This window comes from Stomoxys calcitrans, chromosome 4 (assembly GCF_963082655.1).
Source record: "Stomoxys calcitrans chromosome 4, idStoCalc2.1, whole genome shotgun sequence".
NCBI classification, from domain to species: domain Eukaryota; kingdom Metazoa; phylum Arthropoda; class Insecta; order Diptera; family Muscidae; genus Stomoxys; species Stomoxys calcitrans.
Window position 1 is genome coordinate 186398866 of NC_081555.1, and position 124411 is coordinate 186523276.

A 124411-nucleotide genomic window follows, 5' to 3' on the forward strand; every position below is an offset into this window, starting at 1 on the left:
GTACAAGGCGTTTTGGGAGTTGATGCCATCGATTTTGTCTTATCTATATTTAGAGCCAGACCCCATTTTCAACAATTCTCTTTCGATTCTCTCCAAGGCTGTAGTTACTACTTTCGTTAACGACCTATGATATCGATGTCATTGGCATAGGTGACTAGCATGTGTTGTCTTGTGTGAGTAGTTGTCCATATCTATTAACATCTGGTCCTTGTAAATACAAGGTCTAAAGCCGTCTTCCTACCTTTTCATCGCATTAAAATCTCCTAAAGCGATTTTAATATCATGGGTGGAGTAGCGGTCATATTCTCTCTCTAAGCGTTCGTAGAAAATATCCTTGGTCTGCTCGCCTTTGTCTTCCGTCAGGGCATGGGCACAAATAAGGCTGATGTTGAAGAATTTGGCTTTTATGCGGATTGTGGGTAGCCGCACATCTACCGGAGTAAAGCTGGAGACAAGGTGTTTCATTCTACGACTAACCACAAATCCACTATTCTCCTATCCACTATTGTACTATTCTTTTGTTTCTCAGAGTTATTCTTATGGTTTATCGGGGGCGAGTTACTGGCCCAGCGCCCGTACCGCATGGGGTCCGTTTGGTCATTGTGTAAAATTTCAGCCAATTCGAGTAAGAATTGCGGCCTTTAGGGGCTCAAAAAATAAAATAGAGAGATCGCTTTATAAGGGAGCTGTATCAGGCTATATACCGATTCGAACCACGTATGATGAAGGTCAAGGAAGAAGCCGTTGAACAAAATTTCAGCCAAATCGGATAGTAATTGCGCCCTCTAGGCGGTGAAGAAGTCAAGACCCCAGATAGAATTAGTAAGGGGATAAACACCGCTGAAAATTTTCCGATGTTCACACCGAGGTTTGAACCCAGGCGTTCAGCGTCATAGGCGGACATGCCAACCTCTGGTCTACGGTGGCCACTAAATGGCTTTTAAAGTACTGTTATTATAGTATTTATGGTTAGTACAATAAACTGTCTTTTGGTATAAATTTAAGACATTCTATGCGACAAATCGAAACACTTTTAAATCAAAGGCCTGAGCTAGACCATTCATTTCTGCTTTCAAGACACACTAGCAATCATAGTATTGTAAATTTCAAGAACGGTACTCTTCGTTTAAAAATACAACATTGTATGTGACAATTGAGAACTGAGTAAAACTGAAAAACAAGACACCAAGAAACGAGATGAGTGAATGCATAAAATGAGCCCTGAGTGAATGCATACAATGAGCCGCTGAGGCCTTGTCTGCTTTCGTAATAGGAAATTCGTCGAGGGCAACGTGGTTTATTTGGCAAAAATATGGGTAAACACACACACACGATTTGTCTGATCAGTTCATATTTTGAAAATGACAGCTAGACGCTTTCATATACAGCCAGTACAGCGAATAATTTAACTGTAGCGGCTATGAACTCGAGATAAAGATACTTCCAAGCACTGAATGGTGGTTGGTTTTCAAGATTATCTACTAAACAGCAACTTGTTCGTTTTGCTCTCTCTTCAGTAGTTTTGAAATACAACATCATGTGGGTTCAGTGTTCACGAGTTCAGCAAAAACAATTACCAATGAATGATTTTGTGTCAGGCTTTGACCTTGCTTGGAAGAAATATAGAAATGGACAAATGCAACTAAGTTTTCCTCATTTAAAAGTAATCTAATGAAAAATACTCTTTATGTGCCTTTAAGGGGTAAAATTCCCTAATTTTCGGTCTATATGGGAGCTATCTCAAAATATAGTTCGAGTTCGGACTCTCCCATAACAAGGACGTCCCTTATAAATGAACTGAAAACAGACTGCACTCATAGACATGAGAAAAGTATTGTCACTGTTCTTTAAAGGAATTTTCGTGGAAAAAGAACAATTGCATTATATACGAGCAAAATGGCCTGCATAAAGTACTTTTTATACATATTCCCTATTGTTATGTCTTTGATCAATTTTTTTTAAAGTTGTGAGAGGAAGTTTCGGCCTTTAAGAGTAAAAGTGATACCTTTTGACCACAAAAAGTGCCTTATATATATGTATATTCTTTTTATTTGTAAAAGTTTATTTGTAAAGTTTATGGATGTCGTATTAATATTTTGCCAGATCGCAGTTGATAATTTCAACTCTATCAGAGTATATTTGGATTTATTTCGGTTGTTGTATTAATTACAATTATATTAATTAGTCTAAAATCGTTGATTATGATTTGCTGTATTCGATACTCTATAAATGAGACAAAAAAATACTTATGGGATTTATTGTATTTACACATTTGAATACGAACTTTGGAATGGATATTTCTTTCTTTATTTATAGCCTAAATACTTAAAAATAATGTACGAGTATGTACCTTAGAAATTCTAACGCCTGGCAGTCATTTGCCTGTTGCTCTAATGATTTTCCTTTGGACATGCCAGCATTATTGTATTTAAAGCGAAACTATAGAAAATGTTACTTTCCGAGTTTGTGGGAATGTGTCTATACGAGTTATGTGTGAGAGTGTATATATCTGCGATGAACCCACAATTAAGGTCCTAAGCTTGCTTTGGATTATTTTCTTGTGTACGTTCACGGTAATGTGCAATATTGTGAGTACGGTTTGTCCATCACTGGTATATATGCTCAAATACTCACCCTTCTCTCTGATAAGAGAGACACAAGAGAAAAACGACAATAGTTTGTGGCTATAGAAACCCTTTTGCCAACAAAGAGTTTTTGATTTTAGAACAAAAGAAATGTCGTATTGTTGCAGGCGAAGCTGTCAAAGGGTTTACATAAGGTCTTGTTTATGGCTAACGTTTTATATTTTGAAACGAAACGTAACAATAAAAGAATATCTTCGTAATTAAAGTATTTTGTTTGTCGTAAAAATGTCCCAAAATATTTTCTTTTTTCATTTAAATTAATTTCCTGAAAATGAATATATATGTCCTTTATTTACAATTGGAGTATACGTATTAAATATTTTATATACAAAAATCAATTTGTGTTTGTTTGTAGGTTTGTTTGTCTGTATGTTTGTGTGTTCCTTATAGACTCAGAAACGGCTGAACCGATTTTCTTGAAATTTTCACAGATGGTGCATAATAATCCCGTGGTGGAAATAGGGTACTACATTTTTTGATATCTGAAGGGGGGGCCGACCCTCCCCCTTACCCTAATTTTCAGAAACGCCAGATCTCGGAGATGGGTGGTGCGATTTAAGCGAAATTTTGTGTGCTCTCATATAGTATACTAAAAATAAAAATTTGGGGGGCTGCCCCACCCTAAAACCTACCAAACATACATTTAGACCAATCACAACAATATGGGACTTAAATGAAAGATATTTAGGATAAGAAAACGTATCTGATATCCAATTGTCGGACCCAGTGTTAGGGGGAACACCCCAACCCCCAAAACACCCCTAATTGGGACATTTTTACCGACCATGGCAATATGATACTCAAATGAAAGGTATATGCGAGTAGAATACGAATCTTATATCCAAATGAGGGACCACGTTTCTGGGGGCCCACCCCTTCCCCAAAACACCAACCAAACCCAAATATGACTTATTTACTGACCATGGGAATATGGGGCTTAAATAAAAGGTATTTGAATGTAGAATACGAATCTGATATCCAAATATGGGACCAAGAGTTTGGGGGGCCGCCTCTCACCAAAAACATCCCCCAAAGGGGGACAAATTTACGACCATAGCAATATGGGGCTCAAATGAAAGGACTTTGGGAGTGAAGCACGAATTTGATATAAATATTCGGGAAAAGTGTCTATGGGGCCACGCCACCATAGACAATTCACTGAGTGGCCGCCCATCCACCAAAACAACCCCCAAGCCGGTCATGTTTGCCGACTATGGAAATATGGGGCTCAAATTAAAGGTATGTGGGAGTAGACCACGTATCTGATATCAACATTAGGGGCCAACTGTCTAGCGGACGTCCCACAACCATAACAACCCCCAAATAGGACGTATTTGCTCACCAAGACAATTTAGGTCTTAAAGAAAGTGGAACAAAATATTCATAGTTTTTAGGGCCAATACCCCAAACCGGACATATTTGCTGACTTTTGCAATAAGGAGTTTAAATGAGATTAGAAGACGAATTTGATATCCATTTTTGAGGCCAATGGCAATATGGGTTTCAAATAAATGATATATAGATAAATGAGAATGGAGCACATTGCTGATATATTTTCCGGGCTAAGTGTTTGACGGACCACCCCAATCCCCAAAACACCCGTGAATCGAGCATATTTACCGACCATGTCAATGTGGCGCTTAAATGAAAGGTTTTGGGGGTAGATCAAGAATTGATACCCACTTTCGGGACCAATTTTCTGGCAGTCTACCCCTTTCCCAACATAGCCTACAAACAGCAATTTTTTAGTGACCATCGCAAATTTAGGTATGAAAGGTTTTGGCGCTTAAATGAAAGGTTTTGGGGGTAGATCAAGAATTGATACCCACTTTCGGGACCAATTTTCTGGCAGTCTACCCCTTTCCCAAAATAGCCCACAAACAGCAATTTTTTACTGACCATCGCAAATTTAGGTATTTGGATTCAAATTAAGGTATTTGGGAGTAGAATACGAATTTGATATCTAAATGGGGGACCACCTCTCCCCCAAAAACACCACTAAATCAGACATCATGAGAATATCGCGCTGAAATGAAGTATTTTAAGAATAGAGTACACCTTACATCCAAACTTAAATTCGTAGACCAATAAAGATCATATGGGATTCAGATAAAGGCACTTATATTGTTAAACCGTTAGTCAAGTTAGCATGGTATTTCACTAAAAGATCTTTAATTGTCGAAAATAAATATTCCAATGAAACTTTTGTTCCATATAAAGTAAAAGAAGGCGCAGCGGAGCGGGCCCGGGTCAGCAAGTATTACAATAAAATATAGTCAATAGTAAACTGTTTAGTGTGAACATAGGGCATCAACAAACTCTCAACATCGAGCTCTATCATTGGCCAAAGCCTCGGCTTGATTCCACGATATATGGGATGATTCTAACTCTCTCTTCGTATAACGGATCCATTTGTTTTTCGGGCGTCTCCTTCCTCTATGTCCTAAGTCTAGGACATTTCTCGCTAAAGCATCGCGCGGTCGGCGTAGCAATTGGCCCAACCAAGTCCTTTCTCATCCGGATTTCTACATCGACGGGGGGAAGTGCCTGCAATTATTTGAAATTCTTTATTTCAAATATAGTTTGGTCAGAAAATTCGAAGTATTTATCAAAGGCAGCGATTTATGAAAACTTAGACGTTACGGGTAGTCGCTTGTGTCAAGCTCCAAGTTGTACAACCATATAATAAAATAGATTTCACACTACCGTATTATATGAGGTGTCACTGCATCTCCAAACTTTGTTGAGTTTAAGGAAGGCGCATATATAATTTGGAAAATTCGGTATATTGCAATAAAATTAAATCTTGTAAACGTAAATTGACCAGGGAACTTCGTAAAGCTTAACTTTATTACATAACATCACAGTATTTGCAAAATAATAGATGGCATAATTTCAATTTTGCACAAAAATCCGGACGCTACTGATATTATACGTTTCGCAAGATTTTATACATACATACATTCATAGCAACAAATTATCCCTACATATAACAGAGTTCCGTGACAGACTGATCTTCGCCCAGCCCAAATGGCTAAAGATAGAATTATTAAATTTTGCACGAAAAAATTAGGTTTGGTAAATAATTTTTGGAAAATCGTACTGGAAGTGGAAGAAATAGTACCTTTAGTACCGCAATTGGTACCATTAGGTACTTTCTTTACAGATGAAGCTAGAGGTCTAAAATTCGGCATGTAGGTACAACTGGGAAATATATGAAAGGTGTCTTTATGCTCTTCTCAAATTCGTACATTTTGGTACCAAAGTTGGTACTTTCTTTACATATGGAGCCTGAGGTCTGAAATTTGGCTTCAAGGTACAACTAGGAAAAATATGATGGGAGATATAAATATAAATAATCTATTCACAAATCGTACATTTTGGTAATTGCATTACAAATGGAGCTAGAGGTCTGAATTTGGCATATAGCTACAACTAAAAAATTTATGTAGGATTACTAAATGATCTATGCAAATTTCGTAAATTTTTATACCCTCCACCATAAGATGGGGGGTATACTAATTTCGTCATTCTGATTGTAACTACTCGAAATATTCGTCTGAGACCCCATAAAGTATATATATTCTTGATCGTCGTGAAATTTTATGTCGATCTTGCCATGTCCGTCCGTCTGTCTGTCGAAAGCACGCTTCCGAAGGAGTAAAGCTAGCCGCTTGAAATTTTGCACAAACACTTCTTATTAGTGTAGGTCGGTTGGTATTGTAAATGGGCCATATCGGTCCATGTTTTGATATAGCTGCCATATAAACCGATCTTGGGTCTTGATTTCTTGAGCCTCTAGAGTGCGCAATTCTTATCCAATTGGAATGAAATTTCGCACGACGTGTTTCGATATTATATCCAACGACTGTGCCAAGTATGGTTCAAATCGGTCCATAACCTGATATAGCTGCCATATAAACCGATCTGGGGTCTTGAATTCTTCAGCCTCTAGAGGGCGCAATTCCTTTCCGATTGGAATGAAATTTTGCACGGCGAATTTTGTTATGATATCCAACAACTGTGCCAAGTATGCTTCATATCGGTCCATAGCCTGATATAGCTTCATATAAACCGATCTTGGGTCTTGACTTCTTGAGCCTCTAGAGGGCGCAATTCTTATCCCATTTGAATGAATTTTGGCACGTAGTATTTTGTTATGATATCCTACAACTGTGTTAAATAAGGTTCAAATCGGTTTATAACCTGATATAGCTGTCATATAAACCGATCTGGGATCTTGACTTCTTGAGCCTCTAGAAATTTGAAATTTTGTACGACGGATTCTCTCATGACCATTAACATTCGTGTTTATTATGGTCTGAATCGGTCTATAGCCCGATACAGCTCCCATATAAATCGATCTCTCTATTTTACTTCTTGAGCCCACAAAGAGCGCAATTCTTATTCGAATTGGCTGATATTTTACACAGGTCTCCAACATAAATATAATTTAATTGTGGTCCAAACGCTCGCTTAATATCGCTCTAATAGCAGAGCAAATCTTTTCCGATCCATGGTGGAGGGTATATAAGATTCGGCCCGGCCGAACTTAGCACGCTTTTACTTGTTTTTTGCAACAATTTTGTGCTTTCTGCTCAGATGGAGTTTGAGGTCTGAAATTTGACATGTAGGTGAAACTTAGAAATATATGATGGGTGACTAAATGGTTTTTTCACAATTCGAACATTTTAGTACCTAAATTGGTACAATTTGGTATTTTTTTATGGATGGAGCCAGAGGTCCAAAATTTGGCTTGTAGGTACAACTAAGAAAATTATGATGGATAACTAATTATCTATTAAAAATTCGAACATTTTGGTACCAAAATTGGAACCATTTGGTACTTTCGGTTCAGATGGAGTTTGAGGTCTGAAATTTGGCATGTAGGTACACCAATGTTCTTTCAAAAGTTCGTACATATGGTACCATTTTATACTCTCTGTTCAGATCGAGTCAGAGGTCTAATATTTGGCATGTAGGTACAACTAAGCAATATATGATAGGTGACTAAGTGATTTATTCACCATTCGGACTTTTTGCTACCAAATTGCTAAAAATTTGAACTTTCTATATAGATGGAGCTAGAGGACTGAAATTCAGCATGTATTTAAAACTAAGATATATACGACTTAATGATCTATTAAAAATTCATGTATTTTGGTACCAATATTGGTACCATTTGGTACTTTCTGTTTAGTTGGAGCAAGAGGTCTGAAATTTGGCGTGGTGCCGATATTGGTACCATTTGGTACTTGCTGTGCAGATTGATCTAGAGTTCTGAAATTTGGCATGAAGGTAAAACTGAGAAATATATGATTGCGGACTTGTTGATCTATTAAAAATTCGTGTATTGTGGTACCAAGATTTGCACCATTTGATACTTTCTGTTTAGTTGAAGCAAGAGGCCTGAAATTTGGCGTGGTACCGATATTGGTACTTTCTGTGCAGATTGAACTAGAGTTCTGAAATTTGGCATGAAGGTAAAACTGAGAAATATATGATTGTGGACTTGTTGATCTTTTAAAAATTCGTGTATTTTGGTACCAAGATTGGCACCATTTGATACCTTCTGTTTAGAGGTCTGAAATTTGGCATGCAGTTGCAACTATGAAAAACATGATGGATGACTATGAACTTTTTACAATTCATACATTTTGATACCAATATTGGTTCCATTTCGTTCTTTCTGTGCAGACTGATCTAGAGGTCTGAAATTTGACATGAAGGTAAAACTGAAATATATATGATTAGGGGCTAAATGGTCTATTAAAAATTCGCGTATTTGGTACCAAGATTGGCACCATTTGATACTTTCTGTTTAGATGGAGCAAGAGGTCTGAAATTTGGCGTGGTGCCGATATTGATACCATTTGGTACTTTCTGTGCAGATTGATATAGAGTTCTGAAATTTGGCATGAAGGTAAAATTGAGAAATATATGATTGAGGACTAATTGATCTATTAAAAATTCGTGTATTTTGGTACCAAGATTGGTACCATTTGATACTTCCTGGTTAGATGGAGCAAGAGGTCAGAAATTTGGCGTGGTGCCAATATTGGTACCATTTGGGACTTTCTGTGCAGATTGATCTAGAGTTCTGAAATTTGGCATGAAGGTAAAACTAAGAAATATATGATTGAGGACTAATTGATCTATTAAAAATTCGTGTATTTTGGTACCTAGATTTGCACCATTTGATACTTTCTATTTAGATGGGGCAAGAGGTCTGAAATTTGGCTTGTACGTACAACGAAGAAATATATAATGGGTGACTAAATAGTCTATCCGCAATTCGAACATTTTTGGTACCAAAATGGGTACCATTTGGTACTTTCTTTGCAGATGGAGCTAGACGTCTGAAATTTGGCATGTAGGTACAGCTAAGATATATATGATGGGTGACTAAATGATCTCTTCAAAGTTCGTACATTTTTGTATCTAGAATGATACGATTTGGTACTTTCTATTTGGATGGGGCAAAGGTCTGAAATTTGTCATCTACGTACAACTAAGAAATATATGATGGCTGACTAAATTAGAGAAGTGAATAGTGAAGCTATTATTTATATATGGGCGAATCCAGCGGGACGAACGCTATAAATTTAAGCAATTTTCGATTGATTTTTTTTTTTTGATGTGAAAAAATGACTTTAATCTACCTAGACGTCTGAAATTTGGCATGTAGGTACAGCTAAGATATATATGATGGGTGACTAAATGATCTCTTCAAAGTTCGTACATTTTTGTATCTAGAATGATACGATTTGGTACTTTCTATTTGGATGGGGCAAAGGTCTGAAATTTGTCATCTACGTACAACTAAGAAATATATGATGGCTGACTAAATTAGAGAAGTGAATAGTGAAGCTATTATTTATATATGGGCGAATCCAGCGGGACGAACGCTATAAATTTAAGCAATTTTCGATTGATTTTTTTTTTTTTTGATGTGAAAAAATGACTTTAATCTACCTATAATGATTTAAGGTATTTGAAAATGCTTTTCCTCCCATATATTGTTAAAAATTGGTCTCAAATTTGTGTGACGCACGCTACAGAAATGGAATATTGCGTAGTTAACCTCGAAAATAATATCCCATGATTTAAGGATGAACAAACGACAAATTGCGGCTGCAAACTGTTTTCAAACAAAAAAAATTAAATCAAGTTTTGTCTTTATAAAAATTTTGGTTAAAAACTTGTCTTTAGAAACATTTTATTAAAATTTAGTCTTTAGAAAAAATCTCATTAAAATTTTGTCTCTAATGAAAATTTGTTCGACATTTTATTCTATAGAGAAAATTTGATCTAAATTTTGTCTTAATAATTTATTGGAATTTAGAAATTTAGTTTAGAAATAATCTTATTCAAAGTTACCTTAAGAAAAATTCTTACTTTAATAACCGTTTTTTTAATTTGGCTCTGAAAAACATTTGATTGAAAAATCCCTCCCCCTAACCCTAACTTTCAGAACCCATAAGCATTTCGTATCAAAGTTTCGTGTGCGGCGTATAACCTACCAAATATACGTTTAGATCAATCACGACAATATGGGATTCAAGTGAAAGGTATTTAAGGAAACATTTTATTAAAATTTAGTCTTTAGAAAAAATCTCATTAAAATTTTGTCTCTAATGAAAATTTGTTCGACATTTTATTCTATAGAGAAAATTTGATCTAAATTTTGTCTTAATAATTTATTGGAATTTAGGAATTTAGTTTAGAAATAATCTTATTCAAAGTTACCTTAAGAAAAATTCTTACTTTAATAACCGTTTTTTTAATTTGGCTCTGAAAAACATTTGATTGAAAAATCCCTCCCCCTAACCCTAACTTTCAGAACCCATAAGCATTTCGTATCAAAGTTTCGTGTGCGGCGTATAACCTACCAAATATACGTTTAGATCAATCATGACAATATGGGATTCAAGTGAAAGGTATTTAAGAGTAGAAATCTTATGAGATATCCAATTGTGGGACCAAGTTTTTTGGCGACCACCCAACCTCCAAAACACCCTCATATCGGATATATTTACCGAACATGGCGCTTTGGGGCTCAAATGAAAGGTATTTGAGAGTAAAGCTCGAAATTGATGCCAACTTTCGGAACCAAGTTTCTGGGGCCCTTCCCATTATGGTGGGATATAGTGCCGAAAGCAAAGCTTACCGACTTTTCGATCCCAAAAGTTGTAAAATAATAATATGCCGTAATGCAATTTTTATGGAAAATAGCAAAGTCAACACAACAGAGCAACATGAAGAAGATTTGTATTATCCGGAACATGGCGCTTTGGGGCTCAAATGAAAGGTATTTGAGAGTAAAGCTCGAAATTGATGCCAACTTTCGGAACCAAGTTTCTGGGGCCCTTCCCCAAAACACCCCCAAACAGAACTTATTTACTGACCATGGCAATATGGGGCTCAAATAAAGGGTAATTGAGTGTTGATTACGAATCTGAAATCCAAATATTGGACCAAGTATTTGGTGCACTCCCAAAAGAGGATAAATTTACGACCATAGCAATATGGGGCCCAACTAAAAGAACTATGAAAGTAGATCACGAATCTGATATGAATATTCGGGAAAAGTATCTATGGGTCCATCCTACCATCATAACTCCCCCAAATAGGACGTATATGCTGACCATTACAATATGGGGCTCAAATAAAAGGTTTTTTAGAGTAGAACAGGAATTTGATATATATTTTCAGCACCAAGTCACAGATGGGCTGCCTCATCCCCCAACCCGGGCATGTTTGCCGACTACAGATATATGGGGCTTAAATAAAAGATATTTGGAAGTTGTGCACAAATCTGATATCAACTTTCGGGACCAATAGTCTTGGAACATCCAACCCCCATAACCATGACAATTTGGGGCTCAAAAAGAGTGGCGTTCCATGTTGATAGTTTTTGGGGCCCATCCCCCAAATCGGCCATATTTGCTGTCTTATGCATTAAGAGGCCCAAATGAAAGGTATTTGAGAAACGGAGCGAATTCATAGGCCAATTAGGATCACATGAGATTCAGATCAACGCATTCATATTGTTATAGTGTTAGTCAAGCGGTATACATATATAAATTTCTTGGCACGGTATCTCACCAGAAGCTCTTTAATTGTCGGAAATGCACTTTATAGTGTGCACGCTCTAGTTCTGAGCACAGGAGCGCGATTCTGAAGCCTGTTTCATATAAAACATTGCATTATTAAGTGCCCAGAGTCGGAGTCGAGTTAAATTCCTCGACACTGCAGCCCTGCTCTAAACAACCCAAAACATTTACAATTTTTTGTCTAAAGCTGTAAAACCTTTGTGGCGCAAGCTATATGACGAACGCTATATTTTTATACCCACCACCATAAGATAGGGGTATAATAATCTAGTCATTCCGTTTGTAACACCTCGAAATATTCGTCTAAGACAACATAAAGTATATATATTCTTGATTGTCTCAACGTTCTGAGTCGATTTAGCCATGTTCGTCCACCTGTCGAAATCACGATCGTGGCCAAACGCTTAAAGCTAGCCGAAAATTGTACTTACTTACTGTTGATGAAGGTCATTGGAGATTGCAAATGGGCCATATCAATTCAGATTTAGATATAGCTCCCATATAAACCGATCTCCCGATATGAATTCTTGGACCTCTGGAAGCCGCAATGTTTGTCCGATTAAGTTGAATTTATGCATGTGATGTTCCGTTATGACCTCCAACAACTGTGCTAAGTACGGTCCAAATCGGTCTATAACGTGATATAGCTCCCATATAAACCGATCTCCCGTTTTGACTTCTTGAGCCTTTAAAAACCGCATTTTTTGTCCGATTTTGCTGAAATTGAGCATGTAGTGTTCTGTTATGACTTTCAATGTCTAGTACGGTCCGAATTGGTCTTTAACCTGATGTAGCTCCCATATAAACCCCGATTTGACTTCTTGAGCCCTTACAAACCCCAATTTTTGTCCGATTTGGCTGAAATTGAGCATTCGGTGTTCTGTTAAGATTTCCAACAACTGTGCCAAGTACGGTCCAAATCAGTCTATAACCTGATATAGCTCCCATGTAAACCGGTCTCTCGATCATCCGTGTTCGGTTCCTAGAAGCTTTAACTTTTGCTTAAAAGAAGTTTGGTATGTATAATAAAATTATGCCCTTCAACTAAATTAATGTTGCATAAATTTTTAGCAGAATCCATGGTGGTGCGTTCCCAAGATTCGGCCAGGACCAACTGAGCACGCTCGCCTTGTCATATCGAGCATCATAGGCACTCAGTATTTGTGCTCAGACTCTGCGCTTGATAACGCTGATTGTCCGCGACTTCCGTTGCAGCTACTCCGTATGGAAGATTCCACTATCCGCAACCAGTGGACGCGCCCGGTAGCATGCAACTAAGCTTTTCGTGACAGAAATGGAATTTTGAGCTCTGATCTGTGTGGTGCCTACAGTCATCCCGTGCCGGGGTTGAATTTAGATCACTGATTGATACTCATTTTACTTCTATCAATTTCTTAATTTTTGAGATGTCGTAAAAAGAGCTTGTCTTTTATAATAATGTGCATAATTGTAAATCAATTTTACTACCATTTAAGGTATGACTTTTTTAACATCTTGCAAAAAATTTTCTCCAAAGGAAATGCTCCTTAAAAAGTTTCAGTGTGGTCACAAATTAGAATTAAAAGGTCCTGTTTTATACCCTCCACCATAGGATGGGGTTATACTTTTTTCGTTACTCCGATTATAACACATCGAAATATTGATCTGAGACCGAACAAAGTATATACATTCTTGATCGTCTTGACATTCTTAGTCGATTTAGACATGTCCGTCCGTCCGCCTGCCTACCTGCCGAAAGCACGCTAAATTTCGAAGGAGTAAAGCTATGTGATTGACATTTTGCATAAATACTTCTTATTAGTGCCGTCAGTTGGGATTGGAAATGGGCCAAATCGGCCCATGTTTTCGTATAGCTGTCATATGAACCCATATCGGATCTAGAGGGCCCAATTCTTGTCCAATTTGGCTGAAATTTTGCACCATGGGTTTTATTTTGACTTCCAACCAAAATAACGTATGAATCGGTCTATAAACTGATAAAGCTCCCATATTAATATCTCCCAATTTTATTTCTTGAACCTCTAGAGGGCGCAATTCTTATCCGATTTAGCTGAAATTTTCCACAATGAATTCCACTTTGGTCTCCAATAGCAAAACCAAGTATGGCCCAAATCAGTTCATAACTTCATCAGTTGTAAACAAATTGAGTTACTTTTTCAAATATACAGCAGCTCTCGATCATGTTATGGACCGTATACGCAGAAAAATAGGTTTGATGATATCAACAAACTTTGTCTGCTGATTATACCCTACCCCACTACTATGGTACAGGGTAATATAACTTAGTACATTTGTTTGTAACACCCAGAAGGAAGACATATAAAACCCTTGATAAGTATACCGATCGACTCAGAATCACTTTATGGTTCGATTTAGTTGTTCATGTTAATTTGTGTACAGACTACAGGTCGCAATTTTCATCTGATCGTCTTCATATTTGGCACATACAGTTTTTCCTTTGGCGTATGGACGAAGCCTATTGAAATTGGAAAAAATCTGTTGAGATTTGGATATATTTAGCTCGCATATTTATGTTCGTCTTATTTGGACTACCATTGTAATAACGTGGTCCTTTGTTTACCGATTCTCCCAAATTTTGCAAAAGCGTTTCCCTTATAACTTTCGGCATTGCCATTGAATTTCACAGAAATTGGATCAGATTTAGATATATCTCCCTTCTATATGTTTCACCTGATTTTCACTTAAAGAGCATTTGTCAGCATATTTCCAAACAGATTTACTTAAACTTTTGCACGATGTCTTCTTTTATGACTTTTAATATGTTTGCCTATTTGGGTTGAAATCCGTTCAGATTTAGATAAAGCTCTCATATATATTTTCGTCCGATTTTGACTAATACTGCAATAGTTTGGCCATATGTTAACCGATCCTAGTAAAATTTGACACGAAGGTGTCTCCTATGGCTTTTCATATCATTGGATAATTTCTCTTGATTTTCACTTTCAGGACATTTGGAAACACCTTTATCATCCTCTTTTCAAAATTTTGCACAACTATTTCCCTTGTGGCTCCTAGAATATGTACTGATTTTGGTTAAAATTATACCTTTCAAATTTAAGCAAATTTTAAATTCGACAACTTAGTCTGCATACCCAATGTGGTGTAGGGTATCAAAAGTCGGCTTTGCCCGACTGCAGCCAGCCCTAACTTGTTTTCTCCAATACCTAATATATTATTTTGCGATTTGATTTTTGATTTTGCAATTTAAAAACATTTACTTTGTCTAGACTCAAAATAAGCGCTAAGCATAAAGCACACAATTCTTTTCAAATGCATTCGGAATTCCATAAAAGGTGGGATAGTATAGAGGTTGCTGTAGTGGGTGTTAAGCAACGTGCCACCTCCGAGTGCCAGTCTTCTTTTACACTGTCCTCCTTACCACAAAATACCTTTAGAATGATGGACGTGCCATAAGTGGTTTTATTATCCCTGATGTTCTTTTATCGAAGCTGCATTGTAAGGAAACTTCCCAGACGACCAGAATGTCAGACTTTTGCGTGCGTGCCGGTGAGTGCCTGGATTTTTTTATGGTTCTCCCATCTTCAACAGAAACTAGAATTGGAATACAAAACAGGAGTTCTTAAAAAAAGTACATAAGAAATGCATAAAACGTTCCAATAAAATGTTTAGTGTATACATGACCATGAAGTTTTGGGATTATTTGTACATTTTCTGTGTACGTAATGTGGAAGATGCTGTCTGTTTAAAACTAGAATTGAGTTATAGTTACAACTAACCCGACAAAATGACCATAATTTCGAATGGACTTACATGCTTCAGTTTGAAGCTGGATGCTAAGTATAGAAATTAAAGGCATTAGAAATGGCTGAAGGCAACCATAAAGCAGCGTTTCGCTTTGGGGCGTATGAAGAGCCACTAATTGTTATAAGTGTCACGGTACACATATCTATGTCACCCACCACACAATGTGTTTATTTATTTTTGTTAAGGTATCTGCTAGGGACAGTCTGTTCAGCAGACTCACTCACACAATTATAGGCCATTGTAATTCTAAATTTGTATTTAAAGCGACAACCTCGGTACCTTTTTGCCTAAAAGTAAAAAAAAAAAACTAATTTCTTCGACTTTTACAACGACAGGACAACGAAGTTCTGGATAAATTACCAGTGGAGGCTTATGAAGGTCACCTGCCTTCAAGATTGTCATGACATGTTTTTCACAAGTGTGGATGACAGAACAAATGTTAAACAATTTTGTTATATATTTGTCAATGTGGACATGTTTGGTTGCTCTAAGCACATTTCAAAATGTTTGTATATTAAGGACTTTTTATGTAAAATGGTAGGCTTATAAATACTTAAAATGAAGGTCACAATATCGTTGAAAGTGAGGAAATTGACATTGGAACAAGACAACGGCGAACCTTAGTTAAAGACGCAAAATACCCTTACAAATGGGAACGCCTCAAATGTTTAGTTTTACGATTTCCAACAACATGTACGGTCCAAATCATTCTGCAACCTTATATAGTTCCCACATAAACCCATAATTTTTGCTCGTTCGACAGATCTTTGTTTTGTGGAATAAAATTATGCCCTTCAACTAAATTTATTTTGTATACATTTTTTGCAAAATTCAAGGTGGTGGGTTCCCAAATTCGACCCGGCCGAACTTTGTATCATCTTACTTGTTTTAGGTTTTGTGGAATAAAATTATGCCCTTCAACTAAATTTATTTTGTATACATTTTTAGCAAAATTCAAGGTGGTGGGTTCCCAAATTCGACCCGGCCGAACTTAGTATCATCTTACTTGTTTTAGGTTAAGACGCTAAGTTAGAAAAAAAATGTTAAAAAATAATAATTGGACAGTCATCTATGGGATATAAAAGAATCAATCAGCGATGAATATTTGAAACAGATGGTCAAGTCCGTTTGTAAACAGGAAACTAATTTAAACAAGTAAAAAGGCATTAAGTTCGGCCGGATACCCACCACATCGGGTACATATGAAAACCCTCTTCGTCACAATCCGATGAAAATTGGAACACTTATGCACCCACATTCGACTCAGATATTAAGTGGTCTAATAAATATAGGTCACTGTTGAATTTTTTATTTCAAATTTCAATAAAATCGGGTAATAAATAAAGCTTTTATGAGCTTCAGACCCTTAATCGGCACATCGGTCTATATAACAGCTATATCTAAGTACAGTCCGATCTTTACCATATTTGGGTCGGATGGCGGGTGGCCTAAAACTACTTAGTGTTTCAAATTTCAGCGAAATTGGATAAAAAAAATAAAGCTTTTATTCGCTTCAGGCCCTTTATCGATCCGAACCATATTTGGGACGGTTGTCGAAAGAACTAAGACTACCCACTGTTTCAAATTTCAGCGAAATAGGGTAATAAATAGAGCTTTTGTGGGCTTCAGACCCCATATCGGCAGATCGGTCTGTATGGCAGCTATATCTAAATATAGTCCGATCTGAACCACATTTAGGTTCTATGTTAGGAGGCCTAAAGCTACCCACTGTTTCAAATCATCCATATTTAGACATTGAAGGGTCTGAAATTGATATTTCAATGTGTTGCAGACGGAATGACTAAATGAATATGGGTATAAAAATGGTTAATCAAATTCTTTGCTTTAATCGACATTACACGTCAGAAATGGAATATTAATAATGAAAAAAGTCTCAAAGACTTTTTTTCTGCAAAAATTCAATTTTTTCTGTAAAAAAGTCAAATTTTTTTTCTAAAAATTTTTTCTTCCTATTGCACACCAATATATTTTCCATTTTTTTTCAAGTCAACTAAACTTTCGAAGAAGTAAAGCTTTTTTTTGGCCCATTAACGACAAATGGATGGAAAAAAACTCCAGAATAGAGCATGCTTAGAAAATGTATAGCTCGAGTTAGGAAAGTGGTATCCTTATGAAAAATGTTAAAAAATAATAATTGGACAGTCATCTATGGGATATAAAAGAATCAATCAGCGATGAATATTTGAAACAGATGGTCAAGTCCGTTTGTAAACAGGAAACTAATTTAAACAAGTAAAAAGGCATTAAGTTCGGCCGGATACCCACCACATCGGGTACATATGAAAACCCTCTTCGTCACAATCCGATGAAAATTGGAACACTTATGCACCCACATTCGACTCAGATATTAAGTGGTCTAATAAATATAGGTCACTGTTGAATTTTTTATTTCAAATTTCAATAAAATCGGGTAATAAATAAAGCTTTTATGAGCTTCAGACCCTTAATCGGCACATCGGTCTATATAACAGCTATATCTAAGTACAGTCCGATCTTTACCATATTTGGGTCGGATGGCGGGTGGCCTAAAACTACTTAGTGTTTCAAATTTCAGCGAAATTGGATAAAAAAAATAAAGCTTTTATTCGCTTCAGGCCCTTTATCGATCCGAACCATATTTGGGACGGTTGTCGAAAGAACTAAGACTACCCACTGTTTCAAATTTCAGCGAAATAGGGTAATAAATAGAGCTTTTGTGGGCTTCAGACCCCATATCGGCAGATCGGTCTGTATGGCAGCTATATCTAAATATAGTCCGATCTGAACCACATTTAGGTTCTATGTTAGGAGGCCTAAAGCTACCCACTGTTTCAAATCATCCATATTTAGACATTGAAGGGTCTGAAATTGATATTTCAATGTGTTGCAGACGGAATGACTAAATGAATATGGGTATAAAAATGGTTAATCAAATTCTTTGCTTTAATCGACATTACACGTCAGAAATGGAATATTAATAATGAAAAAAGTCTCAAAGACTTTTTTTCTGCAAAAATTCAATTTTTTCTGTAAAAAAGTCAAATTTTTTTTCTAAAAATTTTTTCTTCCTATTGCACACCAATATATTTTCCATTTTTTTTCAAGTCAACTAAACTTTCGAAGAAGTAAAGCTTTTTTTTGGCCCATTAACGACAAATGGATGGAAAAAAACTCCAGAATAGAGCATGCTTAGAAAATGTATAGCTCGAGTTAGGAAAGTGGTATCCTTATGAAATTTGGATTCGCGTAAAGTAGAAAATATCCTTGGTCTGCTCGTCCTTGCCTTCCGTTGCACTATGGCGCAGATTGAGGAAAAAGGCGACAAAATTCAAAATTTTCATTCCAACGATTCCAAAATGCTACCCACAAAAATGGGGCCGGGCCGAATCTTATATACCCTCCACCATGGATCGCATTTGTCGAGTTCTTTTCCCGGCATCTCTTCTTAGGCAAAAAAGGATATAAGAAAAGAGTTGCTCTGCTATTAAAACGATATCAAGATATGGTCCGGTTCGGACCACAATTAAATTATATGTTGGAGACCTGTGTAAAATTTCAGCCAATTCGTATAAGAATTGCGCCCATTGGGGCTCACGAAGTAAAATAGAGAGAACGATTTATATGGGATCTGTATCGGGCTATAGACCGATTCAGACCATAATAAACACGTTTGTTGATGGTCATGAGAGGATCCATCGTACAAAATTTCAGGCATATCGGAAAATAATTGCGACCTCTAGGGCTCAAGAAGTCAAGATCCCAGATCGGTTTATATGGCAGCTATATCAGGTTATGAACCGATTTGAACCTCATTTGACACAGTTGTTGAAAGTAAAAATAAAATACGTCACGCAAAATTTCAGCCAAATCGGATAGGAATTGCGCCCTCTAGAAGCTCTAGAAGTCAAATCCCCAGATCTGTTTATATGACAGCTATATCAGGTTATGGACCGATTTCAACCATACTTGGCACAGTTGTTGGATATCATAACGAAATACTTCGTGCAAAAATTCATTCAAATCGGATAAGAATTGTGCCCTCTAGGACTCAAGAAGACCCAAGATCGGTTTATATGGGAGCTATATCAGGTTATGGACCGATTTCAACCATACTTGGCACAGTTGTTGGGTATCAGAACAAAACACGTCGTGCGAAATTCCATTCTAATCGGATAAGAATTGCGCCCTCTAGAGGCTCAAGAAGTCAAAACCCAAGATCGTTTTTTTTGGCAGCTATATCAGGTTATGGACCGATTTGAACCATACTTGGCGTAGTTATTGGATATAACAACAAAACACGTCGTGCAAAATTTCATTTCTATCGGATAAGAATTGCGCACTCTAGAGGCTCAAGAAATCAAGACCCAAGATCGGTTTATATGGCAGCTATATCAGGTTATAGACCGATTTGAACCATAATTGGCACAGTTGTTAGATATCATAACAAAACACGTCGTGCAAAATTTCATTCTGATCGGATAAGAATTGCGCACTCTAGAGACTCAAGAAGTCAAGACCCAAGATCGGTTTATATGGCAGCTATATCAGGTTATGAACCGATTTGAACTATACTTGGCACAGTTGTTGGATATCATAACAAAACACGTCGTGCAAAATTTCATTCTGATCGGATAAGAATTGCGCACTCTAGAGACTCAAGAAGTCAAGACCCAACATCGGTTTATATGGCAGCTATATCAAAACATCGACCGATATGGCCCATTTACAATACCAACCAACCTACACTTATAAGAAGTATTTGTGCAAAATTTCAAGCGGCTAGCTTCACTCCTACGGAAGTTAGCGTACTTTCGACAGACAGACGGACGGACGGACGGACATGGCTAGATCGACATAAAATGTCGCGGCAATGAAGAATATATATACTTTATGGGGTCTCAGACGAATATTTCGAGTAGTTACAAACAGAATGACGAAATTAATATACCCCCCATCTTATGGTGGAGGGTATAAAAAACTCCAGAATAGAGCATGCTTAGAAAATGTATAGCTCGAGTTAGGAAAGTGGTATCCTTATGAAATTTGGATTCGCGTAAAGTAGAAAATATCCTTGGTCTGCTCGTCCTTGCCTTCCGTTGCACTATGGCGCAGATTGAGGAAAAAGGCGACAAAAAACAAAATTTTCATTCCAACGATTCCAAAATGCTACCCACAAAAATGTCCGATTTTTTGTTTAGAAGATACTGCCGTTCAAATTTGACTTTTTTGACATTTAAAAAGGAAAAACAAAAAGATAGTTCGCACGCCTCCAAACACGCAAATTGCAAATTTTGTCCATGAACATTCCGTTAAGGGAGCCTGGGAACGAGTCCGAACGGCTTGCCATAGTGCCACACCTCTTTGGAGAGAAGTTTTACATGGCATAGTGCCTCATAAATGTAGACAGCTTTAGGAGGAGAAAACCACCGCTGAAAATTTTTTTCTGACGAGCCCAGGCGTTCAGCGTCATAGCCGGACATGTTAACCTCTGCGCTTCGCTGGCCTCCAAATATACCCATTGAAAAGTATAGTTTGGAAAAAGCCTTGACCTTATTTATGAACCAAGAATTTTCCAAAAACAAATATATTTATCGCATCTGTTGTTCCTTTGCGGCTAGTATCTGATGTATCAATCCTAAGATATGGTAAATATGCATCAACAACTGCAACACTTTTAACGGAGAAATATCCACAAAAGAAATTGCCAATTGGAGAGCTTTCTGAAGAAGCACATGAGTCTCTTCACAAATTCTATAAAAAACAGTTTATAGAATACGTGAGGCAAAATGAGGATCTGATTGACATTTTGGCAACATTTTCCGATCAACTTTTTCTTCAAAGCGGCATATGAAGTCACGAAAAATATGTAAAAAAAATATTAGAAATGATTAGTCTTTTAAACATAGATTCATATATAAATGTTGATGAAAATTTAAAAGAAAGTAAAAAAAAAGTTTTTTTGATTCTTTTTTTCATTTGTTAGTTTCTAATTTTAAAACATTAAAGCTTCAAAAAAAGGAAAAATATAAAATTTACAAAAATATATTCTTTAATCCACTTATTTTTTACTATTTTTCAAACATTATCATTATCATTCAAACATTAATTTTTATATGCCGTTTAAATTATTCAGTTGTCTAAATTGCTTCAAAATATATGATTTTTCCCATGAAAAAACTCAAATTGCGCCACTGTGGGCACAAATAAAACTGAAGTGTTTCAGTCTCCATAGCCAAATTCATGTCTCGTGTCATGGCAGCCACATTCAACCAAATTTGTTATTTAAAATTTTTGCAAAAAAAGCAGTTTTTGTCTGATGAAAATGGGAAAGCAGACATTACTGCTGTTTCAACAGACAAAGGGCTGCTAAATAAGCAGCTAAATCAGCAAACAAAATCCGCTGTTGTAGGAACAAAAATTTGCTGTTATGCATTTCTTTTATGTTGGCCTCTTATTTGTTTGATTACTTTAAACATATTTTTTAGAATTTTGTTAGAAATTTTGATCGAAGAGACGATTTAAATTTGCGAAATATTACTGTAAAACAGCTACCTGATCCATCCATTGGTATACATTTCGAAATGTGGCTGAGCTCGCTCGCGCTTTTGTTATCGCTCTACTAATGTGTACTTAGCTGGCATGACCTCTTGCATCAAAATTTAAAGAAAAAAGATTATGGAAAGTATACATTCAGTAGCGATGATAAACATCCACTGAGACACAGATTTACATTTGTATTTTATTTTTTCTTCTAACATCCACTTCATAATTAAGCAGCAGTCATTTTCTGCAAACAACAGACTTTTCAGCAGTAAGTCTGCTGCTATGAAATTGCAGAACTACTGCTGTAATAGCAGAACTACTGCTACAATAGAAGCAAAATTAAGGACTTATATTCAGCAGACAGTGTTTGCTATTTTCAGCAAACTTTTATCTATGAGTGTATAGGATAGTTCGTCACCGTTTGGCGTTGTTGCGCCGCCATACCGGTCCATCGCAGTTCCTGTAAGGCGGTAATATCTGCCTTGTACTTCTCCAATACATCCGCCAATGCGTATACCGCACCTTCTCTATAAAGAGTCCGGACATTCCAGGTGCTCGAAATCATTGCCAAATCCTAAGACCAAGGACAAAATCTTTAAATTTGAGCTAACTTTGTTTTGAGTGCACGACATGAACCACACTGTTTTGCTTGAAATGTTCCTTACTCATGGTCAATGGGGGATACAATTAGATTCGTTTTTCCCTATTGTTCCGTCTGTCGCTCCGTCAAAAGCACCCAAACTTTCGAAGGAGAAAAGCTTTTCCATAACCTATTAACGACGAGAGGGTAGAAAAATATCCAAAAATAGAGCTTTCTTAGAAAAATTTTAGCTCGAGTTAGGAAAGTGGTATCCTTATGAAACTTTGATTGGAGTAAAGTAGACAAATGAAACTTGTTAAATTGTCGAAGGTCGGCAATTATTTATGTCAAAAAATCAAACAAAAAATTTTTTCAAAATTTTTAGGGACGAGTTTTCTGGAAACCATTTTAGTGTCTTATTGCATTTGAAGATTTTCATATCAAAAAACCAGTAAGGAAGGGCAAAATTCCGACTCTATAATACCTTACACCTACCCTATAAGTATAATGTAGGATCTAAAGTCAGTTTTGACGGATTGGTTAATTAAATAATACTTACCAAATTTCGAGCAAATATGATCTAACTGTAATAACTACTGTTGTCTATCAAGCTCCTAAATACCTACCGACTCGGTGTTGGACTGGAGACTGCATCGTCTGCAACATCCTCTCATGTAGATGGGTTAATACACGACACTGAGTAAGTACTATTTTAGTATTAACAAAAACCTAGGATTTGAAAATGTTAATAAAATCAAACTGGTAAGATAGAGACAACTGAACCACTTGTGCTGCTGATATATATAAGTGGTCAGTAATGCAGTAGTCTAATGGTGCGTTTCCACCATAGGCAATATTATTGCATTAGTGGCACATTATATCAGTAGATAATGGAACAAAATGATAACGCAACATCTCGAAATAGTATTGGTTTACTCAGAGTCAATAAGCTGCAGCAATTAGAAAAAGCAAATGCTAAGCTTTCTGAAAAAAAAACGAAAATTTTATGCTTGCAACTAAAAAAGAACGGCGAGTTTCTTAAGGCTCAACTAAATTGTCAGCCATATGAAACAGATGAAGAAGACCTTCAATATGAGGTCGCCGCTTTGACAAACAGGCAACAGGAACTTCGAAATATGCTGAAAATTCTTCCAAAAATCAAGAAAACAAATGGCAAGCTGTGCATCGTAACAAAAGATCCAGGTAGAGTCCAAATAACGACAGCGTATTGGCTTAGAAAGGAACCAATTTCTACTACTACGTCAAATCCCATGGCAGCCGGTTGTACATACAGGATTGATCCGTTAGATTCCTTCATCGGCAAGGGCTGCCACCTCAGTGTACAACACACTGTTACAACAACAACAACGTCAATAAACCAGTTTGAAGTTCTTAATGTCAAAGCAGAAGATGAAGCAAATATTCCTCCAGAAAAAACAAAACCTCCACCAATTTTCAAAGATTAAGTCGAAAATATTCAACCTTTGTAAAAGCTTCTAAATGAGACAGTTCTACAACAGTTTGAAAACAAAACACTTCGAAACGTACAATTTTAAATATTTTTCAAGAGCATGAAACCTACAAAACGATTGTAGAAGAATTTGACAAAAAAGGCACTGAAAAAATGAAAAAGGTTTCAAGGCCATTCTCCGAAAATCTATACAAGAAAATGTCGTAGGTAAAGAACAACTTGTTCACACAGTCCAAAAAGCTGCGTGGAATTCAAAACCACAAAATTGTTTCAACCAACCTTATTAAACTTCAAACACAGTACGCTAATGTAAATCGTCCAATTCGAAAACCAGCCAATTCATAGACTAAATCTAACCTAGAAAAATCTACAACGTTTGCGACACATCTCAAAGATGTTTCAAATTCCACTGAAGAAGATCCAATATATATTCAAGAATTCATCAACTTACTTTGCCCATCAAAAAGTTTACAAAGTCAGAAGTTCCGAACGCAATAAGATGTCTAAATATCAAGAATGTCCCAGGATATGATCTGATAGCCCCAAAAGTTCTAAACGAATTACCTAAAGAAGGGATTGACCTGAAAACATTCATATTTAATGCATGCCTAATGGACGGTTTTGTTCTACCTCAATAGAAAGTGGCACAAATCACAATGATTCTTAAGCCAGGAAAATCTACCGAACAAGTAAAATCTTATCGGCCGATAAGATAGTTTCCCATGCTTTCAAAAGTCCTAGAAAAATTGTTTCTAACTCGTATAACCCCAATTATTGACCAAGAAGAACTAAAACCAAATTATCAGTTCGGATTCAGAAAAAGTCTCAGCACAATTGAACAGGTACACCATTTGGTTGAACACATTAATACATCTTTTGAGACAAATCAGTACTGCCCGGCAGCCTTACTCGATATCTCTCAATCTTTTGATAAAGTATTGCGTCTTCCATTAAACTATTACATGTTAATTAAATCATATATACTCAATCGGCATTTCTATATGAAAGAGGCAGAATAAATGAGTTAAATAGAGAGTATTTCTGCCGGAGTCCCACAAGGAAGTGTACTCGGCCCCTTACTTTATGTATTATATACAGCGGACCTTCCCCTAAAGCAAACCACACTAATAGGAACATTTGCAAACGATACAGCTGTACTAGCCGTTAACAAGAATGCCAAAACAGGCAGTGATATGCTTCAACGTCATAACAATTCTTTATCAACGTGGTTAAAAATGGCGAATAAAGGTAAATGAAACGAAATAAAATCACGTAACTTTTAGTTTAAAGCAAACAAAATGCCCCCCGGTTCTTTTGAACCAAACTCAAATTCCCCAGCGTACAGATGACAAGTATTTAGGGATTAACATAGATAGGAAATTGAATTGGAAAAAACACATAGAGACAAAAAGAAAGGCATTAAGTATACGTTCAATAAGATGATATTTTTAATTGGCCGTCGAACAAAGCTTTCTCTCGAAAACAAACTTCTCATCTACAAACGCATTATAAACCAATATGGACCTATTGCATACAACTATGGGGAACAGCTTCCAATACTAACATCAAAATTCTGCAACAATTCCAGTCCAAAACACCGAGAGAAATTGCCATGGCCCAAGCTACATAACAAACAGAACGATACACGAAGAACTTAATAACAGAACAGTAAAAGAAGAAATAATATCTCAACAAACAGCTTATAAATCCAGAATTGGTTGTCATCCAAATCCACTGGCATCAAATCTCAAAAAAATGCGCGAAATTTTGTTTACATTTGTTTGTTTGGCGTCAATTTTAATATGGGTTCCACATGTATTGAAAGAATTTCATTTAACAAACCGAAACAACGCTTGTGATATGCACCTTAAACGCAATGAATTCGATCCGTTTTTAAAACGAATCATAACTGGAGATGAAAAATGGATTGTTTACAACAACGTTAGTCGAAAACGATCATGGTCCAAGCATGGTGAACCAGCTCAAACCACTTCAAAGGCTGATATCCACCAAAAGAAGGTTATGCTGTCTGTTTGGTGGGATTGGAAGGGTGTGGTATATTTTGAGCTGCTTCCAAGGAACCAAACGATTAATTCGGATGTTTACTGTCAACAATTGGACAAATTGAATACAGCCATCTAGGAGAAGCGACCACCAGGACAACGCTAGACCGCACACATCTTTGGTCACTCGCCAAAAACTGAGTGAGCTTGGCTGGGAACTTTTGATGCATCCATCATATAGCCCTGACCTTGCACCATCAGACTACCATTTATTTCGATCTTTGCAGAACTCTTTAAATGGTAAAACTTTCGGCAATGATGAGGCTATAAAATCGCATTTGGTTCAGTTTTTTGCCGATAAAGGCCAGAAGTTCTATGAGCGTGGAATACTAAATTTGCCAGGAAGATGGAAAAAGGTTATCGAACGCAATAGCAATTATATATTTAATTAAAGTTCATTCTAAGTTTTATTAAAAATGCATTTACTTTCTTTTAAAAAATCCGCAATTACTTTTTGGGCAACCCAATATATATGTCAATCAACTTAGTCAACTTAGATGTGAATAAAGATAGTTTGATTTTACATAACGAAGTTTCGTAAAGGGTTTTCTTGACTAATTGCTTGATACCGGCACATGGTACACAGCACAAAAAATTGGTGAATACAACAAAAAACCCAGCTTTGTTGGAAGAAATAAGGTATGAGATGCATTCCTTGGATGAGTAATATATATTTCAAGCTCAGAACACTAAAGTTTACAATGCTAGCAAGGTCGCAGTACCCTTGAAAATTATGGATATAGGAACCAATGATCCCAACGCTCATGGGACTTTGAGGGCAATAGTTTAATAGTATCAGGACAATTGCATTTGCCTGGCGAAAGATTATCGATGAACAACGGTGACGATACGATTCAGTTGGAAAAGTTAATTCGTCGTAGCTTGTGGTACCCAAAAATACGAAGGATGGTGACAGGAAATGGCGCTTATAGAGGTTGATTATAGAGGACTGAACGATACAAGTATAAGAATATGAGCAAGATGGTGAAACAATGCATATTAAATAAACAGACAAGGCATACGAAGGAATGATATATGATTAAAAAGACGTCGGGGGGCTTTGGAGAAGCTGGCGTAACGAACGAGCAAATTAGCATTAAGTAGAAATGATTGAGTATTCAAGGATTTAATTATTGATGAATTCAAGAGAATTTGCAATCAGATGCAAACGATAGGAAAACATAACTTAAAGATATTGTTGTACAAGTTACCAAAACGCACACATTATAGAGAGACGCAAGTTGAAATAAAAGAAGAATAGGTCTACCCATGATCGGCATTTATGCGTCAGGAAGGCGATTTTCAAATTGAAACAACGTTTCGTATGGAAGAATATGAGCAAGATGGTGAAACAATGCATATTAAATTGCCCACAATGTAGGTTAAATAAACAGACAAGGCGTGCGAAGGAAAGATATATGATTAAAGAGACGCCGGGGACTAGTTTTGAGATGGTGTCAATTGATACAGTGAGTCAGTCCTCTTAGAATATAGGGATATTACCGTTATATTTTTATTATACAGTGCAATTTGACAACGTAGCCTGCCCGATGGAGATGAAAGATGCTCGAACTGTGGCAAAAACTTTTGTTGAGCAGTTTATTGTCATCTATGGAATTTTTAAGAAATTTAAATCGGATAAGGATACTGAATTTATCAATCAACTTATGTCAGAGGTATGTAGTCTGCATGACATTACACAGGCGTTTAGTACAACTTACCATCATGTGGCTTTGGGCTGGATAAAAGAGACCATAGGGTACCTAATCCTTCTGAACTATTCCAAAGACGATGAGTGGCACAATTGGAGACCTTAGTTCCCTTTTGCATACAATACTACACCACATTTTGATACAGGTTATTCACCATACTAGATGGTATTTGTTAAGCTACCGTATTTGCCGCATGACGAAATAAGAAGTGGCAAACGATTCTATAATTCGTACAATTGTGTTACAGAAATCAAACAAAGGTTAATTTTTTTTTCCTAAATAAGGCGAAGACATTTTTAAGAAATAGTAAGCTTAACAGAAAGAAGTCTTATACAAAATGATATTATCCTTCTAATTTAAAAAAAGACAAATGTAGTACTTTTAAGAGTTATGAATAGAAACAAGTAAAAGCGTGCTAAGTTCGGCCGGGCTGAATCTTATATACCCTCCACCATGGATCGCATTTGTCGAGTTCTTTTCCCGGCATCTCTTCTTAGGCAAAACAGGATATAAGAAAAGATTTGCTCTGCTATTAGATATGGTCCGGTTGGGACCACAATTAAATTCTATGTTGGAGACCTGTGTAAAATGTCAGCCAATTCGATTAAGAATTGTGCCCTTTGGGGACCCACGAATTAAAATTGAGAGATCGATTTATATGGGAGCTGTATCGGGCTATAGACCGATTCAGACCATAATAAACACGTATGTTTATGGTCATGAGAAAATCCGGGTAATAATAAGACAAATCGGATAATAATTGCGACCTCTAGAGGCTCAAGAAGTCAAGATCCCAGATCGGTTTATATGGCAGCTATATCAGATTATGAACCGATTTGAACCTTATTTGACACAGGTGCAAAATTTCAGCCAAATCGGATAGGAATTGCGCCCTCTAGAAGCTCAAGAAGTCAAGTCCCTAGATCTGTTTATATGACAGCTACATCAGGTTATGAATCGATTTGAACCATACTTGGCACAGTTGTTGGATATCGTAGCAAAATACTACGTGCAAAATTTCATTCCAATCGGATAAGAATTGTCGGTTTATATGACAGCTATATCAGGTTATGGCCGATTTGAACCATATTTGGCACAGTTATTGGATATCATAACAAAACACGTCGTGCAAAATTTCATTCCAATCGGATAAGAATTGCGCACTCTAGAGGCTCAAGAAGTCAAGACCCAAGATCGGTTTATATGGCAGCTATATCAAAACATGGACCGATATGGCCCATTTACAATACCAACCGACCTACACTAATAAGAAGTATTTTTGCAAAATTTAAAACGGCTAGCTTTACTCCTTCGGAAGTTAGCGTGCTTTCGACAGACAGACGGACGGACGGACAGACGGACGGACATGGCTAGACCGACATAAAATGTCGCAACGATCAAGAATATATATACTTTATGGAGTCTCAGACGAATATTTCGAATAGTAACAAACAGAATGACGAAATTAGTATACCCCCCATCCTATGGTGGAGGGTATAAAGAGTCACAATCACCTTACAAAGGGCCTTACAGGTTAATAGAAAGAAATTCTATTTAATATCTGTAGATGGAAAGTTAAAATTATACCATAATAAAATGTAATGAAATGGAGTTTAGCAGGATTCACTGAATAAGGTTAAGCCAAGCGATCAGCCGATATACTTTTTTTTAATATTTGGCAGTACTTGGCATTGAGGATGTCAACTTGTTCTCTTTTTACATTCATTCTTTGTTTACGTTTTCTCCTATATGATGACATTTTCAATCGTCAGATTTGACATCCTTAATGATGTTTATGGGGCCTATCCACTTTGTGTTTTTGCATGTGACCTAACCTTCTATTAGTGAATCCTGGGAATTTAGTAAATGCAATATAGAAAATATGTCGGAAGAAAAACAATACTTTTCATGAGCTATAAAAATTATTTTTTAAAGGATGAGGGTGTAGTGTTATCAATATGATTTCTTAGATAATAAGTGAGTTAAATCAACGGTTTAGTACTCATTAAGTACAATCAAGTGTTTACAAAATGAAATGTTTATTTTTAAGGATATTAATAGAAAAAGGAAATAATTTTCTGCCAAACTATTGGTATCAACCAAAAAAAAAAACGGGGATATTGCTCGTTAACTACCACTTGATTATAGCACACATCACAATTAGTTTTCTTATATCACTCTACTCACCTGCTGCTTACTCGATCGTTGTGTCAAGACTAATCCCCAACCTTCTTCCCAGCAACATTCAATACACTTTCTTACGTTTTGGATTTACCGTTCTTTCTGTTGTGGCCAAGGAATTGGTCGCTTTAGCTTGCCCTTGTAGTATGTAAATGTTAGAGCTGGCAAACTATATACATATACATATATATATAACATTCAATATTTCTAATAATAAATATCTATAGCATCGATACTATCGTTAATTTCTCACCGCCAATATTTTAACCGGAAATGATAAGTAAAAAGCAGGGATCGATATATGTATATAGAAGTAATATCAATGCACAGACCGAATAAAACCAATTTCAATTAATTAGTTGGAAGTCATGAGAGAATTTATTGTACAAAATGCTTGCCCAATCGGATATAAATTGCGCCCTCCATAGGTGCAATTTATACCTTCACCGATGAAGAGGTTATTCAAAGCACGACCTAATTTTTATTCGAAGCACGGCCTACGGTTATTCAAAGCACTGCCTACTTGTATTTTCGAGTTTTATGTGTTTTCTTTGAAACTCTGCATATTTGGTGGTATTTTTAACAAATTTGTCTATATTATCGATAGCTAAGAAAATATCGAAACTATCGAATAGAGCGAATATTCATGACTTGCCAGTTCTACTTAATAACATCACCCTGTGTTTTTAATCCCTCGACGCCTGGGGACAAAAAAAAACACATTGGCATTTATGTCATATGAATTCCTACAACTAAGAGTGACAAAAACCCTTAAGAAATTGAAAAAACTTGGGATCGTTTTGCAATGAGACTTCCTACTTTGCCAGCTGACTGAATTAGTAATAACAAGTAAAAGCGTGCTAAGTTCGGCCGGGCCGAATCTTATATACCCTCCACCATGGATCGCATTTGTCGAGTTCTTTTCCCGGCATCTCTTCTTAGGCAAAAAAGGATATAAGAAAAGAGTTGCTCTGCTATTAAAACGATATCAAGATATGGTCCGGTTCGGACCACAATTAAATTATATGTTGGAGACCTGTGTAAAATTTCAGCCAATTCGTATAAGAATTGCGTCCATTGGGGCTCACGAAGTAAAATAGAGAGAACGATTTATATGGGATCTGTATCGGGCTATAGAACGATTCAGACCATTATAAACACGTTTGTTGATGGTCATGAGAGGATCCGTCGTACAAAATTTCAGGCATATCGGATAATAATTGCGACCTCTAGGGGTCAAGAAGTCAAGATCCCAGATCGGTTTATATGGCAGCTATATCAGGTTATGAACCGATTTGAACCTTATTTGACACAGTTGTTGGATATCATAACGAAATACTTCGTGCAAAAATTCATTCAAATCGGATAAGAATTGTGCCCTCTAGAGGCTCAAGAAGTCAAGACCCAAGATCGGTTTATATGGCAGCTATATCAGGTTATGAACCGATTTAAACCATACTTGGCACAGTTGTTGGGTATCATAACAAAACACGTCGTGCGAAATTCCATTCCATTCGGATAAGAATTGCGCCCTCTAGAGGCTCAAGAAGTCAAGACCCAAGATCGGTTTATATGGCAGCTATATCAGGTTATGGGCCGATTTGAACCATACTTGGCACAGTTGTTGGGCATCATAACAAAACACGTCGTGCAAAATTCCATTCCATTCGGATAAGAATTGCGCCCTCTAGAGGCTCAAGAAGTCAAGACCCAAGATCGGTTTATATGGCAGCTATATCAGGTTATGGGCCGATTTGAACCATACTGGGCACAGTTGTTGGATATAATAACAAAACACGACGTGCAAAATTTCATTCTGATCTGGTAAGAATTGCGCACGCTAGAGGCTCAAGAAGTCAAGACCCAAGATCGGTTTATATGGCAGCTATATCAGGTTATGGACCGATTTGAACTATACTTGGCGCAGTTGTTGGATATCATAACAAAACACGTCGTGCAAAATTTCATCCCAATCGGATAAGAATTGCGCACTCTATAGGCTCAAGAAGTCAAGACCCAAGATCGGTTTATATGGCAGCCATATCAAAACATGGACCGATATGGCCCATTTACAATACCAACCGACCTACACTAATAAGAAGTATTTGTGCAAAATTTCAAGCGGCTAGCTTTACTCCTTCGGAAGTTAGCGTGCTTTCGACAGACAGACGGACGGACGGACGGACGGACGGACGGACGGACGGACGGACGGACGGACAGACGGACAGACGGACGGACATCGCTAGATCGACATAAAATTTCACGACGATCAAGAATATATATACTTTATGGGGTCTTAGACGAATATTTCGAGTAGTTACAAACAGAATGACGAAATTAGTATACCCCCCATCTTATGGTGGAGGGTATAAAAACACAACCAAGAAAAATTCTGGAACGCACCTAAACACAAGTTTAACGCAGAACTAGTGAAGAGCAATTGATGAGTTTCGAGATGTTTCCTGCTACTAAGAGTACAGCAACAATCAAGTCCTCTGCAAACACAAACAAGACCGTACTCACAAGAAAGGGCACTCTACCATCTCACCCATTTAAGGACGTAAGCAATAATAAATCACAACACATGCCCGCAAAGAAACCCATTATGGAAAAAATACTTGACCCAAATATGAACTAAGAAAGAGCACAACAATGATTCAGCTAGAGAAAAATGAAAGCGGAAACGGAAACAAAAGGTGTTCCCCTGACTGATTGGCAAATCCTTGTGTGATATCGATATACACGGAGAATATAGGCAAATAAGGCTATGATGGTTTCACATTCATCTGTATTCGTCGACGAGTTTATTGTATCTCCACTTAATAAAAGAAAAGTAAAAAAACTAACACTTTTCAATACACAATGTGACCGATTTAGATCACAATTCATCATCAACTCTTTCAATAAGGACGACATAGGAAATGCATTTTCGAAAAAAAAATTAAATTTCGGTGCAATTGTTGATTTGATTTAATTTATCATCATTTGTCATCTGCGAAGATCAGAAGCCAAATTTCAGCACTGTAATCATCTTATTACGACCGACTTTCCCATATGTTGGATAATGGTATTCGTTAAGAAATAATTTTATTCGAATAGAAATGTGCGAGTTTTTGGCCGCAGCAATTTACCTTTCGTAAACAACCAATATTTGCATATTTTCAAGAAATTAGGTAAAAACTACACATTGAACCATTTATTTTGAAAAAACTAAAACAATAATTACAATTTTATTGTTTTTAGCTTTGTACTTAAGACAAAATTGGCAAAGCAAATGATCAAATTGTTTGCAAATATGACTTAAGCAAAAAATTGTGTCCTTTAACAAAAAAATTTAACGCATATTTTTCAAGGAAAGGCTTCGTATTTTATCCAGTTTTACATTGCACCTTTGGCTGTTGTACTCCTTGTGCCTGCCCGAAAAAAACCAACTTTGGAGAAAGGGGGTATACTTATATAGTTATTGCGTTTGGAACACCTCGAACTATTGACCTGATACTCTATAAAGTACAAATATTCTTGATTGTCTTGATATTCCGAGTCAATCCAGCCATTGTCCATCCGTCCATCTGTCGAAATCACGATAGAGTTCGAACGAATAAAGATATCCGCTTGAAAATTTACACAGATATTTTTCATCAATGTAGGTCGCTGAGGATTGCAAACGGGCCATATCGGTTCAGATTTGGATATAGCCCCCATGTAAACCGATCCCTAGTTTTAACTTCTTCAGCATATAGAGACCTCAATTTTCATCCGATTTAGCTGAAATTTGGCACAGGGACTTGGGTTCTGACTTCTATAAACTGATATAGCCCCATACAAAACTATTCCCGGATTTGACTTCTTGAGCCTTTGAAAAGCCTTTGTTTTCATCCGATTTGGCTGAAATTTTGCCCAAGGACTAAAGCTCTGACTTCCAAAATCAGTGCCGAGTACGATCCGAATCGGTTACTAAACTGATATAGATCCCCGGATTTGATTTCTAGAGCCCCTAAAAACCTCAGTCATCATCCGATTTGGCCGAAACTTGGCACAAGGGTTCTGGCTTTCAACATTATTGCTGAGTATGAATCAAAACGTTCAATAAACTGGTATCCCCCAACATAAACCGATTCCCGGATTTGTCTTCTACAGCCCCTAGACGCCTCAATTTTTAAATTTAGCCCAAGGACTAAAGCTCTGACTTCCAAAATCAGAGCCGAATCGGTTACTAAACTGAAATAGATCCACGGATTTGATTTCTAGAGTCCCTAAAAACCTCAGTCATCATCCGATTTGGCCGAAACTTGGCACAAGGGTTCTGGCTTTCAACATTATTGCTGAGTATGAATCAAAACGTTCAATAAACTGGAATCCCCCCTAACGCCTCAATTTTTAATTAATTTTCTTGAATTTTGGCAAAAAGACTTCACCTATGACTTTCAACATCCATGCCAAGTACGATTGGAATCGGTCTATAAACTAATGTATTCCCCATATAAACCGATCCCCAGATTTGATCCAGACGTAATTGATCCGAGTATACGATTGGGCTGAATTTTTGCACGTAGTGTTTATTCATGACTCCCATCATCCCTATTTACCATCTTAAGCCTCTCGTAACCGCAATTGTTATCCGAATAAGCTGAAATTTTGCCCGTAGTGTTTTCAATTTGGTATAGCTTTTAATTTGGTATAGCTTCTATATAAGCCGATGTCCTGATTTGAGATCTTGAGACCCTGGAAGTCGTAACTATTGTCAGATTTGGCTGAAATTTTGCATGTAGTGTTCTGTAATGACTTCCAATATACGTGTCAGTATGATCCAAATCGGTCTATAGCCTGATATAGCTTATATTCTATGGCTCCAAGAAACTTAAATTTTTTAATTGCAGAGATTTTGTACGTAACGAACACATATCGCCTTCAACTAAGCTCGTTTATGTACATTTTAAGTACAACGCATGGTGTTGGGGTCCCAAAAATCGGCCTTGCCAAACAAGGTACATTTGTACTTGTTACTATTAAGGTAATGTTCAATATTTCAATTTCTAATATTTTTTCGAAGGCCAATCTAGAAAAAAATAAGTTTAAGTCTAAATTGTTTTTGCTTGAAATTTTAATACACAGCTAATGCCTAATAACCATTCAATGCAATTTTCAAAGTATTAACGGCCAAGCTTTTGCCTTCCCAACTGGTGATTGTCGCCATAGGAAGGCAAGTTTTATCGTAATGTGACCATTACGACATGAATTGCAAGAAACACTTCTTTTTGCGCAACCACAAGCAGACAACTCCACCACTGTCTACAATGGTGGAAAGTAAACACGTGTTGTACTCTTAAGAAATCGTGCGAGTCCAATCAATTCAAGATCAAGTATTAATTGCACGATTTTATTGCCAGATCCTTACATAGATGTATGCCCTCCTTCCAACACGGGCGCATTGTCTGCGATGGCAGTATATAGCATGCAAGAAAATATGCCTAGGCTTGTCCGTTTCAGGTAAACTTAATTTAGTTTACATTTCAGGTGTCCCCTTGTTTGAAATACCATTTGTTTAAGCAGAGCAAGAGCATTAGCATGAACATCTTTTACAAGTTTTTAAAAGCTTTGCGTTCTCGCTATGGATAACTACTTTACCAAAGAAAGAATACCTTAAAGAGAGAGAGTATATATGACAGGTATGCATATACATCCAAATATGGTCCGAACTGGACTCATAGTTCAAGATGGATGAAGGGTGGACTAAGCTCCCATATAAATCGATCTTCCCATTCTACTTCTTGAGCCTCTATAAGGCGCACTTCTTATAAGATTTGGCCAAAATTTGCACAATCACTCCTACTATGGTCTCCAATATCCTATCCAAGTGTGACCTTAATCGGTGCATAACCTGAAAAGCAAAGCAATTTTTATCCTTTATCGTTTGAAATCCCAGGCAAAGAACTTGACAAATGCGATCCATGGTGGAGGGTACATAAGATTCAGCCCGGGCGAACTTAACCCGCTTTTAATAGTTGTTGTTAGTACGTTATTGAAAAATAATCTAACAGTATTTATTAATGATATTTGTTGTTGTTCTTGCCAATCTTCTCCAATATAGCTATCTGAGGTGCAGACCAATTAAATTTTGAAACGATCGCTATCGTGATTTGGATTGATGTTCGGACATCACGAAATTAATTGATCCAATCAAGTTTTTAATGAGCACAAACATTATAATATCAATCACAGTTTTTGAAAAGGTGATAATTTTAGGTCTATGTTTGGGCAAATGATCACTCCTCACTCACAGAAACAAACCCCCTCCAGGAGTTTTTCCCGAATTATAAAAGAAAGGCAGCAACTTTATGCCATTAAAAGAAAAAGAAAGAAAGAAAAAAGAATTGAGTCTATAAATTTAAAAAGGTAGTTGAAAAACTGTTTGTGCGGGAGATTCATCTTCTATTTATAGAAAGTATTTATCTACATTTGGAGCGGTCTAAAAAAGTTTCCGCTTCCATTGGAAATTGATGGAAAGAACTTACTGCATAGGCCATTAACATGTTTTTCTTTGTCACCCAATTCGTTAGACAATCAAATGAAAACAGCTGTTATTCCTCTGTAAAATCAGCTGTTTTCAATGAATTGGCGAACGAATCGAGTGACAAAAAGAAAAAAGCTTGTGGTCTAGCCATTATTATTTAAATGAACAAGATAAACTTTTTATTCAAATTTTGTAAATAAGATTTTTTAAGATTTAATTAAAAAATTATTTAACCAAATAAATTTGAATTATGATCGTAATTGAAAACAAAGTTCAAATTCAATTAAAAAATAATTGAATCAATTAACTTTTTCATTGAAAATGACAAAAATTTTAATTAATTGAAAGCGATACAAAATTATTGAATTAATAATAATAATAATTGCCTACCAAAAGACAACATTTAAGTAAAAATAGTTTCTAAAACAAAATTTCAGTGAAATTTTCTCCTAAAACTAAATTTGGTTTTATTTTTAGCAGTTTTATTTGGGCAAATCTGTGCCAAGTCTCAGTTCGATAGCTTCATTTTTAGCGATTTAGAGTAATAACCACTTACAGACGGAAGGACATAGCTTAATCTTATGACCCAAAAAAATACGTGTATGTTCACATCGCAAAAATATTTGCGTGCCAAATTTTAAGATTTTCAGTTTTTCATAGAAATCGATAATGAACGACTGTTTCCACTTCTTGTAAAATTTTGTGTCTACAATCGGGAGCGGTTATGATTTTACAACAAAACTTACATTAAGTAAGTGCCATTTTGTCTTTGGAAGTATAACAAAATTCAAATTTGAGGTCAACAACAAATCGATATTGTTCATTCGGGACAATATGCTACAAAAATAAAAGGCTTTTGGAAGAAAAAAGATCCTATCGAAATGTGGGGACACCTAAAAAAACTCCCCAAGACGGAATTATGGACCAAATGGAAAATATAGAATCTAAATGAAACGACTTTGGGAGAAGATTACAATAACAACAACATATTTTGCCGATGAACATTACACTAAAGAACAGGGGCAAACTTCTCACATATCAATGAGTGCAGTCCGATTCAAGTTTAAGCTCAATGATAAGGGGCCTCCTTTTTACAGCCGTACCTACATAGTACCTCACAAATGTTGCCAACATTAGGAGGGGAAAACCACCTCTGAAAATTTTTTCTGATGGTCTCGCTAGGATTCGGACCCAGGCGTTCAGCGTCATAAGCGGTCATGCTAACCTCTCTATTAAAAACACAATAATTTTATTCGATTAACGAAATATATCAAATTAAGTTCCGATCTAGACTAAATCGGCAAGAGTTTTGAGATGTCAACAACTCACTGATTCAAATTTCGTTGATTTCGGGATTCAGTACAATTTGAGCCTATTCTTCTACTTTTAATCGCAGTTCAGTCTATACGGCAGCTATATGAAAAAATTGCGATATGGACCATATTCAGAAAGTGTGTTGAGGACCCTAACATAAATCTCTGTTCTGTTCTGTTCTCTTAAGGTCTTTTTTCAATGCAATTTGTTCTAAAGACAAAACTTAAGTAAAAATTTTTCCTAAAACTAAATTTCAGTGAAATATTTTCTTAATACGAAATATGGCCCAAGTCCCACTCGAATTAATTTTCATAGATACAAAATTTCAATTACTTTTTTACAAAATTTCAATGAAATTGTTTTATATTTTAATGAAATTGTTTTACATTTTAATGAAAAGTCTTCAAAAGAAAAAATTGAATGTCGTAGTATTTAAAGAATTTTTTTTCAAATTTTTTTTTTTGGCGTTTAAGGCGAGCATAGAAAAAAATATTTTATTTTATTTTTTGCAATGTTATAATACATGCAATAAATACACATATATGTGTAATACAGCCAACTAGTCAGCAGTCTTTTTTATACCCTCCACCATAGGATGGGGGTGTACTAATTTCGTCATTCCGTTAGTAACACCTCGAAATGTTCGTGTAATGAAATTTGTATATATATTCTTGATAGTGATGACATTTTTAATTCGATGTAGCCATTTCCATCCGTCTGTCTATGGAAAGCACGATAAATTTCGAAGGAATAAAGTTAGGTGCTTGACATTTTGCACGAATACTTCTTATTAATTTAGGTCGGGTGGGATTGAAAATGGAGAAAATTGGTCTATGTTTTGATGTAGCTGCCATATAAACCGATCTCCCGATTGATCTTCTTGAGCTTCTAGAGGGCGCAATTCTTATTTTGGATTGTTTTTGCGCGTCGCGTTCTTAAACAATTTTGCACAGTAACTGTCTCTATAACCTCTAACAAACGTGCTAAATATGGTCTGAATCGTTGCATAAGCTGATATAGCTGCCATGTAAACCGGGGCGCAATTCTTATCTGATTTGACTGAAATTTTGAATTCTTGCGAAATATGGTTTGAATTGGTTTATAATCAACAGCAATTCTTATCCATTATCCTTTGTTTGCCTATATAGAGATATCGGGCAAAAAAAAAAACTTGATAAATGCGATACACGGTGAAGGGTATATAATATTCGACCCGGCCGAACTTAGCACATTTCAACTAGTTTTATATTATTCTAACGTATGTTCCTTTAGACAGAGCATACGGAAATATCGATTGGTGGGCACATTGGGCTAGCTAAGTGATAAAGCTTTTTGTCGATTTTATGCAATTTAGGAATTTTAAAAAGCTTATCTTTTCTTGTGAAATTTCCACAAAACAAAAAACATCTTTCAAAATGATTTTTGTTTTTAGTATTTAAGTATTATATTTGTTCCAAAAAGGGCAATTTTTAGCTATTATCTTTCTGGCAACACTGGCTTAAACAGCTCACGCATGTTTCGTGTTTTTTTTTTTCACTGTCAAACATCTTCAGTTTGATCTATAATTTAGCCATGAATCGTCTTACAAACGGACCACGCTTGCAAATTTGAATTCTATTATCAGAATGCGTGTTCTGTTAAGAAAGTTTGTTGCGCGCTTCTTCCATTGAGCGACGAAGCTCATTTTTGGCTCAGTGGGTACGTAAATAAGCAGAATAGTCGATTTTGGAGCAGAGAAGACCAGCCAGAAGCATTGCAAGAGCTACCAATGCATACAGAAGTCACAGTTTGGTGCGGTTTATGGGCTGGTGGCATCATTGGACCTTCTTCAAAGATGATGCGAAATGTAACGCAACTGTGATCGGTAAGCGCTACCGTGAGATGGTATCCAACTTTTTATTGCCCAAAATGCAAGAGATTTATTGAGAGGAGAGTTCGGTGAACATTTTATTTCACGTTCGGGACTGGTCAATTGACGCCTACGCCGTGCGATTAAACGCTTTTTGACTATTTTTTATGGGACTATGTTAAAGCTCATGTCTATACAGAAAAGCCCGCTTCAATTGACGCATTGGAAGACAACATTGAAGCATTTATTCGTGAGATACCGACCGAAATGTTGGAAAGAGAATGCCAAAATTTGAGGCGCAGTCACGGTCAACATTTGCATGAAATAATCTTAAATTATATGGACCGTACTATCGATTCAAATAAGGATTTCATAAATTTTTCCGAATGTTATGTGTTTTTTTTTTTGAAAAACTTTCCTATAGCTCTTAAAAAATCATCCTTTATTTTTACTTTTTTGGGTAGATTTGTATGGAAATAATATGCAATTACAAGTTATCTAAACCTAAGCAATATTCTTTTGAAATCATAAAACCAATTTTAGACCAATTTTATATAAATGCAAAAAAATTTGGGATATTTAACAAAACTTACAAATCGTTATTAATATATTGATACTAATTCGTCGAATTTTTTAACAAAATAATTGAATATTCCACATCTTATCATACATTACATTTACATTTTGAACTGGTTTGAAAGATCTATTCGGCGTGCAAATAGTGTTTTGAGCATTTTTAGTGAATTTGGCTTAAGATGTAAAAACAAGAGATTTTACCTCATATGAAGTTTGTCCTTATGGCAAACAGAAAACATAAGTCAAATGACATGGACCACTATTGAACACTGCACGGCTTTTAACATTGAAATAATCTGAGGACTCGCGTCATAAGCTTGGCTGTAATCTCTTTTTCCCTATGTACTGAAAGTGGAATTGAGATTGATTGTCATGTTAAGTAAACTCTTTTACAGCGGAATTGGGATAAAATTATTCCTCTCATGTACCCATCAACAACCAGGTGGAGAGCACTGCCTTTGCCATCAACGGCCTATTGAGGAAATTACTTCACGATTTCTATTCCTAAATAAAGAATTCAAGCTGACATATTTTAAAACACAAACGTGTGTTCGTGTGCAGGCGTTTTTGGTTTCGATTGCGACGTATCCATAGGTCTCCCTTGGAGGCCCTAAGCCTGGCTTACATGTCCATGGAAGTGTTTCGATTGTTAAATTTCAGATCGTGCTGACTTTTTTCAACTCCAAAAGCCCTGCTGCATCACAACAATGGGAAGCCTTGCATCCGCTTATCAATAAACGTCCGCATGATGTTACCCATGTTACAAGAAGTACAAAACAAAACACATGTTTGTGATTGTTGACGAACGATTACAATGGCCTAAAAGAAAAACTTTTCGTCTGTCTTTCAGCACTGCATAAAGAGATGCCCAAGAGACATCCCATTGTCGCTTGTGGTAAACACAAGAAGGCACCGTTTAGATTACTTCCCTTCGTTTGTAATCAATTTCCTTACAACTTAATTTGCTTTTAAGACTTGATTTTTCTATACCAAATTATGATCATTTATGCTTATGGATTGCGGAGAATATTGTTGTATATATCATTGGCAAAAAGACCTAGTTCCGAACTCTGTGAACACTTTTAAGTGCGACCTTTTTATTATACACTGAAGAAAAATGTGTACGTAATTTTAACGAAGTGATTTTGTCCTAAATGACAAATAAGTGCTCCTAATGTTCACGATTTTGCGCTTAGTTTAAAAATTAGGCCTTAAACACAAAGATTTATTGATCTTAAAAATAGTATATTAAATCTTTAAAATCTCGTCCTTGACATAAGGATGCACATTTGTAAGCATAGTTTGAGGTGCGTTATATTGCAGTATATTTACTTTAAGATAATTAAATTGGTGATGTATTGTATAAAACGAATAAGAAGAAAATTTATGAAATATTAAAAGCAAACGATTTCCCCAAGAAGACAATAGAGGTTTTAATAGCATGCACCGAAAAAGAACCTTAGGTAGAAAAATAAGCCCCTGACGTACATTCCGGAATTCTCCGAACGGCTAAAGAATACGAAAACGGTCAACAGATTTTTCTGCAAAAGAAATCTAATATCAAAAAAGATAAAGGATAAAGCCGACTTAGTGTATAGTATAAAATGTCATGGGGAGAAGTTCAATATATGCCAGAGAGTATACGTGGGCACTACTGAGACAAAATTGAAGACTAAAATACCAGGACACAAATCGGACCAGAAAACATTTGGAAACCGATAGAGCAAAAGACAGCGCTGGCAGCGCACTGTGCTAGAACAGAACATAATCCAAATTTTAATGACGTGGAAATCTTGACCCAAGAAGAGAATTGTAGAAGAAGATACACCTTAGAACTGTTACACATAATTAAAGTACCAACCGAAAAGCGAATTAACTATAGGATAGATACGGATCACTGTGTACATATACATGTATAGAAATATAACACAAAAATACAGACAAATCCGCAATAGCTTTAGTTGTAAAAAAAAAAAACATTTAACGGAGCAGTCATTATATTTTGAATTCACAGTGTACTTATTTAAAAATTTCGTTTTATAAAAAAGTTCAAATGTATTACTTAGTGCGTTTTTACTTCTATTTTTCTAAAGTTCTATGCCCAGATGAAGAAGATAGGTGATTTCTCGAAATATTGGGACTTATAAATTTTAATCAACTAAAAAAGAAAACATCTACAACTGTTTTTATTTGTATAAACCTAAACCAAACTAAGTACGAAATAAACAAAAATAAATAAATAAGAGAAATTACCTATTAACTGAAGGTGACCACAGGGCTCGATTAAAAGACAAAAATAGCATAGCTATTAGTAAGAAAGTTTTGCAATTTTATTTTTAAGACGAAATACTTAAACAAAAATCAAGCTTTTTTAAAGTTTCAGATATTGTCCTTATTATGCGGCATATTTATTAAATTAGATCTCATTAAGTGATCTAATTTAATAAATATGGAAATTCGGAGTGCAATCCCAGTATTACTCAAAATAGTTTAGTGTTCAAGAATTTCAATATGGAGATAGGTTTCCATAACTTCTATATCAAAAATCTTACTTATGTGGTCCATTTTTCAAAAGAATTATTAAATTATCTTTGACATTCAAAAATGGGAATATAATGCATGACTTGGCTTAACATATAAACTGTTAGTTGCGGATATTGCTGCCGAATTTTTCTGATTCCTTGCGAATATATATATATTTAAGTCTGATCTCAAAAAGTAAATTGATGGTTAGGTTTTTACGGGCCTTTATCTATTTATGGACCTAATTGGTTGAGTGTTGGTAGGCACAGTGCACCTTAAGTACCAAATTTCAACTAAATATCATACAAGTTTAGGCTTATAGGAGCTTAAGAAGTTAAAAATGTAGATCGATTTGGGAACGTTATCGAAATCTAACCTACTCGCACCGATACGGGCATAACAAATTTTGATTTGTGTGACACGATATATCTGCCATGTCGCTAAGCTGCACATGAAAATTGGTAATTGGTAACGAAAGATACTGAAACAACTATAAAGGTATCATATCTTGTGTTTTGATGTCATAGCGAATTTCATATGTAAGAGACCATATCAACGAAACGAAACATTTCGGAATTATAGACATAGTTGAAAATATACCATATCAAAGAGTGAAAGTTTTTAAATGGACTTTTTTGTGATCGTTTTACTCTATTAAAATTTTAGCATTAAAAATGTCCTAAGTTATTTAAAGTTTTATGACTTTTTTGCCATTTTTCTTCAAACGTTTATTTGAGCAAAGCAGCGGTGTTGGAGTCGGAGTCGAGCAATTTTGCGGAGTCGAGAAAATTACCTCGACTCCGGCTCCCGACAAAGTAGTAAAAAAAGTTTCAACAAAAAAAATTAGATTCTAAAAAATTTTTGAATAAACAAATAAAATTTTGTTATTTTTATAGTGTTGTATTCAATTTTAAAAAACAGTGAAATTTAAAAATAAATATGTCAAAATTTTACGGATATTTTTCTTAGGGAAACTGTTATCAAATATTGTTTGTAGAGAAAATGTAATTAAGAAAATTTTGTCTTCAGATAAAATTTTACTAAAATTTTGTCTTAAAGAAAAATTTGATTAAATTTTTGTCTTAAGAAAGAATATCATCAACATTTTGCCTTAACTCATGTTATTAAAATTTTGTTTTAGAAAAAAATCTCTTGAAATTTTGTCTTTAGAGAAAATTGCACTGAAATTTTACCTTTAGAAAAATATTATTAAAATTTATCTAAAAATTTCTTTGAAATATTACTTTAAAAATGTTCTTAAAATTTTGTGGTTAGAAAATGTTTTAATTAAAAATTTTTTCTTTAAAAAAGATTTCATTGAAAAATTCTATGGAAAAATTGCATTAATATTTTATTTACAAAAAATTGCATTGAAATTTTGTTAAAATAAAATGCATTGTTATGTGGCATTTATATCATAAAGGCGTTTCCGCAATAAATACGATACAAATGCTTTCCTTTTCCATTTGCAAATAAAATCTCCGATCATTAAGCTCATTCGAAAAAGAAATAAACGATAATTGTGAAATTTAATGATCTTCGCCCTACCAGGAAAAAAACTTGAAAATGAAAAAAATTCATTAAAATTTTGCTTGGCAAAAATGTCATTAAAAGATTATGTTTTTGGAAAAAGTCATTAAAATTTTAAGTTTTAGAAAAATTTCATGGAAATTGTCTAAAAAAATTGCATTAAAATATTGATTTTGACAAAAATTTAATAAATTCTTGTCCCTTTATAGAATTTCAACCGAAATCCGTACATATTTTAGGAGTCTGAGAGGAACTAGTTGTGGAAAATGTTGAGAAGATCGGATGATAAATGCTCTTGCAAAGTCTTTGGTAGTGAAAATCGGAAGGCACATATACATGGGAACTATATCAAATCTGAACCGATTTCTATGAAATTCACCAGTGATCAAAAGAGTTGTAAGGGAGACCTTCGTGCCTTATTGCAATATAAGTCCATATTAGATGAACATGTATATGGAAGCTATACCGGAATCTGAATCGAATTTTCCAGTTTCAATAAGCTTCATCTTTGGGCCAAAAACATCCGTGCAATAAATTTGTGCACAAATTGACATGGACAGAAAGACAGACGGATATACATACCTAAATCAAATCAGGAAAATGATCTGAGTCGATCGGTATGCCTGTTAATGGGTCTATCTTCCTTCCCTGTACGACACGACAGTGTGGTATAGGGTATATAAATAATTAAAACTTACACGGTTTTTTGAATAAGCCCAGTTTTCGAACAGTTTAAGAGTGCGTAGTTACAAACGATGTAGGAAACAATTTTTAAGTATTTTAAAATTGTTTAGTATTAAAAACTAAAGCCAATCTGACCAAATGACCCCTTTGCAACAGCCAGCGACCTACATTAGCAAGAAGTACATACGAAAAATTTCATGCAGATAGCCTCATACGTTCGAACGCTACTGTGATTTAGGTTATCTGTTGAACGAATGGACGAATATGGGCATTCTGACTTAACCCATTATCGACCAATTGGTAGAAAATTACCCAAGAATAGAACTGCCTAAGAAACCTTCTACCTCGGGTTGGGAAGAGGTAATGTAATGAAACTTAAATTGGCGTAAAGTGAACGAATAAAAATAGTAAAAACAAATTTCTCGTCACGTAAGGTCATGTTTTGGGGAGAATTGGCCTGTCGAAATTCGGCAATTTATTATAGCTCAAAAAATCTAACAAAAATATTTTATCAAAATTTGGAGTGAGATTCCTAGAAATCGTTTTAGAGTCTTGTTGCATTTGGTGGTTTCTATATTACACTGTTACAATTGGGGTTTATCAGTTTTCAGGTTCCTTCAGTTTAATATCAGTTATTTTCAATTTCAATTACTTATTACGTCATCGCACGTTGTTTCTAGTATTCCCTAGAATTTCTTTATTATTCTTTGTTGTTAATCTCTTACTCGCAATAATGTCTGTTGTGTTTCTTTTGTTTGGTTTAATAGATGTAAGTGTATGTGTTTGCCTGTCAAGTATCATATGATACTATACTATGATACTACTAACATATGTTATGTGTGTGCGTTTGGCTTTGTCAATGCTGGTCAGCTTTTGCAGAGATCAAGAGAGGACCTATCACGAAGTTACCGGATTGGGTATATTCGAAACATCGATGTGGCCAGCAAGAGGTATAAATGCAGTGGCGTAATGCAACACGAATCAGTCTTATCTGAAACGCGTATTGAAAACGTATTAACAAACAGCAGTTAGCAAGTTGTAAAGCAAATAGGTAGATCAATAAATCATTGTGAAGTAACGTATTTGTAAACGAACTGTGTTTTAATTGGAAGTAAAACGTCTTAAGTAAAAACGTAACAATACAAATAAATTAATGGCGATAAGCCTACTACTCAAGACCTTTAAAATCCACATTTTGTTGAAGAAAATCGGGAAGTCAAGGAATCTTTTCGGAGTCGAGTAAAAATTGCTCCACTCCGCAGCCCTGTATTTGACGCCATTAAATATCAGTTAAATTACATTCTTTGGGGTTTCTTTCATTTATCTCCAATGTCCATTTTATGCCGTAGAAAAAAATTTTTCCTGATATAAAAGTTCTTATTCGTAATATAAAGGGATTTTGTCCTAAATGACAAGTAAATGGATCTAATTTTTGCAATTGTTTGCTTGGGTTTAAAAGTATGTCTTAATCACAAAGATATATTAACCTTAAAAAAAGTATGCTCAATCTTTAAAATCTAGTCCTTGACATAAGCAAAACAGAAAGAGTTGAGCGTTGAGCTTTGTTTTGAGCGTAACATTGAAAAATGCAACCCTGCAAAGAACCCATGCGAAGGACAAATCAACACCTACCACCTCTTCGTTGACAACAAAGCCGCCTTCGATACTCCTTTACGTTCAAAGGTATTTCAAGCCATGTCTGAGTTTGGTATCCCTGCAAAATTAATAAGACTCTGCAGGATGACACTTGCTGATACGCGTTCCTCAGTAAGAATAGGAAAGAATCTCTCCGAACCATTTAATACCAAACGAGGTTTCAGACAAGGAGCCAGCCTATCGTGTGATCACTTTATTATCCTGCTGGAGAAGATTATACGAGATGCAGAAGTGAATAGATATGGCACACTAATCACAAGAGAGCACATGCTACTCGCCTATGCCGACGATATCGATATCATAGGTCTGTCACCGGAAGTAGTAACTGCAACCTTTGAAAGAATCGAAACAGAGTCAGTGAAAATGGGTCTGGCAATAAATGGGGATAAGACGAAATGGATGGTTTCCTCAGTAAGAATAGGAAAGAATCTCTCCGAACCATTTAATACCAAACGAGGTTTCAGACAAGGAGCCAGCCTATCGTGTGATCACTTTATTATCCTGCTGGAGAAGATTATACGAGATGCAGAAGTGAATAGATATGGCACACTAATCACAAGAGAGCACATGCTACTCGCCTATGCCGACGATATCGATATCATAGGTCTGTCACCGGAAGTAGTAACTGCAACCTTTGAAAGAATCGAAACAGAGTCAGTGAAAATGGGTCTGGCAATAAATGGGGATAAGACGAAATGGATGGTTTCCACTCCCAAAAAGCCTTGCTCAACCGAGCAGAACATGGAGAAAGTTGGGAACCACAACTTTGAGATAGTCAGTAACTTTATCTACCTCGGCACCGCCGTAACCGAAACGAATGACACCAGTTTTGAGATAAAGCGAAGAATAATACTGGCAAATAGATGCTACTTTGGACTAAGTAAGCAGTTTAGAACCAAGGCCACCTCTCGACAGACGAAGACTACACTTTACAAGACACTGATACTACCCGTGCTGTTATATGGTTCTGAAGCATGGGTACTTGTGAAAGCAGATGAGGCAGTGCTTGGAGTATTTGAGAGAAAGATTCTTCGTAAAATATATGGACCAGTTTGCGTTAACGGAGAATATATGCGACGTATGAACCACGAGCTGTATGAGCTATACGACGACGATAGCATAGTTACACGCATAAAAATACAACGGCTGCGTTGGCTAGGTCATGTTGTCAGAATGAATGAAGAAGCTCCAGCAAAGAAGTCTTTTGAAGGCAAACACGGTGGTACACGCAAACCGGGAAGACCAAAAGCCCGATGGAAAGATCAAGTTGTGGGAGACACCTCGAAACTTGGTGTCAGAGATTTTAGAATGAGCGCAGAAGATGGAGGCGCTTGGAACGCTATTCTCCGTTCGGCTAGTAAGTTAGTTATATTGCAGTATATTAATTTAAACACTTAAGCAAAAGTGTTTAATAATTATGGAATGTCGGATTGTAGCTCCAATATTTTTTGTGTTCACGAATTTAAATATGGAGATAGTTTAAATAACTTTCATGCCACAAATTGTTCCTATATGGTCCATATTCAAAAAGTTCTTGGACCTTGAAAGTCATAAATGTTAGAAATAGCGGTGTTTAAGCAGATTTTCTCGCTTAGTTTGTATGGAAAAAATAAATCATAAATAGTTATCCCATTTTAGCTAAGTGGAAGACACCTCGAAACTTGGTGTCAAAGATTTTAGAATGAGCGCAGAAGATCGAGGCGCTTGGAACGCTATTCTCCGTTCGGCTAGTGGAAGAAATATTCTGTCATAGCCAATTAAAGTAAGTTAGTTATATTGCAGTATATTAATTTAAACACTTAAGCAAGTGTTTAATAATTATGGAATGTCGGATTGTAGCTCCAATATTTTTTGTGTTCATGAATTTAAATATGGAGATAGTTTAAATAACTTTCATGCCACAAATTGTTCCTATATGGTCCATATTCAAAAAGTTCTTGGACCTTGAAAGTCAAGAATGTTAGAGATAGCGGTGTTTAAGCAGATTTTCTCGCTTAGTTTGTATGGAAAAAATAAATACTATCCCATTTTAGCTAAGCGGCCGTTTATTAAAAGATATGGTGTTATCAATCAATTGTAATGACAAAACTAAAAGATGAAGAACGCAACGTATTTATTCACTGATTAAAAGTTCTGAAGTGGCAAAATTGCTTAAGATTTTAATAAATTTTATGAATTCCGAATAACATTTTTTGAAATTAAAACGACAACCATTTAACAGACTGCTAGATTTTATCTTTAGAAAAAAATTAACATAAGGTTAGAAAATTTCATTAAAAATTTGAACTTTCAAAATTTTCTATATGTAAAATATTAAAAATATGAAATTTTGACATTTTAAAAATATCTACTAAAATTTTGTGCTAAGAATAAATTTAATTTAAGGTTTTTTCTGTAGACAAAATCATTTTGGGGGGTGGCTCAAGCCCAAGGTGGTGCTACAAACGGAATGACAAGATTGGAATACCCCTATCCTATGGTGGTGGATATAACAATTGAAATTTTTCACATTAATAAAAAAAAGCCTTTATTTCATTGGATTAAATTTCGTATAAGACATGAAAAATAATGTAAAAAGTAGTTATATATCTAAAAAAAGAAAATTTTTCGATTCCATTTCGAGCCTCTCTTCGTTGTCGGCGACACCATCTGTAAACAATATACGTAATTTATATACATACATATTTAAAATAAATCGTAATAAATACTAATCTTAGCATTTTGTGTTGAATAACACGTAATCTGTTTAGCCATGTTTTATTTTAAATCCTCAGCGCTCAAATCAATATAATCTATATATGGTTTATTATCCAGATAAGATAATATTAATAATATGTATTTATAAATATCACGTTAACTTTATACAATATCCTGCAATTTGTTGCGTTTGGCATTTATTTATTCTATTTGTTCATTTACGGATTTTTTTTTTAACTACAGCATTTCTGTGTAAAATTTTTCAAAATAAATTTGTTTAACTTTTAAATAATAAAAATAAAATTACCTTTAACGTAAAAAATTACCTTTATGTCTGTATGTGATACATATATATAATCTTGGCCAATACACAATTTATACTACTAATAACAATTTAATGCGTACAATTAAAAATATGTTTAAACTATGCCTTGTTTACCAATCATTTGCCGTGATACAAAACAAAAAATAATTTCTATATCAAAAATAATGAAACCAATTAACACCTTGTTTGATCGCAAAAAATTAGGCGCGAAGGTTTCTCAAATGACTTTTCTGGTCACTGATAATCAGATTTAGATATAGCTCCCACATATATGCATCTCCCGATTTTACTTTAAGGGCCTTACATACGCATTTATCCACAGAGCTTCTCAACCTTTTGCACAACGATTTCCTCTATAATTCCTACAATATGTAAGGAATTTGGTCGAAATTGTACATATCAAACTAAAGCAAATTTTGATTTTGACGAATTAGCCTGCATACGCAATGTGGTGTAAGAAATCAAAAGGCTTGGTTTGTCCATCCTTACTTGTTAAATATACAAAAAAAATATAAAATTTATTTATTTCTAAAGCATACAATTTTAATGAAATATTTTCCAACACACAAAATTTTAATGGCATTATTTCCGAACACAATTTTTTTTAACAAAATTCAATTCAATTTTTTCTTACTATTTTTTAGTGAAATCTTTTTTTAAGACCTTTTACTTTTAATGACTTTTTCTTAAAGACAAAATTTTAATGACATTTTTTAAAGATAAAATTCTTAAAAAAAATTTTATTTAACTTTTTTTTGCAAAAATTAAATGTTGATACTTTTATTCTACAATAGACTGTTTATTAAATTTTTTTATTTTTTAATAGGAGCTCTCGATCTTTCAGTTTACAACGTTAAGAAGGAGAAGAGTTAGACCCTAGTTGAAAAGTATACCAAACGGCTTAGAATCACTTCCTGATTCGATTTAGCTATGTTCGTCTGTCTGTCCATGTATACTTGTGATCAAGGTATAGGTCGTATTTGTTGTCCGATTGTCATGAAATTTTGCACAAGTCACCTTTTCGGTCCGGGACAATCACTATTGATTTTGAATAAAATCGGGTTAGATTTAGACATATCTCCTTTATATATCTTTCATCTGTTATGGTCTTTTAAGGCTGTATATACAAATTAATGTGTATTTGCTTATTTCTATGTTCCGTGTATACTCCAAAATAGTACGGTTCTTAGACGCTCATAAACTAAATTTTTTAAGATTGGACCTAAATTGTGACTACTAAGAAATTAAATGTTCGTATCGGATGAAATATATATATGGGGGCTATGTCTACGTCTGATTCGATTTTGATGAATAGAATAGCCTTCCAAGCGCCTCGATCTACTGCGCTCCTTCTAAAATCTATGACACCAAGTTTCGAGGTGTCTGCTACCACTTGATTGAAAGGCTAGGTTAGGTTGGAAAAGGGGTTCATATATTAATCCGCTCCATGCCACTATGGAGTATGCCAGTAATCGGCTTTTGTGAGATCTAAATATTGAAAAGTAGCCTTGACAAAGAATTGGAATTCATGAATTCTGTGCTAATTAAAAAATCCAATTTTTTTTCCCATACCACGCCCCTTAATTGGTTCATATCTGGTATTGTGTCCCCATCTAAGTGCCGGTGTCTGTTAGCCGCGAAAGCCAGACAATGCCATAGGAAATGGAAAGGTGTCATCACCTTCCCCGCTTGCTCTACATATGCTATCACTTGCCGCATATAAGTAAGTTCGCATTCCTATGTCCCCCGTTATGATACTGAAAGCCATACCGACCTCCTTCTTACTTCCTTTCAGTAATAGCCTCGTGTTCTCAGGATCCGGATCTCCCCATAGGATTTTCCTCGTTCTACCAACCGGAGCTATACCTAAATCCGTTTCGATTTTGTTCAAACCCAATAGCGTTCGTCCTTGGACCAAAATAGTGACTTGTGCAAAAATTTTACTTCAATCAGACAATAAATATGACGTTTACCTTGATTACAAGAATTCATGGGGACATAGCTAATTTGAATCAGGAAGTGATTCTAAACCGATCGGTTTACTTTTCAATGGGTATAGATCTTCTCCTTCTTAGCGTGACAAACAAATGCATGTACAACAGTGGTGGTGTAGGGTAAAAAGCAAACTGGAGAGACAAATGTATTACATCTAATTGATTTAGTCTGAGTTGTCATGAATGACTAGTGACATTTTCATTAGCTGACAAAATGATTTGTTTTATGCCTTCTATAATTCTAAATTCTATTTAGAAGTTGGGTGTGCATGCGTATGACGCCTCTTGTAACGTCAACTTTCATTAGTATTTAAGAGAAGGGCAACTGTTCCGCCGCTGGGTAAGTTGTAATATACACAATCTCTATCATATAAAAACCAGTAAGGAAAGGCAAAAGTCGGGCGGAGCCGACTATATAATACCCTGCATCTCCTAGTCTACGTACTACTTTTTTTTATGGAACTTACAACCTATTGAAATATAGAATTTGGACTCTGCAGCCTTTAAAAGTCATATCGGATAAAAGATATATATGGGAGCAAAATCTAAATCTGGTACTTCACATACAATATCTCACGCCCAATATTGTAGAGATCTGACCAAAATGGTGGCTTCTATTGCCTTTAAAGTCCATATCGGATGAATTATATATATATGGGGACTATATCTAAATCAGAACCGATTTTAATGCAATTTTGCTCAGGTATTGGGACGCCAAATAAAACGTCTCATGGTCATATTGTAGAGATCTGACCAAAATGGTGGCTTCTATTGCCTTTAAAGTCCATATCGTATGAATTATATATATATGGGGACTATATCTAAATCAGAACCGATTTTAATGCAATTTTGCTCAGGTATTGGGACGCCAAATAAAACGTCTCATGATAAATTTTGTAAAGATCGGACCAGAATTGTGGCTACTACAGCCTTTCATATCGGAAATTTTATTTTTTTAAGATCGGACCGAAATTGTAGCTTCTATAGGCTTAAAACTCCATATCGATATATGATCACATTTTTATGAAGTTTTAAACACGTATTACGATGTCAAATAAAACACCTCATGCAAAATCCTTTTAAGATAAGATGGCTTCTACAGCCTTAAAAGGCTATAACGAATGGCTGATACATACAGGGGAGCTATATCTAAATCTGAACCAAATTTCATGAAATTTTGCAAACATTTTAGAACGCCAAATATAACACCTCGTTTTTAATGTTGAAGAGATCGGACCAAGATTGTGGTTGTTACCGCCTTAAAATTCCATATCGATATATGGTCACATTTTTATGAAGTTTTAAACACGTATTACGATGTGAAATAAAACACCTCATGCAAAATCCTTTTGAGATAAGATGGCTTCTACAGCCTTAAAAGGCTATAACGAATGGCAGATGTATATATGGGAGCTATATCTAATTCTTAACCGAATTTCATGAAATTTTGCAAACATTTTAGAACGCCAAATATAACATCTCGTTTTTAATGTTGTAGAGAAAGGACCAAAATTGTGGTTGTTACCGCCTTAAAATTCCATATCGGAAGAAAGATATATAGGGGAGCTATATCTAAATCTAGACCGATTTTGACGGAATTTTGCACACACATGCAGATGTCAAATTAAACACCTCGTGCTAAATGTTGTAAAGATCGGACCAAAATTATAGCTTTACAGACTTAAAAGGCCATATCGGATGAAAGATATATATAGGAGCTATATGGTTAAATCTGCATCGATTTTCATGAAATTTTGCACACATATTAGAACGCCAAATAAATCACCTTGTGCTTAATTTTGTAGGGATAGGACCAAAGTAGTGACTGCTACCGCATTAAAATTTCATTCACCACAATCGGACAATAAATGCGACCTGTTCCTTGATCACAAGAATTTAAATTTTCAAAAACGCCAAATCTCGGAGATGGGTGCATCAATTTAAGCAAAGTATTGTATGTCCCCTTATGGTAACCCATGGGCCGCCCACCCCAAAATTATGACCCAAATGGATATGTATACCAATCGGGACTACATGCGATTCTCATGAAAGTTATTTGAGAGTTAAATACATTCGTATAAATTATTTTCAAATTTAAATCATGTCAAAAGGGGGCCGCAAGAGCTCAGCGGTTTAGCGAAGCACACCGGGCCAGCTAGTTTATTTTAGTTGTTTGTACAAAATAAAATTTTTTCAAAGTTTAATATCAAAAGTTTTTATAAGTTCATTGCTATGGTATTCTTGGAATAGAAAGCATAGAATATGATCCCAAGGTAGAGGATGATCGAAAAACCATAAAAAAGATTTTTAAGATCAAAATATAATAGCGCAGACAGACAGTTTCAAAAATATATTCGACGTTAATCTACATATGTCACCAAGACGAGTAAATATCAGGCTGCGTAAGAAACGGTCAACATTTAATGATTTCTTACACATAACCTAAAAGTGATATATTACTCTGATCTTATTACTCGATGAAAGATAAATTCTAAAAAAAAAAGTAAAAACCCCCCTGGCCGAGGGATACCCACCCCCTTGGATATATACAGTTGTGTTCCAAATAATAGGAGTGTGCTCCTCTAAAAAAACAAAATTTTAATTTTTTATAAAAATCTTTTTTATTAGAATTGTTTACATAAGATGAATTTTATGTAAAGATACAATAATTTAAAATATTTCATTTTCCTACAATTAGCTGTTCAAAATAAAAGGAGCATTGATACATAACCCAATACTTTTAAAGTAAGCGGCACAAAAGTCGAAAATTAATTTTTAAAAACTTAAATGATTTCTGTGCCTTAACTTAATTAATAACCTGTTTTCGATATCTTCAGCACATCTATCATGCATTGAATGATATTTCGATGAGTTGCAAACGGAATGACAAAATTAATAAGCCCCCATCCTTCAGTGGTGGATATAAAAACGGAAAAAAATATTGCATGCTTTGCATTGCGTATGGAAATAAAAATTATCGATCCGTTAAAAAATAGGAAAAGAAAAGGAAATTTCGTTCATTTACCGATGTACGAAATCAAATCAAACAATTAGTTTTCCAAAATGGAAATAGTCCGCGCTTTGTGGCCAAAAATTCCTTTAAATTTTATGCTTTTGTATAAAAATTCTACTCCATACTCTGTGACCATTTCAGCGGAATGTTCTTTTGAAAACCCCAGGAAATAAACCTCCTCTTTTCGATTGTTTTTCCTTACAATTCTGCTTGGTACAATCGTCAAATAATTGACACATTTCATAAACCCCTATTTCTCACAGAGGTGATTTCGAACTAGTTTTAATCGATTATTTTAGGTTTGGCAACCAAACTTTTATTGTTTTCTCGTGTGTAAATCAAAATTATTCCTCGATTTCGCAGATACAAAAGTTCTCATTCATTTTCATTTAATTTATTTCAACACATATAATACAAAGTCATCAGGTGCATTAATGATAATTACACAATCCAAACATTATTTTTCGTACAAATGGGATAACCTCATTATATTTAATGCTGCAATCACCGAGAGTCCTCTAGCAAGCTCTTCATTTCACCTTCTCGATGTTCATGGAGAGGAGATATTTTCATGACGTCAGGCTAGGAAGCGCAGAATGACCTTATTGAGACACTTCAGATACCAGCAAGTGTCATATGTCGAATGCTTGGCTATAAAATAAAAAATCCCTAATGTAAAGGGAAATATTTTTCACTAAAAGGAATGTTTCCATAAAAAGTTGAAAAATTTATCATCTTAAAATAAAGCTTGGTAATCTTAGGCTCGAATCTTTAAAATAAGGACAAACATTTTTTCAGGGAAGAGAAATTTCAAATTGGAATGGTTCCGTCTATGCTTGGTGCAATCGTTCTTTAAATTTGAACATGTAATCTCCTGTTCAGACAAATACACTTATTGATGGTTGAATCTATTGCGATTCCAAGACTCACATCCTCCTTGTCAACATTCCCCGCAGATCTACATATGTTAACGGATATGGCTTAAATCCAATTAGCTGATCCAGAAAGTCCTCCTTTATTAATGTACTATTCGGTTCCGAAATTGTACTGGCATTCATGCTGACATGCGTTTTCCAAAGTCCTCAATGAATATACTGAATTAAGCCATATTAAAAAGGGAACTACTACCCTAAAATTAAATTCTGAAAAATCTTTTTATATGCCCCATCACGCACCCAGCACAGCAAAAGTTCGTGCTGTACTTAATGCCTCATGATATCATTCTTCGAATGGACTGAGCTTGAATGACACTCTTTGTTGTGGTCCATCAATCCAAAACGACTCGATCAATTTGGTTCTTCAATGGCGATTCTATAAAGTCGTTTTTAATAGCGGTATAGAAAATATATGTCGTCAGATAGTTATTGATTCTCAATATCACCAATTCCAAAAAATTCGATATCGCAATTCCCCTGAATCCGATATTTCAGAATGGGAGCTACAAACAGTAATTTTTTGTGTAAAATGTGTGTCATATATGGCTTTGCGTATCATTCAACAATTGGCTGTAGACGTCAAGGACATTTATCCCTGAGTCAGTAAATGACGTTTGTGCGGGTAGTCACGATGGAAAGATCAAGAGGTGAAGACACCTCGAAACTTGTTGTCAGAAATTTTAGAACGAGCGCACAAGATCGAGACGCTTGGAACGTTATTCTATGTTCGATTAGTGGAACAAATGTTCTGTCATAGCCAATAAAAGTAAGTAACAACACAAAAAAATGTATAGTTAATAATAACAAGAAAATTTTTGAGAATGTACAACACAAATTTTTTTAAACCAACTTTCAGTTATTTTTTATAATAAATAGCTTAAAATTACATAATTTTTTTTTCTAGTTAATCCAGATTATGGGACAACCTGAATCAAAAATAGAAGACCCAAATGCCAACGTGGTAAATGAAATGAAAGTTGAGGAAAAATCAGATAATCTTTTCTGATTAAAATATGCCTCGTTTTTCTCCCAGTTCTAGCAAACTTTAACTTTGCGATCAAAATATACCTTATCAAGAAGAAGTAGGTAAATCAGGGAAGAAATTGGAATAAAATATATTGCTGGAGTGGAATTTATTAAACTCAACGTAAGAAACTGGAAAAAAATTAGAGAAATTAGTAATTCCATTTTTACAGGCCAAGACAAGACGGCTCAGACGGCTGTAGAATTTATGAACAGCTTCAAGGCTAATACCCGATTTGGATGGAAAGCTGGAAAATTTACGCTCATTTGTGGACGCCTTATCACTAGTTGATACTATCAAAGACTCTCATAAATCAGGGAAGAAATCGGAATAAAATATATTGCTGGAGTGGAGCTTATTAAACTCAACATTAGAAACTGGAAAAAAAATTAGAGAAATTATTAATTCCATTTTTACAGGCCAAGACAAGACGGCTGTAGAATTTATGAACAGCTTCAAGGCTAATACCCGATTTGGATGGAAAGCTGGAAAATTTGTGCTCATTTGTGGACGCCTTATCACTAGTTGATACTATCAAAGACTCTCATGAATCCGTCGCAGTATAAGTTTTCAAGACTACAATGATGGGAAATACTACAAACTTGATAGGAGACGAGACGACAATTCGACTAATAAAAATGTAAAAAAAAATGTCAATCTGATGAATATTGACAATAAAATTTCGGGAAACTCGGACATCCCCCTAAGATTAGACCAGTAAATAGAAAGTGCATAATATCCGTCTTAACTTTAGCCTATTTCTGTCTCTAAAAGTGTCGCCGAATAGAATGAGGTCATTATGGAATTTTTGGGACACTTTAGAAAATCAAATGATATTTTTATTGGAAAAACATGACGAAATATGTAACATGATACATTAAAGAATGTTTGAAATGTCATACTGCTAAGACTACGAAACATTTGAAAACTCAGTACCAAGGACAGAACAAAGCGTGAGTATCCAGTCACATTGATATTTGATATGACTAAATATTTAATTGCTACAGCGATTTGTGACAAAACTGTCGCTAAGGCGACATTTGAGCACTTTAATCTCACCTATAGTCCAATGAAGACGTTCATTTCGGGCATGAGGACAGAGTACAAGAATACCCTACTAATGGAGATATGTGATCCACTAAAAATTGAGAAATAAACATCTACAGCTTATCACCATCAGACACTAGGTACAATCGAAAGAAGTCACAGAACTTGTATGCTATGTATACTTGTATGCAATAAGTAGAAATATGTAGATGTAAGAATATGTATTTATGTATAACTCTTAGAAATGCATTGATTTTGGAAATCATTGATTAATGCTGATCGAGCCAATTCTGGCTATAAATTTGCTGGTTCTCCTCAATGCACTACATTCAATAAAGTAATGTCAATCAGGCATATTGTTCCCTGCCTTCAAAACCAAATAGTTTTATTTTACATGGTGAAGTGACCCCAACATGGAGCGCATGGGTTTGCAGTCAGGTCCGGTACTGCCGAGATAGAGCTATACATCGTGTACATACCATCGGTTAGTAGCTGTGACCCAGTTAATGGCCAAGCTTACAAGCCCGACATAAGTGGGCTACTGTATGGCCATAATCGTCTGGTTCTAGGAGACTTAAATGCCCATCACATTTCATGGCATTCTCCCCTAGGTAACGACCAGCGGGGCTTAGCTTTGGCAGAGCAGATTGAAGGCTCCACGTTTTGCACGGTAAATTCGGATTCTCCGACCAAGATTTCGAGGAGGTGCAGCAGCTCGGTAGACATTTTCATTGCCTCCCCTGATCTCCTAAGTGACGTAACTTGGCAAGCCGTAATTTCTTTGGGGTCAGACGACCTCTCAATAATTCTCACTATCGACCGACCACCCGACTTCATAACCTCTGAGAGCCAGAGGTTTATCATTCAAAAGAAGGTCGATCGGGCCGGCTTTAGAGAGTACACCAATCGCCGCTTCAGTGAACTGACACTCGACTCGAATATCCGAGAGGATATTCCGAGACATCATTAACGCAGCAGCCGCTCGCTTTATACCAGACGGTCGGCCCAATGCAGTGGTGCTTAGGGATTCGTGGTGCTTAGGGATTCGTTGCGCGAACCCCACTAACCCCAGAAACAGCGAGCTGAATCTGGAACTAAACAGTGTAGTCAACGAACATAGGCGGAGAGCTATGTTCCAATTTCCCGCACATGCAGTGGTGCTTAGGGATTCGTTGCGCGAACCCCACTAACCCCAGAATCAGCGAGCTGAATCTGGAACTAAACAGTGTAGTCAACGAACATAGGCGGAGAGCTATTCGACGTATCCGTGTTCTCCGAGCCGAAGAACAGCCGATGGCGCCAAGCCATCCTAGGCGTTGGGCCCCGACGAATTCTCTACACTGATGCTGAAGAATCTGGATCTACCTGGAGTTCTAACAACTGTCCTCAACCTGTCTTTGAACATTCTTATAGTACCCGATGTCTGGAAGTTGGGTGATCCCGCTACAGAAGCCTGGTAAAGACCCGAGTAATGGGGAGTCGTACAGAGCGATCTCTCGCCAGTAACCAAGACTCTTGAAGGACTATTCCTCCCGAGCCAAGTTGGAGAATTTCCTTTTGTCGAGCATAAACATGGATTTCGCAAACTGCTTGGCACAACAACTGCTTTGCATGCTATAACTGCATATATTTGCCGTGGTTTCAATCCACCCTGGTCATGCGATAGGTCGGCCCTCGTAGCACTGAACCTATCGAAGGCATTCGACATGGTCAGCCATGTCAAACTATTTGAGGACATCGCCAATACGTCCCTCAGGCCAGGTCTAAAATAGGTAATTTTTGGAGCATGGTCGCCAGTCATTTTTGGAGTTTAGGGATAAGAAATAGTTCTCCAAGGCGGGTCCTTCCAAAATTCATTTCTGATTGAATCCTATGAGATCTACTGTTATACCTCTTCAACAATTGTCCTGGCTTGGTTACAAAAGCCCGCCTATCAATGGAAAACATTCGTGACAAATAGAGTTTCCAATATTTCTGAAATCGTCAATAGCGATGATTGATTTCACGAAGAGTGTAAGGATAATCCAGCGGAAATTGGGTCTTGAGTCGCTTATCATCAAGAGTTTCTGTATAATGAGTTATGGTTGAGTGGCCCTTCATGGTTAAAATTGTCGTCCATTTCTTAGCCCATTCCCACGTAATAAGTGGATTAATCCTCAGCAAATATTCGAAATGGTGCTATAACTCGTCCTGCATTTCAGACTCAAGCCATTGCACATTCATCAAACCCAACCCAGTACCGAACAACATTTATTCCCAAGATATTTTCCATCGCAACCACTACTTCTCCAAATTCGATCAGCTGGTCACCAGAGTTCGCGACCAGTTAATCCCGTAGAACACTGTCAACGTGCAGTTTGTTTACGCAGGCCACCTTCATGCATCATGAATCACCGTAACTACGCCATTTCGTGTGTAGAGCGCTAAGCCCCGCTGTGGTCTGGTGGCCCCGCACACTGGTGGCCTGCGTTACACCAGTGTGCGAGACTAGTCTATTCCGTGTAGATGTTGACGCCTCGGTGTGCTTACGCAGGCCACCTCCGTAAATCGTAAGTTTACGCAGGCCATCTACGTACTCACCATTCACCACTACTTCAGAATTTCACTACCACTTTTCGTTGCCTTCAGACCCTGGCTCGACATCCATCACCATAACTCCCTCAAGGCATTTGCCCGGTTCCCTATCGGAGAACCAATATTCTATAGGCGGAGTACATAGCCAGTTCTCTACACGCTCTCCTTCTCCGAGTAGCGCCAGATCCGTAAAGGAGTACTTGCCAGGTCACCCACACCTTTTGCTAAATGTTATAAAATGTTCTTCCTAACATTTCGGCCGGTATCTCAGGAATAAATGCTTCAATGTTGCCTTCCAATTCCAAAACTGGACTTAGCGTTTGGACCATTAGAAATATTCTTCAAACTTTAAATTATATGGACTATCGATTCAAATAAACATTTCATGCATTTGTCTGAATTTTATGAACAACTTTCCTATAGCTCTTAAAAAATCACCCTTTGGTTTGGTAGTAATGAATATCATTTCGGCTGGATTTAAGCGGTATCCTGCCCTATCTGATTTTAAAAATTAAACAAGTAAAAGCGTGCTAAGTTCGTCCGGGCCAAATCTTATATACCCTTAACCATGGATCGCATTTGTCGAGTTCTTTGCGCGGTACCTCTGTTGTGCTGTTTCAGGCTACAGACCGATTCAGACCATATTTGACACGTATGTTGGATGGCATGGGAGGAACCGTTGTAATTTAAGCCAAATCGGATAATAATTGCAACCTTTAGAGGCTCAAGAAGTCAAGATCCCAGATCCGTTTATATGACAGCTATATCAGGTTATGGAACGATTTGAACCATACTTAGTACAGTTGTTGGATGTCATAACAAAACACGTCATGCCAAATATCAGCTAAATCAGATGGGAATTACACACTCTATTGGCTCAAGAAGTCAAGATCCAAGATCGGTTGATGTGACAGCTATACCAGGTTATGAAACGATTTGAACCACACAGGACACAATTGTTGGATATCATAACAAAACACGTCGTGCAACATTTCATTCCAATCGGATGAGAATTGCGCCCTCTAGTGGCTCAAGAAGTCAAGACCAAAGATCGATTTATATGGCAGCTATATAAAAACATGGACCGATATGGCCCATTTACAATACCAACTGACCTACACTAATAAGAATTATTTGTGCAAAATTTCAAGCGGCTAGCTTTACTCCTTCGAAAGTTAGCGTGCTTTCAACAGACAGACGGATGGACATGGCTAGAACGACATAAAATGTCGCGACGATCGAGAATACATATACATTATGGGGTCTCAGACGAATATTTCGAGTAGTTACAAACAGAAAGATAAAATTAGTATTCCCCCATCCTATGGTGGAGGGTATAAAAACAAATATCAATTTAACTTTTGTCAATTTAATGTCACACTTGCTGAATTGTCAGAGAACTTCGTTCTAGAATTCAGAACAATAAAGTTGGATTTCTAAAACCATCGCAAAACACCTTTAGTAAGCCAATCCGGTCTCTACCATTTCATCAAGGTAAGAGATATTGAGTATGAATTTTAATTTCACCATCGCTTCTTTTAAATAATCCAAGCGACTAATTGGACGACAAGTCCACTACATAAACAGAAGTAATATAACATCGTCTCGTAGCAGACTTGTTCAAATCCTCCCTCAGTTAGCATCCGTAATGTGTTTTTTAAGGTGGTCACCCATAGAAGCGGCGATAAAATGCCGCTGTGGTGTGTCCTATCCACCTGATACTGGTTTTGGTATATATAGATATATATACGGGTATATCCTCAAATACCCGATCCACCGATTTGATTCTGAATCTCCATGTCTATTCACATTTATGACCTTATGACCAATAGAATTAGAAATATACTCAATTAACGCGTTTATACGTATGTACTTATATAGATTTGTTTCGAATTTATGTTCTCTATTTAACTTTTTTGTCAAGGGCATAATAAATATAAGACATGCTTTGCGATTACTTGAAACTTTTCTGCTGTGAAAATCATGGCACAAAGTGCTTAGATAATCATCAATTACACAATGAACTATAAATTGGATTTATACCCCGATCCAATGATGGAGGGTATAAAATGTTCGATTTTGCCCTACACGTTACCAATTGCATGGTAACTTCTTATTGCCATCTACGCGAAGTCAGTTGTACGAGTAGTTCCCCTTGATGACGATATCGAGTAATTCAAAAACACTTAGAGCGCAAAGCTCATTTTTCTTGCCAAACTTATCAGTTCTTCCGTCAGCTGCTCGTCATTATCTCTTATTGGAAAATATTTTGGACCCTTAAAAGAGAAGTTCTGCTCGCAATCAATTAGTCAAATAGAGCGAAACGTAGGCAATGGTTGGAGCGTTGATTATCATCTATGTTTTGGCCGTAGCACCGGTGCACTTAGCTGAAGCTCGAAGTAGTCGCAACAATTTCACGGCAACTCCTCGCATAGTAGGTGGACAAGTGGCCCTAGGAAATTATCCTTATATAGTCTCGTTAATGACCGACACGCTATTCGGACGCTACCATAGCTGCGGAGGATCCATCATAAACCAGCATACAATAATAACGGCTGCACACTGCTTGGCTCCATCCTCCGCAGGTATTTTAAAAGTTCGCGTGGGAGAAAAATTAAGGAAGGTCGCCGAAGGAACGGTTTACGATGTCTATGCCATACACTATCATCCGCAGTGGACGGCAGCAACTCAGGACTATGACGTAGGCCTAGTTAGAATCAAAGGATCCTTTATGTACACAGATTCGGTGCAACCTATCGCACTCGCGGAACCCAAGACCAAAATTAGAGACGGCAGCTACGCAACAGTGTTAGGATGGGGCTACACCAGCGACTGGGGGCCACCATCTGACGAGTTAAGAATGGCCAAAGTTCCAATAGTAAGACAGTCAACTTGCAATCGCCAAATGGGTGGTCTGATTACCAAACGCATGTTATGCGCAGGCTTTAAGAACGGCGGGGTCGATGCCTGCCAAATGGACTCCGGTGGTCCCTTGGTTTACAAGGAAAAACTCATTGGAATAGTTTCGTGGGGCGTCGGGTGTGCCCAGCGGAGCAGGCCAGGAGTCTACGCCCGTGTCAGTGAACTTTTACCCTGGTTAAACTCAACTCTACAAAAGCAGTACAATGAATATCTATAGATGTTATAACGGAAAATAAAGGTCTTTAAAATTGCATACCCTCACCCCTATCGTCGTTTAAATTCCCATTCCCTCTAAGTTTCCAAATTACATTGCGTCTGAGTTCACAGTGTTGCTGATAGAAGTGCAGGAAAACAATCAATTCTGGTGCATTCATGTACATGCGTTGTTGTGGGGGATAGAAGGCTGACTGGCCGCTCCGCTCATTGTTGTTTGTTTTAGAAAGCATTCGGCATTCTGTCGGTGAAGTTCTTTTGTGTGGACAATCGTCCACGGAAGATTAAGTACTGACATTTTGTTGCCTTAGAGCGCACAAATGCCGCAATTGTCTGTGAGCTCTCCTGCTTGGTCCATAGAAAACGATGCTGTGACATTTGATATCTTTATAGGTCGGCAAATCCAAATTCGGCAAAGTAAACAATGCTGCGCTTCCAATTCCATTGCCTTAGCTATACAACTCTAATTAAGACATTGCCAAATGGCAAAGTCCGCACTTTCGCAATAGAGAACCAGAGACCAAGTCAATATACATTGGTCGCTATAAAGTACGATCACCTCTTATGTTAGACGCCATACTTGGTGTGTAGGTGTTGTCAAACGAAGATAACATCCGTTGTATGACCCACATAAGTAAGCACATCTTTTCTATTGAACCAATGAGAACGCTCTAGCCCATGCTGTCATGGTCATATGCATGCCGCTTTATTCGAAAGAGTCAAAGACTTGCAGCTTATTTCCGTCACAGCCTTGTAATATGTGAAGTACTCAGTTTAAACTCATAGTTGCTGTTTACAATTCTGTGAATGGAATCAGTGATTCCGTATTCTCACAAAAATTCTTTTAAGTTGGAACAATAAAATGTTCCCCTTTCTTTTGTGAGGAAAATATTATATTAAATGAAGAAAAAGTGTAATGTCCCTGTAGGCAATATCGATAGTAAATCTACATTGACTAACTATTGACTTCGTCACCACAACTAGTGACAAATTATTCCCAAGCCCATGTTTTGCTATAGACATTTTGTATAAGCTTGTCATTCAGAAGTCAATAGTGACATTGTCAACAGAAGTCATTAGGGAATATATAGAGACATATGGGGCATTGTCAATTGTATATCAGTAGGGACATTATATAGACATTTTTAATTATTTAGTCCGTAATTTTCGAACTTTCAAATAAGTTTAGGCATATGTGTATTAAAATATTTATTTAGTAAAGAAAAAAACTTTTATAAACTGGAAATCTTTGAATAGCTGTCAAACGATCCGTCAAAAATTGGAGTGTTGAAATACCTGATGCCGGTTGCGTTCAGCAGTATCATCAAGGGCGTGGTAAGGCGTATTTATCAGGTGGGAGTGTTCCCTCTAACCTACCATTTAAAGCTATAGTTGTCAAGAATGGCTAAAGGACTATGTGCCTGAAGAAAATTTAGACATATAAAAGGTGATCGTTTGGCCATAACACTGCACCTACACCCGCAATTTATAGGCAATACTACAATAGATGCTCAACCGTCTATAACTCATCCTCATCCCCACAAGTCAAATTTAAGTCCGTCATACGTCCGGCGCGACGTCAAAGTCCTGGGATTGCAATGAATGCGGTGGATTCATCCTAACTAGGAGAGATCTCCCGAACACACTAAATTACCTCATATTGGTGAGTAGCAAAAACTTTATCTTTCGGGGGATACATCACGCCCATTGGCCAATCTTGCCACACGCCCACACACTATAATGACAACGTCATCCTCGTAGCCAACAAACTTTAACTATCCTCTTCAAATGACCTGAAAATCCCAAAAATATCCAAGAGCTTCAAAAAGTCATAAAAAATCCCTCTAGTTAAAATCTTCCTTTTTGAACCCTTTGCTAGTAGTACGCTTATTATTTTGCAGTATTTAACATCAGCTTCACTTGGTAGTTATCTACCGCTATAAAAACCTTGTGAAATCTATGTCTTCTTAATGATTTTGTAGGTTAGCCATTGCCAAAATTACTTCCTTCACTTTAATTGGCCATTATAGACAATTTATTCTTCTAGCCGAACGTAGAAGTAATGTCGAAGCGCCTAAATCTTCTGCGCTTCTTCTCCAATCTATGGCACCCAGTTTCGAGATGTCGTTCTCAACTTGATCACTCCATCGGAGTTTTTCTTGCCCTCATGCCTATTTTTTTATGTTCGCCTTCAAAAGACTTCTTTGCTGAAACCAACGAAACCGTTGCATTTTGATGCGTTTAACTATGCAACCGTCGTCATACAGCTCGTCGACATACGACGCCTAAATTCTTTATTAACGTAGAAAGAAATTTCTCTCAAACATTCCAAGTACCGTCTCATGTGCTTTCGCAAGAACCAAGTTGTATAGTGTAATTTTCGTCTGTCTTTACTTGCTGAATTCGAAGTAGCATCTGTTGGCTAATATTATACTTCGTTTTATTTCAAAACTGGTGTTATTTGTTTCAGTTATGTCGGTGCCGAGGTTGATAAATTTCCTATCTCAAAGTTGTAGTTCCCAATTTTCTCCATTTTCTTTATCTGCTCGGGTTTACAGGACTTTGTGGGAGTTAATTCATCCACTTTGTCTTATCTCTATTTACTGCCAAACCCACTTTAGTTGATTCTCCTTCGATACTTTCAAAGGCTGCAATTGCTTCTTCCGGTGACGGACCCATAATATCGATGTCATCAGCATGTGCGAGTAGCATATGTTCTCTTGTGAGTAGTGTGCCATGCCTATTCACAACTGCTTCTCATATAATCTTCTCCAGCAGGACCTAACGAAATTAGTTATTCAAAATACCAAATAATAAGAAAAATAAATGCTTAAGTAACAGTTTTCTCTGCGAAAAGGCATTAGCCGTCGTTTCATTTGGTTAAAAATTTAATTTCTATCTGGTTATTACAAAACTCTCGTACCATTCGAGCATTTTCGTACCTAAGGCGAACTTTAAAAATGTTCACTTTCCGAGTTTACCACCCACAATCAACCGAGCTGCTCAGTAAAAAACGGACAAAATGTTGTTTGCTGTGACTGTATCTATATCAGCAATAAGCACTCAGTTGCAATTGTTTGCAAGCCCATGGGGCAGCTTGGGATTCGTACACAGTAATGTGCAATAGCGTGCGCAATTTTGTACATCACTGGTCTATGCGCTGAAATACTCACCCTTTCTCTCTAGTAGGAGAGACACAGGATAAGTAATAATGGTCCGGCAAAAGAATAATCTTTTGCGGCTGTCAAAACATTTTGCCATCAAAGAGTTTTTGGTGTCACAAAATAAGAAATGTCCTATTTAATTAGCGATTGAAAGGGTTCAACCATTTTAGAGAAACAGAGTACTATTTTTTCACCTATTTTCCTTTCGCCGACGTTTTTTTTACATGGAGTTTGACAGCATTCCACCTAAAGGGCTGAACAGAGTACTCAGCTTAACGTTCGTTCAACGTCAATTATTTCAATTCAATTCATAAATACTTCAATAATACTTCAATAATTAGTTTTTTTTATCTTATCTTTTAATTTTAAAGGTCTATACGCGCACAAAAATAAAACGTTTGGAAAATATTTTAGATAAACAAGTCCGTTTTCGCCAGGATTCGGACCCAGGCGTTTAGCGTCATAGGCGGACATGTTAACCTCTGCGATACGGTGGCCTTCCGTTTGTAACACCTCGAAATATTGCGATATATTGATCAGAGTTCCAAAAAAAAGTGCATATATTCGTGATTGTCTTAACATTCTGAGTCGGTCTAGCCATGTCCGTCCGTCTGTCGAAATCACGATAGCGGTCGAACGAATAAGGATATCCGACTGAATTTTTGCACCGATAGTTCTTATCGATGTAGGTCTTTAGGGATTGAAAATGGCCCATATCGGGTCAGATTTGGATATAGCCCCCATATAAGCCGATCACAAGTTTTGACTTCTTGAGCACCTCGAGTCATCAATTTGCATCTAATTTGGCTGAGATTTGGCACAAACATATCTGTTTTGACTTCCAACATATGTGCCAAGTATGATCCGAATCGTTCTATTTACCGATATAGGAAAATGGCCCATATCGGGTCAGATTTGGATATAGCTCCCATATAAGCCGATCACAAGTTTTGACTTCTTGAGCACCTCGAGTCATCAATTTGCATCTAATTTGGCTGAGATTTGGCACAAACATATCTGTTTTGACTTCCAACATATGTGCCAAGTATGATCCGAATCGTTCTATTTACCGATATAGGTCCCTTAAATACCTATACCCCGATATGATTTCTTGAAACCGTAAAAGCCGCTATAAATTCTCGATTAGTTGTTGCAAAATAATTCACATACGAACTGAGTTAATAAAGGTACATCTTCAGCCGAAACCATAGTGGTGGGTACCCAAAATTCGGCCCGGCCAAACTTTGCATGTTTTTACTTGTTTATATATACATTGAGCTTTAAACTTGAATCGGACAGTAATCATTGAAATGGTGCTATACCATACGACTGATACATTATTTCAACAAATTCATTCAATCACTTCAATTTTAATGTCCGTGAAGTATACGAGAATGGCAGGGAAAACTCTATATTAACGTTTTCTACCATCTATAGTTCGATTCGTATAAGACTAAATGTATGTTTTCTATCACTTCCTGAAAGGTTTTTTTTGTTTTTTAAATACATTTTTTAAACAACAATTATTTGTCCCAAATTTTGTAATTTTGGCCCTATTTGTTTGCTGTAGGCATAAAAGACCTTTTTTGAACTCTATTGTACTTTTTGAACCTGATAAGGTTCGTGCTAGTTGTACGAACCTTATCAGGTTGTCATAGTCAACCTACGTAAAGATTAAGAACTCTCGCGTAATTGGTGCCAAGTGCAGCACTATACGTAAGTTTCACTACACATTTGTAGACTGAAAAAAATAACTCTAAGAAAAAACCAACTAACAATCTTGCATATGAGAAAGTTAATTCTCCACGAATTCTAGCATAAAATTGAAGACATTGATTGTTGGAGTCAGTTTATAGAGATTTGACAGATAAAATAATTAAAAATTTTGTGGATTTTCAACAAATTCTTTTGAGTTAAATTAGTTCTTAAAATTATTTTTATCTGCGTAACGACTAGGATTTATGACAGAACTTAAGCCCGAAATCGGCTATTTGCGCGCTCTAAATACTAAAAAGTAACCTCGAAAACTAAATATAAGTCAGGAACTCCATGCCGCTTACAAAACGTAGGTCAATGTCTGGTATTGTGTCCCCACCTTAGTGCCGGAGCATTTCCTCTGTCATATTTGTGGTTACTCACTTTATTTTCTTTATCTGATCGGTTGTACAAGTCGTTTTGGGAGTTGATGCCATCCCTTTCGTCTTATCTCCATTTACTGCCAGACCCATTTTAATGGACCGACCTATGATATCAATTTCGTCGGCACAGGCGAGTAGCATGTGTGCTCTTGTGAGTAGTGTACCATACCTATGTACCTATTCACATCTGCATCTCGCATAATCTCCTCCAACAGGATATTAAAGAGATCACTCGGTAAGCTGTCTCCTTGTCTGAAACCTCGTTTGGTATTGATTGGTTCGGAGAGATTCTTTCCCATTCTTACTGAGGAACGTGTTTCAGCAAGTACCATCCTGCAGAGTCTTATTAATTTTGCAGGGATACCAAAATCAGACATGGCTTGAAATACCTCTGAACGTATAGGGCTATCAAAAGCGGCTTTGTAGTCAACAAAGAGATGTCAGGTATTGATTTGTCCTTCTCGTGTATGTTTTTGCGCAGTGTGAACATCTGGTCTATGGTGAATTTACCAGGTAGAAAACCGCATTAATGGAGCCCAATTATTTCATTGTCTGGAGGAGACTTATTGCTCTGTAGTTGTCTCCTTTCTTGTGTACGGGACATATTATGCTGAGGTTCCAATCATCGGGTATGCGTTCTTCTAGCCAGATCGCGCAGACAAGCTGATCCATACGCCTTACCAGCGTGTCGCTTCCGGTTTTAAATAGTTCAGAGGGCAATTCGTTGGCTCTTGCTGCCTTGTTGTTCTTCAGTCGGGTCTCAGCAACTTTAACCTCATTCCGACTAGGAGGTATACATTCTATGACAACATCGGGGATTGGTTCTGCAGTGTCCTCTTTATCTGGAGGAGACTTATTGCTCTGTAGTAGTCTCCTTTCTTGTGTACGGGACATATTATGCTGAGGTTCCAATCATCGGGTATGCGTTCTTCTAGCCAGATTGCGCAGACAAGCTGATCCATACGCCTTACCAGCGTGTCGCTTCCGGTTTTAAATACTTCAGAGGGCAATTCGTTGGCTCTTGCTGCCTTGTTGTTCTTCAGTCGGGTCTCAGCAACTTTAACCTCATTCCGACTAGGTGGTATACATTCTATGACAACATCGGGGATTGGTTCTGCAGTGTCCTCTTTGCCGCCATCGCTATGATATATAATGGAGGTCCTCGGGCGAGTACTAGTATTGGCATAGAATAATTGATAGTTGATATGGTTAAGTCCAGAAACATTGTTCCTGGTCGTCCATGGCTCCCGAATTAAGGCAATATGAATCTTGCCCTTGCTGATTTTCTCCGGCTGATGTTTATCTGGATGACCTCAATTATTAGTCCTCCAAAAATTGGGTTTCTTGGGAATGGGTTTCCTGTCACTGAACTCCTGAAGTTCCAATAGTAGGATCTTTGCCAGCATTGGTCCTGTAGAACGCCATGCTGTTAATCTTAGCTAAACTTGTCACGGAGATTTGGTCAATTCAATTCCATATCTTCCACTTCAGGCCTCAACATAATCAGTAAGCATGGTATGGTGCGGTCGCGTTGTCCATTAACGGTAACGTGACGATTGCCATCGTCGATGAAGGAGTAAGGCACGACACTGTCGGCATACAAACCGCACCAAACAATTATTTTTGTAGACGAAGTGTTGATTCGTGAAGCACATGTTGATTTTCACCCGACAAATAATGCATATTTTACTTATTGCCGATCCTATTAACCCAAAAATGAGCTTCGTCACTGAAGATGATTTTGCTCTTAAAGTAGAAAAGACCGAATTTCGATCTAACCTTTTCTGAGTGTACGAGCTGCTCCAAAGGTGCGTCTATTATATAAATGCTGTCGAAGTGCCTGAGAGATAAAATCATCCTCTATCAGTAGATTCAAGAGTGCGATAGGATGGTTCTGAGAAACGCCGCTTCTGCTATCTACACAAGAAATCCAAAAATATCTCCATGGTCGTTGTCAATTTCATTGATTTTGGTGTCAGACGTGATCATGAACTACTGCGACCTTAACATAGCAAGACTGGCCTTTTAGTAGCGAGTGATTGGCGCCTCTATAGAAACTGAAATTTCGTCACTTGGGTGGTGCGACCTTCTTACTCCCCTTTCATTCACATATATCAGATCGAAAATACCGCCGTTGGAAGCATATTTGAATTTTATTGACAACTAAAAATGTATGTGACTGACATATTCATACATAAGGAGCTATATCCAATGATCTCCCCTTCGAAGAATACTTGCTTCCATTGACTTGGTACCCCTCACCACAAGACTTCAGAGCAGACAAGTTGAGAATTCCAATCGAATTTATTTTGCACATGCGACGGAAAGTGTTAAAATGTACTGTTGGCTGTTGGCAATAAAGTTTTACACAATAGAACAGAGGCGTGATTGAATGGGACCGAACAATTGGATGGTTGAACAGTGGAGAGGAGAACTTGAGTTCTTCGTTCATAAATTCTCAATTATGATTTTCCATTTGTGTGAGCTTCAAGCGGATACAAACTAAAATTGTGCTTCCGCTGTGGTGCGAGAAGACGGAGTGAACACTCTGCAGCATGCCAAGTAGGATAAAGGACTAACCCATCTATGTATGTGTTGACATTGGGCGCTTAGAGTGCAGCGTGGTATGGTAAAATATTGATGTCTTCATATGCACCCAAAAAACTACCCAACCGTTAGATAAGACAGGCAATGAAGTCTGCAAAAGGTCTATTGAAAATTACTCAAGGAGAAAATCTTTGTCACAGTTTGGCCACTACTTCATTTTGCAGCAAGAAATTAAACTTTAACAGACCGGAACAGTTCCTCACACCAAATTTTGAGATAAAATTGGCAAATAAAAATAGTAGTTGAACACTGAAAGACTTTAATAAGAGTACAATTTATGTACACACAAATAATAGAAATTGATTTCAATTACGAAATTCGTTGATCCAATTTAAATTTTCCAATTAATAGAAACGGCTTTAATCACGAAAATGTGTACTTCTTCAAAGACGATGCGAATCGTAACATAACTGTGAATGGTCAACGCAATCGTGGATGATATCCAACTTTTTTTTGTCCAAAATACAAGAGCTCGACTTGCTGACATGCAGTTTCAATAATATGGTGCCACATACCACGCAGCATGCGTAACAATGGACTTATTGAGAGGCCAGTTCGGTGAACATTTTATTTCGAGTTCGGGACTGGTCACTTGGCCGCCTAGATCGTGCTTATGTCTATACAGACAAGCCTGCTTCAATTGACGCATTGGAAGACAACATTGAAGCACTTATTCGTGAGATACCGGCCGAAATGTTGGAAAGAGAACGCCAAAATTGAACTAAACGGATGGACCATTTGAAGCGCAGTCACGGTCAATATTTGCATGAAATAATCTTCAAACATTAAATTATATGGGCCGTACTATCAATTCAAATAAAGATTTCATGAATTTTTCTGAATTTTATATGTGTCCTTTTGAAAAACTGTCCCATAGCTCTTAAAAAATCAACCTTTATGTAAGAGACATGGGTATGTAAACTATTACATAACGCAAACGCTGTCAGGATACGAATATTTTAGGAAATTTTTGCACAAAATAGGGAAGTGCAGCACTTCTTTTTGGTACTACGAAGATGAAGAACACCTGGATCACGCTGAACATGCTTTCTTGCACTGCACACGATGGGTGGAACAAAGCGCGTCGCTTGAAGGCCAAATAGGGTTAACAACTGCAAAATGAAATTTCTTTCTTGTAAAGATAACACTTCAAAGACTTTTTTCTAAGGAAAACATTTTAATGAAATTTTTTCTAAAGACAAAATTTCAATGAACTTTTCTGTAGACAATATTATTTATTTTTTTTTAAATGTCAACAATATATTTTCATCAAATAAAATGTTAATGAAATATTGCTTAAAGGCGAAATATTGATCAGACCTGGCCTCCTCCGAAATTATGTTTTCTTAGTGAAAGATTTCAATAAATTTCAATAACATCTTTTTAAACGACAAAATTTACCTAAAATGTTTTCAAAAGACAATTTTCAATAAATATTCTTAAAGACAAAAATTTAAATAGAATTTCCTTTAAAGAGCGAATTGCAATTTAATTTTATCAACGATACAAATTTTGAGTGGGCTTTAAACAAAAAATTATTAAAATTTTCTTCAAGCCAAAATCTTCATGGAATTTTTTCCAAAAAACTTTTTCTATAAAAAGTGGTCAGAAAGACACATCAAACAAATTCTGCTTTAAATGGGAAAGCAGACATTACTGCTGTTTCAGCAAACGTAGGGATGATGTTTTAAGTACACAAGTCTGCAAAAAAAAAATTATGCTACTTTTTATGTTTGCCTGTTATTTGTTTCGATTACTTTAGGTATTTTTTAGAATTTGTTTAGAATTTTTGTTGGAACAGTTGATTTTAATTTGTAAAATATAACTATAAAGAAGCTAACTGATCCATCCATTGGTATACATTTCGAAATGTGGCTGAGATAGCTCGAATTTTTTGTTACAACTCTGCTAATGTGCACATGACTGGCATGGCTTTTTGTATCTAAATATGTGTTTTTTTTCCTTCTAACATCCCCTTCATAATTAAGCAGCAGGCATTTCCTTTTTCATTGCCCAGCTTACGCGTCTAACAGATACTGACACTTAGGTGGGGACTCTATACCACACATGAACCAACTTAGGGAAGTGGCATGGAAAATAATTAGGGATTTTGTAAATAGCACGGAATTCTTAACTAAGGTTTCAACAAGCCGATTGTTAGTTTAGGTGTATGTCCATAGTGGCATGGGACGGATTAATATCTGCACCCTCTTTTCAACCTAACCTAAGCAGCAGTCATTTTCAGCAAACAACAGACTTTTCGGCAGTAAGCCTGCAACTCTTGAATTGCAGTACTACTGCTGTAATAACAGAACTACTCTTACAAAAGCAGCAAAATTACCTACTGATATTTAGCAGACAGTATTTGCTATTTTTAGCAAACTTTTTTTTGAGTGTGACAGTCTGTCATCAGACTCACTTAGACGTTTTCGTCCATTGTAACAGAAGAAGAAAGATGCCGTCAAGTTCCTACCGTTGAACCATCCAGATCGCCTTAAAAAGTCCAACAACTTGCGAACGTTCACATCCGTTAAATCAGACAGGTTCTCAATGAATTCTTCCTTCTGACTGCCAAAGCGGGACACACACAGAAGGTGTTCTACAGTCTCTTACGGACACAATGACTGTGACAGCAAAGCGGAAGATCAGTGACAGCAAAGAGGAAAACCTCTTCTTGTCTAGATTAGGCCACATAGTTTTGGAATGCTCACAGCCCCTCCTTGTGACCATCTCTCATTCGTTGCCCTTCTGGCCTGATCCTGAAAACTTAGCTTACATGTCGATAGAGTCATACCCACAGCTTCCAGTTTCCTGGAATGTGTAGTTCCTAGTTCCGCAAGCTCGTCCGCTTTACAATTCCCTGGGATATCTCTGTGGCCTTTCAAGTGTTCAGTCATCTCGTTGGGAGATCTGCGACAGTCGAGGGTGGTTTTTGTTTTCAGAAATGCGTTCTCCAGAGATTTAATTGCTGCCTAACTATCAGAGAAGATATTTATGATAATCGGCGTTATGACACTATATCTTAGCCATTCCAGCACTTCCTTTATCTCCGCTTGATACGCACTGCAGTCAATCATGAGAGAGTTGGAGTTTTTATGCATCAACTCTACCGTAAGAAAGTAAATTAACAACTTACTTACTAAAAGATGCATTACGGCAGGCTTGGGATCTGTGGATCTAAAAATATGGGTCAGCAGAGGAACTCCTCAAGGAAGTGTACTGTCTTTGGAATATAGCCATTAACAATATATTATTGTCTCTGGAAGAAAATGGAGTTAAAGTGGTCGCGTGTGCTGATGACATGGCAATTGCAGTTAGGGGAAAGTCTCCCAGCACTCTAAGAGATATACTTCAGGAAGCTCAACGTGCAACAGCAAAGTGGGCTACCGAAAGTGGTTTAGGTATAAATCCGTGCAAGACAGAAATAGTTGTTTTCAACATGATATACAAGTTGCCTACGGCAGGCTTGGGATCTGTGGATCTAAAAATATGGGTCAGCAGAGGAACTCCTCAAGGAAGTGTACTGTCTTTGGAATATAGACATTACCAATATATTATTGTCTCTGGAAGAAAATGGAGTAAAAGTGGTCGCGTGTTCTGATGACATGGCAATTGCAGTTAGGGGAAAGTCTCCCAGCACTCTAAGAGATATACTTCAGGAAGCTCAACGTGCAACAGCAAAGTGGGCTACCGAAAGTGGTTTAGGTATAAATACGTGCAAGACAGAAGTAGTTGTTTTCAACATGATATACAAGTTTCCTACAGTGCAACCTGTCTCCTTGGCCGGAGAGAATGTTCCATTTACAGAATGCGCAAAATACCTGGGTGTTTTGCTGGACAGGAAACTGAACTTCAAATCCAACATTTTTGAAAGTGCAAGAAAGGCCACTTTTGCCCTTTACACCTGCAAGAGAGCCATTGGCAAAAGTTGAGGGTTTAAACCACGTGTCATGTATTGGGTATATATTGCAGTTGTCAGACCTATAATGCTATATGGGGTTGTGGTCTTTTGGACGGCGCTTCAAAAGTCCACCTACTGCTCAATACTTAACCGGATCCAAAGGATAGCTTGTTTATGCATCACAGCCGCACTGAGGATAACACCATCTGATGCACTGAATTTAATGCTACATCTTAAGCCTCTGGACATTGTGGCTACCCAAATTGCAGCGACCACTGCCGTGAGGTTGAGAGAGCTTTCTCATTGGTCATGTGGCGGCTACGGACACTGTGTTATGCTTGATACAATGTCCGATGTTCCAGGTCCAATTTAGAGAGTCTCTCTCCGAATACCCGAGCCCAATTTAGGGAGTCTCTCTTCCTATTAGTGAGAGTCTTAGGATCATTTGCACCAAGCCTCTCAATAAACATGAGAGCAATACGCCTTCTATTATTCTAACCTCTTAAAGAGCGTGTTGGTTTGCCGCGGAAGGCCGATGGCCTAGGCAAATTATAGGCATGCGAAGGTAGAACAAGTTTGGCATTTGATTTGCGTCGTACTTTTGTGGTAAGGGGGATGTTGCGCCTCCCTTCCGAAATCAACAAATTATAAAGCCTATACCTCCTTCCTGACCTGATATTGGTAATCTACTCCCGAATGCCTGTCGGGCGGCCCCCCAATTTCTTGGATACATCTTTTGATATCAAATTTGTTTTCTACTCCCGAATACTTTACATTTGAGTCCCATATTGTCACAATCGGGATACTTTTATTTTTGGATGGTACTTTTGTAGTAATGGGAGGTTCCGCCCCCTTGCGATATCAAAAAATTATATAGCCTATTGCTCCGTCAATACCACTCCCCGCAATCTGTGAAAATTTCAAAGAAATGGTTTAGCCATTTTTGAGTCTATACGAACAACCAAATTTACAAACCCACAAACAATCAAACAAACAAACACAAATTCATTTTAATAAATATTGTAGACAGATTTACGTCTACCGCTAGGACATTTTACATCAATTAGTGGGCATCTTGGGCTACTTAAATGGAATAGCTTCAGGAGAATTAGCTTTTTGAGAATATTTGAATAAAATTTTCTTTCATTTTTAAGGAAGACATATGTACATTATTTATTAGTTGACGAAAGTAAATCAATTTAAAACTAAAACGCAAATAAAATTGACAAAGAAAAAAGTTTACAACTGGAACAAAGTAGAAAACACTTCTTATTTCAGATTTTAATTCTACCACCTTTTCGTATTTTATCTCCAATTAATTGGGAAAAATGAAAATGAAGCTGATTCGCAGAAACGTTCGTTATAAAACTAAGATATTCGCAAAGACAACCATATTATCAAACACTTGAAAGATTAGGGTCTACTTATAAATAGTGTGTGTTGGCAAGCAGTACAAAATGTAGCTCACCGCCGACGTTCCTACCGTTCAGTTCCTGCACCACAGGACCACAATTTTCAATAAAAAATTTCAGGTATCTTTACCAATTTCACACAACAGAAGAATTTTGTCAATTCTTCGATTTCGAAAAAATGTGGGGTGGACGAATCGGACCAATAATCGAAGAGAGACGGTGAGTATTTAAGAGTTTATACCGGTGATGGGCGGAAGGTAAACTCGGAAATTTACAATTTTTAAAGTTTCGCCATAAGTACGTCCAATGACAAAAAAACAATAGTACCGCATGGAAGGCTTGTAATATAATTGTGTATCATAAACATTGTTGCCTTTTTTGGTAGGTTCCTACCAAAATTGGTAGGTTTTTATTGTCTTGGTAGGTTTGTAGGTTTGCTGGCTCCAATTTTGGTGGGTTTTCCAACATATAAATATCAAGTAAATTACTGAAAAAATCGCCGGGGATACTCGTAATTCAAACTTATTCCAATTCTTGTCGTTACATGGGGTCTAACTTGTTAAATCCTATCTCGGCACGATTGTTCATTGAAATCGGGGTAAAAATACAACTTTTATGAACTTAGATTTCTTATCGGAAAATCAGTATAAAGGGTTCTATATCACGATATATCATATCATATATCATGATCTTTGGATTCTAGGGTAGATTGAATTCATCAAACAGACGGACGGGCGGACATATCTAGATCGTCTATAAATATATATATACTTTGTAAAATTTACAAGTAAAAACGTGCTAAGTTCGGCCGGGCCGAATCTTATATACACTCCACCATGGATCGCATTTCTCAAGTTCATTGTCTGGTATCTCTCTATAGGCAAACAAAGGATAATGGATAAGAATTTCTATTGAAGCACTACCATGTTATGGATCGATTCGGACCGTACATGGTTTGGACATTGGAGACTATAGTAGAAGCCTTTGTTATATATATGAGCCAAATCGATATAGGATGGGCGCCTTATAGGGGCCAAAAAATTTATGCCGGAGAATGGTTTATATGGGAGCTTTATGAGGTTTGGACGGATTCGGACCATTTTTGGCACGTATGTTGCCAAAATGTTGTAAAAAATTTCATCGTTGTACAAAATTTCATCAAAATCGGATAAGAATTGCGCCCTCTAGAGGCTCAAGATATTTAATCGGGAGATCGGTTAATATGGGAGTTATATAGGACTATAAACCGACATAGGCCATACTTGGCACAGTTGCTGGGAGCAATAACAAAACATCACATACAAAATTTCAGCCAAATCGAAAGAGAATTTCTGCCTCTAGTGGCTCAAGAAGTTCAGATACAACATCGAATTGTAGGGCAGCTATATCAATACATGGACCGAAATGGCCCATTTATAATCCCAATCGGTCTGCGCCAATAAAAAGTATTTGTGCAAAATTTCTAGCTCGAAGCTTTATTGCTTTGAAAGTTTGCGTGCTTTCGACCGACAGAAAGATGGTTTAGATTGCCAGACATTTTATACAAATTCCAGTTCATAGGAGAAGTCGTTGTACCATATTTCAGCCAAACCGGTTAATAATTGCGCACTTATTGAGGCTCAAGAATTCAATATCCGAATAAATATATGGCAGCTATATTAGGTTATGAACCGATTTGGACCATACTTAACACAGTTGTTGAAAGGCATTACAAAACATCTCATACAAAATTTCAATCGGAAAAGAATTACGTCCTCTAGAATCGGTTAACATCCTCTTGTTAACGGATTCTATCGAAATTATGGAGAAAGGATTTTCTCTTGACTCTAGACATTACCGGTGAATTTCATTGAAATCGGTTCAGGTTTATATATAGTTCTCATTTATATATCCCCCAATTTTCACTCCTAGAGGCACTGCAAGCGCATTTATTAACCAATCTTCACAACATTTTATACACCGCTTTCCTCGACGACTACCACAAAATCTAAGACGTTTTCCCGAAATCGCCACAGATTTAGATATGGCATTCATATACATATATGTTACTCCGATTTTTAGAAATATTTGCTAACCGATTCTCTCGAAATTTTGAGGAAGGATTTTCTTATGACTCTTAGTGAATTTCATAGAAATCGGTTCAAATTTAGATATAGTTGCCATAGATATATTTTGCCTTAATTTTACTGCAAGCGACTTTATTGACCAATCTTGCCAACATTTTGCACAACGCTTTCCTCAACGACTACCACAATATCTAAGAAGTTTTATCGAAATCGGTTCAGATTTAGAAATAGCTCCCAAGAAATTGGGTAATTTGCAATGATGTTGTGGTGTATCCACATTTATTATTCTCAATCGTTTAAATTATTTATATTTTAACAAAGTAGGTCAAGTTTTCATTTTCTTTGTTAGTTTATATAACACTTTTGAGTTTTAAAAAATATGTTAGATTGAGTAGGCATTGGATTGTCATTTTCTTTTCATTGTACAGAGAAATTTGATTGAGTCGAAAAAATATAAGTGACGTGTCAGGAAGCAAAAATAAAAATATTCATAAATTTGTTTGCGTTTTATTACGTTTTGCACCTTAACCACATCAATTGGTGACCCAGACTACACGTTAAAGCACATTAGACAATGTTTCATTCGCCAACCGGAAACGCCAGCAGAGCTCTAGATAATCATTTTGAAGAAATCATTCCTGGAATGAATTCACCATTGGCTCATGGTAATATTTCGTCAAACTCTATAATGGATGACCCGCTACCAACAGGCCCAGTCGAGGTTTCAAGAGTTTCAGTGAAAATTCCACCATTCTGGTGCAACAATCCAGCATTATGGTTCAAACAGGTCGAAAGCCATTTTATAACATCTGGAATAACATCCGATTCAACCAAATTCCATACAATTGTTGGATCCATAGACGCAAGCGTTCTTTCGGAGGTAAGCGACCTTATTCTCAATCCACCAGAAACAAATATGTATGCATGAAACGCTTAAAAAGAGTCTCCAAGAGCCTTTCATTTACAGTTTGAACATATTTGCTCGAAATTTATTACGGGTTGTTTAATAACCCATCTGAAAACATCCGCCGAGGTCCATCAAAATTCGTTCAGAATTAGTAATACATATAGTGTATGTGTAGGGTATTATACAGTCGGCACCGCCCGACTTTTGCCTTTCCTTACTGGCTTTTTGCTTTATTCATGGCATAACGAATACAGCAGATTAAAATACAAACTCACAGACGGACAGAAGGGCATGGCTAAATCGAATCAGAAAGTGATTCTGAGTCGATCGGTATACTTATCAGTGGATCTAGCTTTTCCTTCTTCTTCTTAGCGTTGCAACCAAATGCACAGATCTATAATTCCCTGTACCACAGTGGTGGTGTAGGTTATAATTACATATTGGTGTGGTTGCTTTCACACATTTAACTACTATGGGAAGGATATTTCTTTACCCAAACAATGCATATGCCTTAAAAATTCTTGTACCTGGTTGCCATTTGTCTGTCGCTCCAATGATTTTTGCCATTGGACATATATTATTGGAATTTTTTTAACTAAGCTTTTACCGAAGCTTTTAAATTATCACTGTCTTAACATCCGCACTCAACTGAGCTGCTCAATATACTGACTGCTCTTTTCACAGTCAAAAAAAGTAAAGATGGTTTGTGTGAAAATGTGTCTATACCAGTGACGAGCAAACAATTGCAATTAGTTGCAAGGCTATGGGATTGCTTGGGATTCTTTTCTTGTGTACGTACAAAAATACTCACATAGCACATTACAATGGTGTGAGTATTTTTGCTCATCACTCGTCTATACGCATAAATACTTACCCATTATCTTTAGTGGGAAAGACACAAGAGAATAAAAATTGGTCCGATAAACGAATAATCAGTTGCGGCTCTCGAAACAGTTATGCAATTAAAGAGTTTTTGGTTTTACCGTAGGCGAAACTGCTAAATGGTTCACAATAAAGAAAGTTAATTACGTTCAATAAAGCTACGTTTTTGGCTAACGTTTGATATGTTGAAGCGAAATGTTGCACAGCTAAAAGAAAAAAACTTCGAAATTAAAATTTTTTGCTTTTCGTAAAAATATACCAAACGTTCTATTTTTTGCGTGTAGCGACAGTAAAGCGGTCAAGTCTAGATTAGACAACATAATGGAAAGCTCAACACTGATGATTTGGCAGCCCTAACAAGATTTCGAAATACTGAGGTGACCAGCTTTAGGGGCCTACGAAAAGGCGCCCGGACGATATAGGATCCTAAAACTTTGCATACGATCTCGCTAAGAGATATATCTTTCCGTTCTCACGCGGCATATTTTTCACTTATTGTTTTTGACTTTCTCCCACCGTGTGACGTGAGCAATAAATGCGTATTTAATCTTCAGTATGAAGGGAATATTATGTTACAGCATTAATTTCAACTTGGTATCCTTTTGGGTATCATAAAATTAACAGCAATATATGTAAGCATGATAATGTTAAATTAAAAATAATAAATAATACGCGGTTGAAATCTCAAATAAATATTTTATTTATCAAGAATGAAATGCATTTAGGTAAAAACTTATGTATTTGCATGAATTGCATGAAATCAAGACAAAAACTCATGTGCTTTCGTTTTCAAGAAAGGAGTTTACTTTTAGAAAATTTCCTTTATGGAAAAGGAATTATTTTTTTTTTTTTGCGTGCATATGCATGTTCAATTTGTGAACTAATCCTTAATCCCATATTCTCGTTGAGATGAGAGAATGCAATGTCCTTAGAAAAACGCATCATAGGTCAGCTTAACTCCAAATAAACCTTAAAAAAACGCGGTTGTTGCGTTCAAAATTTATTTAAAAACTTTTAACTTATAACAAGCGTTCGAAGAAATTGCAAGTGTAACTCCTAAAGCCTAGTGCTGAGTTCGACTTTTCGCCCGAACAACTGTGAAAACGCGCGAAATGTCGCTGCGTCTTTATAAATTCTGCTTCAATTATCTGCACATGTCTATTTTAATGTAGTTTCTTTTCTGGAAAAGATTTTTGCGCATATTGAACTTAGGACTAGGCTTAAAGACATAATCGAATGTCTTCAGACATGATAGATGTCAACTATAATTCTTCAAAGTCTATAAAAATCCCACCTTCAAGACCTGTAATGAATCCACCAGGGGATTGATAATTGTCCTTGCGTGTCTTGCCATTGACGGTCAATTGAAAGTGCTTCACTAAAACGGCTATTGCAGCTTTTGCCTGGGCTAAGCCAAAAGTCATGCCTGTGAAGGAACATACAAATTATTGAAACTGAAGAAAAGTAATTTATACCACACCAAGGCATATCCTGGGTCCATCGCCAAATGGCATATATACGCCCATGTCCCTATATTTTTTTACTCCACCATTCTCGTCTGCAAATCGTTCTGGAATAAATTCCTCCGGTTGTGGGAAGTACTGCTCATCATGGTGCATTGAGTGTATAGAAATCAGGCACACTTCTCCAGGTTGTACTTCAAGGTTGACGCCATCGTTATTTTCTAAAATGCATGGATTTGTGCATACCTTGGCCATAAAGGGCAAGGGGGCGAATATACGAAGAGTTTCTGGAAAATAACTGCTACAAAAGGCTTTAAGATGTGCGCATTACTTACCTGCAATGCATTGCTCCAAGTAGGGAAGTTTCATCAAATCACTGAACTCAACAACGTCGTTATGGGTCAGCATATACTCATTAATTTCGGCTCGAAGTCGATCTTGCTTTTCCAAACATCTGGCCAACTGCCATTAACAGAAACCATGAGCAACAGATTACCGCTTATATCTCTTCGTGCTTACCAACAACAGACAATGACTTATCAATGTTGCAGATGTTTCGAATCCATCAAAGTGAAAAGTCAGCATATGCGCCAAAACTTCAGTTAGATTGAGACCCTTTTTCATCTGCAACTCAACTAAGTGCTGGAGAAAATCGCTTCTGGGTACCTTTAGCAAAGCTCGTCTATTCTGCAGTGTGGAGTGAGTTAATTTCAAAAAGAATCGGTCTGTTACTTCTGGGAAAAAGCGGACATATATCAGGTATTTAACAAAGGGAAATATGCCTAAGATAAAGAAATATTTGAACGCCTTAAAGGTCTGGCCTATCATTCGCTTGGACATGCTAAGAAACGGTGACTCCTGAATGGTGCCCTCTCTTTCGAGCATTTCGAAATTGCCGGCTTGGACGCCCCACACAACATCTGCCACAACCTCGCCAGTGTAATACAACGCTACCTAAAAATAATAGTCATTGCTAATGAATACTCCATCAATGCTGTGTACTATGATCACCTCTTTTGCATCAATAGTGCATTTGCCATTTTTGACCTTTTCTTTCAAATGAGCCACTAGTTTATCTCCAATAGAAGTTATTATGGGCATCATCGATTTAACCTAAAAACGAAATGAAGCTTGATTTCATTACGAACATACTCAACTCCATAACCATTGAAGAACACACCTTCGAAGAGGTAAGTCCCGGTACGAACTCCGACCTCTTTACTTTCCAATCGACAAAGGGTAATACGAATGGATTACTACCCGATATTGGTTCTCTCGCCCGGTCCATCTGATTTGCATCAAAGTACCTTTAGTGATAAGATCGATTCTAAGATGTACCTTCTTACCCATTTCGAAGACTCGTTATCTTGAAAGCATGTAAAATTACTGATTAGAATATCTTTGCACAATATTGGGTCCAAAATGAAAATTTGGGGGTTTCTCGTATTGAATACTCCGATAAATCTAGCCTTCTTGCTGAATTTGCTGTCAAAAAAAAACATTCTTATGTTCTTTTGCATTTCACGTGACACATGACTTACTTGTAAACTTCATCCAGGTCATAAATAAAATTTCTGCTGCCATTTACAGTGCCTGGAAATGTTCCAAACAATACCTTGGGTTTGGGACCTGGTATTCTCTTTTTAACCCAGTAATCAAAATGCCATGTCAAATACTTGTAGAGTCCATAGGCACAGCCAATTCCGATTAAAAATGAACTTAAGAAGATATAGTACATCTTGCTCTATGAACACAAAATTCTCCGTGCCCACTTACACTAACTGTACTGAACTAACTTCCAATTGCGATTAAGTCCATAGTTATAAGCACTTTCTTATCATTGGCTCTGTGCGGACCCCTAACCTGACTTGCACCCAATTGTCAAGTTATCAATTGCTTCTGCTATCAATTCAAATGCATGCACAAATGTACATATTTTCTTAAGTGCACACTGATATGAGACGAAATGGAAAAAGTGCTTTTGTTGTCTTTCTTTCATAGCCTTTTTCACAATATCGGAGTTTATGTCGCCAGCATTTCTCCTATCAAAATTCCACCATTAATAAAACTTTGGTGACAGAAACAGAAAAGGATCAGAAACTTTGTCCTACTCATCATTCGATTTCTACAAATGTTTGACATAAAGCATAAACTCTTTTTTATGTTTTTCTATTATAAATAAAAACAAAAACCTCCGGCCTGAGCTGCACGAGAATATCTAACGAGATATCATAAAACGACTCGATAAGACTTCATATAATTAATTTTAATTAAAGCATAAACGTTTGTTTGTACAGGCAAAAATATATGTATGTATATTGAAACTTGAAATTTGCAACTGCCCGACTTAAATTATATATTTTTTTTATTTCCAACACCTGTACAGCACCATCTAAATTTTGTACTACTTATTTTTATTTTTCCGCTATTCCTTTTATCCGAAGATTTATTTCACCATCCAATCTTAAAAGAAACGAGTCCGCAGCAACTTTATTATCAATGCGGGTATTGGCTGCAGGTTCAACCACAAATTGTCGTATCATCTCTGTTATTCCAATTTTTACTTCCATCATTCCCAATTTTATTCCTACAAAAATTAAAAAAAAAACAAGTAAAACCGTGCTAAGTTCGACCGGGCCGAATCTTGGGAACCCACCACAATGGATTCTGATAGAAATTTATATAAAATAAATCTAGTTGATGGGCATTTTTTTTTATTGTACATACCAAGAAACAGCAAAAATTAAAGTTTCTAGGAACCGAATAAGGATAATCCGCAGTCCGTTTTATATGGGAGCTATATCAGGTTATAGACCGATTTGAAGCGTATTTGGCACAGTTCTTGAAAGTCGTAATAGAACACTACATGCAAAATTTCAGCCAAATCTGAAAAAATTGCGGCTTCTAGGGGCTCAAGAAGTAAAATCGAGAGATCGGTTTACGTGGGAGCTATATCTAAATCTGAGCCGATATTGCCCATTTGCTATCCCCAACGACCTACATCGATGTTAAGTATCAGTGCAAAATTTCAAGCAGCTAGCTTTACGCGTTCGACCTCTATCGTGATTTCGACAGACGGACGGTTGGACGGACACGGCTAGATCGACTCAGAACGTCGAGAGGATCAAGAATATATATACTTTTTGGGGTCTTAGGTGAATATTTCGAGGTGTTACAAAAGGAATGGCTAGATTAGTATACCCCCATCCTATGGTGGTGGGTACAAAAAATACGACGGGTAGGAAATAATTGTTTTACTTTTATTTTGTCCCCTTAACCGTAATTAAGGCATTCCGTTTGTAATATCTGTCACATCATCTCTGTCATTCCAATTTTACTTCCATCATTCTCAATTTCAGTCCTACAAATATAAACAAGTAAAAGCTAGCTAAGTTCGGCCGGGCCGAATCTTGGGAACCCAGCACCATGGATTCTACTAAAAATGTATACAAAATAAATTTAGTTTAAGGGCATAATTCTATTCTACATACCAAACTTCTGTCAAACCAGCAAAAATTAAAGCTTCTATGAACCGAAGAAGTATGATCGACAGTTTTTGGAAGTCGTATGCCTAATTTCAGCCAAAATCGGACAAAAATTGCAGCTTGTAAGGACTCAAGAATTCAAATCGGGAGATCGTTTTATATGGGAGCTATATCAGATTAAATACCGATTCGGACCGTACTTGGCACAGTTGTTGGAAGGTTTAAGAGAACACTACATGCAAAATTTCAGCCAAATCGGACAAAAATTGCGGCTTGTAAGCTATATCAGGCTTATAAACAGAATACTACATGCAAAATTTCAGCCAAATGGAACAAAATTTGCGGCTTCCAGGGGCTCAAGAAGTCAAATCGGGAGATCGGTTTATAGGGGAGCTTTATCCAAATATGAACCGATATGATTGCAATCCCCAACAACCTATATCAATATTAAGCATCTGAGAAAAATTTCAAGCGGCTAGCATTACGCCGCTATCGTGATTTCGACACCGCTATCGTGATTTCGACAGACGGGCGGACGGATGGACATGACTAGATCGACTCAGAACGTCGAGACGAGGTGTTACCAACGGAATGACTGGATTAGTTTACCCCCAACCAATGGTGGTGGGTATAAAAAAAACGAAACTCATTCACCATAATGCACTTGGAGACAGACACAAAGCACGATGTCGAAAGCATGCTAACTTTCGAAGAAGTAAAGCTAGGCTAAGCTTGCACAAATACTTCTTATTAGTGTAGGTCGGTTAGGATTGTACATGGGCCAAATCGGTCCATGTTTTGATATAGCTGCCAAATGAACCAATCTGTGGTCTAGACTCCTTGAGCTTCTAGAGTGCGCAATTTTTATCCGATTTGGCTGAATCCCATTTTGCATGTGGTGTTTTGTTATCACTTGAATCGGTTGATAACCTGATATAGCTGTCATATGAACCAACCTTGGGTTTTGAACTCTAGAGCTTCTAGAAGGCGCAATTCTTATTCAATTTGGCTGAAATTTTGCATAAAGTATTCTGGTATGACTGACAACAACTGCGACAATTGTAGTCTTAATCAGTCCATAACCTGATATAGCCGCCATATAAACCGATCTCACAATTAGACTTCTTAAGCCTTTAGAGGGCGCAATTTCTAGCTGATTTGGCTGAAATTTTGAATGACGTTTTTCGTTATGACATCCAACGACTGTGTTATGTATGGTTCAAATCGGTCCATAACCTGATATAGTTGCCATATAAACCGATCTTGGATATAAAGTCAAAATTTCAATAATATTTTAATAAATTTTTTTGCGCCTGTTCAATGCGTTTTGCGACACTACATTTTACTTAATCATTTGCAAAGTCTTTTATAATGCTTTTCTGCCCTAAACAAAAACAAAACAAATGAAAAATCACAAAATAAAATACAACAAGTAAAAAGGCGTTAAGTTCGGCCGGGCCGAACTTTGGATACCCACCACCTCGGGTTTATATGTAAACCACCTTTCATCAAAATTCGGTGAAAATTTCATACCTTATACTCATATACCTCATACCGATCTGAACTATATACGACACGATGTCGAAAAGCCGAACATAAGTCACTGTGTCAAATTTCAGTAAAATCGGATTATAAATGCGCCTTTTATGGGGCCAAGACTTTAAATAGAGATCGGTCTACATGGCAGCTATATCCAAATCTGGACCGATTTGGGCCAAGTTGCATAAACATGTTGAAAAGCCTAACACAAAGCACTGTCCCAAATTTCGGCGAAATCGGACAATAAATGCCTCTTTTATGGGATCTAAACCTTAAATCGAGAGATCGGTCTATATGGCAGCTATATGCAAATCTGAACCGATTTGAGCCAAATTAACGAAGGATGTCGATGGGCCTAACACAACAAAATTGAAAAAGGACGTCGAAGAGCCTAACCAAACACACTGTGTCAAATTTCAGCGACATCGGACAATAAATGCGTCTTTTATCGCCCCAACACCTAAAACCTAGATAGACCGATATATGGCAACTATATCCAAATCTGGACCGATCTGTGCGATATTGCAGAAGTATGTCAAGGGGATTAACTAAACTCACTGTTCCAAATTTCGGCGACATCAGACAATAAATGAGCATTTTATGGGCCCAAAACCATAAATCAAGAAATCGGTCTATATGGCAGCTATATCTAAATCTGGACCGATCTGGATCAAATTGAAGAAATTGAAGAAATATGTCAAAGGGCCTAACACTCTGTCCTAAATTTCAGCAAAATCGGACAATGAATGTGGCTTTTATGGGCCTTACACCATAAATCGGAGGATCGATCTATATATAACAAAGGAAGTCGAAGGACAACTCACTGTCCCAAATTTCAGCGAAATCGGACAATAAATGTGGCTTTTATGGGCCTAAGACCCTAAATCTGAGGATCGATCTATATTGCAGCTATATCTAAATCTGGACCGATCTGAGCCAAATTGACGAAGGATATCGAAGGGCCTAACACAACTCACTGCCACAAATTTCAACAAAATCGGATAATAAATGTGGCTTTTATGGGCCTAAGATCCTAAATCGGCGGATAGGTCTATATGGGGGCTATATCAAGGTATAGTCCGATATAGCCCATCTTTGAACTTAACCTGCTTATGGACAAAAAAAGAATCTGTGCAAAATTTCAGCTCAATATCTCTATTTTTAAAGACTGTAGCGTGATTTCAACAGACAGACGGACGGACATGTCTAGATCGTCTTAGATTTTTACGCTGATCAAGAATATATAAACTTTATAGGGTCGGAAATGGATATTTCGATGTGTTGCAAACGGAATGACAAAATGAATATACTCCCATCCTTCGGTGGTGGGTATAATGAAATTTGTTCCATGTAAAGACAAAGAAACTCGCAAAATTTCAATGGAATATTGTCCAAAGGCAAAATGTTGATCAAAAATATTTTCCTAAAATTGTTTCTATAGACAACTTTCAATAAATATTCTTAAAGACAAAAATTTAACCCATTATGCTTGACACTCGATTCCCCTTTCCAATTTAGATGAAATTTTATATATTCATTAACATTTTTAGGAAAATTTACATATTTTAGGATGTAAAAAGTTGACAACTTTCGACAATCCAATTCTCATTCTAAAAGAAAAAAGAAGAAGACGAAAAATTTTTACAAATGCTACCGACGAGATTGGGTAGTTCCATACGAAATCGCGATCTAGGAAACCTGTCAAATGCTATTACATTACATTTCTTTTAAAAAACAATGGTTTTTTGTGTTCTATTTGTAATAGAAACAGATTACGCTATGGTCTGCAGCCGAACAACATCCGATTGTATGTATTTAAAAAAAATAAATTTTGACCCATTTCTAGGTTCTGCATAAAAAATTATGCCGCTTATTTCTCCTCCGAAAAATGTCCAGCAAAAACTGCATCCAAATATTGCAGTACATGGCTATAATTTCCATCATGTCTTTATAAGTTCTAGGGTCTTGCTAATTTATTGGAGATAAAATAACAAAAAATGGCAGAACTAGAATCAGAAATACGAAGATGTTTCCACGTTATTGCAATTTTAAACTTTTTTCTTTCTTTGACCACTAGTTTTTACTCGGTAGATTAAATAAATAAATAGGTGTAATAAAACGCTTGCTCTCATAGAAAGTCAGCCGACTAATGTTATTTGAACATATTTTCTTACTTAAGGTGGGTATTAAGTTCATTTCATTTTAAAAAGATGAGTGGACGACTAAAACTGGTTAGAAACAATTTTTTGCATCATATAAGGGCATGTTTTGAAGGAAATTGGATTGTTGGAAGTCAAAAATTTTTTACATCCAAAATTATCAAACAAAAATTTTTCTCAAAATTCTAAGGAGTGAGATTGGTTTAGGAAATATAAAAAAGACTGCGTCAATATAAATGTCCTAAATTATGAAATTAATATATGAAATTTCATCCAAATTGGACAAGGGAATCGAAGATCAAGCGTAAAGGGTTAATTTTTTTTTGTCTTTTAAAAAAATTGTGAAGAAGTTTTGTCTTTAAAAATATTGCGCTGAAATTTTGACTTTAGAAAAAGTTGAATTAAAATTTGTTTAAAAAAATTTCTTAAAAATTTTGTACTTAAAAAAATATTCCTAAGGTGGTCCTGGTCTAATCAAAAATTTGTCTCTGTAGAATAATATATATATGACAACTAGTAATTTGAAAAGTTTTACTCAAATTTTGTGTTTCGAATTAATTTAATTTATTTTTTTTCTATAGACATAATTATTTAGGGTGGACCCTCGGGCCCGAGCCCACCCCCCTGGCTACATCCCTGATGGGAGCTATATCTTAATCTTAACCGATTTCGATCAAACTTGCGGCGGTCGTCGAGGAAAGCGTTGTACAAAATTTTGTGAAATTTTGAAGATTTTAAAACGATCGGATTAAAATTGCGACCTGTAGTTTGTACACTAATTACAGATGGACAGTCAGACAGGTTGAATCAGAAAGTGATTTTGAGTAGGAAAAACATAATTTTAAAACAAGTTAAGGCGTGCTAAATTCGGCATTCGCATTTTTCATGTTCTTTGAATGACTTTTTTAAATATATATGAGTTATATCAAGTTGTTGACCGACATGGACCGTAATTGTCATGCCTGTTAGAAGTAATAGAAAAACACCACCTCCAAAATTTCAGCCAAATCCGATAGGAATTGCTCCCTTCGGAGGCTCAGAAAGTCAAATTGGGAGATCGGTTTATATGACAGCTAAATCAGGTTATCAACCAATTTAGATTCCGGAAAATGCATGAAAACTTTATTTCAATCGATAGTGCGGACTATATAATTTAATATTTCATGCAAATGTTGACCGTGACTGCGCCTCAATTGATCCGCTTAGTCCACTTTTTGGCAAATTCTTTCCAACATTTCGGCCGGTATCTCACGAATAAATGCTTCAATATTATCTTCCAATGTGTCAATTGAAGCTGGCTTGTCTGTATAGACATGCGCTTTAACATAGCTCCACAAAAAAAGTCTAAATTCAACCAATTTCAAATCTTTAAAGTAGTTGCAAGAATCACCTCAGAGAAGATCTTGAATCACTTCTGCTATAAACAAAAATATGTATTTATATTAAACTAGCTGATCCGTGCCCGCTCCGCTGCCCCTTCTTTTACTTTATATGAAATAAAATTTTCCTTGGAATATTTATTTTCGACAATTTAAGAGCTTTGAGTGAAATACCATGCTACGAAAATAGTATATCGCTTGACTAACAGTTTAACAATATAAGTGCCTTTATCTGAATCCCATATGATTTTTATTGGTCTACGAATTTAAGTTTGGATGTAAAGTGTACTTTATTTCAGCCAGATATTCTCTTGATATCTGAATATGCCCGATTTAGTGGTGTTTTCGGGGGTGAGGTGGTCCCCAGACACTTGGCCCTGAAAAATGATCAGCATCGTGTTCTTCTTTCAAATTCAATTTATTTAATCCCCATATTGCCATTGGTTTAGGGGAGTTTACACGATGAGGCGTCACCCAAACACATGGGCCCGAAATAGGTTATCAAATTAGTTTTCTAATCTTAAATACCTTTCATTTGAGCCACATATTGGCATGGTCGAAAAATATCTACCATTTGGGGGGTGTTTTGGGTTAGGGGTGATGTCCCAAATACATGGTCCTACATTTGGATATCACATTCGTATTCTACTCCCAAATTCCTTTATCTTAGCTCCTTATTGGGAGGGTCAGTAAAAAATTGCTGTTTGTGGGGTATTTTTGGAAAGGGGTATACCCCCAGATTGGGGTGGGTATCAATTCTTGCTCTACCCCCCAATACCTTTCATTTAAGCTCCACATTTGCATTGTCGGTATATATGCCCGATTAAGCGGTGTTTTAGGGATTGGGGTGGTCCCCCAAAAACTAAGTTTGGAAAATATATCAGCAACGTGCTCTATTCTCATATAACTATATATTATTTATTTGGATCCCATATTGCCAGTGGCATCAAAACCGGATATCAAATTCGTTTTCTAATCTCATTTAAACTCCTTATTGCAAAAGTCAGCAAATATGTCCGGTTTGGGGTTTTGGCCCTAAAAACTATAAATATTTAACTCCACTCTCTTTAAGACCCAAATTGTCTTGGTGAGAAAATACGTCCTCTTGGGGTTTGTTATGGTGGTGGGACGTCCCCTGGACAGTTGGCCCCTAATGTTGATATCAGATACGTGGTCTACTCCCAAATACCTTTAATTTGAGCCCCATATTTCCATAGTCGGCAAACATGACCAGCTTGGGGGGTGTTTTGAGGGTTGGCATTGAAAATAAATATCGGATTAGTGTTCTACTCTAAAAACCCTCTTATTTGAGCCTCATATTGCAATAGTCAGCAAATACTTCCTATTTGGGACGTGTTGTGGGGGTAGGGTGGCCCCATAGACACTTTTCCCGAATATTGATATCAGATACGTGCACTTCTTCCAAAGACCTTTTATTTGAGCCCCATATTACTATGGTCGTTAATTTGTCCCCTTGGGGGATTTTTGAGGAGATGCGGCCCCCAAACACTTAGTCCCATATTTGGATATCAGATTCGAATTCTACACTTAAATACCTTTTATTTAAGCTCCATATTCCCATGGTCAGTAAATAAGTCCTGTTTGGGGGGTGTTTTGGAGAAGGGGTGGACTCCCAGAAAGGTGGTCCCACATTTGGGTATTAGATTCGTATTCTACTCGCAAATACCTTTCATTTTAGTCCCATATTGACAAGGTCGGTGAATATGTCCTGTCCAATTTAGGGGTGTTTTGGGGTTGGGATGGTCCCCCTAACACTTGGTCCGACAATTGGATATCTGATACGTTTTCTTATCCTAAAAACCTTTCATTGAGTCCCATATTGTCGTGGTTGGTCTAAATGTATGTTTGGTAGGTTTTAGGGTGGGGCGACCCCCCTAGGTATCCCATCCGAAATTTGGATACCAAATTTTTATTTTTAGGGTACTATATGAGAGCACACAAAATTTCGCATAAATCGCACCTCCGAGATCTGGCGTTTCTGAGAATTAGGGTAAGGAGGAGGGTCCGCCCCCCTTCAGATATCAAAAAAATTAGTACCCTATTTTCACCACGGGATCATTATGCACCATCTGTGAAAATTTCAAGAAAATCGGTTCAGCTGTTCTGGTAAGGAATGCACAAAGAAACAAACACAAATTGATTTTTATACCCTCCACCATAGGATGGGGGGTATACTAATATCGTCATTCTGTTTGTAACTACTCGAAATATTCGTCTGAGACCCCATAAAGTATTGTATATATTTTCTTGATCGTCGCGACATTTTATGTCGATCTAGCCATGTGCGTCCGTCTCTCTGTCTGTCTGTCGAAAGCACGATAACTTCCGAAGGAGTAAAGCTAGCCGCTTGAAATTTTGCACAAATACTTCTTATTAGTGTAGGTCGGTTGGTATTGTAAATGGGCCATATCGGTCCATAACCTGATATAGGTGTCATATAAACCGATCTTGGGTCTTGACTTCTTAAGCCTCTGGAGGGCGCAATTCTTATCCGATTTGAATGAATTTTTGCACGAAGTATAAATCGATCTCTCTATCTTGAGCCCCCAAAGGGCGCAATTCTAATTCGAATTGGCTGACATTTTACACAGGTCTCCAACATATAATATAATTGTGGTCCAAACCGGACCATACCTTGATATCGCAGAGCAAATCTTTTCTTATATCCTTTTTGCCTAAGAAGGGATGCCGGGAAAAGAACTTGACAAATGCGATCCATGGTGGAGGGTATATAAGATTCGGCCCGGCCGAACTTTGCACGCTTTTACTTGTTTTTATTTTAAGATAATGTATTGTAATGCCTCCTGGCGGTAGACTCTATTTTTGTATGGAATTTTCAATATTTAAAAAAGTAGACCAAGAATCGAGACTTGAGGGACTCCGTTTTTTGTTATAAAATCAATCCTAGGGTATCCACTAATTAGGGAACCTGGATGTCGTAATGAGAGTGTTAACTAGATGAATAAAGTGATAGACAATGAAAGGTTATACTACTCTTTAAAATTTGAGAAGCAATCCATAATTTCCAGGGGAATTTGATTTGATGGATGCGAATGCAGAAAATGGGTCCTTACTGGTTACGCAGTTAAGGGAAAAACCTTAGTTATTCGGTAAATAAGACAAAAAAGAACTTACGTCACATTTAACATCCACCTGATTATTTAAAAATCTTTCATTTAAGTTGTCAACACTGCTGACAGAAGATTTGACAGTATTGGACATTCTGCTCCCGATTGTTCCATTATCTCAAATAATATTCTATCAAACAAAGCAGTGTGGCACTTAAGTTTAAGATGTCTTTTGATAGCAATAGCCCGATTCCTTGCTCTACAATATATTTATAATATATATATCTGAACCAATTTCGTTGAGTTTCAATGCCGAGAGTCATAAAAAAATCCTTCGTGCCGAATTCAGAGAAAATCGGCTAACAAATTACGATATTATTACAATATCAATAGGCTTCGGCCAAATTTGAAGATGATGATTCTTTCTAACATTTTCTTAATTTTTCTCAAAAAATTAGCAAAATTTAGGATTTACAAAGACATAATGCTAAAGCATATCAAACAAAAGTTACATGGAGTTTTGTACCCTATATCTTTACCCCAATATTCAAAAACGCCAGATCTCGGAGGTGAGTGTATTTTAAAGCAATTTTCGCATGTCCTCTAATGATAGCCCAAGAATAACCAGGGGGACGCCCCATCCCAAAACCACCCAAACAGACAAGTTTACAGATTTGACAAAATGGGTATAAATTAATAGGTATTTGAGAGTAGAGTAGGAACTTGATATAAAAAATCTCCAAAAACCGCCCAAGATGGCATATTTACCGATTGGGGAAAATCTATTTTCAGATTCATGCTTTAGAACTTATTTTAGTTGGAAGCCTCGCCAGGACATGTAGTCCGTTCGAAACAAAATGAGATTAAAACAAGTAAAAGCGTGCTAAGTTCTGCAGGGTCCAATCTTGGGAACCCATGGTGTGTTTCTGGATTCTGCTAAAAATTTATACAAAATAAATTCAGTTGGGGGGCTTAATTTTATTCTACATACCAAACTTTGTTAAACCAGCAAAAAATAAAGCTTCTTGGAACCGAACGTGTATATGCACAATTTTAGCTAAACCGGACAAAAATTGCGGCTTCCATGGGCTGAAGAAGTCAAATCAGGATATCGGTTTATGTGGGAGCTGTAGTAAAATCAGAACCGATATAGCCCATTCGCAATCCCCAACGACCTACATCAATATAAAGTATCTGTGCAAAATTTCAAACGGCTAGCTTTTCGCGTTCGACCGCTATCGTGATTTCGACAGACGGACGATCATGACAAGATCGACTAAGAATGTCGAGACGACCAAGAATATATGTATTTTATGGGGTCTTAGATCAATAATTCAAGGTGTTACAAATGGAATGACTGGATTAGTATACCCCCATTCTATGGTGGTGGGTATAATGAAAGGTCTTTGTCAGTGGAGTATGAATCTGATATAAAAATGACGAATCAAGCATGTGGGTCATGTCCTGCCCTTCATAAGAACACGAACGTAGCAGCAATAAGGGGCTCAAATAATAGGTCTTTGATAGTTTAGAATAAATGTGATGTTAATTGGGTTTAAGTGTGTGGGAGTCAAGTACGAATTTGATATCCAAGTGAAAACCAAAGGGGGCCGGGACGATTGAAAAAAACATGAAACGGAGATGTAAGTCGTCTGGGACAAAGTAGGACTGCAATAAAAGGTCTTTGCTAGCATCCTACAAATTTGGGTTGAAATATTCCTTCCAGGTTTCCTATCGTCGCCTCGATTATACCGCGATGGTATGAGCTGCTCCCATCCTCAATCCACTCTCCCATCGCCTTAAGTCTCATAGCCGCAGTGACCACCTCGCTCTTAATCTGAGTGTCTATGGGTCGGATATCTAGAATAGTCTCCAGTGCCCTAGTGGGCGTGGTCCTCATCGCTCCGCCTATGCCAAGACAACATGTTCTCTGAACCTGTTGTATGCTCGTTATGTTGCACTTTTTCTCCATAGCAGTCCACTAAACTACTGAGGCGTAAGTAAGTATTGGTCTAATCACGCTCCTGTAGAGCCAGTGGACTTTCCTCGGATTCAGGTTCCATTTCTAGCTTACGGCCCGCCTACATAGTGCCCAACATCTGTGAGCCTCTCAGTACGCTCCTCAATGTGACACTTCCAATTATTGGGTTGCCCAAAAAGTAATTGCGGATTTTTCATATAGTCGGCTTTGACAATTTTTTTTAAAAAAATCCGCAATTAATTTTTGGGCAACCCAATAAGTTTCCTGCCCAAGATCACACCTAAGTATTTGACCTTGTCAGATATCGAAATCGTCTTATTGAGGAAACGTGGTGCGTTAAATTAAATTTCAGTCTTCTCTGGATTAACATTGAGATCTCTGGGTCTTGCCCTTTCGGCCCTTCTGCATAGTTCGTTCGGATCCCTACCCCTTATAAGTATCATACCGTCGTCTGTGTTGCAGACGGGTTCAAATCCGTCCTCGGTCAGCATCCGTAATAGGTCATTTATGGTAGTTACCTATAGGAGTGGCTATAAAATGCCCCCTGTGGCGTACCCTGTGCCACTTTCTGCCTTATGTCTATGTCATGGGACGCACAATTAATTATCCAGTCTCTAAGGAGCGGGTCCACCCGGTACTGGTCTAAGAATTAGACCAGTGTGTCGATCCGCACATTATTAAAAGCCCCCTCGATGTCAATGCATACCGCCAGTGTTAACGTTTTGGCATCGAAGGATTCTTCTATTTTATGCACCACCTTGTGCAGGGCAGTCTCCACCGACCTTCCCTTGAACCTTTCCTTGTTTTTGATCAGTTCGCTGTCCTACTCTTTATCATGGTGTCCACAATACGTTCATTGGTTTTGAATAGAAAGGACGTAAGGCTTATGGGTCTGTAGGCCTTTGGTGTCGCATAACTTGCTTTGCCGGGCTTGGGTATAAACTCCACCCTTGCCTCCTGTCAGGCTTTCGGAGTATATGCTAGTCCTAGGCACGCTGTGAAATTTTTGGCCAGTCGAGGCGCCAGATAGCCTGTCTCCTTCTGTAGTAACGCCGAAAATATTCCATCAGATCCAGGTGACCTAAATGGTTTGAGGCTCCTCAAGGATTCCTTCACCATAAATTCTGTAATTATAAACCTTCGATCAACGTCATTATTCCAAGATTCCGGTGTCTTCGTGAGTCTCTTTGTACTCTGTGGAAAATAGGTTTTCCTTAAAAGCTTCAACATGTCCTCCGTTGTCTCTGCTCTAAGTATGAGTTTTTAAATAAATATGATTAAAAATAGATCCATGGTAATGGGTATTTAAGGTTTAGCCAATGCCCAGCGAAAGCCGTCTGCCCATGTTTTAAAACATTTCATTGTTCTATTTTATTTACCTGGACACATTCTTGGACCATCCCCGAAAGGTAGAAATACGCCCATATTTCGATATTTTTGAATACCTCCGAGCTCTTCATCAAAACGTTCCGGCCAATATTCATCGGGTTTCTCGTAATAGGCAGCATCACGATGAAATGAATATGCTGAGATGTAGACTACATCGCCAGGTACTAACATGACTTCTGAACCATTTCTGCAGTCATCGACAGACATATACTCTGTGCAGATTTTGAAAAGGGTTGCCAAGGGAGGAAAAAGTCGTAGTGTTTCCTGAATACATTGATCTAAATATGGAAGTGCCATCAGTTCATCAAATGAAGAAATATTCACTGTTTTGCTTTCTAAAATATTTCTCAGCTTACTCTGCACCCTTTGATGTCTCGCTAACTGCAAATTTAAAACATAATAAAAACAAAGAAATCAGGAAATTATATGCTGTTGAAGAAACATCCAGATTGCCCACAGGGAAAATGCAGATGGAATAACTGCCAAAATAGAAACATACCATTAGCAAGCAATGGGCCATAACTAAAGCCGCCGTCTCAAAACCATCAATCAGAACCGTGGTCGTGTGTCCAGCGATTTGTAAATCATTTAATTTCTTTTTCTCCTTCAACTGCATTAGGTGATTGATCACAATACTCTCCGATGGGCGATTCACAAGAGTACAATCCCGCATTGTGGTGCTGGCCAGTTGCTGAAAGAATCTATCGGACAGACCAGGGAAGAACCTTACTGGCCAGAGCTTTCTTAGATAGGGCCATGCAGCCGTTCGTCCGTAGTAATGAACACAACGTATTGCTTGATTCAACATTATATCTGCCATCTGATGTATTTGTGAACGACCTTCTCTATCATGAAATGTGTTCTCCTCTATTCCCCAAATAAATTTAGTCATGACATCACATGTAAAGCGATTTGCTAACTAAAAAAATAGTCACGGTTAGTGAGCTATTTAGTAGAAATGGGTATAGGGGGACTACTTACATCTTTCGCGTTCCAAACAGTGCCATAGTTATGGATGTTGATATATTCGGTCATCTTGCACGCTGTTGCTTGCATCATATTGAAATGAGAACGGATCTATTGAAAAATAGGTTAGGTTGGAAAGACGGCGCAGATATGGACATACATGCCAATATGGACATACACTTAAGCCAGTACTCGGTTTGTTGTGCGTTTTGAAAACTAAAAAGTAACCTCGAAAAAGAAAATCTTAAGTTAAGAATTCCTTGCTACTTACAAAATCCTTAATTGTTTTCCATACCACTCCCCTAAGTTGGTTCATGTCTGTTTTCGCATCCCCACTTAAGTACCGTTATCTGTTAGCCGCGAAAGCCGCGCAATGACATAAGAAATACTCTCACGTATATACTGACCTTCTGCTTACTTCCTTTCGTCCCCTCACTACCCGGATCACCCCATAGGATTTTCGCCGTCCTACAGACTGTTTCGCTGTTTCACAGTTTTACATGTTGCGTTTATGGCCCACGCCATTAAATCGGACTGTGTTGACCCGAAAAGCTTCGGCTTAAACAAGTTTATCGACGGTAGTTCTCTGGCCTTCAGTGCCAAATGGTCTGCCATTTCATTCCCCCTTACTCCGTTATGGCCCGGCACCCAAACGATGCTGATTGTTCCATCCTCAGAGAAGGCGTTAATTTTCTTCTAACACCGCAAGACTGTTCGTGACCTTAACCTTCTGGTTGTTAATGCCCTTATGGCCATTTTACTGTACATAAAGATGTTCACACTCGATGTCCTCGCGTTAACACCACACCACCTCACGCATTCCGTTATCGCCCAGATCTCCCCCTGCAGGACCGTATGGTACGGCAGTCTTAAACAGTTCTCAGTCCTTGGGTTCTCAATGTAGACCCCCAGGCCCACACTGTCCCCTAGCTTTGATCCATCCGTGTAACATGATCTTCCAGATGGCAATACTAGGGTTCCGTCAGCCCAAGTCTGTGCTGCTGGAAACTCGCAATCGACCAAGGTCGTCTCAAGTATCCGATCGGAAACTTCTTCCCATCCCTCCAAGTTTCCTATCGTCGCCTCGACTATACCGCAATGGTATAAGCTGCTCCAATCCTCAATCCATTCTCTCATCTCCAATCGACCTCGAGTGTCGTCCCAAGTATCCGATCGGAAACTTCTGCCCTTCCTTCCAGGTTTCCTATCGTCGCCTCTATTATACCGCGATGGTATGAGCTGCTCCAATCCTCAATCCCCTCTCCCATCGCCTTAAGTCTCATAGCCGCAGTGACCACCTCGCTCTTAATCTGAGTGTCTATGGGTCGGATATCTAGAATAGTCTCCAGTACCCTAGTGGGCGTGGTCCTCATTGGTTCGCCTATGCCAAAACAACATGTTCTCTGAACCTGTTGTATGGTCCTTACGTTGCACTTTTTCTCCATAGCTGTCAACCAAACTACTGAGGAGTAAGTAAATATTTGTCTAATCACGCTCCTATAGAGCCAGTGGACTATCCTCGGATTCAGGTCCCACTTCGAGCTTACGGGCCGTCTACATAGTGCCCAACATCTGTGAACCTTCTCAGTACGCTCCTAAATGTGACACTTCCAATTAAGTTTCCTATCCAAGATTAATCCTATGTATTTGACCTTGTCAGATAGTGAAATCGTTTTATTGAGGAAACGTGGTGCGTCAAATTGGCCCACCTTCGTCTTCCTCGTGGTCAGGTATATTTCAGTCTTCTCTGTGTTAACATTGAGACCCCTGGGTCTAGTCCAGTCATATGTCATATGCAAGACCCTTTCGGACCTTTAGCATAGCTGGTTCGGATCCTTGCCCCTTAGAAGTATTATAATATAGTCCGCATAGCATACAGGTTCAAATTCCTCCTCAGTCAGCATATGTAATAGGATTCCTCTATTTTATGCACAACCTCGTGCAGGGCAGTCTCCACCGACCTTCCCTTGACATAGGCATGCTATTTGTATTCAAGCAGTTCCCTGGATGTCCTACTCTTTACCATGGTATCCACAATACGTTCCATGGTTTGAGTAGAAACGACGTAAGGCTTATAGGCCTGTAAGCCTTTGGTGTCGCATAACTTGCCGTGCCGGGTTTGGGTACGAAGAGTAAATTCTGTTAATTTCTACCCAGCAAAAAAAAGGTAAGCACATGTCATTACACACTGGCATACCCGATAGAAAATTCTTGTTACTCGTAGGAATGCCTAATAATGGGTTACCTATAATGAGTTAAATAATTACATATTTTATGATTTTAGTATTTATTTTTGATATTTATACCCTACACCACTAATGTGGTACAGGGTATTAAAGTTTGTGCATTTGTTTGCAACGTTCAGAAGGAGAAAGCTAGACCAATGGATAAGTATACCGATCGACTTAGAATCACTTTCTGATTCGATTTAGCCATGTCCGTCTGTAAGTCCGTGTATTTTTGTAATCAAAGTGCAGGTCGCATTTGTTGTCCACCCATCACGAAACTTTCCATATATCATTTTTTAGGCGCAAGGATTGATTTTGGTAAAAATCGGTTCAGATTTATATATAGCTTCCATATATATTTATCGCCCGATTTGCACTTAACTGACCGTCGTAGCTTTAACTTTCAACCGATTTGCACACAATTTGGACTGTTTTGTTACTCATCTAAATATATATACAAAATTTCTTTATAATTGGCTAAGATTTGGATGTATATATATCTTATATTTATTTCGCCCGATTTACACCTAAAAAGCCGCAATAAATATAATTTTCAACCGATCTGCTCCGCCTGACTTTAGCCTTTCCTTACTGGTTATTATTTAATATTATTAATTAATTAAACTGTCTATATCATCTTTACTTTTATGAGTATTGACATTAATTTTCAGTACTATTCTATCAAACTCATAGATAAAGTGGCCCTTAATAGGCCCTTTCCCAAAAAATTATTCTTTTAGTACCACAGTAACGTTCCTGTTTTAGAAACCTCTTCAATAATTTTGGCTCAATATGGAACAAATAGATTGAAGGGGTTCAAAATTCTAAAGACCCTCTTGGACCCTTCCCGGGCTTTCTTTCTGGGCAGATTTTTCAGGATTCGTGATCCGATCTGAAATTCTTTTCATTAAATTATCATATCATATCACATTGAAGGGACTTAAATTTTCAGAACCCTTGTGGACTCTTACTACTACTACTAAATTTCCCATGAACATTCCATTTAGGAACAGGGGATACTTCTCTCCTATCAATGAGTGTAGACCGATTAAAGATTTATTGGACTTTTAGCGTGTCCAATTTTTGGCCTAACTTTCCCAGTGTCTGACAACCAAAGCGGATAGATATATTATTATGAAAGTAAAATATTAAATTTCTTCAATTAAGATTTCAATGAGATTCCATTGCAGGATATTGTCCGGCTTTATACCATTGTTTAATGCTTTGAATTCAAAGAATAGTATAGCAAAAAACATTTAAAAGTCAGCATAAAATCTTAGTTAATTAATATATATATATATATATATTGTATATATAAATATATATATATATATATATATATATATATATATATATATATATATATATATATATATATATATATATATATATATATATATATACATAACTGAGGCAGCCGTAAACACAAAGGAGCCATCTAACGGCACATTTCAACAGCTTAACAAAAAGGACACAAGAAAAACCAAAAACCGGCATTTTAAGAACGAGAGCATTAAGAAATTAAAAATTTGGAAAACAGGTGGTTTTTCCCTCCTAATGCTGGCAACATTTGTGAGGTACTATACCATGTAAAACTTCTCTCCAAAGAGATGTCGCACTGTGACACGCCGTTCGGACTCAGTTATAGAAAGGAGGCCCCTTATTATTGAGCCTAAACTTGAATCGGACTGCACTCATTGACATGTGAGAAGTTTGCCCCTGTTCTTTAGTGGAATGGTCATGGACAAAATCTGGATTTGGACCTTATTTCACAAAGCTGCATTTTGATAAAGCCATCTTCCTGGCAAAAGGTTATCACGCTCATAGAACTTCTGGCCTTTATCTGCAAAAAACTGAACCAAGTGCGATTTTATAGCCTCATCATTGCCGAAAGTTTTGACAATTAAGGAGTTCTGCAAAGATCAAAATAAATGGTAGTCTGATGGTGCAAGGTCAGGGCTATATGGTGGATGCATCAAAAGTTCCCAGCCAAGCTCACTCAGTTTTTGGCGAGTGACCAAAGATGTGTGCGGTCTAGCGTTGTCCTGGTGGAATATGACACCTTTACGATTGACCAATTCTGGTCGCTTCTCCTTGATGGCTGTATTCAATTTGTCCAATTGTTGACAGTAAACATCCGAATTAATCATTTGGTTCCTTGGAAGCAGCTCAAAATATACCACACCCTTCCAATCCCACCAAACAGACAGCATAACTTTCTTTTGGTGGATATCAGCCTTTGAAGTGGTTTGAGCTGGTTCACCATGCTTGGACTATGATCGTTTTCGACTAACGTTGTTGTAAACAATCCATTTTTCATCTCCAGTTATGATTCGTTTAAAAAAAATCGAATTCATTGCGTTTAAGGTGCATATCACAAGCGTTGATTCGGTTTGTTAAATGAATTTCTTTCAATACATGTGGTACCCATATTAAAATTGACGCCAAACAAACAAATGTAAACAAAATTTCGCGCCCTTTTTTCTAAAGCAAGCTAAAAGTAACAGCTGATAACTGACAGAAGAAAGAATGCAATTACAGAGTCACAAGCCGTTGAAAAAAATTTTCAACGCCAACTATATTACTACTATATTACCGACAATTACTTTTTGGGCAACCCAATACATTTTGTTGCCAATGAAAAGCTTATCGAAATCTATAGAAGTGGCTCTTTTAGTGTTTTCTTAATAAAGCCGTAAATTTGTTTGGCTTTATTAACCAGGAACCTTACTTTAATGCCAGTATAAAACAATTAAACCCTATATATATATAATTGTTTACAGGCTATATAATTGTTTACAGGGTATAATTCAGATGAGTCAACTAGTAAAAGTTATTTATTCATTCGGTAATTTTGACCGATTTTTGAATTTCATTCGAGATTCTCTTCAGAGTACATTTTTTTGGCTAACAATTTATTTAGCTGAAATTTTATTAAATTTATGTAGATTTTATGTTTGACACATTCTTTAATTTAATACCTAGATAGACCGACAGGTCATTTTGACCCCTTGTATAAAATAGGACCACTGTTGGCCCAATTGTCCCATTTACAGAGGAATATGGGAATCCTGTAATCAAATGGAAGCATATTTTAGTTCCAAGTTACTGTATTTCTTCGATAAAGCAAAAAAACTCTTAAATTTTCTGATATTTTCCATTACGCAATAATATAGGTCAAACCTTTTTTTTATATGAATACTAGCTAAATTCGGGCCCGCTTCTCTACGTCCCCAAATACTCTACCCCCAAATATCTTTCATTTGAACCTCATATAGCCATGATGGGCTAATATTCCCATTTGAGGGGTTTAAGGGAGAGGACGTTTTGTTAAAGAAACAATCGGAAAAAAACCAGTAAAACTCTGCCATTCGAGAACGGGTAAAGTTAATCTTTTAATGGTTAAAACGGAAGTGCTTTCGAGATCAAGAGCAAATTTTCAAGGCCCTAAGTGGTCCGGGCACCTCTTGTCACGGTGCTAAAGTTGATCACCTCGTCATTTTTCAGGCTGCCAAATCTTTATTTTTGTTCTCTTTTTGTTGGGTTGTGCTAAAAATACCTACAAATAAGTCCGCTTGACGTCTACAATGTCTCTCCTAGTTTCGGGACTATTCTAATTTTAATTTTTTATATTTTCGAATTTTGGCAGAGATTGGCTTTGCATTTTGCAATTTACGAAAGCATTTAAAGTTAAATTTTCATTTTAATGCATGATTTGAACTGCTTACAAAATTTACAATGACTTTGGTGCAAAAAAAAATGCATATCTTCAGTTAAAAGTTATACAGTTTGGAAATCAAACAATGTAAAGAAGTGGATTTGTTCATTTTTTGGTTAAAAAGTATTTTTATTGATTAGACATTATTGAAAAAAAATTGTTTAAATGCCTTCATTTTTTTATTCTTCTTTTGTAAGTATACCCAAAGCCCAGCAATTTGAATCTTGGTTTTCTGACAAATGCAATTTTTCTTCTATATTTGTTTTTGATGTTTTATAAATATATATGTGTTTTATAAATATCTCAATTCATTCAAAAAAAGCAGACTAATTTTTACTTTTTTTAAGTCTTCCGAATTCGTGATTTGGCAAAAAATGTACAGGAAAAAAAGCCGAGGTGTCCACATTGGGTAGATATTTTTGTCCCCACTGTGCAACGGCACGGAAGCACTTTTTTTGATAGTTATAACATAAACTAGACGATAAGCTAAATACCAACATTGTCACACGTCACAACGAAAACTTGCGGTTGGGAAAGAAATTGGTTGGGGGAAAAATGTGTGTAGTTCAAGGTATGTTTCTCTAAATTCTATTGATGCTCACCTTGTTAATAGTTAGGGCCTGACTAAGTTCTGCCCGTTTCTCCTTCCAAACATCTCCGACAGATACAAACGGGCTCGAAAATCTTAATTGCTCGACATTAAGAGAGCTCTATGACAAACACCAAAAAAATTACATATCCAAAGTCAGTATGTACAGTAGTTTTGATTTGCCTGCCAATCGTTTAAGTTCTCCAAAAAAATGGAAAAGAGCATCTGTTCCCAATTTTCTCCAATTACACTTTTAACGGTCAACGACTTTAGTACAAATTTCTTTTACCGACCAACAATATTTGCCAAAAATTAGCCTCGGGGCAATTATCAAACACACGAGCCGAATAGAAGGAAACTGATTTTTCACTCTGACTCATAATTCACAAAAGTCAATCCTGGTGCAGATAAGCAAATCGGATAACTGTCACGCTTTGGCAGATAAACTGATAAAGATGCTGCTATAATATGAGTGCAAAGCAAGTTTTGGTAGCTAAGTCAAAACTACTGTGTTTTCTAAAGTTTCACTCACCCATTGGGATGATTCGTTGTCGTGGAAATAAGTAAATTTTGTTTTAAGAATCTGCATCGCTACATCAGGGTCTAAAATAAATAACTTGGGACTGCGAGCTTGAAATACACCAACATAGCTATGCGCATCTTTAAATTTTCTACAACATGATTGGCAAATACGGTCACACTGGATTGCGGACATTTGACAGCACTTACTTGTATATCTCATGGAGTTCTTCCACCAAATTGCACTGACCATCGTAGGTTTTAGGAAAAGTACCTTGCAGAATTTTAGGCTCAGGTCCGAAAACTTTTCGTTTACTCCAATATTTAAAGTTCCATTTCAAGTAGGAGAACGCTGCAAACCAGACAAACACGAGGAGCAGCGGAATGAAAAAATACTGAAACATGTTGACGCAAGGGAAAACAATTGTTGAGTGAAGGCAATGGACAGCGTGCCGGCCCTACAGAAAATTAAAAACGTATAGCTGATAAGCTTTAAAAGATCGCAACCTCAAAAAATACAAAACAAATAAAAGCGTGATAAGTTCGGTTGTCCCGAATCTTATATACCCTCCACCATCGATCTCATTTGTCAAGTTCTTTGAGCGGTTTCGCATTATAGGCAAAAACTAAAAAGGAGAATGGGCGATCATAACAATCCCCATGAAGGTTTTAAATGCTTACATAGGTCTTCTAAAGGCTTAAGAAGTATATTCGAGCGATCGGTAAATGTGTGAACTATATCAGGTGTAGAAACGATTAAAACCATATCTGTTAGAGGTCGTAGGAAAAGTCCTCGAGCAATAGCCAAATCTGATAAGAATTGCGCTCTCAAGAGGCTTTAGCGCCTAGCTTCACTGCTTCGAAAGTTAGCGTGCTTTCAACAGACGGAGGACGGACATGGTTAGATCGACTTTAAATATCATGATGACCAAGAATATACGTTGAACCCCGATTATCCGGTTCGCTCGGGACCAAGCTTAGCACGGAAAATGGAAAAAAAGGTAAAAATGGGGTTTTCCTTAAATTTCATTATTTATATATTTTAATGGATTCTCTTTATTCTTAGGTAGTTTCTATGATTTCATATAAATTGAATTCCGAAATTTTAAGAGTTTTTACTTATCCATGGGATTTTAGCAATGAAAACGAGCCAAAGAAAAAAAAAATAAAGAAGCATGACCTTCGTTTAAAATTTTGATCGCTAACTGATTCTTTTTTTACTTCATAGATGATTCTCCAATTATAATTTTTTGATAAATTCTTTTTTTAACTTTGCCTCTCCACCTAAAAACTAAACATTTAAAGACGCTCCTATTTGTAAGGCTATTTTGAATCTTTAACCATGGAACACTGTTGACTTGTTCCAACGTTGACCTTTCTTCTCAATTTTTGTCTATAATAACAAGACGCAAAGTTAAGGATAAATTAACCTACCATTAAAAAAATCCTTAATATAAAGGAAAATATTTTTCACCAAATGAAACTTTTCCTTTGTCTTTAATAACAAGTCGCCAAGATAAGGATTTATTAACATGCCATTTAAAAAATCCTTAATATAAAGGAATATATTTTTTACTAAATGGAACGTTTTCTTAAAATGTTGGAAAATGGATCATCTTTGAATTAAGTTATGCACTAAAATAAAGCGTTACATATACGATAAAAAATTAGTAAATTTGCCTCAAAATATGCACTTACCATTTTGGTAAAAGGAAGAAAAAAGGTAGGAAAATGTTTGTGTTTTTATTTACACTGTATGTATTACGATTTATGAAATTTTCTCCTATGTTATGAAATTTGCTAAACTACGAGAACATATCCCATTTTGAAACAAATCGCAATTAATTTATATGCTTAAGATATAACCGTAAATTAATTTATATCGCAATTAATTTATATGCAAAAGAGTGTATAACATTTAAATTTAAAGAGAATTTGGTTACACTCAAGCAGAAACCTAAGATCAAATAAAATGAAAGTCCTTTACGTATAATATCCAAATATATTGGGTTGCCCAAAAAGTAATTGCGGATTTTTCATATAGTCGGCGTTGACAAATTTTTTCACAGCTTGTGACTCTGTAATTGTATTCTTTCTTCTGTCAGTTATCAGCTGTTACTTTTAGCTTGCTTTAGAAAAAAAAGTGTAAAAAAAGTATATTTGATTAAAGTTCATTCTAAGTTTTATTAAAATGTATTTACTTTCTTTTAAAAAATCCGCAATTACTTTTTGGCAACCCAATAATTATCTTCAATATAAGAAGATTATGGAAATGAACATTGTTGTAATTTACTTTCTTTTAAAAAATCTGCAATTACTTTTTGGCAACCCAATAATTATCTTCAATATAAGAAGATTATGGAAATGAACATTGTTGTAATTAATATAAAGGCTGTTTCTATAAGTTTTTTATAGTTTCTTCAACTAATAGTTTTTTTCTTTTGTTTTTATTTTAAAAATTCTATGCGGCTCATCATAAGTACAATTAACCATGGCCTTTTGCAGTAAATGTATATCTAAATTGGCTAGATGAATGGTAAAAATTAGTCAAAGGATACAGAGAATAACTCATCGTTAAAATAAATAAATGTTTTATTTATTGCATTTATAAACGCGAAATAAGCCATCAAATTTGAATTTTAGCTTGACTAAAACTTAAAAATTAATGATCATTTTTCAAACATCACGTTTTTGATTAATCGAAAATTGTACAAGTAAAATATCTTTATATTTGGAAATAAAATGAAAAATGTTTAATTAATAATAATTTTAAGCCACATTACACAATATAAAAGCTTTTGGTAAAGTTTTCATGGGAACTAAAGGGTGATTTTTTTGAGGTTAGGATTTTCATGCATTAGTATTTGACAGATCACGTGGGATTTCAGACATGGTGTCAAAGAGAAAGATGCTCAGTATGCTTTGACATTTCATCATGAATAGACTTACTAACGAGCAACGCTTGCAAATCATTGAATTTTATTACCAAAATCAGTGTTCGGTTCGAAATGTGTTCATTCACCGTTCAGCGATGAGGCTCATTTCTGGTTGAATGGCTACGTAAATAAGCAAAATTGCCGCATTTGGAGTGAAGAGCAACCAGAAGCCGTTCAAGAACTGCCCATGCATCCCGAAAAATGCACTGTTTGGTGTGGTTTGTACGCTGGTGGAATCATTGGACCGTATTTTTTCAAAGATGCTGTTGGACGCAACGTTACGGTGAATGAACACATTTCGAACCGAACACTGATTTTGGTAATAAAATTCAATGATTTGCAAGCGTTGCTCGTTAGTAAGTCTATTCATGATGAAATATCAAAGCATACTGAGCATCTTTCTCTTTGACACCATGTCTGAAATCCCACGTGATCTGTCAAATACTAATGCATGAAAATCCTAACCTCAAAAAAATCACCCTTTAGTTATTCCTACTACCTAATCCAAATAAAATCTTACTTTTATGTATACCTGACATGTTGAAATATTTACATAAAAAAGGAAAAAGAGAATAGTTTTTTTAGAAATACACCAATATTTCCAATAAATTAAGTCTTATCATACGACAAAATACAAAATACATACAAAACAATTTTCCTTGTAATTATGTCCAAAACTTGCTGAAATAGAGTTCAGATATCCCAACTTCCTGTGTGTTGTCAAACGATTTAGAGTTTTGAACTCCTAAAAGCTGCTTATATTGCTCCAAACCAAGGCATTCAGCGTCATAGGCGGACGTGCTAACCTCTGTTCTTAATTCGTACTTGAACGAATGACAACGAATATGCATTGGCGTAGAATGGCGCACCCTATTGATATTTGTTTAGCTTTTTAAAATACGCATGCATAATTATTCTAAGTACGTATGCAATGTTGTTTGTTTTTGCGCGTGCATTTTTCGTTTTTGATTTTTTAGTTAGTTTTTAAGAGACATATATTTCTGTATTACATCTGGCTCTGAAATTTCTTGACTCTATTGCTTGAGCTAATGAGGGGTTTCTGGGTCATTTGAGTTTCCTTCTGCAGATTTTACGGAATCCCCAACGGTGTCGCATTCTTCGATGTATTACGGCATCTGCTGTTGAACACATGTTCGAAAAATCCACTTATGAAATAGGTTTACACAACAAACTTTCATCATAATTCAGGTAATCCTAATAGTCCTTATATCGCTTAACTAAAAACTGACCCCCAATACTGTTACGCTCAGGACAGGATATAAGGAAATGGTCAATAAATTAAGACGATTGATGAAATGTATCTTTTTACGTCAGTGGAGAATTTTGCACTTACTAGCTTGCCCGGTGTGCTTCTCTACACTCTAAAGTGGCTATTCAAAATTGAACGTTTCATTAAATGTTATGAAGCTGGTACCCAGAGCCATGGGTCTTGCTCGGATCTACATTACTTTATTTGTTTATTGTATATATATATCCGACACAAAAGTTTTACACCGGTATTCATAAAACTTAATGTGGATATAAAAAGGTTTATTTGACAGATCTCCTTTACAGAACTGTCTAATAAATCTATTTCAAATCTGCATTAAGTTTTGTGAATAATGCCATGTCGACATTGACTCGTTAAAATCATGTCGTTTTGAAAAACATCTCGTTCTTGTGGCAAACGATTCGTTTTGCCTTATAAATTGCAAAGGAAAAACGAGTTGTTTTCACGGCATTATAAAGGGAAAAAGAGTCGTTTACTCAAAACAGCTTTGGTCTGAACATTGTATAAGGCCTCAAAAATCCCACATGACCTTACTGGATCAACGTTTTTCTAAATTTGGGAATACAATTCGTAATAGTTTGAACCGTTGAGTGGAGCGGACGATTTATCTCGCTTCGCAAGAAGATTTTGCAACTCGAAATAGGTAGTTGTTTTTGGAAAAAAATTTAAGTCACTCAAGGATAGCTGTGATCTGTATCTGCTTTCAGTGGAGCGGCAGATCTAGAGCCCGGGCGTAGGATAAGAATGGATCCAATGACCCAACAGCTGTGGTGGTGAGACCTCGTCTTATTACTTCAAGAACCATCATTTAATGTGTATCGTTGCGCTCTAAAGAAGATTTGCAAGATCTGGCCAGGCGCAACACTGGATTTACTCAAGAAGGAAAATATTTCTTCTCGACTAATGGCACACGCTTGGATAGCAGAGATTCCCTCAGATCATGTATTCATACTAAAGAGACTAATGAAATGTATTCCCAACCTTTCATCCACCGACTGAAAGATTGGATGAGAATGATGGTAATCGGACAAATGTAGTATTCATTCTAAACTCTGGCTGTCTTGCATAACTCAACAGGTCTGAAGGAGTTGTATCCTACGGATACAAGAAATTGAAACTGAAAGTCTACCGCTTGGTGGAGTCGAGAAGACGACTCAGGAGTTGTAGCTGAACACTTGTCTGAGGACCTTTTGACCACATCTCAAAAGTCTGGTGGGCCATCAGGTTGGATTGGGCTCCAGTGTGCACCAGCTGGGAAGAATGGAACTCAAAAGGTATTTCGACAAGGTATTTCGAACTCAAAAGGTATTTCGACAGCAGCAGCTAGTGAAAATCTAAGGAGAAATCGTCGACACCGCCAGTATCCAGTATCCTGAGGAAGAGTGGTTCCCTGCTTTCGCAACAAGCCCTAGATGCGTAAGTAAACTCATCATGATAAAATCAAACGAATCATGTGAGGAAGAATTTCTGGTGGATTCAGAAGACGAGGCTAACGCAACAATGAGGATTTAAAGATCCTTTTAATGGAGAAATGCTTCTTGCACTTAGCATTCCTTGATTTAAACTAATATTCAAAGAGTAGTCTAAATATTTTTCTTCCGCCGCTAAGCACTGAAGACTCAATAGTAGCCAGCCTTGAAATAAATGAGTCTCATTACTGCCTGGCATCCCTATATATGGCACACGATTCAGAGACAAGATCGAAGAATCCCCATTCAAGCTTTAGAATATTTGAATTTCATATTTTGTGTAGAGGAATGGTTCTTGGACTAAGTATACGTGGATTTAAACTTCTCAAGAGTACAACGAATGAAAGACACAGAGATCGTATTCTTGCAAAGAATAGTCTAAAAATTGTTCTCCTCTCGCCGCTAAGCACCAAAGACTCAATAGTAGCCAGCATTGACATTAATAAGTCTCATTACTTGCTGACTTCCCTAAATATGTTCAAGCCTTAAAATATTTAAATTCCATACTTTGTCAATTTAACTGTATTGTTGTATTAGAATATAAGTAGTAGTAAACTTTGAAATATTTTGCTTTTACATTTATTGAATGTCACTCTTATTTTTCTTTCAGTTCAATAAAAACTTCCATCAACATTGGTTATGGGCCCAGTCACGTACGCTTGTGAAAATTAAATTTGAAAATTGTGCTTTCTGAATTTATTATGAAATTTCTGGAAAAAATATATTTGTGTTGTGTATAATAAAAAGGAGGCCACCGTAGCGCAGAGGTTAGCATGTCCACCTATGACGCTGAACGCCTGGGTTCGAATCTTGGCGTGACCATCAGAAAAAATTTTCAGCCGTGGGTTTCCCCTCCTAATGCTGGCAACATTTGTGAGGTACTAGCGCTAGATTTGTGGGACGCAATAAAGGTCGATAGTGCAAGGCGTTGGCAATTATAACGCTATGCCTAGAGCCATCAGAAATTTTGCATATCAAGTATTTTGCAACAGCGAAAGAAGTTTGGGATACGTTCAGCCGTTTGTATTAAAGGAATGCTACTTCCCGTAAAGTCGCTTTGTTTAAGAAATTTGTACGGTTAAGGTTCCAGAATGCAGAGAAGTATGCCCTGCAGTGGAACGAATTTTATACCATGATGGAAGACTTGAAGGCCATAAGTGTGGTTAAGCATTTTGCTGCTGAGCAGTTTTCCGGAAGAAATGAAGAATCTCGTGGGAGCTATTGAAAACAGAGATAAAATGTCCAGTATAGAAGTATTGAAATCAAAAATTCTGGAAGAAGAAGGACGTCAAAATAGCAAAGGCAAGAAAATGGTTTTTGAAAACGTTTTTGTGTCCTAATTTTCCCGACAAAAAAATGAAAAAGGTGATTCAAAGCAGTGCAACTACCGAGCACAAAGTTATACTGGTATAAAAAGCTACAAATGTGACAAGAAGCTACATCTTCGTGTGCAATGCAAGTAAAAATGGCAAGTGGAAAAGCAATGGGTGCAGTTGATGACGACAAGAAGGACGATACTGGAAATTGGATTTTGGATAGTGACGCAAGTTCCCACATGTGCCGTGATTTATCATATTTTTCACATTTGGAACCCAAGTCCCAAATATCATGCTGGCATCAGGAGACCAAATTACCGCTGAAGGTTGTGGAACTAAATCCAATGTTTGTGATGTTACGTTAAACAATATGTTATGTACCCAAATTTCATTAAAAATTTTCAAACGCTTAGGTCTAGCGTTGGCCATAAAATATGAATTGATGGTGAACCATGTGGACATTGTTCTGGCTTATCTAAACGACAACCTACAGGAAGAAGTTTGGATTTTGGATAGTGACGCAAGTTCCCACATGTGCCGTGATTTATCATATTTTTCACATTTGGAACCCAAGTCCCAAATATCATGCTGGCATCAGGAGACCAAATTACCGCTGAAGGTTGTGGAACGAAATCCAATGTTTGTGATGTTACGTTAAACAATATGTTATGTACCCAAATTTCATTAAAAATTTTCAAACGTTTAGGTCTAGCGTTGGCCGTAAAATATGAATTGATGGTGAACCATGTGGACATTGTTCTGGCTTATCTAAACGACAACCTACAGGAAGAAGTTTATATGAAACAAGCCGCACAGTTCGAGAATAAAAAATATCCAAATAAGGTTTGCTAACTAAAACGTTCACTCTACGGTTTGAAGCAATCTGAAAGAGAGCGGAATAATAAAATTACGGAAATTTTTACGAAAATTTGGTTTTACCAGATGTCAAGCGGATAATTGTGTGTATTTCAGACGGAACCACGAAACAGTAAGTCTGATTGCAATGTGTGTAGACGATTTATTGTTGGCAAGTTCATCCGTGGAAGAAATGCAAAACAAAATCCCCAGCCTAAAGGAAGGCAAAAGTCGGGCGGTGCCGACTTTATATTACCCTACACCTACACCGTAGGTACAAAATGGGAGCTATATCTAATTCTGAACCAATTTTAATAGACCTAGGCGGATGTTCTCAGATTGGTTATTTAACAATCCGTAACAAATTTCGAGCAAATATGTTTAAACTGTAATAGCTACGGTTGATAAATGACAACATTATTGCAAATTAGCCAAAATCTGACGAACATATATATGGGAGCTACATCTAAATCTGAACCGATTTTAATCAAAACCCTGGATCAATAATGTAAAACCGTTGTCAATTATGAAAGAATATTTAACTAAAAGATTAATTACGACAGGCTTGGGATCTGGGTCAGCATAGGAACGCCTCAAGCAGCTGTACTGCCCCCTCTACTTTAAAATATAGCCATTAACAATATATTATTGTCTCTGGAAGACAATGGAGTAAAAATGGTCGCGTATGCTGATGACGTGACAATTGCGGTAAAACTCTTAGAGATATACTTTAGGAAGCTCTACGTGCGACAGCGAAGTGGGCCACTGAAAGTGCTCTATGCGTAAATCCGTGCAAGACAGAAGTAGTTCTTTTCAGCAGGAGATACAAGTTACCTACAGTGTCACCTGTCCCCTTATGGACAGAAATGAAATTTTCGGTGGAGTCACGAATTATGGCCCATTTTCCTCTAGGACGCATAGTTTAGGAGATACAGCCATTTTAAAGTTTTCATGCGAAAATTTGAAATCTTCGGTGGAGTCACGAACTAGGGCCCATTTCCCTCTTGGACGCATAGTTTAGGAGATACAACCACTTTAAAGTTTTCATATTGAAAATTTGAAATTTTCATGCGTCCCTGTAGGACGCATAGTTTAGAAGATACAGCCATTTTAAAGTTTTCATATTGAAAATTTGAAATTTTCGGTGGAGTCACGAATTATGGCCCATTTCGCTCTAGGACGCATAGTTTAGGTGATATAGCCATTTTAATGTTTTCATGCGAAAATTTGAAATTTTCGGCGGAGTCACGAATTATGGCCCATTTCCCTCTAGGACGCATAGTTTACGAGATACAGCCATTTTAAATTTTCGGTGGAATTACGAATTAAGGCCCATTTCCCTCTAGGACGCATAGTATAGGAGATACAGCCGAAGTTGTCTATGCGTAAATCCGTAATTCTTTTAAGCAGGAGATACAAGTTATCTACAGTGTCACCTGTCCCCTTATGGACTGAAGTGAAAATTTCGGTGGAGTCACGAATTAAGGCCCATTTCCCTCTAGGACGCATAGTTTAGGAGATACAGCCATTTTAAAGTTTTTATGCGAAAATTTGAAATTTTCGGTGGAGTTACGAATTATGGCCCATTTCCCTCTTGGACGCATAGTTTAGGAGATACAGCCATTTTAAAGTTTTCATATTGAAAATTTGAAATTTTCGGTGAAGTCACGAATTAAAGCCCATTTCCCTCTAGGGCGCATAGTTTAGGTGATACAGCCAAGTTAGGGGTTAAAACCGCGTGCCATGCACTGGGTATATACTGCAGTTGGCAGACCTATAATGCTATATGATGTTGTGGTCTGGTGAGCAGCGTTGCAAACGCCCACGTACTGTTCAATACTATGCCTAGGCTTGTTTGTAACAGCCGACACCAGCCCATGCACTAAATTTAATAATACACGTAATGCCTCTGAACATTGTGCCTAGACAAATTGCTGCAACCACTGTTGTGAGGTTGAGGGCACTTTGACTAACGTAGATCTCTCAACGAGATGGCTGAACAGTTTAGCTTGCGAGACTAGGATCTACCTTACAGGGGAACTGGAATCTGTGGGTATGACTCTAGCGACAAAATTATTTGGTCTATTCTAGACTTGAAGAGGTCTTACCCCTTTGCTGTCGCTGGCTAAAACAGACGTTTCAGTCATACGAGGGTTGCCTTTTATATTTCGGGATAAGAGAACAAAAACAAATATTAATCATCGAAAATCGCTTTATTGTTTTTCAAAATATTTCCCATTAAGATCTATACACTTTTGCATGCGTTTGAACCAATTGTCGAAGCACTTTTTTCACTCTGATTGAGGTATCTCCAAAACATGCACTCTGAACGCACCAACCGCTACTTCAGGTGTCGAAAAATGTTGACTCTCATTTAATTTTTTACGTACAGAAATAAAAAGAAGTCATTGTTTTGAGTGCTCAAAAACGCAGTTGTTAAAGCCGATGTGTGAGAGCTCGCATTGTCGTGCCGAAAAACAGGCGATCATTTGCATCGTGCGCGAGCAACTTTTTTTGGATTTGGCTCATTTTGAAACACCCATATAGTCGACTGCGTGGATACGCATAAATCCACTATTCATCACCTGTCACAATTTTATAGACATATTTCGAAACACCGCGATCGTATTTTTGGAGCATTTTTTTTCGACCAATCGACACGAGCCTTTTTTGAGCGATTGACAAATTGTATGGGATCTAAATCGAACAAATTTTTTGGCGGTCAAATGTTCATGCTATATTGAATGTATGCTGGCCCACTAAGCCTAATGCTGTCCCAATACAAATTTTTTTTTACGGTCAAATTTTCATGCTATATTGAATGTATGCTGATCCCACTAATGCCTAAGGCTGTTTGAATCTCACGATAGGTCACATGACGATCTTGCAACATCAGTTGGAGCACAATGGTTGTTCAATGGTTTTTGGAATAACAACTGATTTTGGACGACCTTCACGAAATTCGTCTTGGAGTGAACTACGATATCGGTTGAATTCACCATACCATTGATAAATATTGGTCCTTGATGGAGCATCATCGACAAAAATTAAATTAAATTCATCGGTGCACTGTTGTTTAGTTTTATTATTATTTTTTTTAATTTAGATGATATTAAATTAGATTAGATGATATCTTTACTGATATATGAATTCGCTAGATGTACTTCATTCTTAAGAAACTTTATTTGAGCCCGATATCCTCATGGGGGATTTTGGAAGTAAGAAGGCTCCCAGGGTGGCGGTTGGTGGGTTTAGGGGGTGGTGTGGACCCCCTGAAACGTGGTCCCGAGAGTGGGTATGAATTTCGTGATCAACTCCCAAATACCTTTCATTTGAGTCCCATATTGCCTTGACCTATAAATATGTATGTCCGATTTATGGGTGTTTTCGGGGTGAGTTGGCCCCCAGACATTTGGCCCTGAATATAACATCCGCATAGTGCTCTTCTCTCAAATACCATTTATTTTAACCCCATATTGCCATTGGTAAGAGGGAAGTTTATGGGATAAGGCGTACCCCAAACACTTGGCCCAAATTTTTTCTAATCTCTTTTGGTTGGTAAATTTTCACTCTTGGAGAACTGGCGGTGCCCCAAATACATGGTCCCACATTTGGATATCAGATTCGTATTCTACTCCCAAAAACCTTTACTTGAGCCCCATATTACGATGGTCAATAAATAATTGCTGTTTTTAGGAAGGGGTAGACCCCAGAAAATTGGTTCCAAAAATTGGTATCCGATTTAGGTGCGTTTTGGAGAGTGTAATTGCCCCCAAACACTTAGCCCAGAGAATAAATCAGCATCGTGCTCCACTCTCAAATATCATTTATTTGAACCCCATATTGTCATTGCATTCAAAGTTGGATATCAAATTCGTTTGCTAATCTGAAATATATAATCATAGTCGGCAAACATGTCCGGTTTGGGGGGGGGAGTTTTGGGGGATGAGTCGGCCATGCAGTGACTTTCTCTGAAAATATATATCAGCTTCGTATTCTACTCTTAAGTACCTCTTATTTGAGTCCCATATTGCAATGGTCAGAAAATACTTCGTATTTGGGTGGTTGTTTGGGGTGGGGTGGCCATAGAAACTTTTTCCCGAATATTGGTATCAGATTCGTGCGGTACTTCCAAAGACCTTTCATTTGAGCAACATATTGCTATGCTCGTAAATTTTTGCTCTTTGGGGGATGTTTTTGGGGGCCGCCCCTCCCACATTTGTATTCCACATTTGAATATCATATTCGTATTCTACTCTCAAATACCTTCTATTTGAGCCCCATATTGCGATGGTCAGTAAATAAGTTCTGTTTGAGGGTGTTTTTAAGGAAGGGCGCCCCCCCCCCCCCCCCCACACTGAAAATATATATCAGCTTCGTATTCTACTTTTAAGTACATCTTATTTGAGCCCCATATTGCAATGGTCAGAAAATACTTCCTATTTGAGTGGTGGTTTGGGGTGGGGTGGCCATAGAAACTTTTTCCCGAATATTGGTATCAGATTCGTGCGGTACTTCCAAAGACCTTTCATTTGAGCCACATATTGCTATGCTCGTAAATTTGTGCTCTTTTGGGGATGTTTTTGGGGAGGGGCGGACCCTAAAACACTTAGTTCCACATTTGGATATCATATTCGTATTCTACTCTCAAATACCTTCTATTTGAGCCCCATATTGTGATGGTCAGTAAATAAGTTCTGTTTGGGGGTGTTTTTAGGGAGGGGCGGCCCCCTCCCCCCACACTTGGTCGCACATTTTGCTATCAGATTCGTGTTTTACTCGAAAATATCTTTCAGTTGAGTCCTTATTGGCATGGTAGGTAAAAATGCCGATTTAGGGGTGTGGTGTGGTGCCCCAAACACTTGGTCCCGAATTCGGGTACCAGATTCGTATTCTACTCTTAAATACCTTTCATTTGAGTCCCCATATAGTCGTTATTGGTCTCTACATATATTTCGTAGGTTTTGGGGTGTGGTACCCCATCCGAAATTTGGATAAAAATTTTTTGTTTTTAAGTTACTATAAGAGACCACACAAATATCTGATAAATATTGTTTTAAATATTTGTTTGGTTTTTAACAATGTGTCTTTCGAATCACTGCAATTTGAACTTAATAGCGTTTGCTTGCAAATTAACCATTTCCATCTACAAAAAAATAGATGTCTCTGAAGAATCAAATAGTTTTTTATTCATTCTTTATTATTTATGTACAATATATGTATGTTGCCCGAACTACAATGAATAATGTTCGTAGTTTCCCAGTGAACCAAACGTTGAGAATATCAGAAGTCTGTATATAGAAATTCGTCTGAATTTGGATCCGAAGTCTGTCCGAATTCTTAATGAAAAATATTTGAAGTAATTGACACTACTTCGGGAAGAAATGTCTGAGGGAAATCTGATCTTTTTGGAGAATTCTGAACCAAAATTTGTAAGGAAATTTAGAGTTTCTTTTAGACTTCTGACCGAATTGAGTTGAATACGGATGGTTTTTCCGACTCGTCGTATCGATTTCTGACCAATTCTGGAAAAAAAATTGGAGAATTCGAGTCCGAGTCCGACCGGAAAAATTTTTTACAAAGAATGTCACCATCATGGAATATTCACAACTAAACATTTTTTCTGATCTTCTCGCCAGGCTTTGAACCCAGGTACCCCGCGCCATAGTCGAGCTTGCTATGCTCCGTGCTACGGTGGCATCTACAGGTTCACAAACATATTTTGCAATATATTCACTACATTATATCTATCAGTTAAGTAGACGTTGCACAGTGTTACCAAATCAGAAAGTCTTGGTAATAATTCTGTAACTTTTGAACGTATAGAGAAATGGACACGAAACTTAACATAGTCAATGTTGAGGTGCTTTCCAATAAGTAAAGTAATGCAAAATTTGGGGAGCCTAAAAGGGTCCGGAGGCTGAATCATGAGGCTTAAAAATTGGTCACATCGAGCAACTCAAATTGCAAATTGCTTACAAAGCAGTCATTTATGGACCTATCGGCTTTATTCCTTTTTTTGCATGCTGAAATGTTTAGCATATTTTTAACGACTTATCAGTTATTGGACATAACATTTTTTTAGAAAGGACCAAATGTCCGCAAAAAAAAGCAATATGTTCACTGGATTATATCTCTCAGTTAAGTAGACGTTGCACGGTGTTGCCAAATCAGAAAGTTTTGGTAATAATTCTGGAACTTTCGAACGTATAGAGATATGGACACGAAACTTAACATAGTCCATGACTGCCTGATCACAATACGATACTGCAGGCGGGCGCAATCCGAGTTAAGAGCGTGGGCGATGAACGCACATGTAATACTGTGGAATAATATGGTCGGTAGGACGACGAAATTTCTTTGGGGAGATCCGAATTGAAGGAAGTCAAGGCTATTACTGAAAAGAAGAAAGCAGTAGGTCAGTAAAGCTTTCGGTATCGTAACAGAACGCATAGGACTACAAACTCACTTATGCAAAATCGGCTTTCGCGGCTAACAGACATAAACCAACTAAGGGGCATGGCATGGAAAACAATTAGGGATTTTGTAAGCGGCACGGAATTCCTGACTTACGTTTTCTTTAACAAGATTACTATTTATTATTAGAGTGCACAACCAGCCGATGACTTGTCCTTGTTGAGGACATACACCTAATCCGGAAATGTAAACATAGTCAGATCTCCACCTTATTCAGGAAGGCTTTAAAAGAGTCTAACACAACTTATCTCAGATCTCTACCTTATTCAGGAAGGCTTTAAAAGAGTCTAACACAACTTATTGTACCAAATTCAATGGTTAAAAATGCACATTTAATGGACCTAAGAACTTGAATCGGGAGATCGGTATATGTATATGACAGTTATATCCAAATCTAATTTATGTTGAACCGAATGTCGAAGAGTCTAACACAGTGCAGTGTGTCAAATTTCAGCGCAATCGAGCAATAAATGTGCTTTTATTGTCCCAAGGACATAAATCGGGAGATAGGTACATAAAGCAGCTATATCGAAATATTGTCCGATCTTTATCATACCCGAAACAAATGTCGAAGGGCCTCACATATCTCATTGTGCTAAATTTTGGCGAAATCGGTTAGTAAATTCACCTATTATGGACCAAAAACCCTAACTCGGGAGATCAGTATATATGGCAGTTTATTCCAAAACTGGACCGATCTGGGATTAATCTATACTAAATTTCAGCGAAATCGGACAATAAATACGTCTATTATGGACCCAAGACCTTAAATCGAGGGACCGGTCTATATTGCAGCTATATCCAAATCTGTGCCGATCTGGTCCGTATTGAACAAGGATGTCAAGAGGCCTAACACAACTCACTGTCTCAAATTTCTGCAAAATCGGATAATAATTGCGGCTTTCTTGGACATCGGCATATCGGTCTATATGGGGCTATATCAAGATATAGTCCGATATATTCCATCTTCGAACTTAATCCGCCTGTGGACAAAAAAAGAATCTATGGAAAGTTTCAGCTCAATATGTCTAGTTTTACAGACTGTTGCGTGATTTCAACACACGGACAGACGGATATGGCCAAATCGTCTTAGATTTTTACGTCGATCAAGAATATATATACCTTATATATATTGCAAACGGAATGACAAAATAAATGGACCCTATTCTTCCGTGGTGTTTTACGCACCCTACCATATGGTAAGGCGCATAAAACAAAATTTTTCAGGGTGTAAAAATATTCCGTTTATGTGTGCATATTGTGCTGCCAGCACTTTTTCGTAAAAAATCGTCAAAATTGAGAAAAAAATATGGTAAAAATCGTAAAATTTTTCTTGAAGAAAAGTCATATAATCTTCACACCTAAAATTCAACTATTTCATTTAGATTTTGGAATTTTCGGTGGGTAGAAGATCTATAGAAACTCAAATAATGAGGGCTGCCCGATTTCAAAATTTCAATTAAATTTTCATTAAACTCAAAACATCAATAAAACTTTCCTCAAAGATGAAATTTAACTGAAAATTTCCTTAAGAACGTTATTTCTATATAATCTTTATTAAAATTATATAGAAACTTCGTTAAGGCCAATTTTAATGAAATGTTGAATAAAGGCAACATCTCAGCACTGAAAAGAGAAAATAATGCAAATAATACAAACAAGTAAAAGCGTGCGAAGTTCGGCCGGACCGAATCTTGGAAGCAAAATAAATTTAGTTAAACGGCATAATTTTATTCTACATACCAAACTTCTACATGCTGAATTTCAGCCAAATCGGACAAATATTGCGGCTTGTAACGACTCAAGAAGTCAAATCGGGAAATCGGATTATATGGGAGCTATTGTATATCAATTTATAGACCGATTTGGACCGTACTTTACAAAGTTTTTGGAAGTCAAAACAGAATACTACGTGCAAAATTTCAGCCAAACCGGACAAAAATTGCAGCTTCCAGACTCAAGAAGTCAAATCGGGAGATCGGTTTATATGGGAGCTATATCAGGTAATAGACCGATTCAGACCGTACCTAGCATAGTAGTTGGAAGTCATTACAGAACACTACATGCAAAATTTGGCCAAATCGGACAAAAATTGCGGCTTCCCGGAGCTCAAGAAGTCAAATAGGAAGATCGGTTTGAATGGGAGCTATATCAGGTTATAAACCGATTTGGACCCTACTTGGCACAGTTGTTGGAAGTCATTACAGAACACTACGTGCAAAATTTCAATTTAATCGGACAAAATGGCGGCTTCCAGCTCAAGAAGCTCAAGAAGTCAAATCGTGAGATCGGTTTATATGGGAGCTACATCTAAATCTGAACTGATACGGCCCGTTTGCAATCCCCAACGACCTACATCAATATAAAGTATCTGTGCAAAATTTCAAACGGCCAGCTTTACGTTTTCGACAGCTATCGTGATTTCGACAAACGGACGGACATGGCTAGTTCGACTCAGGACGCGGAGACGATCAAGAATATATATACTTTATGTGATCTTAGACAAATATTTCGAGGTGTTACAATCGGAATGACTAGATAAGTATACCCTCATCCTATGGTGGTGGGTATAAAGAAGACGGGCTATTTTTGGTACAAAAGCGGAGATAGCAAAAACACGACTGCACTACTATATTAAGCAGAAAACGTAAACCTATTTTCCAATATCGACCCGATGACCTTAATAATTATTTGACTTTCAAAGTAAAACAAGTAAGAGCGTGCTAAGTTCGGCCGGGCCGAATCTTATATACCCTCGACCATGGATCGCATTTGTCGAGTTCTATGCGCAGTATCTCTGTTAGGCAAACAAAGAATATTGAATAAGATCTGTTGTGCTGTTGGAGATATATCAAGTTATAATCCGATTCTAGCCATAAAGGGATGCTGAACATTGTAGAAGTCATTGTGTAATTTTTAAGTTCATTCGGATAAAAATTGCGCCTTGTAGGGGCTCAAGAAGCAAAATCGGGAGATCGGTTTATATGACTAGATCTTTTTAAGTCGATCAAGAATATATATACTTTATGGGATCTCAGACGCATATTTCGAGGTGTTACAAACAGAATGACGAAATTAGTATACCCCCATCCTATGGTGGAGGGTATAAAAAATCGTCAAACATAAAGGGATTTAAAGAAAAAATCATCAAGCGCCAAAAGGTAAAATTTTGGCAAAAAAAAAAGTAAAATCATTACGTCTGGCAGCCCTGTGTGCTCATGAATTAAGAGTGGAGTCTTCATTGTCCATCGTGTACAACATGCTGTCGCTTCATTAAGGGTGTCTATTGCGGCGAAGTGCAAATGTATACACTAGGTTTCGTGTAACCAGTTGTAGTTGGAACATGTTCAATATTGTACTTGACATTTGTAAATGTCACTTTGTTGTCAGCGACTCTTATTTAACTTTTCCATTCCACTTTTTGCCTTTCTTCTTAGTCAGAACTTTATTTCCATCTAATTTCGTGTGTATGTATGTTTACCAACATATACGTTCAAACCAAATAAGTTCAGATGCTGGGAAAAGTGGCGCATATCGTGTGTCCGCACCCAAGAACGCAGGGAGGCAAAAGTGTTGCAGTTGATCCTTTTCATGTCAAACGAGGTGAAAGTTCGAGGTGTTAACGTTGAGTGTCATCATTTAATAATAATAAAAACCATTGAAATGTACATAATACATACAAAAGCTCAAACTAATTTCTTACGTAAATACCAATCGGAATTGTCTCTTAAGAAACGACAGTTAGTCTTCCCAGATAGTCTGTTATCCTGATTTTTTTGTTATTGGAAAAACTTTGAAAAGGACTGACTTTTGAAGGAGAGGGCATTGCGAAAATTCCTGATGAAAATCCATAGTAAGAGCCTAACTATGCGAAGGCATCATATCATCTAACACCACCACCATTCTTACTTTTTATTATCAAAACATTCAGCTTAGTGTACAGTTATCTAATCGAATATTTTCATTTCATCAAAATGTTTCAAGGTGTACTTGTACATATCCATCAGCTTTTGTTGCGATAATATCTGTGTGAACTTTTTTTTTGCAAAATCTCGATCTGCAAAGTTTTCAAACGTGCTATCAGCAGCAATTGTTTGGTCGATGCTTATTATAGGATAAATGGCGTGATTTGCAAAGAAGCCGAAAGATTCGCGCAGAGCGACTTGCGCACGTAATTCCTCATATGAAGGTATTTTTCTGCATTTCAGCTGCTTTAGGTTCTCATTTAGCTCAGCATAATAGAATTTTATAAAATCCTCCCGTTTTGATTTTAGCAGATGCACCGGAAGGCTTGTATAAAAAAAGTAATTGAGGTCCATGGCTGGGCTACCCAATATACTCATTTGGTAGTCTACAAAAACCAAGTCCATTAACTCACAGTTGCTATTGTATTTGAACATAAAATTGTTCACCCATAGGTCGCCGTGGTTAAGAACCTCAAATTCACCTGGTATGGGTTCTTGCATTTTAAGCAAATTCTCACGTAGATTAGCGATATACAACTCTAATTTCTTGGCGATCTGTTCATATCCATTCCAAGTTTTCGCAATATCGATGAGAGCTTGGCAGCTGCTTTTGATGAGACCATAAAATGTACTATTGTCCCTTTGAATTGCTCCTTTGGCCAGAATACCTGAATTAAAACACAGCAACAACTCCGGATCCTTCAGGGAAAGTAGTTGGTTTTTAAATTCAACTTAATAGCAGAATGCAGTTACCTTTTCCATAACCGCAACCGAAGCACTATGAAAATGGGCCAAACGTTGTAGAACCAACTTTGCATGTCTTTCATTCAAGCCTAATTCCCTAGAAGCAAGTGTGTATCCTAAAACATTTAAATCTTCAAAAACTAATGTATTCACCGGCTTCTTCATGCTGTGCAATATTCTGGAAGCAAAACACATTAAAAATTGTGTTCAAACACAAAATAATTGCGACACATACTTTGCTCCAAATCGAGACTTCCTAGCCGCACAATTTTCTATCACTGGCAGTACCGTGT

At 36.9% G+C, this 124411-nt stretch overlaps 5 protein-coding genes and 1 long non-coding RNA gene across 11 annotated transcripts in view; 3 read left to right on the forward strand and 3 right to left on the reverse strand.

The window, feature by feature from the left end:
- Positions 1-55141: 55141 nt before the first annotated feature.
- On the reverse strand, positions 55142-105506 carry LOC106084599 (probable cytochrome P450 28d1). Of its 6 annotated transcripts, XM_013248414.2 has the most exons (8): positions 105276-105506; positions 105079-105217; positions 104560-104667; positions 98027-98122; positions 97545-97964; positions 97402-97426; positions 97036-97323; positions 84270-84611 (listed from the first exon to the last, which is right to left on the reverse strand). In XM_013248414.2, the coding sequence occupies exons 1-8, from the start codon at positions 105467-105469 to the stop codon at positions 84439-84441; spliced, it is 1443 nt and encodes a 480-aa protein (XP_013103868.1). In that variant the 5' UTR covers positions 105470-105506; the 3' UTR covers positions 84270-84438. The 6 variants fall into 6 exon arrangements, with proteins under 6 accessions (XP_013103869.2, XP_013103868.1, XP_013103867.1 ...); XM_013248415.2 differs by lacking the exon at positions 84270-84611 and adding an exon at positions 55142-55438 and having other exon boundaries at positions 97036-97426; XM_013248413.2 differs by having other exon boundaries at positions 97036-97426.
- Positions 56749-58086, forward strand: LOC131997387 (uncharacterized). Its single transcript, XR_009398232.1, has 3 exons — positions 56749-56851; positions 56901-57681; positions 57736-58086. It is a non-coding gene; the product is annotated as an uncharacterized LOC131997387 (long non-coding RNA).
- LOC106084601 (trypsin-1-like) lies at positions 62666-63532 on the forward strand. The gene has a single exon (XM_013248421.2). It carries the CDS (start codon positions 62682-62684, stop codon positions 63486-63488), a length of 807 nt encoding a protein of 268 aa, XP_013103875.2. The 5' UTR covers positions 62666-62681; the 3' UTR covers positions 63489-63532.
- On the forward strand, positions 79240-112968 carry LOC106084602 (uncharacterized). The gene is made up of 2 exons (XM_013248422.2): positions 79240-79652; positions 111372-112968. The coding sequence occupies exons 1-2, from the start codon at positions 79347-79349 to the stop codon at positions 111453-111455; spliced, it is 390 nt and encodes a 129-aa protein (XP_013103876.2). The 5' UTR covers positions 79240-79346; the 3' UTR covers positions 111456-112968.
- On the reverse strand, positions 81510-83823 carry LOC106084598 (probable cytochrome P450 28d1). The gene is made up of 8 exons (XM_013248412.2): positions 83566-83823; positions 83371-83509; positions 83205-83312; positions 83036-83137; positions 82544-82978; positions 82360-82486; positions 82042-82311; positions 81510-81987 (listed from the first exon to the last, which is right to left on the reverse strand). Exons 1-8 carry the CDS (start codon positions 83760-83762, stop codon positions 81824-81826), a joined length of 1542 nt encoding a protein of 513 aa, XP_013103866.2. The 5' UTR covers positions 83763-83823; the 3' UTR covers positions 81510-81823.
- A 10324-nt stretch (positions 112969-123292) lies between the features above and the next one.
- LOC106084600 (uncharacterized) overlaps positions 123293-124411 on the reverse strand; it is a 1435-nt gene continuing 316 nt past the window's right edge. Inside the window, exons 1-3 of the mRNA XM_013248420.2 lie at positions 124354-124411; positions 124128-124296; positions 123293-124073 (exon numbers count right to left, since the gene is read on the reverse strand). The exon at positions 124354-124411 is cut by the window's right edge and continues 316 nt beyond it. Coding sequence (XP_013103874.2) covers positions 123357-124073; positions 124128-124296; positions 124354-124411 — 944 coding nt within the window. The 3' untranslated portion in view covers positions 123293-123356. The remainder of the gene's footprint in view (positions 124074-124127; positions 124297-124353) is intronic.

Coding starts and splice junctions, on each gene's coding strand:
- LOC106084602 (XM_013248422.2), top strand. CDS start 79,347: ATGTTTCATTCGCCAACCGGAAACGCCAGCAGAGCTCTAGATAATCAT. Junction 79,653..111,371: donor ACGCAAGCGTTCTTTCGGAG/GTAAGCGACCTT, acceptor TTTTTCTTTCAG/TTCAATAAAAACTTCCATCA.
- LOC106084601 (XM_013248421.2), top strand. CDS start 62,682: ATGGTTGGAGCGTTGATTATCATCTATGTTTTGGCCGTAGCACCGGTG.
- LOC106084599 (XM_013248413.2), bottom strand. CDS start 105,469: ATGTTTCAGTATTTTTTCATTCCGCTGCTCCTCGTGTTTGTCTGGTTT. Junction 97,965..98,026: donor CTGTTTGGAACGCGAAAGAT/GTAAGTAGTCCC, acceptor CTATTTTTTTAG/TTAGCAAATCGCTTTACATG. Junction 84,612..97,035: donor TGGTCCAAGAATGTGTCCAG/GTAAATAAAATA, acceptor TAATTTTTGTAG/GAATAAAATTGGGAATGATG.
- LOC106084598 (XM_013248412.2), bottom strand. CDS start 83,762: ATGTACTATATCTTCTTAAGTTCATTTTTAATCGGAATTGGCTGTGCC. Junction 82,487..82,543: donor TAAGTCATTGTCTGTTGTTG/GTAAGCACGAAG, acceptor TGTTAATGGCAG/TTGGCCAGATGTTTGGAAAA. Junction 82,312..82,359: donor CTTGGAGCAATGCATTGCAG/GTAAGTAATGCG, acceptor GTTATTTTCCAG/AAACTCTTCGTATATTCGCC.